Source organism: Melopsittacus undulatus, chromosome 6, assembly GCF_012275295.1.
Source record: "Melopsittacus undulatus isolate bMelUnd1 chromosome 6, bMelUnd1.mat.Z, whole genome shotgun sequence".
Classification (NCBI taxonomy): domain Eukaryota; kingdom Metazoa; phylum Chordata; class Aves; order Psittaciformes; family Psittaculidae; genus Melopsittacus; species Melopsittacus undulatus.
In genome coordinates, this window is record NC_047532.1 from 2,995,078 (window position 1) to 3,116,973 (window position 121,896).

The window sequence follows — 121,896 nt, forward strand, 5'->3', positions numbered from 1 at the left end:
TTGAAGGCCAGAAGCCCCAGCCAGCCCAGGCTGTGAAGGCACTACACTCCCAACAGGGAATGTCACCTTACACTGGAGCAAAGCTTCAAGGAGCAGAGGCCTTGAAGAAAGAGCTCTCACCTCAGTCCCAGCATGTAAAGGAGGAAAGTGGAGCTGCTGGAGCTTCTCTATCCTGTCATCCTCCTTCCCTGCCCAAAACCTGATCTTTCCCTGCACGTGCCTGCTGACTCCTATAGGCAGAGGTTCAGATGCTGGTGAGCTCAGGTGTATCAGTGCATACACTTTCCACCTCCAGTATTTTTTAAGCTTAATCAATTTGTCTGTTCTTATTAAAAAGATACAGGTTTGTGAGCAGAATAACCCTGTCTCCTCCCCAAAACAGTGATTCTGTAGTTATTACAACTAAATGCCTGTGACTGAATATTTTCACATGTATAATGTGCTGGCTACCCATGAATAACAAAGCTCCTGCAAGCTATGGATGTAGGCAAACTTGGGGCACAAGAGGCTTCAGAAGGAGCTCCCATGTCTGCTCAGGGTCCTGACCCCAGTAGCCCCATAGCTTCTTTCCTATCCTGCAGGGATCATGAAGGCCATCCTTTATGCTCAACCCTTTGTAGCTGAGGGAGATGCTCATCCCAGAGTATCCCACCACCTGACCATGATAGTGCTCAAGTTGCCTGAGGAATAAAGTGATGAAGATGATGTGTGTGAAAACAATGGTAATCAATTTTAATAAGTTTTGAACAAGAGATCAAATGAATGATTTACAGACTTGGGCACAAAGGGGATCAAAAACATACAGGAAAAGCCATTATCTAAATCTAGGTTGTTAATAAAATTTACACTTATTCAGATGCAGTCATTTCCCAAATCTTGTTTACTTTCCAGCATGAATGTTGCTCATTGCACTGTACAATGAACATAAATGAGCTAATCTGCTCTGCAATGCAGCGATGGGGTCCAAGGTTTCAAGGATTATCATTTAAATACTTCTTCCTCCACAGCTTTTGTTTTGTGAATCACCTCTTACAATAAATTCCATCTAGAGGCAAATGTTTGCAGCTATATCAGGGTTACCTATGACCGGCTGATATAGGGAGTTTGACATCAGAAGGGTTGCCACAAGCAAATATGTATGCAAGTGTATGCTCATGTGTCTGACCTGCATCAGTCCAAAGCTGATGCTGCAAACACTTTACTGGTGCAGCTGGGAGAGGGGAGGAAGGGGTTATGGCAGGAGGCAGCTGGGAGGTTTTGGCTGCATCCAGCCCTTTGGGGAACCCAGCCAGGCCATTCACTCCCCAAGAGGTTCATCAGTTCAATGCATCACAACACGGCCAAAGAGAAGTGTTAACTTCCTACAGAACTTAAGTGAGTAAAACCACTACCACCACCAAAATAAACATGGACAAAGCCACACTCAACCACCAGTCCTGAGGAATCAGGATCAAAAAGATGGAAGAGACTTAGGTGCGATCCCATGTGCAGCATTTATGGCCAACAGCAGATGCAGAAACCAGATAGAATCCCTATTCTCATTATGATGTCATCTGCTCAGGGCAACCATGCGAGGTAAGCAAAGCAGATACCATCCCTGGGAGGAGAGTAAGTGCTTGCAGAATCTGAATGGGGAAACAGGAAGAACTGGGAATAGGGTAGTGCTGTTGGAAATGGTTTCTGGTGTGTGGGTCTGGGATGTTGTCCTGCTTTAGGGAATAAAAAAAAAGGGAAAAATGGGATTGGGAAAAACCAGTAATTACTGAGTATTACAAATGACAAACAGGGATCTTGATACTGGAAATAGATGCTTTGTACTAATATTAGCCCAAAGTTCAATCTGTGGTAACACCATTTTTTGTTCTTCATGTCAAGAAGGGGGGAAGGAAGGGGAGATAACCCCAGAAGAGTAATTCCTGCTTCCAGGAACTCTCTGCAGGAGGAGGAATCACTGGTTTTGATGAATCTAGGATACCAAGTTATCAGAAATAACCTCAAACATCCTTGTATTCTGCACTAAATCCACAATTCCTTCTGATCAAGAACAAGGGACAATCCTTTCTCCATCAGTGGGAAAATACCTTTGGGGCTGGTGGCCACACGTTCTGTTTGAACTGGGACCTGAGGGTTTTTCTCTGCAGATTAGTGCATATCACTTCCCAAAAAACATACTTGTGTTGCTTCTAGGAAACTAATTATAACTATATAATATATATATATTATAACTATATATATATATATATATATAACTATATAATTATAACCTGAATTGAAAATAAGAACAGGCACATTGAATATTTTCCTTAGAATATTCCAAAATCTCAGACACTTTGGCTGACTTCCATATTTTATATCAAAAGAGAAAGAAAACTGCATCCTGGCAGATCCACACTAAAATCCATCCTCACTGTAACTCCACATTGAGGACTTTTTCCTAGGAAAGCATCTCAAAGTACAACCATTTCTTTTCAGAGCATTGACAAACATTTCTATGGCTCCTGACTTACAGTGGTGGAAGGTCACCAGCTCAATTCACACTATTTTCCATAGACGGAAGGTCTCACAGTTCGAGACAATGATCCATGAAGAGACTCATGGCTTTCCTAGAAAATAAAGTCTAAATCATTTAAGCAAGATAACGCCTTCTTCCTTCATGGAAAACAGTGTCTTTCATGGCCTGTCTTATCTTTGTTATGAAGAAAATAATGCCTTTTCATTCAAGCTACAGCACAATGATCTCGTCCTACTCGTACTAGACATTCCCTCTCTCTGAGCCCATGTCTCCTAGCATTGGGTCTCCAGCATGAATAACTGCTCTCCACAGGCCTGGCAATGGGCAGAGCACAGGTTTTCTTGACATCTCCACAACAAACTCAGACTTCACCACATTTGGCTCCGTTCCCTCCTGGCAATGGGTGAGCTTGACTTGGGAGATGGTTTGTTGTAGGGGTAGGTACTGAGTGAGCAGAGATCCACAATGCAGTCACACACAGTTATAAGCATGTCTGTCATTATTACTCTATTGATCTGCAGTGAAGCTCTGACAAGGGGCTTCAAAATACCCTCACATGTGCCCAGCATCTGAGCTGTCCTCCTGTCTGTCTGACCTGTGGCCACCTCCATGATCGGACAAAAGCTTCAGCTTCATATCCCTCCTCCAAGATAACCTAGAAAAATAAGCCATTTTTTGCAGTGCTAATTAAAGGAAGGATGAAAATAGTTGGTCAAAGGTAACAAATAATCAAGCTTTTAGGTCAATTGTGATGAACTTACACAATTCCTCATGTATTTACAATACAGCCCAGATAGGAATGCTCACACTTCTAAAGCCCCAGGTAATGTACTAACAAAGAGGGGTGTGCAGGATCTTTGTATGCTGACATCTTAAATCCTTAAACTGAAGAGAATTTAGATGTGTCAGCCTCAGTCCAACCACAAACTCAGTACTTGCTGTAGTGAACGCTACTGAATTCAATACCCCCTTTAAGACCCATCATCCCCTAGCCTTAAGCTATGTCCTATGCAAGTGCATCATATGCAGGGTCAAAACACTAAAGAAAAGGAGACTTTTTCCCCAGTAAACCAGCAGCCTGCATTGGCATCACAGCAGCCTTCAGGACAGTCCCTTTTTAAGGGCTAGACTGCAGACAAACAAGGACTTTCTTCCTGCCTAACCCTAACCCAGACCTCGCGGATGAGCAGCTATCTCTGCTCATGTTCTCAGTCTCTACAATATACTCAGTATTTGTTTTGTTGTCATGATACTTAGGATTAAGTTATTACCTTTCCACATATTTCCCCATAGACGTTTTCTTAAATAGCTTATATGTTGGAATAGCAATAATCCTACAGATGGCCCAGCTGATTGTTCACCTTCTTTCTTTTCACTAGGGTAGGTGTGTAAATTAGATCTCTCTTCTCCAAAGTTTCCTCGGATGAATGATTTCATTAATAAGAGAAGAAACAGAAATCAATTCAAGCATTCAAAAGGCTCCAAAGAAAAATCATTTCCAAGTAAAAATAATTAAGGAGATTTCAAAGCCCAGAGTACAAAAGGATTTTATCTCTTTTCTGTGAATCCTACCTTAAAAAAATAAAGGGGAAAATAATACAGCAGCCTAAAGAAACTTGAGCAAAATTGCCAAATTTCACAGTTAGATAAATTGATTTTCTAGTGTTTCTTTCCTGATGCCTTTTTATGATAGCTTCATCCTCTGAGCCATTACCAAGTGTTGTTTGATGTTTCATTTTGCATTTCCCTTTCTAGTTCCATCCAAGTACTAAATTGCATACAGCGTTTTATCCTTGCATCTCAAACAATGCTTTTCTCCCCGTGATGCTCACACCTTTGGAAAACAGATAGCAGGGACACCTTTGTCAGACCTCTAGCTTTGTTGAGCATCTCTATTTCTGGTTCTCAAAGGCTTTGTGTCTTCTGCTGAGGAGGAATGGTGGATGTAAGGTGTGAAAACAACCCCTGCTAAGAGGTAACGCGCTGCAGAAGAGACTATGGGATGCATGTGTATGTGTGTGCATTCCCATACACTGAAGAAAGGGGAATTTGGAAGGAATTTGTGTTTTACTGACCCCACTGATGAACGGGACCTTTCTATAACGAGACCTGCAAGCAAACACTTTGCTGAATAGTACCAAGTGTCACTGGCAGCAAATCATCCTATTCTTAGCTGCAGATAATCTGTAAGGACATTTGAAGGCATGTGCTAGGGCATAAATCATTCACAGGACACAACTGATTCATGTGAAACTTAAGTTAGTTCACTCTGAACTCCAAACAATTACCACTGCAGTGATTGTATAAAATGTCTCTTCCCTTGGGAAGAAAGCATCTAAATCAAGCTCAGTTTCAGCCACAGAAATTAATGATAGGTACCCTCATCTCAACGTGCAGGAAGCTGTGCACATAAATCCCCATGTCATGATGAAGCTCATGTAATTTTAAGCATTACATGAGCCCTGGATTCAAAACCTAAATTACAAGCTCACCTAAACCATAAACTCCTCTTCATTCTCACAGCTATTTTCTTTTGGTTTCACTTAAAAAAATACAAACACATTAAAATGGGAAGAAAAATATGGGTTTATAACATCACATCTCCTTGATGTTGTGCTGTTCCAGGTAAAGTTTAGTTACAACAGTTTTAAACAGGGTAAGCTACTGCTCATCCAGCTAGTCATGATTCAGAGGCTGTATCTTCTTCTGTGCCACTGCCTTATCTGGAGGATAAGACAAACAGGTTGGGGACTCATAGAAGAAAATAGCATCAGAGAAAGCAATGACACAGCAGCACCATCAGCCAGCACAGCAGGGCGATGGAGCACACCACCTCTCAGAAGCAAGTTTCCCCAAAGCAAAGTAACCCCAAAAGGCAAAGTAAGGTGAATGTGGGCACAGACTGACCTGTCCTCAGCCGAAAGACAAGAAATCAGGTGCCTTGTCCCAGGTTGCAGCTTTCTCCAGACCCTAAACTACTAATACAGACCAGCAGGAAGACACAAAGCTCCAGACTGAGCTCCACTGAGCAGTGCTATCACAGATTCTATGGAGAAGAGTTTCCAGCAGGAGAAGGTGACAGCTTAGGTGAAATATAACCAAAAATGCCATTCTGAGTTAACAGAGTACCTTTATGCGTTGGTTTATTTATGTACAGCACTATGCATGTATTACTTCTGTTAGCATCAGTCATTAGCAATATGCAACTCGCTACCTGTTTAGAGCACATTAGAAAACAAATTGCACAATGAACATTTTTGTCCTGATTGACTTCAACAGCTACAAGAGAATTTTCATCATCCAAACACGTCCAGACCTGAGCATCATGTGCAAGTTAAAGTTTCCTCTTCCTGTGCTTGTCTCTACCTTCTCATTTGCAGATATCAACAATTCCCATCTCATGCAACAACCAGGGATGGGTGCTGCTATGGCATTCCCGAAGCCAAAGCGGCCAGGGACAAAGCCCCGCTCAAAGCCATCAGCTTTACGTGCCCATGAAGTTACTGTGAGTATTTAAAAGGGTCACTGTGCATCCTCTGTTTAAAGTCTATCTCAAAACACTGGTTCTCCCAGGACCACAGCAAAGGGAGCGCATCTTTACCCCCAGTACAAATGGGAGAGGTTGGTGGCCAATATGAGCAGCTTGGGGATGTTTAACAAAACCAAATGATTTCTCTTCCAGGACCAGGAGCATCCCAAGACACCAGATGGTCAAACAGCCTCTGCCACCCCAACATCTCCATCCCAGGGGCTGCCTCAGGACACTGATGCTAGCCATGCCCAGCAGCCACCTATGGGCAGCACGAAGGAGCCATTGGAACCAAACCTGGAGGGTTCCCAGCCATCGGAACCAAGCCTGGAGGGTTCCCAGCCCCAGCACAGCCAACAGGACCCACTGGTTTTCACCACTGAGCAGAAGAAGACACCTCCTGCTCCGGCCACCAGGACAGTTAGGGATGTCGCAACCCAGATTGTCACTATGCCTGTTGATAGCCTGTTAGATAACTGGAGTGAGCTGAAGAAAGCACTGGCATCCATGCCAGCCTCCCCCTCTAGCCAAAGCTCCTTCGTTCTAGCCACAGAGCAAACCCCATCCAAAGGAAACCATCAGCAACGATCAGAAACCCCACCTGTGCTCCCAACCTCCCAGGTCTCTGCCACAACCACCATGGAAAGCCAGGAAGCACCAGGAGCTGACATCCCACCTCCCCCCATGGAAATCATCTCACTGAAGGAAGGGTTAGTCATTGGCAACTTCCCCAGTTCAAACCACAGTTCCGCACCTGGAGTCAGTGTCACCATGGGATCCAGGACCAAGGCTGCTGGGAGGGACCACATGGAACCACCAGACATAGATGGGGACACAGCCATGGGCAGCCAAGCAGAGGGCAGAGAGCACGGGTCTGCACCTTCGGTAAGGCTGTGACTTATTTGATTGGATTAATTAAAAGGTTAATTAAAGGTTTAATTAAAACTTGCCTCTTTCTTCAGGTGACCATCACTGATGATGGGGACACACAAGTACCCACTGTGGTGCATCCCCTGGTCACCCTCCCCATGGGACAACATCCAAGGTTACATTGGCACTGATTAAACATTGCTCATCCACTCCTCCTGAGCATCATCCTGCAGCAAAATGTCCTATCTTGCTTATTCATACAGAGGATGGAGGAGTTGGTTTAACTGATAGGTCTTCAGCTCTGGGCTTTGATGTGCCATGGGTGGGTGCAGAGTGCTCCCAGCACCACAGGAGAGGGATCCCAACACAAGCAATGCTTCATATCAAGAACACAATCTGTAAAGAAGAGCTCAGAATCATGGGTGTGCACCTACCTAAGTGTTAATGCCATAAGAAAACACTGACATCTCTTATTTTACAGCCTGAAGCCAAATGAGTCCAGGGATTTCCTTAGAGAGAAGCCTTCCCCACCACTCCAATGGCACAGCTGGAACCACACAGCAGCTCTTCCTCAGCATCCTGGACAAGTTACCCCCAAAAATACACCTCTGCTTCAAAGCTGCTTTCTAGAGTTGCTTCATTTTGTCAGGAAAAACAAGGTAACTGTCCCAGTGGGGAAAAAAGCATCCCAACAATGAGTGTATTCCAGAGTTCAATGGGAAGCTCAATTGAGTCAAGCCACAAATCAAGCTACAGTCAGCCCCAAGGTCTGAGACATCCAATAGTAGCTTCCCAGCAGCACCATGATCAAATGAAGCAGAAGAAGAACTGTTTGTTAAAACCAAGACAGTGAGAACTATCTTTGTATACTGGGAAATGTTTTGCCAAACACAAACTAACAAATAGGCTCAGGAGCATCCCAGAGCCAACAAAACACTGGGAACTACATCAAGTAACTGGTACAGGACAAGTGCTGATGATTCAATCCAACCTTGTCACTCTTAAGTCCCAACTCAACTGTAGCAAGGTGACCTGTGAAAAGCAGCAGCAGATCAGGTAGCAAATACTGGTACGAGTCACCCAAGTACTACAAGTCACGTATTGTAAAGGTAGAGTTTAGGTGTCTCATACCTGATAACTTACACCCTAAGTCACTTTTCTTAATTGCTTCTGTGTGTTAAACCACAGTTTCCCCACATCTATGAGGGGAACATTCCTCATAGGAACATCCTAACAACCCCTTGTTAGCCTTTTACACAGCCTACACCAATGACCCATCCAAATGTCTCCTCCAGAGGGAAAGGATTTCCCTGCCTTTTAGGAAGAAACTAAAGAATCTTTATGATGGTTTTTGACCATTTTGCCACATTTTCCCCCAATCTCACCATAGCATCATCTTACAGACAAGCCTTGCACCAGGGTAGGGGCTTCAGGGGATGCTCATGGTGGAGGAGGGCTTAACCCCACACAGCACCAAGAGCTCATTCCCCCCCAGCCCAGTTCTGCTGCAAAGAGGGAAACCAGTTTGTGATTTAGCAGGTTAATCAAAACTCCAACTGATCAACTTTGTATTTTTGTTCCCTTTGCTTTCCAACAATTTAGGCCAATATTTTAATTAAATACAAAGGTCTTTCCTCATCGCAGGAAATTAATCACTTTTGGCATTTATTAGTTATTCATTTCTGTCTAAAACACGTTTGATAATTCATTAAAGTACCTCAAAAATTAAATCCTTAACAGCCCCAGGTCCCAAATATATTTAAGAAAGAAAATTAAGCACAGCAATAAATAGTGAAGGATTCTGAAATATGCATTTGGCCTCTAGCATTGCAAATGTTTATCTGCAAGAATTAATTTGAAACCAAGTTGGCATTGCCTTTGTTAGGAGCTGGCTGGGAACTTTCAGTTGTGTTACTGGTTTCCAGGAGTTTGCCCTTGTGGTGCTGTATTCCATCACTGACATCCATGCATTTAAATGCATTCATTCAGCTGTTTGAGTGTGATCATTTACCATGAGGCACAGGAAATTAGCCCGACTGTTATCCCTAAAGGATATGCTCCTAGTTGGCATGGGAGGGGATATAAACAAGTATAAATGGAGGTACAAGACATCCCATACACAGAAGAGAAGTCCCAGCCAGTGAGTTATGGCAGTTCCCCCATGCACATGGAAGCCCTCATGAGACATGGTGATGGAGGGCAGTGGTGTCCCTTCATCACCCTTCATCACACCACATAATGTGCTTTTCTAACTCCGAATCAAAGCTCTTACATGATTTTTAATCCTAAATTGCTGTCTAATTAGCAGGATTTAATGAGAGCTTTTCTACTGTGGAATTTACTCCAGATGCTGAACCCTGGAGTATCATAGCACATTAAACTGCAATAGATTCTGTAACCAAGATAGTAATGACATGTAAAGTTGTATTGGCAAGTATACAGGTGCCCAAGTTAACTGCATTCACTAGCTTTGAAAAATTCACTAAAAATATACACCTGATATCTGCTTTGATCTCAAAAATCTTCTATTTTTAACAAATAAATCAGTATTTTGTGGATTTTTAGGTTTTTGCTCTAATTCAGAAGTTTCCAAATTGGCCTCTTGCCTGTTCCCATATCTGCAGCTGTTCTATTATCCCAACACTGATAATGTTGGGAAAAGCTTCCCAGAGGTGTATTAACTTTGTGCTCCAGGAGCTGCCCCACAAGCTCCCTGCCGAGCTGCTGCAGGCAGCTGCCTGCGCCTGCCTGTCCTTTCCTAAGCCAAGAGGAGCAGGGGGGTATCAGGCAGCAGGGGTGAAGGCATTTCAATGTATGTCTCATAGAATCATTATGGAATCACAGCCTGGTTTGAACAGGAAAGAACCTTAAAGTTCATCCAGTTCCAACCCCTGCCACTGGAGCAGCTGCTCCAAGCCCCTGTGTCCAACCTGGCCTTGAGCACTGCCAGGGATGGGGCAGCCACAGCTTCTCTGGGCACCCTGTGCCAGCGCCTCAGCACCCTCACAGGGAACAGCTTCTGCCTAAGAGCTCAGCTCAGTCTGCCCTTGGGCAGGTTAAAGCCATTCTCTCACATCCTGTCCCTATAGCCTCATGTCCAAAGCCCCTCTCCAGCTTTCTTGTTTGCATCTTTAAGGCACTGGAAGCTGCTTTAAGGTCTCACTGGGGAATGCTCTGCTGGGTTTGGGGTATGAACACCTAAGTGACCCCACAGCCAAGTTGCGTTCAACACCGCAGCCGCAGGAAAAACAATTAATAACGATGATGATAATAACAACAATAACAGTACAAACGCAATTGGATTCCACGGGCACCGTCCCCGCTCTGCATCCTCCATCCGTAAGCGGCCTCGGAACGGTCTCATACGGGAGGAGCGGCCGGAACGGGCTCTGCCGCGGAGCGCTGCCGCCCTCTGCCGGTGGCACCGGGGAGCGCAGGCTCGGAGCGGGGCTGTGGGACCGCAACCGGCTGCAGCGGCGCAGGGGTCCCTTGAGCTCCACCGGGGCTCAGCAGCGAGCGCAGCCTCAAGTGCACCGGTACTGAGTATGGGTCTGGGGTGCTGTGTCTCTGTACCTTACCGGTACCCGTTTCTCCAGAGCCATGAAGAACTGCATCCTTTTGGTGCATCAGCCCCCATGCAATGCTTCAGCCCTCCTCCTATAAAACTATCAAATTCAGCCCAAAAGAAGGGGAAGACAACACAATACCTGCTGCTAACAACTTGCTACATTAACAGCATCCTAGTTAGAAACCTCCAAACAAGCCTAAAGGTTCTCAGTACACCCGTCAGATTAGCAATGCACAGTGCTGAGTCAGTGCTCCACAAACACAGTTTTAATTCCTCTCAAAGCTTTTCGAAGTGAAAGCAAATATAACCCCCCTAAATTAAGAAGCACGTAGCCAGGTATCCCAGACATCTCAGCAGAGACCAGCACACAAACTGGGATGGCTGACAGCCAAAAACATCTGTCCTGGAATAAAGCAATTCATGCTATTAGCCAGCATGAGTGCATTAAACTTCATTTAGATGCTGGGGACTTGGCATATGTGGTAATGGGGGTTATATGGATTATATGGTTACTTGGATTACAGGGTAATATGCTTTGGATGCTAGAAATCAAACAGCAGGCACCAAACTGGCTATGGGGAATTAAGGGTTTGCTCTGAGGTTGGAATTGCAGAGGAACAGACCAAAGGGGGAGCTGCGAGGCAGCCCTTGCTTGAGCACTGAGTGAAAACTGTCCTTAAGGAACAGCAGAACAAGGGGCAAACATGACCTGCACTGCTGGCAAAGCTTTCTTGTGCCTTTCAAGAGGCCTGCAAGAAGCCCCAGCCTCTTGAAGGTAAATTCTCCAGAAGCTGTGGGGGAGAAACTGAAACAGAAAGCAATACAAACACAGTTAAATCCATATTTGGGGCAAATACATCAGCAGACACTGGGTTATCTCTTCCTGCGACAACCTGGGGCTTGGGCAGAGATGTGTCGAGGTGAAAACGGCATGATACATATTCTGCCCCACTAAAAAGGGGCATTCAGTACATTCAGTAATTCAGTACATTCAGTAATTCAGTACATTCAGTAATTCAGTACATTCATTACATTCAGTAATAAGACTTTCCCTTCACTTCATTAGGGAGCAGTCTGAAATCCTGGATTTCAGCTAAGACCAGTGTATCATTTACCTGCCCATCCTTACCTCCTGCTCCCCATCCTTGTGGTCCATCACTGAGCAGCTTACACTCAAGAATTAAAACAGTTGCTCTCAAAGTCCCAGCTCCTCAGTGTCTGGCACATCAAGTCTATGCTGCTGGTGATGATGTGAACTTGACCTGGTGACTACCTCCAGAACGCTACTCAGCTGAATAAGCATATTTGTAGTATCTGTGACAGCATTTTCTTCACCTTAAAACATTTCTTACCCCATAAAAGCACAAAACGCAGATGTGGGAAGGTGCCTCTTATACAGCTTCAGGGATGAATCATGGGGAAACAGCTTCCAAGAACCACGTCTGCAGGAGAGCAGAATGAGCAGGATGTGACTGACAAAGAGCTCAGTGCTCATTTAGCTCCTGCTTTCCCTTCTTCACTTACCAGTTTATTAGTTAAAATGGTAAAAAGCTGAAGCACTCGATCCTCCCCCAAACTGCTGAGGGGTTTGTGTGTGGGTTACTCCACCACCGACAGGCCCAAAGTGCTTTTAGAAGTGCCTTGTGTCAGCAAACAGGAGCAAGTACAGAGATTTAATTCAGGCAAACTGTGGAAAAAACTATTCTGTGTATTTGGACTAAGAGGGTAACTGTCAAATAAGGCATCTGCAATCCATTCTGAATACAAACATTAGTTACCAAACTCTATGATTCTATGAAATACCTTGGAAACATTTAACATCAACTGTTGCATTGAAATCTCACCTTACGGTCCCATGAAGGGGATTATCAACTGCATACTGAGCTGTTCCATCACCTTGTAGCAGGGACATCAGCAACATTCAGCTTTGCACCAACAGTTGGTGTTCAGGACAGAGGTTTTCAGTAATCTGCAGTGCTTCATCAGCTTAAATGTAAAGACAAACGGTGTTGGGAGGCAGAGCCACCTCCTGCAGCACAGCAAACACTGACATACATACTCAAATCTGAGCAGTGTGCAGGTCACTGGCTTTAATGCAATCATTCCTAACACAAGCACCTGTATCCCAAGGACCAGATCTCTGCAGGAAACTACTTCCTCTCTAAGTAAAATCTGGATGCTTGAAAAACATCAAGGTTGATCATCACACCCTAAAGTAATACATCAATCCTACTGGTGAATGGATGTTTTATTGGAAGTGTGGCATGGAACACTTGCCTGAGTATAAATGTATAAACAGCTCTTGATGTATGAGAGATTTTTGGCAAGGTTTCCCAAATAATGCAATTCACAGTATGGTTAATTTAGGAATGTCTGCTCCTTGCTTTTGATATCAATTGAGAAAGAAGGAGTTGGTGAACTTCCAAATCATAAATGATGGATTTTTGTCAATTATAAAATATTATGAATTTGCAATCTTTTTATTCTAGTACTCAAGGAACTGCCAGCTATTTAAAACTGCACCTTTATCATTATTCACAAAGTTTAACAAAAATAAATACAATTTTGAGGTCGTCTTTGGCATGTCGTAATTCAAGGCAACAGCGCAAAGAAAAACAACATACCATACAATGCACTACCAGAGTCAGCCTTACAACACGGGAATGTAGTACAATGCAAACTTTAATGTCAATATATACAGAGCTTTAAAGAAAACATTTGTTTTTAAAATTAAATGAAATAAATACAGTATGATACAAAATCCACAATATGCTTAGAGAAAGAAATGACAGTTACAATATCTGATAACGGGAACCTTTTTGTATAGTTTCATCTTTGAAGTACCTCAGAGAGCATGGAATTCATTGCACACCGTCTTCAATTAATGCCCTTTCGTATACTGAGATTTATAGCCAGTCACGTGCCAGAAGACTTGTAGCTCTAATCAGAGTATCAGTGCAAGATGCCAAAGTGCTTGGGATATTATGACAATGCAACTACTTAGCAAATGCTGCTCATAAGCCTAATGCAAATCACACAAAATAGGAACACTTTGTCCTGCAAAGGAGATCCACCTTGAGCATCTATTCAGTTCTCACATGGAAAGAAAAAAACCCAAACCAAGAATCCAAAACAAGATTCAATGTTATTCAAACTTACTATTGGGAATAAGCAACTGCCCAAATCTTACTTAAGATACATAATAATGCATTAAGTATCTTTTAAAGCTTTCAAAGAAAGTTTGCTTTCATTACACAGGAAAAACCTCGAGAAAATCAGCCACTGATTATCTGGGGGGGAACACACTCCTAATTACATAAATTATGATAATTTGAGTCAGCTTTATCTATACATTAAGAGTGGGGGGGTTAAAACCTGTATTCATTCTTCTAATCCCAAAAGAAAAGGTAGGCTTAACACTAACATAATTTTGGGGAATAAAGTTTTAAAAGCACACTGACAAACAGCATTCTTAACTTGATGGGTGTTAATGCAAAAGGATGGTACGGTATGAACAACAGCGGAGGCATGCTAACAACAGGTATAAATACACACCCAAGAAAGTCTTAGGATGAACTTTCAAGGAGGTCTTTTACTTTTTAACCACCTAGAGATCCCGTAAGATTAAATAAGGACTTTTATCACAGCTCCCAAAGCCTTCTGAAAACTCTCAGAAAGCAAAACCTGCTCCTCCCTTCCCTCCCACATATATTCATGAACTTCTCATTCTGAACAGGACTAAAAGAAACAAATGTAAGTGCTATAGAAACACATAAATCCCCCTGTTTGCATTGATGATTGAGCCTAATTTCATCGACACAAATCAGGGTAATTACTATAGAATTGTGTAATTCTTTTAACTCAATTCTTACAAGCTATTCCAACTTTTTAACTGTAAAATTCGAGGACAGAGTGCAAAGCACTGGATGCAGCAATTTGTCACTGCAAAACGGCCAGTCTAGAAGTATACTGCAAGTAACTTGGAGCTGTTCAGGATTGCTACAGACAATTTTAACTATTGGACAGGTAAAGATTAGCTTTGGAAAAAAGAATTAAACCATAGGAGACAGAATTCAAGCTTAACACAACTTACTTGGGTCAGGTTTTGGATGCCTTCTCCGAATGCAAGGAGAACATGTAAACCATACTATAAGACAGGTCTCAAACGGTCCCTCTCCCTTAGATCACCTACACCTTAGGCTCTTCACATGGTCAAAGTAAATATACTAGTTTTAAGCATAGTAAAAAAGAAGCCCCATACAATATGATAGCAGCATTGAGACAACACAAGCCACAAAGGAGTGGCTTAAATTAATCCCCCTGTGGCAATGAGTATAGGCTCTCTTTGTTACACACCACTGGCTGACATTGATGCCACTGCATAGAATTTGGATATGTAACAGGAATACAAAAGAGTTCCCCACTTTTTAGTCAAAAGGATAAATGAAGACAGAAACTGCAGTATCGGAGGGGTGAAAGAACAGCACAATATGTCATAATTTGCTCCAACTATAGCTGATGTCTCCATAAATCTTCTCTCCAGAAAGAACATATCAGGCTCTACATGCTCTTGAGAACTACCATTTATTGCCATCACCAAACATCAGAGCAGAAGCTATTTTGCTGTCAGTAGCAGACAAAGTATTATATCACTGAAGATAATACTTCTCTGGAAATCTCTTTGAATACTTAGGATATATGCCCATTTCTTTGTAATGAAAAGTCTTGATGGAAAAAAAACAACGTTTTTAGATAAAGTAAATCAGTAAGAAAGATTGTCACTAGTTTGTAATCCTGAACAGTGCAGAGATGGTACAAAAGTGAAACAAGTTACACTAACCTTTCCCTCCAGCCAAGAGCATGTTTGAATTGAAAGAACACTGAATTTGAACATGTAAATGATAACGCAGACCAAGCTACTTTTATATAATTACTTACTTGAACAAACCCCATGTTTGGGGAAAAAAAAAGGAAGTCTGAGAAGTATGCAGGAAATTAAAAAGGATCACAGAGGAGAGGATCATTAAATACTATGGAGTTCAGTAAACTCCAAGGGAACTCTTTCGCATCCCTGCATATCCAAAATGCTTCAAAGACTGATATGCTGAATTATCCATAGCAAGTGAACTTCCACCTCCAATTAACAATTAGAACTGGGTACAGCGACCCGTCAGATAGAACAAAAGTGGCTTTCTACATGTTTTCTTTACGATGAGACAAATTTGTAAAGCTGCAGTCACTGAAACCTTGCTTTTACCCCAGGAGTACCACTTGCACTAAAGGCTAGTAATGACAGAAAAACAGCAGGGACTACTTTATAGGAGATGCTTTAAATTCTTTGCTAGCAATCAGAACATCCATCTTGTTTGTGTACTTTTCCTCTTACCACCTGTGTGTTGTACACCAAGAACTTCCGTACCTTCAGCTGGTTACAACTCCTTTTGTGCAAAATGCTTTTAAGGTGCTTATAACGCGGTGCTTCTAAGCAAGCTAAAAGAAAAGACCAATATAAACACTGCTAAATGATTCATGAATCAAACCATTAAAGACCAGCTGCTGCCTTATGGGAAAGGTGAAGACAATTCAGGTTTGACATTTTAGTTGTGTTCCACACCTTGCATTACCCTCTATCCCTAACAGTTTTTACTCCTACAATTCAACCCACACTATACCTTGGGCTTTAGCTCAGGGGCCTTTATTTCCAACACTTTATTGTTTTTTCCTTCTTTTTTCTTTTATTAGAGTGAATCCATATTCTTCTGGCAGTCAACTGTGAATTCACAAAACAATTTATACCAATAGCCTGAAGAGGCTCACATGCATTCTTGCTGGCAAAGGTCTTCAGTAATGAGTAGAAGGATGAACCAGCTGCATAAGGGGCAGATTTTGTACTAACCAATAAGCTTTCCAGGCAGTAGTTGTGCTCTTTGAGAAGCTTTCAAGCATTTCAAACAGGCACCTCAAAACTAGGCACAAATGGCCCCTAAAGCTTCCAACATCTATCAAACACTCAAGAAATTTAGTATGGGGTATGTTCTGCATGATACAAATAGCACACCTATGTTTGCTATATTAAGTCTCAAATCTACACATATTCTTACCTAACTATTTGGCCAGATAACTTCCATCTTCCCCCACCACAACAGAAGAAAGCAGTTTATCTAATAGTACTTCCAATGTCACCAAGCACTTCACAGGTACAAGCAAAAACAAGCCAGCACCCTCTGCCTGTTAAGATCCAAGTTACTACTCCCACTCTTGGCAGTTGGGCCAGAACTCTCCTGAAAGCTATTTTTCTTTGTCTCAGAATGCCAAGTTCTGCCATCACTGGTGTCTTGTAATTGGCTACCAAAAGTACGAGGGACACAAAATCCAATGATGGCAGATCGGTCTGAACTACATTTGATTTTTTGGTCACTTGGATTCTCTGTTCACAGCCTAACTGTGGTCACACATACTTAGTATCTAAAATGCGTTGCATTCTATCATGACACTACAACTGCACAGTAGTGCCTACAGCTTTTGAAAACACTTTTAAGCTCATTATCCCTGAATGCACTCGTTCCCAGTCTAAAAGCAGTTAGCACTGATTTTGAGTCAGGAAAACCCAAGATAATTCTGGCCCTGAAATTCATTTCCTTCACATCACAGCACCCAGAAACAGCTGAAGTTCTAACATCAAGACAGAGAGGGTGAAGTACTGCTGACGACAGGATACGGTCAATAACTTGTCCATAACTGTGAAATGTCTTGGTGAGAATTCCCTTATCTGGGCACACTGCAAGTCTTATTTATTTTCCCGAGCTACCCCTACAGTTAGGCAATTAGGATTTTGCATTTATGTTCTGTAATATTTGTACATGCGGCAAGAGATTCAGATAGAAGCAACGTCCTATAAAAATCAAATAAATAAGAAATAAAATCCATGTGCCAAGTTTGTTATAATAAAGTGTCAGTTTGTCTTATATACCAAACAAACTTAATATTGTGTATATTCAGTGGAAACAACTGCCAAGGAAACAGTAACATAGTCAGGGTACTAATGGATAGACAAATAAATAAAAGTATTGGATTGAATGATGTCTTAAAGCGGTACCAATGTTGTTGGGATCCTTAATTCCGGCAGTTTATACACATACCTCCTCCAGCTCAGTGCAGGACACACTATCATTCATGGTAACAACTGGAAATGTTAATTTTCCCGTAAGAGGCCATTTGTTAACCACCACTTCTTTTGGGTCACAAGTGATCAAATTAAGCTTATGGGTAAAGTGCAGAATCTTACACATCCCTTTTGTTTGTATTTTCACATAAACTTATCAGTTACTGGCACCATGCACAAACAGACCTTCCAAATTAACACTAATGCATTTAACACTGGCACAATACATTAGTCAGCTTTCCATAATAGTAGTGAACAAGTTAAATGACTGAAAAAGTTAAATGAGTAAGTGCCCAATTACAAAATTCAGAATTTGTCCTTCACAACAGGGTCTAACGGTGTGAAGAAAAGAAAACTTACACTGACACTTTATGTACAACTTGGTCATTGGCAACGGTCCCCTAAACCATTTCTTAAATGAACCCAGCAAAACTATACAGAACGTGAAAGAATATTTGCAACAGATCTCTTAAAGGACAGTGTAGAGAAACTCCTCATGGTGTACCTGACGTTTAAATTAATTTAACAGATACGGCCTGTAAAACAACACAGTATGAACCTGTGGATTTCTTTTTTTCTTTTTAAAAAAAGGACTTTTACAGAATTCAAGTAGTGTAGCAGGAAACCATAGATGCCTTTTGATCACAGGTCAGGCAAAATAGAGCCACTTATTGGATTTTCCCCTTGCTTCTGTTTGCTAAGGTGTCCCAGTGGATCTATAAGTCTGTTGATGTTAGCTTTTTCATGCTCCGTCGCTGAGCTAAACTGGAGGCTGCAACAGGCTCTAACACTGGCTGAAATGTCTTGTGATTCAGTGCAGAATATGTAGCAGCCATGGCTCCCTAGAGAACAATGAAACACAGGAAAGCCTGTAAAGGTCATTTTAATAAAGAAAATAAATTCTTAATTAGCTCTATTAAAAACCCCACAGGATTTAAGGCAGGTCATGCATGGTCTCTAAAGCTGGTTTTGAACAAACAAACAAAAACATTTATTGCTGCAACCTTCAGGTGTCTAAACACAGGTGTCTGACATTTCTTATTCTTTCCTGCGTATTTCTTTTACATGCCTTAGATGTAGAAGTCACCTTTTAGCATGGGTCAGAACTAGTAAATTCCAAGAACATGAGCATCAATCTAACAAATACAGGTCCTGACTTACGAAGACAATGCAATTAAGATTGGCTATCACATGTCACTGGTTTTGAATCCAATAAACTAATGAAGCCAACCTAAAATCTCTCTGCCTACAGTAGAATATTTTTGTGTCAAGTCAGAAACGCTGATATACAACAGATAAAATACCAGTGGAAAAAACTTGTAACATAATTTATTAAATTATGCTGGGAAACCACAATATGAGCCTGTCATAGAACCAAATTCCAAAAGATTACTGGAATAAGAATGCTAGCAGATATATGGCAGTCTGTCTCCAATAACTTTCTTACCAGGTTTCTGTATGTTCAAAGTTACCTTAATCTCTGAAAACAAAACAACCAGGAAAACCTCTTCCTTTATACACAGGTTAATAAAATGTGTTTATCCTTAATTTATCTGTGTATGTAGCTCAAATATCTAGGTACCAGGGAAAACAAAAGGAAAGCAAAAAGAAGTTCTGCCTGTAGCTCTAAAAGCAACCCAATTCATTGTACATCTACCAGCTCGAGGAACAGTCAGCCTTTTGGTTGTTTTACCTTTACTAGATGTGGTGCATCTTGCCTGTTTAGTTGATAATGTGGCAACTGGTCTCTACAGGCTATCCATGAATGTTTCAGTACTTGCTCTGCTGTATACCGCTGATGTGGATCTACGTGAAGCATATGTGATAACAAGTCCTAGATAAAAATTAAAACCACACATATTATTCAGTTAAAATAATCTTCCACAGATTTTAAAGCATTAACTAAGGCAGCAATGAAGAAAAGAGTACCCTATATAGCAGGGATTAACACAATGCAAACATACACACACAAAAGTCAGCAGATAAATTGGATCACTCTGTGCCTTGACACTGCAGAAGTCTGAAAACAATGTGTTGTACTATTTAAACAGTTCAACAGAGCAAGCCTTTATTGTAAAGAAACCTACTGTTGTTTGTTTCATATTTCAGTTGCTTATTCATATAATCTTTTAAAGGACTAGAAATAATACAAAAATTTAGCAAACATTTTACAGAAGAAAGCTATTATTTGCAAACTTCATTTGTACTACATATTTTGGGTCTGCTGACTATGTATTACAATTGAATTAATACATATGGATGTACTATTAATGTATTTTTCCTTCAAGGAACTATATAAAGAGTAAAGGCAACAGAAATGGACACTTGTATTTGCCTGTTTAGAAGCATTAGCAATAAGCTACTAATTACAATGCTAGTCAAAAGAAGAGCTGGGTGGGAAGAGCACAGAACAGATACAGGAATAGCTTGAAAGAAAACAAAATATGAACAAGCTGACAGAATGTTCCCTTTACTAGGTACAAAACGTTAAGCATTCTTCCATATATTGAAATGAATTACTTGTGCTAAGACAGCATCAGCCAATAAACATTCTGAATCACTCCTACCAAAATGAACAAGTAGTGCAGTTCTAAGGGAAAAGATTTAATATTAATGCCAAGCTTTATAAAAGGTAACACTGGTGACTAAGATACCTACAGACCATGCCAACACCAAGCCCAGACAACACATACAGCAACTGATGAGTGATGCTGTCTTTAAATAATAGGGGCAGATGTATAATCAAGCTGATCAAGAGTTTTTGGCAAGACAGCCAAGTACGTTTGGTTGTTAAAGTACTAGTTTAGTTGCTGGAAATACTAACAAAGACAAAAGACCTGATGAATTCAGCATTGAAATTAACCTATTCCTGCAAGAATAATTAGCTATTACAACTAACAATAATTGTAAAAAGTCATCCTTCCATTAAAGGAATCCACAAACACCTGATTTTGATTCAAGTAAAAACAAGAAATAAAAAAACCCAACTGATTTTTAGAAAAGCCTATATTGGGACCTATCTTCTTTAAAACTCTTCAAGTATCAGTGACTGGGGAAGGAAGAGAGTACACTCTCGCTGAGTCTGCAGTGGGACACCAAGCTGGAGGTGTGGAGAATGGGCCGATGAGTACAAGGGCAGGGCAGCCATCTAAAGGGACACAGGCAGAACAGCAAAGCTTCTTCCCCATGACAACAGCCAAGCATTGGAAAAGGCTTCCCAGTCAAGCTGTTCAGACACCACCCTTGGAGGTTTCTAAAGTCAGGCTGAGTAAAGCCATGAGCTACCTGGTCAGATGTCATAGCTGACCCTGCTATGAGCTGGAGGTTTGGCCCATGACCTTCACTACAATGAAGTTTGCAGGCAATATTGGCACACTACTGTGTTAGACTAGTCTGCTTTATGAAATTCAGCAGATGTTCATTCAAATTACACAAAAAAATGAGAACAAAACACATTTACACCTTTGCTGCATCTGAAACTGTGTCCCAGTTGCCTCCACTTAAGGAAAATTTTCCACTGCCTATCCGTACCAGGATCTCCTCTGGAGTATCATTAGGACCATTGGCGAATGGAGTATAGCTGTTGAAGGGAAAAAGAAAGGAAAACCAAAATGCCTTATTACAGGTAAGAAGTTGCAAGAAACTGGTAGAATTTTCATGAATCATTACAAGTCTGCCAATAGAAACACACTATATACTATTAAATACTTCTTATATTAACATTTCATCTTCAGAACTATATTATTTTGTGGTTAATCAAATATAATAATAATGATAATAATAAAGCTTAATAATAATAATTAATCTTAATGCATTCTATCTCAGTACTTTGAAAGCTCTGCATAGAACATCAACAGCATCATCAACAGAGGTTAAGGAATGATCCCATACAGTTAGCCTTCCAGTTGATGTGCTTAGAAGGAACAAAATGGAAAGACAGGAATTCATGCTGGACCACTCCTACCCCCTACTTTTAACCTGCTATACCTTTTATTCAGACAACATTTCTCAAGTGTTCAGGCAGCGTACTGCCCAGTATCTATCTGCATAGCTGCATTTAAACCATAAGGGAATCCTAGTTTTTATGATGGAATTGTGGTGGTGGCAGTGATTTTACAAGAGGTACAAATTTACCAAGGGGAACAGTTTCCAATAAATTGTGTTTATCTATAAGACAAAAAATATTCGGCCACTGAGTACCTCATAGTGCTTAATGGAAGTTTAGAGGTTTAGAAAACTTAAGAGGTTACAAGCCAGCGTGTTTTACAAAAGGGCCTGGGACAGGAGATGCAAGGTGGACTCCAAGGGTGATAGGGTGGGGAGGACAAGGGGCAGGAGAAAGAAAATGCCACATACTCTTACAGACCAAGTTACCTGTGGGAAACTGGGACAGACTTTGGCATCTCTCAGTCATGCACTACAGAAGAGAAGCCTTGAACCTACCTATGAGATAAGCCTACTTTACGTACACATTTACTTAAAGCTTCCTGTTCCACTGCACTGTTTTTTGACATTCTGCAATCAAAAAATCAATCAGGTAATATCTTACCATTTCAATGAAAACACGGATTTGCACAGCATGCTGGAATCTTAGGTAAACAGAAAAGCTAAGAAACAGTTCTCACCCTGCCAACATTGTGTAAAGAAGAACACCCAAGCTCCATATGTCACAGGCGGCATCATATCCCTGTCTCATGAGAACCTATAAACCAAAAAGCATTAAAGACTTCTCAATATTAAAAGACCACCCCAAACCAATACCACTGCACAGCCTAAGGAAGGGTGAGTCAATCCCAGGATTGATTACTTTTTGATATACAGAGTACAGCAGCTACCAGCAGTACTTCTCGCCCCCAGAATACAATTTCTGAAGGTTTTCAGGAGACTTATATCTTGTTTTTAAGGGTGGATTCTGCTATTTTTAAAGCAGGTTTATTATAAACATATGCACCAGCATTTATTAAAATATGTATAATTCTATTTAAGGAAAACTAGCAGAATTTTTCATTTTTAAATTTTTTTTTCCTTGAGCATTGCTACAAAGTTTAAGTACTTGATGCATCAAAACCAGCACAGAGAACACACACATCAGCTTAAGATACCTCTGGTGCCACGAAGTTTGCAGTGTAGCATGGAGTCAGAAGTAGTCCATTTTCTCCTCGAAGTTGTTTTGCGAATCCAAAATCACAAATCCTTATAGAATCAGCATTATTTGAATCATCCGTATATAAAATATTACTAGGTTTAAGGTCTCGATGCACTACCTTCAAACAAAAAGTTTTAAAATCCATCACTTAAAATTTGCATGTATATATTGTATATAATTTACATTTCGAAAAACTATTCTCTAGATTAACATACTTATTAAGAGATATACACAATTATATAACTTCCAAGGAACAATAAATTCTAGTTTAAGGAATGTAATAAAAAAGCCTACTGGCTCATAATGCAACTGGAACTTAACCACTTGCCCATGAGCCTAAGAGAACAAATATCTGCTGTTTCATAAACTGTACAATTAGACTCTTATGGGCTTGCCAGAATAACAGGATGAGCTGTTTATATTATTCACCTTTGTCATAAAATACTCAGAAAACCTCTTCCCTTCTGCCATAAAAAGCAAGCCAACTAAAGCACATAACTAAAGGCATGTTAATTCTAAGAAAAGTGAAAGAAACTATGTCATGGAGGAAACCACTCACTCCTTGGCAGTGCAGGTAGTCCACAGTCTTGGCTATAGTGTATAATACAGCACTAGCTTCTCGTTCAGAGAAGAACTTCTGTCTGAGAATTCGATCAAGCAGCTCTCCTCCTTTCATCAACTCTGTGACAAGGTATATGAATCTACCATCATCATACACCTGAGGAGAAATTTAACAAGTGCATACATACATAAATACAGATTATCTCTTAAAAACATCACCTATAATTATACATCCTGATTAGATTGTTCACCTCTTCACGTATGAACATGAAGCACAAGCAGCAGGGACTGTCAAATTTAATTCTGCAATGCAGGAGCCATAAAGCACGAAGTATAGGGCAGCTTATTGGCATTCCGTGAGACATCAAGCTAATCAATTGTTATTCATGAATCAAGTTTTTCACACTAGGAACTTCTGCTGTAAGAGGAGTGTAGCCCTACTGCTCCTGTTGCTTTTCCCCTCCATGGACAATATTTAGCTGCCAATACTTTGCATATACATACAACACCCAGCTGCTTTTTCAGACTCACATTGCCAACACATTAGCTACTTGCTCAAAATAAGAGGAAACATGGTATTTCTAACTTTTATATAATTTCTTTATGTAAACAGCACCTTAGTATATGTACTGCTCTTCCAATATATTTTACTATATAAAAGAAGTTAAATGAATCCCAATAAGCTTTCTACCTCTATGCTTGATTACTGTGTAACAAGAGACAGCAGAGAAAGAGAGGTACATACATCCTTTAAAGTAATAATGTTCGGATGTTGTCCGTAACGCATGAGAATCTCAATTTCTTCTGAGGGGTCCCTCTTACTTTTATCAATTATCTGCAAAATATAGCAACAGGAAAAACAACTTGGCTAAACAAAGTGTTTATTCCCACTTCAACAATAGAATAAAAAAACCTGTTTCTAGAGTTCATTACTTCTTACTAATCTCAATTAATTAATCTTCCATCTTCACATCCCACTGCTTATTCATTTCTTGCTCTATCCTTACTACCGATAAAATTCTGTCATTAATGCAGTCTATTCTGCTCCAATGGACAAGGAAATGCAGTGGACTGTCTGAAGCATCACTAATTCCCTGAAGCCCTGTTCCACCCTTGTGGATTTTACTTTATTTCAGGTGTTATCATCATGCAGTACTTTCAGGCTTCCAGATTGTAACTGCAAAGCCAGATCTTCAAAACTTTACCCACAAAAAGAGCTAAAGAAGCCAATACAAAATTTCAACAAATGAAGCAAACACCATTTTTTACTTTCCACAGCATCTAAATATCTCCACTGCCTAGAAAATTCAGATGTTTACATTTACAAAACTGCTAGGCAATGATTTCAGAACTGTCACAATGAAATTTAGTTAAAGTACCTTCACAGCAAACTCCATATTTGTAGCTATGTGGATACATCGCTTGCAAACAGAGTAGGAACCAACACCAATATCTTCCTTCAGTTCATATACATCAGTGAATTGTGCGCTGTTTCCATGAAGCTGCTTAACAAACAAACACATACAATCTGTCACCTAAAACAACAAAATGCTCCTTGCCCATAGTACTGTTTCCAACAACAAGACTGCAAGAACTAAATATTGATCTTTGGCATGTCAAAAAAGTTTCCCCAAAAATGAACCTAGGACGTACCTGTACTATTGGCAGTATATTGGTGAGTGGTGATATTTTATGGTCTTCTACAGTGGTAGTTGCCACAAAACTAAATCCTTTGAAGAGCTGATGTGCATTCGCACTAGGTGGGACTCCTGGAGAATCTAGTGGCATACATATTTGATTAACATGGCTAAATCACAACAGGGCTATTTCTTTAAACATTGAGGTTAGAAAAAACATTTTGAGGCAAAGGGAGCAAACAAGAGTAACACCAGATGGTGAGTAAGACTTCCAGTCATTTATCTGTCTTCTCTTATTTTGATACCAAACACAAAATGAGTATTCCTTGGTTTCACTTAAAATGCAAGATACTGCAGAAACTAGTGTCAGAATACATGGTTTTAGGAAGAAGTTTATTAAAACAACACTATTACTTATGAAAAAGAAATAAAGATCACAGTCTTATGATAAAGGACTGCATAGCAAAGATGAGTGCCCATAGATTTTGCTGCTTCAGTGGTATATGTGCTGCTGGCAAGGCAGAAATGAGACAATACAAGATATTCAATTAGTAATACTACTGAATAATTAGAACCAAGTTTTTCTCAAAAGATATGTACTTCTGAATCCACTGAAATTTCACGGTAAGCACAGCTTGGTAATTCTGTGCAGCCTATTAGAACCAGAGATATTCTCCAAACAAACACAACAAGTGGTTTTAAAAGTAAGCTGCAGCAGTAAAGAAAAGCTCACAAAAGAAAACCTGAAGCATACTAAGTCTTTGTACTTGCTTTGTTTCCAAGTTCAGTTACTTGGAAATGTTTGTGGTTCAATAACTTAAGGGATATTTTAAAGATAAATTCTCATAAGCTTCTTGAAACTATTGGAGATGTCTTTTCAATCGATCTAGTTGTACAGGTACCCAGTCCACTCTGCATCATCCCCACAGTTCTTAACCTTTGCGTTGCCAGTTTCTAAGGAGTAAAGTAAAATTCAGCATGGGTGGTGAAGGGAACAACTCAATGGAAATGTATTATAATACTAGTTCTAAGATTTAATTTGAATAATTACAGTAAGCAATGGGCTTAAGAAAGTTACTTAAAGCAAGTAATTTTCAGTGGAATACTGACTCTAAAAATAATCACTGCTGCAATCAAATTTAGTTTACTTATTGTAGCAAATACTTTACCCCCATAAACACTGCATGTCCAGCTTAGCATCTGAATTATGGTTTTGAAGTTATGGCTGATTCACCAATAAGAAAATAAGAATAGAAACCACCAAGGAGAGCAGTCCTTCAAAGTATGGGAAACCTCTTACACCCCTTCCTTTTAACTTTGACTTTTTTGTTTGCTGTTGTAATACTGACCTCACCAACTTATAACCATGCACAATTACCTTTTGGTGTTTTTGCTGTGAATTCTGGATCAAAACAGAAAGTATCTTCTGGCTTTCCAGAAGCAGGTTTAAATGGAGGCTGAATTTCTCTTCTGAACAGTTTCTAAAGTAGGAGGACAAGATCATAAAACAAAGAGTGAATGAAATTTCCACAGGTGCTATAATTTTGCAAGCCAGAAGGTAAGTAACTCCAATATTATTAGTTAATTAAAACATTTTTCTGAAAGAGTGAATAATATATAGCAAGTAGAAACCCACAAATATATATGGAAAGACTGCTTTACATTCATGGAGCTTTGATTTGAATTGCTACCATAAATGTTACCAAACAAGTCAAACAATACAGAACTCCTTTTTCTTATTCTTCCAAATGTGCCTCATCTACCAGATCAGTACTTTCAAAACTCCAACAGGCTGTTACTTGTCACTAGTTCCTCCATGGCTTATCCAGAAAAACATGGAACAGCCATAGCCCATCTTACCTTCTGCCATCATCTCAGACTTGGTTCACAGCCCTTTTGTCAGACCCCTGAAAAACCCACGCCAAAGGGAAGACATGGAACACGGTCTTCACCTTGCTCTTCTGGGTCCCAAAGACTTCTCACAAGTGACAGGCATGTAACTTTTGGCAAGGAACTGCCAATTCTCAAAGCTCTATTCCATCTTTTTTCATGATCTAATAAACTAAATCAGAGGGAAGGAAGGGAAAAGCTCCTCCTTTTTTTCTGCTTAACTCAATATGCTGTAAAAGAAATGCATTGCCCTGGTCATCTCAAATCTGCAGTAAGCCCCATTCACAATTAAGGAAGAGTTAAGCAACGTTGCAGCCCTATGAAAAGTTCAGGAAGTTCTGAGAACACTTTTTTGGCATCTCTCTCATCCTTTCAGACCTGTTTTTTTGGAGTTCTTCTCATTTAATCTTCCTGCACAAAAACATGCAATGTATTTCAATAAAAAAAAAAAAAAACCCACACAAAACACACAATCAAGGAAGAGGGACCTGAATTCATCCAAAGAAATGATGAGATAAAATACAGGAGTGGTCATTAACATCATAGTGAAATAAGTACAGAGGACTGCCAAATTAAAAAAGGTTAAAAAAAAAACAAAAAACAAACAACAAAAAAACAGAAACTCTGAAAATCTTTCAAATTTTCTCACTGATATTTAGAAAAAAAGACTTATGGGACTTATGAAGTGTTCTAACATGAAAGTTTTGCTGTTACTGAAAACTCTGCTTGCTAAACAGGACTTTATGGTAGATACTGCATAAATGCAGCAAGAAAAACCACCTTCTCAGAAGCAGATACAAGAGATAAAGAGAAGGATCACAACAACAGGCTTTAAAGAAATGGCTGAGCACAGTATTGGCTGGCATCGCAGGTAGTCCTGTCTGTATCCTTTTGTAGGCAATATAGCAAAGGAGTGTTTTCAGAGTGGGTTTATCTGATCTAGAGCATCTGGGGTTTGAGAATGTTACTGGAAACACATCTCAAAAGATTATAGACATCTGCAGAGGAAAAGCTTTAAGGTGCTTGCTAAAAATCTAACCAAGCAGCCATGAACTTGTACAGACTCCAGATCATCTCAGTCAATACCTGAACTGTGAACACAGTATGACTGATAAAATCAGAATGTGCTGCAGCTAACTAGAGAGAAGTCAAAGAGAATCACAGTCACAGTGAGTTTTTGTGCCCCACATGGAAGCATTAGGCAGACATTTGCTGAAGAGGTTTCCTGCACACAGGCAACGTGAGCATCCTCTCCTAACTAGTATTCTAACAGACAATTTAAGCTTTAGAATGCTGCAACTCTTCATTATTTAAAAAGAAAATGCATAGTTTATAATTATTACTCTCTATACCATAAATACTACAGCTCCACATGCCAAGATTACAGAAGTCAGAATGTAAGTCAGCAGTCCTGCAGTGTTTACCGTGCCTTATTCAGATACAAGTACTTATAATGCCACAACATGTAGAAATACTAAAACCAGCATCATTTGATTCATTTTGTACTTACATTCCAGTCAACAGTAGAAAAAAAGGGATGTCTCTTAATTTCTTCAACTCCATCTGATCCAGCTCCTGAGCAAAGAAAATACTGTATTTATAACACTTTTGGGTAAAGTTTTGAAGACGACTGCACTAAGAAATCAGTTAATTTCTTAAATCTCTGCACATACACGGTTGATGGAATTGCAAATACAGCAATATTCAAAAGAAGTTAAATACTCAATTAAGAAGCATACATCTTATCAGGGAGGCAAACGCATTACAAGAAGACCATAATACAGAGTCAATGATCTTTGCTCTAACACTGTCAAAGCCTTGGCTCACTGCTACAGCCACTGATTGAAGAAAGCAATCATTCATTAGCCAACCCCAGGAAGTCACGATCCAAATGAACAAAACATGGTAGCTAGACCTAAATGTTACTGACCATCCAGAGCCTGAGAGTCTCTACCAAATACTTCCTTTAAATAATCAACCCAACTACTTTTATTTCCAAGATCCAAATAAATGAACCAACCTAATCTATTTGATGGGTTCCTTTTAAACAACATCCTCAGAAGACTTTGTGCTTCAGGGCTGAGGAACTGAGGCATTCCAAGTTTTGCTCTAAAGGAAAACAGAGACCAAGTAAAAAGAAATGCACCTTGCCAAAAACTGTCTACACAGAATTCATTGCACAACCTGATGCATCAAGGAACTATTCCAAAGTCTTGTAGAGTGCACATATTTAAATCATCAGCTTTTAAGTTTCACATTATATAAAAGAAACCAAACCCAAACCAAAACAAATATGAACACAAAGACACCCTGAACCACAGCTAGGCCCCCAAAACAAGCTTTATGCTAAAACAGAGTAAAACAATTCTCAGGAATACATATTTTCAAAGGTATCTTCATGTCACCAGGAAGTATCATCAAAATACCTCCGCCAGAATCAATGCCAGAAGAGACTCACCAAATCCCAAATTACTTGCCCCTGAAGTGATTACTAATATTCCTCTTGAAACAAAAGCCTCAAGAAGTAGAAGCCTCATTAAGCCATCATATAAAAAGCTTACTGACTTGCTAAGGCAAGAAGCTCTTCTGCAGAAATGTAGTATCACTTCAAGCTCCAAGTAAGGCTAGTGATCTAAGCCACCTGTTTTCACAGGTAATAACACTATAAACTCAGGATAAGCTCAAACTGCTGTACATTGGTAAGAAGAGAGATTCTCTCTCATCCCTTTCCCTGACTATCACCCCTTCAAAAGGCTCAAGGCTCTATCTGTGGTCAAAAGGAAATTCTTTGCTAGCTAAGTGCAAATAAAGATGAGAACGTATTTGCCCAACAGCTTCAATTACTAATTACCAGTTTACCCAGTCTGTCCTGTTAGACAGCTTCTGGTGTAACTGACGTAATATGAAAAATGTGAGCATGTACGTGCACTCTCAATATCTACATACACAAAGCAAAACCTGATTAACTACTGCTTACAAAATAAAGGATGCTGTAACAGCCTAATAACATCATCAACGGTAAATAATGGTGGTACAATTCACTGTACTGTTGTTACCTTTATTATACACCTACAATAAAAATACAAGTTAATCCCTAAATTTTTAATTCCTGCATATACATCATTGTATTTTTGTGGGCTGGGATCTAAATCTTTTTGGGAAGGGGCCTGGCTTTGTTAAAGCATAAGCAGCTACAACAAGCTGTTAAAACATATTTAAATGACATTTTCTGACTTTCCAAAAGTAAGAAGATATACTTACTTGAGTATCATATTCATAGTTTCATTTCGATCTTTACCTTGAAATGGTAGTGTACCAGTAAGCATTTCAAACTGAAAAGAACAAATGTTAATCTAAATCAACACTTCTTCCCCCAACTGCTCAAAGTGTTAAGTACTGCACTGTTCCCTATCTCTACATCAGACATACTGCCTTGAGCTTTTAAAACATTACCCAAAAAGTTCACAAATCTAAAATTTGGTTGCTATTGGCACTTTACATTATAACAACAGTGGCAAGTGAGACACAATGATCATGTAGGAATATTTTACATCCATAAACTAAGTAATAAAAGCTCCTCCACAACCAAGTCTTAGACATCTGTTGCCATACTCTGAAAAGAGCAAGAAGAACAAATTCTAAACCAGTACTTTACTTTTAATTTCAATGTGCATATTTCAGCCTGATGCTCTAACACATCATGGCATAGGTGTGCAAGCTGTTACTGGTTTATATCACTGCTACACTCCAGTATTCATTCAATAGGCTTACTCTTATAAAAATGCAATTAATATTCCATAAAAGCAAGTCTTCAGGATTGTTGTTTTTCTTTAACTATCAAGTAATATCTGAAATAAATATACAAACTGAAGTCCCACACTGACCACAACTGTTCTAAACTACCAATGGACTACACATGATTGTTTTGGTTCCTGACAAGTACTCCTTATAGGGTGCTAAGCAGCTGAAAAGGGAATTTTATTCAGATTAATTACTATTTCAGGTGACATACAGTTATTATCTCTTCCCCTTACCCAAGCATTAGTAATTAGATCTGGACAAGCTTATTCTAATGACATTACTTTCACAATCACTTAGACATATGCAATGTATTTGTGACCTTAAGCAAGGTAAGCAACGAAGCATACAGTACCATGAGAACACCAAAGGACCACCAGTCAGCACTCTGGTTGTGCCCTCTCCTGTTTACCACTTCAGGTGCCATGTATTCTACAGTACCACAGAAAGAATAGGCCTTCTTCTCTTGATCTACTGATTCTTTGCTGAGTCCAAAGTCTACAACAACAGCATTACAAGAATATAGCCAGTAAAGAACTTTAGAATAAACACAATACTGTACACAGTAGTTCAAGTCAAAGTGTTAATAGCTTTTGTTTGCTTGCTTTCAGAATACTGTGTCATTATCCTAGCTCTTCATGAAACAAGAAACTGCAGATACCTACAAAAGCTGCACGCAACCAGTTCACTACATACTATTCTATAAGTCCTATTAAATTGACTAGCCATCAATATTACTACTCAAAATATTTGAAATATTACATGATTAGAGCCTTAAGATAACCAAAAACATCTCATCTCTGTTTACTGCCTGCTTTATTCACATAAAAAATGGGATAGAAGTAAAAATCAGGTTCAAAGAGAACTCAATCTGCATGGTCTAGTATTACTGAATGATGAATAAATAAAATCAGACTAAAAATATTGTTGTTATATAAGACAACATGATTCTGTAACCTGACTCAAACTCAGTAATCTTGCATATCTGCTCACTTTACTCACAGAATCCTTTTTCCTCCCTAGTTTGAACAATGCCACTGAATAATACACAAGTCCTTGATATAAAAGTCTCTTTTTTCAAAGGGGAAATGACTGCTAATCAATAATCCCATAAACTATTCCTTTCAGTCTCAGAAGGAAGTGAGAATTTTAGGAGATAACCAGATTTAAACATATAATGCAGAATTTATAAACATGATTTCTTTCCATCATTATTCCATCAATTTTCTGAGAGTTTAAAAAGTTAATTTTATCTTGGAATCTAATAGGCAATATCTGTAGATAAAATATCTAATGAAGTCTAGAATAGAAAAGCATAACCTTAAATATAATTTAAAGCTTGCAGGAATCGACTGTAATTTGATTCCAAATAGTCTTACACATTTGCAATTTCCTAGAACATATGTATTTTAATTGTTCCTCATAGAACATTGTTCTGCAATTTTATATGCATTTCAAAGTGATAATCTAGAAAGGCAAAAAAAGCAGGATATGCAATTAGCAGTATCACTGTTAATACTGCAACCTGATCTACACGAATAATAGCCCTGAAAACTAACTTCAGTGGAAACTGCATGGACATAAGGATCTGAAAACTGTAAGATACAGTCTTTGGTGATCTAAAATACTTCAATGTAAGTAATTTTATACAAAAAATTATATAGGGAAGTGATACAGATTTAAGAAGTCTGTCTAATAAACCAATTTCTAAATGGCTAAACACTGGCTCACACATAATCTAGCCATCTTAGCCTGTCTCAGGCTTGTAACTAAAAGCTTACACAAGAATATGTTCAGAAAGTGCTATACTAGTAAGTGTTACCTACCTGTTAACTTGATATGTCCTGCTTCATCAAGCAAAATGCTGAAAATTAAAATTCACATTCACCAATACACATAAAGAGGAACGTTTACATAAAACATTTAAAACATAAAAGTTAACAATTTTGATCTCCAACTGCTGTTATTAATTTAATAAGCCAATATTATTTCATTAAAATCACAGATATATTTTTTACATTTACATAGTCTAACAATGTTTGTAATTTTTTACATCACTATAGTAGGAAATGCGAAGCAACAAGCAAAATACATGTAATAGTGGTAAAATACATTTTACTTTACTTTTCTGGCTTCAGGTCCCTGTACACAATTCCCAAGCTGTGAAGGTGATCCAAAGCAAGGGCCAGTTCTGCGAGGTAGAATTTCACATCTTCCTCTGTAAACATAACCTAATAAGAACTGTATAGATTTACCTTCTGATCTTGTCTTCAGTTTTAAAACTGCAATCTTAAACAAATAGTCCTGTCTGCCTGAATTTCAAATGAGTTTTAGAAGTACTTTATGAGCTCATAATTCATTAATTTACCTAACAAAAATTATATACTAATATAGGCTAATCATCAAGTATACACTTGAACTACCTGCAATACTTAAACAAAAACATCAGAGCATTACTACAGAGCATTAGCTAACTTTTAAGGTAATAAATGTTACGCCAGCACTCTTGCCACAATCCTATACTGACTGCTTTCCACTGCATTGTAAAATTTAGTATATGACTGCTGTATTGAGTGGCTGTCTTTGAATTCACATTAACAATATGCAGAAAAAGCAGAAATGCTTTTTCAAAAGTACAAAAATAGAACTGGTGAAAACAACAATTACATGAAAACCTGTAGTAGGAGTTGAAGAACCTACCCTGCTCTTCTGAGGAAAGGAAACTTGAAGAAACCTAGTGAGATACTGAAAAACTGACTGATATTACATACAGAGCGTTTGAATGATGCATTTCTATCCTACAACTGGTTGTTTTTCACCTCACATACAAGAATTGTACCTGCTTTGCGTCTTGTCATGTTCTACAAATTACTGGAATTGAAGCTGAGGTTTAAGTGAACTAGTCCCTTATTTACTGAAAACACCAGGAATAAGGAGAACAGCCATCTCAACCGCACAGTAGATAGCTAACAACACTTAAATTAAGGTAACTGGGTGTACCAATTTAGCAGTACACTAATCTATACTTTGAATTGCACATATGTAATCTGCTTTACTGGCAACAGAAATATTTCTAATTTCCATAATGACAGGTATTAACGTTCTGTGAACAATAAAGCTGTTAAGCTGTACTGTTTTACCTACATGTTTTTTAAAGAGCAATATTGATACAGGCTTTTATCTGTGTTCAGAAGAACCTCTGGATATCACTAATCCTTGGAGCAGTCAAAATGCAAACCTCAGAATACAATGATGCTAAATGGTATTCTACAGTCTCCCAATAATCATTTCACTTAAAACTGCTTTCTGTGTTAAATTAAACATGATGTAAGTCAATTTCATTAAATGTTACTAATGAAAACTTCATTATATACTCAGTTCACCTCCACAGCTGAAAAAACCCTTCTATGCATATTAGAATTTAAACACCAACAGAAATGTTTTAATAACCTCATACTAAACTCAATTAATATAAAATAATCCTTGTGTGGCAACTATGAAATGCCATGGGGAATTTACCCTCTTGGATATTGTCCCCATTTCTGCTTTCCCAAGTACTTTTGAAAATACTTTGTCTTTCCATCATAAAATAAAAAGCCTGATTTTTTTTCCCCTTATCTATATACACAGTAAATGTTTAAAAGAAAATAACTGAAATCTTCCAAAAACAATTTGAGGTTTAACAATAACAAAACTGGATAATTATTACTTTATTCCCAAAGGGAATAAATACACCTTTCAACCACCTAGATTGTATTATCACGGATAGACTTGCATCCCTTACTTAAGAATGTTGCAAACTGAGTAATCCCAGCTGTGCTAGTGCTAAAGTTCTTCCTGCTACAACACAATTTCTTATATAATTAGACATCTTATATCAAAGCAGAATTTGACCTCTTTCCTATATACTGTTCCAACAACTCTTTGCAAGTCAGTTGGCTTGTTTAAGCCTTTTGACCTCCATTTTAGTCTTGGTAATCAATTTTGAGTTCAATTCTTAGATATAATAAACTAAGGTCAGCTTTTTATACAAAAGAGAATCCCTCTCCCCCCTTTAAATTCTTACTTCTCTTTTTACTGTCCTTAAAAGTCACGCTTCATTTTTACCATAAGTATATGAGGAAATAAAACTAGCACATGGCTTTGCATACTGGGGACACAACCACCTCATTCATGTCATGAAGGAGCAGCCACATACCCCATTCTCCCATTTATTTCCTATGTATTTAGCAATACATTTACGTGGGTGAAAACACTGAAAAGCCCTTAGTGAGAAGTTGTTGAGAAATTGCCATTAAAAATTGAAATCTTTTATGAAAGTCTGAAAAGTTTGCAGAAAGAAAAGTCTCATAAACATGTTCATAATACTTAAGGTAGCATATAATAAATATTTAATGAAAAAGGTTTAAAAAAACCCCACAACAAAAACCAGGCTGCATCCTATTCCCTCCTCTGAAGCTCTCACTTCAAAAACAAAGCCAAAATCGAAAGGCAAAATTAAAAGTGCAGTTGCACACCAATGTTAGATGAAAGGAAGTGGTGTCAAAAATAGTCAATTTACACTTTGTGAGATTAAGCATTAAGATTTGTATTACAGCATTCCGAAATCTTACAATGCAGCAGAAATCTCTCAGAGATGCAGGCTTCCAGAAGCACTTAAGCTGACTATGAGCATGAGAACCTCTACATCCTCTTCCTTCGTTGCTAAATTTTCATTTACTTCAATTAGGTTTCTAAGCAACAAAACATTTTTAGACAAAAGAACTGCACTTTGCAGATACCAAATTAAAACTTAGAGTTCTAATCAATACACACTCATGTTACTTAAGGTTATAGAATTCATTCTAGAATATGTAAGGAAAGCCCAACTAAGTTGTTAAAAACTTGACTATGACAAGATAGATGGGGAAACAGCTACAGAAGACAATACTATATTGACAAAAACTCTTAATACTAAGTGAAGATAAAATTTTAGGTACTTACCTCTTTGGATAATCGTGTGAATACATCTCCTCCCCTGAGAAAATCCAGTATTAAATATAGCTTCCCTTCAGTCTGAAAGGCTTAAATAAAGAAATAAATACACAGATCAATGGTTGTGCGACAAAGATGATGTACAAAACAGATCTGAATGCTTTTACAACTTGGAAATTTCGATGAAAGGCAATACTTTTGTTATGGATCTGAAATAATTCAGCAGCACATGAGGTAATTTCCTGAATGATCACTTGCTTCTTGTAGAGGACAATCTTAGTCATAAGAGATCATTAAAATACTGTCATTTCTCCTTTGTCACACAGGGAAAAACCAAGTATGTGAATTACTGTGTTTTGCTTGGCTTTACTCAATGAAAAGCAAAAAACTCTCTGCAGAATTTGCCAGAATCTTCCAAATCTTTAATTTCAAGAGGATTCAACCTGAAATGTACTTTCTTTTCTAGCCCTGTTATTTACAGTTGCTAGAACCTAATTTGGGCACTATAAAACTGAGAAAGAACAAGATCAGCTATGCCTTCAAGTATGAAAGAAACTTTCAAAGAATATAGCAAAAACAAATACCAACCATAGTGCAGTTTGACGATAAATGGATGATTTACTTCTACTAATATATCTCTCTCCATTTTTGTACGAACTCTATCCCGAACTGAGGGGAAAAAAGAAAAGACTAGGATGAAGCAAGGATATTCGATATAATACAAATCGAGCAGAAATTACTTCTAAAGCAATACTTTTCTTTGTTAACTTGTTTATAACTTTAAAGTCTCTCACAAAACACATGCTTCATAGAATCATAGAAGAGAATCAAGAATAGTTTGGGTTGGAAAGGACCTTAAGGTCATCCAATTCCAACCCCCTGCCATGGGCAGGGACACCTCACACTAAACCATGTCACCCAAGGCTTCATCCAACCTGGCCTTGAACACTGCCAGGGATGGAGCATTCACAACTTCCCTGGGCAACCCATTCCAGTGCCTCAGCACCCTAACAGTAAAGAATTCATTCCTTATATCCAATCTAAACCTCCCCTGTTTAAGTTTCAACCCATTACCCCTTGTCCTATCACTAATGAAGAGTCCCTCTCCAGCATCCTTATAGGCCCCATTCAGATACTGGAAGGCTGCTATGAGGTCTCCACGCAGCCTTCTCTTCTCCAGGCTGAATAGCCCCAACTATAAAACTTTATGCTTTCAGATAACAAAACTCTACTTTTTTCTTCTTTGACCCATATTCATTACTGTCTTTAATTTCCTTCCCCTCCAACACGTTCCAGTATTTTCTCATAATCTACATTACTTTCAAGGAAAAGCTCACATATACATTTCTAGGCAGCTAACTTCAGTCTCTGAATTAACTAGTTGGACTGAATATATATTTTCTGTCTTTTAAGATTACTTTTTCCTCCCCAACTAGTAACAATCCCTCTTTACACACAGTGAACTTGCATGCATTAAAGTTTCTTCTGAATGCCAAACCAATATGCTAGCTTGCTACGGCACCTATAAGAGGGAATGACTGACCAATTGTAACCACAGTAGAGCTCTAACTTAAGACAAAAGGAAAATTGTTTATGAAATTAATTTGGTTTTATATAATGATTGGAATGAACAAAATTAAATGATGCAATTTTAAAGTTTGAAAGAGCGCTGTTAACCACATAATTAAAGCTATTTGGCCAGATTTAAAGTAATTCTAAAACATGAGCTTACAAGTTACTCTAGACAAAAGCTACCATCAGAGCAGAGTTATGAACTCACTCAAAAATATGTAACATAAGGAAAAAAAAACCAAACCAAAAAAAGCTTTTAAAATGGAATATTTACATGAATCATTTAAGAGAGATAGGTTCATGGGAAACCGTTTTCTAAAGTTCCAATTCAAAAGACACACGTACCTTTTAAAGAAGCTTTTTTCAAGACTTTCATTGCATAAAGTTGCCCAGCATCAGGACCAATTATTTTCCGTACAAGGAAGACCTGGTAATACAAACCCCATTTTTAAAATTACTCCTGAAAATCTTTGATGTAAGCACCAGATCAAACTGACTTAAATGAAAAAACACATTATTTTCTGTCTTTACTTTAAACTTCATTAATACAGACAAGGAGATAGCATGTCGCTAGTCCCATCCCACTCCTCGAAAACTCCATCCAGTGAAAAGGATGCCAAACATTCATGATGTCTTTTTGCATCAGCAAGCTCAGTAATCAAATATGCAACTATCACAAAGCATTTGTAAATGTCCTATTTATTTCAGACAGCTTTCAGTGTTCTTTCCTAAGTATACACCTTTAAAGGAAGGGCAAAATTACATTCCCCTAATCAGATTAGAGGTACATACATCACCAAGCTCTCTGAAGTATTAAGCTTTGCTATAAACTATACATTCTTTCCTACAGCAAGCCATTTATGTAAGTACTAATTTGATAAGTACCTAAATAAATCTGTATCTTTATATTTATATTCCTTTCTTGGAGAAAGACAATTCTGCTGGTCTGGCACCTCCTAAGAGTTTGTTGAGTTTTAAGATCCAAGTCTCAAATATGTAACAGGCTGTATTAATGAACTCTGTAAGACTGGAGAGATGAAAGCAAGGAAACCTCACCATTCAAGATCAAAGCACCCTTTCCCCCTGGAATAGCAACTCCAACAGGTCTTTCTACTCTTTTCTTTCCAGGGGAGTTTTAAAGATAGATGGTGTATAACTTGACACTGAGAAAAGCATAATATTAGATAAAATCATGCAGTACAAATACATGTATCTCCAGTGAGTAATATTCTAACTACTAGTCTTCCAATTTACAAAATGGCTTGGTATGTGCTCTTGTTTCCAAGCTGCTGTTCTTATAATAGCAATTATCATGAGGAATGTTTGTACCATAAAGAAAATGATGTATGATCACAAGAGAACACCAAGAGTTACCCAAAATGGTCTCTTGTGATCTTACCTTATTCAGGTTTTCATTAACACTAGGTTTTTTACATATATACTAGAAATTAGCATTTTAAAGATTAAGCATACAAGCTTGCAACATTGTCCATTCTAGAATTAGGAATTCAGACACTGCCACTGACCACATTCTACACAGTTGGGAGAGGGGTTGCTTTTATTTTAAGCTCTGGTTTATAGAAAAATGCCATTGTGTTTCAAGGTTATTGGGCTTTCATTTTGTTTAAATTTTGCCTAATGACTGATCTGCAGCACTGCTCTCCTGTTAAATGATGTTGATGCTCAAATAGTAAAGGGGATAATTCAGACACCAGCAAATAAGAAAACATCTGTAGAGAAATACACTCACAATTACAGGAGTATTTATAAGCCTGCACAAGCATTTTAGGGCTTAATAACTAGCAGCCTGTGAGAATGTAAGGAATTCACATACAAGTTACACATTTCAGCCAGTAACAACCAAAAGAGTTGATACTCAAAACTACTCAAACACCATCTATTTAACCTGCAGGCAAAGTCTCCATAATCCTGCACCTGGCATCGGTCATTCAATTGAAAAGCAGATTCAAGGTGGCCACATGTGCAAGATGATTCAAGGAAGCAAATCCAAGATCATCTTCAGCAGATCAGGTGCTAAAGCTTTAGATTATCAAAGGCTGAAGAGAGAAATTCAGTAATGGACATGAAGTTTAACCCTCTATTTCTGTGAAGCAGTGTTAAATCCTGCACATATGTCGGAAAAGACAGACAGAGGATGGGCTGTAGCACTATAATAGACCAGAGAAAACAAACCTTGTGTTTGCTAAACCCAAAGGGAGATCCCTGGGAAGTATGAACTAGAGGGATTAAAACAAACACCACCGAGGCAACAGTCATTGATCTTTGTTGTTTGTTTTCCCTTTCCAATAGAAAGCCACAAATAGACAAAATGAGCTCTGCTCAGATTTGCAACAGTCACTATCCAGTTTTTAAAGCTAGTTCCTCAACCAAGTACTGCCAGGTTTTGAGAGCTCTAAAACAGATGTCTCACCAAGCTGGCAGGATTCTGAGCAAGAGCTTTCTTTAGGCTGTCCGGAGTCTGAACTCTGTGAAGTAAGAATCTGAGTCAGGGCTAAAAGGTCAGTACCAGATGTACTAACCTAAGGTAGCTTAATACATCTCAAGTCATGAGTAATAAACGCATGGAACCTTTTAAGCTCTCAAGACATGTATGAGGGAATTGGTAGCCAACATTACTAGATAAAGAAATATTTCCTAAGCTGTAAAGCATGAAGAAATACTTTAAAGTCTATTTTCTGAACTATCACTTATTTCCAAAATGACTTCCTAACGTCCTCCTCCCCACATACAACTCCATGCAGAGATTTGTTCTTGCCATGAGAGAAATAAAACCAGCACAAGAACAGGAAAACAGAAGCATGTGTAAAACTGATTGTCTACTTGAAGCTGAAAAAGATCTAATTTGAGTCTGGTTTAAAACAATAAATTAGCTTCTTATACACTAGGATTAGTATTTCAACTAATGTGTTTAAAAAACTAGTGACTGAGATACTGCAATCTTATTTTCATTTCTGCAATGTGACTCCAAATGGTACACGATAAAAACATCAGTGTAACAAAAAAAATGCCATATTTCTTTTATATGCTATTTGACTGATTGTTCACTTAGTGTCTTTTAGCTCTACATTACTTGACAGATACAGCCAAATAAAAAACCTGAAATACATTCCCCAGGTTATTTACTGTTACACTGATTCAAGTTCCAAAGTACCACAATCATTCTCCCATATCTATGTCAATACAAATTTTGTATACTGAAAAAAGTCAAACATTCACAGCATGTGAAGTACCATCATTAAAAGACAAATCACTGCCTCCTCCAGAAGTGTCTATTACATCACTGGTGCCTTCCAAGCATGAACCTAAGCTACAGAAGATGCAAAGCAACCTATACAGAAGAGAGTTATTGTTCAGTTCGATTCCTCAGTAGATGGTGCAACAAAGTCCTAAGGCAGTTGCAAACACCATGGATTTGCTTCAGATAGCCATGGCGTTAGCCAAACAGAGCTTGTCAACACAAGGGCTGTTTTATAAAACCCACACCTAAATCTTTTCACATGAAAAAGACAACGGGTAATGGGCACAAGTTAGTCCTGGGGAGATTCCAACTGCACACAGGAGGAGAACAACCAGTCCTGGAATCATCTCCCCAGGTAAATGGTGGATTCCCCAACACCAGGCATGTTTAAGATTCAGCTTGAGAGAATGCTGGGACATCTAGTCTAGGTCACGCTTGGCCTAGAAAGGTTGGACCACATGATCCTCGAGGTCCCTTCCAACCTGGTATTCTATGATTCTATAAACCAACTAAAAACCAAATCCCTTACTGCTGGTACCATTATTCTCATGAAACTGCAGATGTCAGTCCAAGTGAAGCACAAATGTGCCTCTTTTCAGTGAAAGCAAACCACACCTTTCCATGGCAGACCTCCCAAAATTTGCTACTGACTGACCCTTCCTGCCTAAAGACTGAGGCTGTTGTCCATCAATGTCTGCTATCATTTGGTGTACTGCTATAAAAAGTGCTGCCTTGGCACCAGAGTAAGACTGAAAAGGATTAAATTTGTCAGTATCTTTTCAAGCATCCCCAGCAACTCTGCTACAGCAATAACTTTCTTAAATGCCTGGACAGGTCTATGGAAAAAGACATCACCTTTTCCTCTAAAAAACAAGACAGAAATGCTATCATAGCAAAAATGTAACACCTCCCACTCCCCACCCAACTGCAAAACAGGACAGAAACTTCAAGGCAGGGCAATTTCCACAGGCATACCTATCTGCACTCAGATGTGTTAGGTTTACACCTTCCCTTGTAGGAGTAAGACAAAGCAGGTTCAAACTGAACATCAAATAAAAACTTATCTTACCTTTCCAAATGATCCCTGTCCAAGAACCTTAAGTAGTTCAAACTGTGCTGGATCTGCTTTCTCACAGCCTTCTTTCACATGGTGTGTAATAGGAATTTCTTTCACACTTCCTTCATCCTATTATTACAAGACAAACAAAAACCAACAATGAACATGCCTGAATGAATCAAGTATCATTAAAAATGAACACAAATGCCTGCTCTTTACTTTGTTGGTGTTTTGTTTGCTTGGGGTTTTCTTTTTGGGGGGGTGTTTTGTTTTGGTTTCTTAATGTTTTAAATTCTAGTATGACAAGAAAGCTGTTCAAAAGAATTTTCCCATACATCTTTTCATAAATAGAGATTTCTAAACTGAAGTAAAATTCTCAAAGAATGCTTATTTACTTTTGTCATCAATTACAGCTACAGCAAAGATGGATTTTCTTGCATGAAAGGAATAAATGCACAAATCTTTAAACCAAGTCTAAGATGATCCTTCTGTGCTTCACTTTTGCTCAGCAGCCTTTAGTTTCCCAATTGCTAGTCTTCTCATCTTCCCCTTTCCTGAAATAGTCTTAATGAAATCTAAAGTGAATTTCATCATTTCAGTAATTATTGCTTTTGACAACAGCAAATAATAAATATGGTCATCCATTTGCAGCTAGAGGAATATGCATCATTTGAAGAGCACAAATGTCTTATTTGTGAGTCATCTTCAGAACTGTCAGAATTCTGGCATTCAACAGAAGAAATAGCTCTGGGGTGCAGAGTTCATGGAAAGACCATCTAGTATGGAGACGACCTTCAGAAAGCTGAGGGTAATTCTGAACTGTTAACTTCTTCCTTTTACTCTCATCATTAGCAAAGCAGAGCACAGCAATTGTGAAAAGACAAATATTCATGATGAAAAGAAATCAGATGATGTATTGCAGCTTTCATGGTGTAAGAGAAGTTTGTGTGAGCCAAAACAAGCAAGATGTCAAAACAAGCACCCTTGAAACTTAACACTACGTGCCTACAACAGCAACCTCGGCTTACATGTAGAAAAGGAGCAGCACCTCTTAGCCCTATCAAGAATACCAATGAACTTCTTGTACACAGCAAATACATTCCAGTCGCATCAGGAAATCACATCTGATTTGCAGTACATTGCTTTTAGGGTATCCAAATTATAACTGCCCTCCTATCCTCTCTTTAGGTCTTTGTCCTGAAAACTTCTCTTAGCAGAGACCAGAAAAACACCCTACCAACCCACAGTGCATTGCTTTCCTTCAATGACAAGTACAAACAGCACCGGAAGAAGACCTGACCACTTAATGAAACGGTTGGCTTTAGTTAAAAACATCATTCTATAGTTAGGCTGAATACAGAAAGTCTTGCGTGCCAGGAAGTGTTTAAGGCCAGGCTGGACAGGGCTTGGAGCAACCTGGTCTAGTGTAAGGTGCCACTGCCTATGGCAGGGGGTTGGAACTGGATGATCTTTAAGGTCCCTTCCAACCCAAACAGTTGTATGAAGACCACACATTAAAACAAGTAAACAACTGACATACATTTACAATACAGTGTATACATGCCAACTTCATTTCATCCCTCCACCTTGTTGACTGTACATGTAAATATTCATCAGAAAGATGGACATATTTTATTTTAAGCACGTGCATGGAATTTCAGGCAGGTAAGAACACCAGCATTTCAAGTCATCTGACAACAGATGAAAGCAGTGACTTGTGTAGTTGTACAAGAGACTTAATGGGTGGTTCTTTCTATGAAATATGTAAATAGTCTATTTAAATGCCTTTTTACTTCACCATCCTAATTCGTATTCCTTAACACTGTGAACCTATGCATGAGAAAAGATCTTTAAGAGTTCACCTGCTCTTCTGTTTATCACCCACCTTGAGTCATTAGCCTGTGACATCACATGTGGTTGCTGCGGAGACTGACAGAGTATTTCTAAATGTGAACTGAGGAGAAAAATGTTTTCCATGCGAATAAAGAGTAACTTGAGATGTATGAAATGTGTTATTTTTATGAAGTGTTTTACCTTTGCAAAAGATCTCACTTAATGATCATTATAGTACCAAAAACAGGCATGACTGAAGAGGACCTCTGCATCATCAACAAGAAACACCAGGCAAGAAGTTGAACAGAAATATAAGTCAGTTTCATTTCCATTTCTGGTTTGGCCTCCATGAACTGGAAATCTGGTTATCTGACTTTGTACTCTGCTGGTTGAACAGCACATCCATCCCAGGGTTCAGGTACCAGCTCCCACTGCACTGCCTGGCACAAGTGGTAACTAACTATTCTCAGTAGTTCAAGAGAACAAAAGCACTGAAAGAAACACCGCAATCATTTATGGCTTTGTGCCATCTTACTTTGTTACAGCTTGACTGGTATGTAGCTCCAAGCACCTAACAAACAAGCTCAGCAACATCCTTCTGGTTCAAGTACAGCGAAAGATAGAGACAACCCATTGCTCATCTTTCTTTGCTACACGTAACATGACTACAACACTGACTGTTTATTTACTTACCCCATACCAGGAAATATCCAATTACTATGTTTCTATCCCCAAGAGTTTATTCTCCAAATCACTTACTTAAGAAGTTATTGCAATACAAAGCAGTGGTTACAGCTGCAGTAAAATCTACCTGACAACTTCTTCCATGATTCTGTTCAAAAATGCATGGATGGGCATGCTGAAAACTGATGGCAAATTTGTCCATGCGAAGTCAGGCGTTTCAGTACATACAGAATTAGCCTGAAGTTCAGTCCACTATTTAGCCAACATACAGAACACTCATCCGTAGCATTTCCTAAATATGCACATCACCGAGGCACTGGTCAAAAAACATGCTCAGCAGGGTTTATTTGTGATATTTCTATGCAAATTAACACACTGGTGTAAAAGTTCTGATTTAAAATAGCAGGAATTAAGGACCTTCTAGATTAAGGTACTGCAACTACATTAAGAAAACAAAAAGAAAGAACAGATGACAGTGTAGTAAGAGCAATGTTATGCGCTCTGTGTAGGTAAATGGTTCAAGGCTGGACAGAGCATTTTCCAAGGTTGAGGGATCTGTAAACATTCCCTCCAGCACACAGAATATGTTTTCCATAATCTCATGGGACAAACTTTCCCAAATAAGGCCCCTACACCCAGATACTAATTTTCAGAATCAACTTTGAGCCTCTTCAGGTCTGGCTGCATAAAATGACAGGTTCAAAAGTTATTAAAGAGCAGGAAATGCATGAATTTTGCTTCAAAAGCAAGTCATGCTAATAAGTGTCTCAACTGAACATCTATCGAATATACTTACATGGTAGGCATATGGTTCACCTTCTTCCATAGGCTCATCTGCCATTTTAAGGCCATTTAGCTACAGAGAGGAAGAAAAAGGAATGCAGAAGAAAAACAAAAATAAAGTTAAGACCTAAACATTTTAAATAAGCAGAGTTCATCATTTGACCAATTCACATTTCAGAGCACACAAATGGAAACTGATGCTCGTCACTCTAAAACTGGAGTTTCAAACAAATGCTACTACTTAGGCATTATATTTAGCATCTCCCTTATGTATGATTTAGCATATCCCTTTGTAAATGCTGTTGTATAGTGTTATTTAATAGGAATGAATTTAAAATTCTCTCTTTAAAAGTTACAGATACCATCCATAGAAGATGACAGTAATGCAAAACTTTTCTGTTAAGCACAAAATTTATGTTGCAGATGCTTTTCAGACACCTAAAACCTGCTGCTGACAGCTAACTGCTGTTTAAGGAGAGAAGATTCAGAAGTGGTTTAGAGCCTTTTTAGGGCAAGAGCAAGAAGTGCAAGAGCAGGTAGTACAGGGAATACACACCACAGAATTCTTACACCCAAAATAATTACCTATTTCCTTAAAAATTTAGATTCCTCTAAAAACTGGCTTGCCTCAGAAGTTACTTAAATATCTAGCAAATAGAATACTCAAATTTTAAGTACTTCAGAAACTGTAGATTCATATATTAAAATACATCTGGATCAATTTCAAAACCACATCTTTGACAGGCAGTAAAGTATGATATGCACATGGTCAGAAGCAAATAAATGACATGCTCTTAATGACATGCTCTTAAATGAGCACAATACTTGCTAGCAATTACCAACCCCCTCCCCACCTCCAAACAGCAGTAAAAAGAAGAGTCCACAGTCGCAGTAAAGAGAGTTTAAAAGTTATTCAGTTGAAGCTCTAAGTGACAATGGTGCTTAACAACTGGAACTTGACAAAACCCCAACAGATCTGAAGGGCATGCTCCATTTAAACATGCAAAGCATTAATTAAAAACTGAAGCCAGCTATGGATTTTGCTAGTGATAACTGCTGATTTATTTGTATGTTAATCGTTCAGCATTTCTACCTTCATGTGGCATCAATCTCACACAGCAAAACGCTAACCAGACATGACATATGGAAACTCAAACCACTTTTTTCCTGACAACAGAAGTGAAACTAACTAATCTCTTAGACCAGATAATGACACTTTTTTGCTTATACTTCTATATTTATTTAAAATACATGCCTAAGATACTGAACTATGGTATGATTATCAGTATGGGGATTGGTAAAACATGGTTAAAATGAACTTGAGATGTAGACCATGCCCCTGTTTAAAACCAAACCAGGAAACTCGACAGACGGGTAGGGCTGAAGGGACAGGTTTTTATCACCATGACTGCATCATCTAAGCAAACCCTCAACCATTTCTACTGCTTCTTTTAGGACTCCTAATTTCAAGTACAGCTTTTAAGAGCTAAGTTACTTTCACTCTTCTCCATGTTTCTATTTTAACCACAGTTTACACACACATTTCACATTACCTATAATCTGTCAGTTTCACCAAGGACTGGAATATTCAACATCTTCATTATTTGTACCTATCATGCACTGCCACCGTAATTTCTCAAGGCCAAAAACCACGAACCCATTACCCTAGATTGAGAAATCTCACATACGCTACAATGCTACTAACTAATTTGCTACATATCAACCCTTTTTTGCAATAATATTTTTGCCAAATTAGATACTAGGATGGACCAAACACCCAATATACTTGTTGTTATATGAATTAACTGAATATATTGAGAAATAATGCCAAAACTCAGACCAGATATGAACCAGGTAAGTCCATCCCTGGAGATACTAAAGGCCAGGCTGAATGTGGTGCTGGGCAACCTTATCTAGTTGAGGATGTCCCTGCTGGTTGCAGGGGGGTTGAATAAAGCAACCTTTGAAGGTGCCTTCCAACCCAAACCGGTCTACATTCCACTATCACATACTTTCTTTTCACACTATGACTAGTTTACATTCAAGTGTGAATCAATGTGAGGCCCACCAAAGTTGTCCAAAACACTTCTTTGGACCCAGTAGTAAAATGGGTGTCCACACTCCAGGTGCTCAGAAATCAAACACAATTCTTCACTCATGGACTTATTTGAAGTGAACTTATGAGGCATTTTGCCTTTTCTTTCTTTAAACCTGGTCAACATTTTCCAAGTATTGCTACTTAAATTTAAGCTCTGGAAGCAATACTACCAGCCAGAAAAACTGTTGATACACTGCAAACAGCAGCTCAATTCCAGGCAATCAGATACAGAAAGCTGCCACCTCTGGAACAGGGTTTTGAAACAAAAATCAGCATGTTATTTGATCTACATAGTTCCTTAGCATGCCATATAAAGCATACTTTCAGGTTTCTGGCAAAACAAATGTATTCAGTTATTGGATTTTAATGGCAGGTAATCAAATGCCATCTTAATTAACAACTTCCTATCGTACACTTTCCCCCTTCACTGTTGCGCATGGGGCTTCTTTTCCTGTCTGGTCTCTACAAAGCCTGGGATGCCTGCCAAAGTTCAAAGACTTTCATGTTCAAGTGCCTGAATCTACGTTTATTGCCTGATACTCATGACCATGCTTTCACCTTTGTGAATCCTGGTCACTGTCCATTAGAACAAAACAAAATCACCACCAACCTGTTGCATTGCAACCCAAAGTCTAGTACTTTAGTTATTCAGTTACAAATTTCAATGACAAATATCAAATCATTACTCTTCTGTACAGATACTTATATTGGCTAAGCTTCAGCAATAAAAGTGCTCACTATCTCTCATATAAGGCAAAAAATTAACACTTAATTCCCACCTCTGTGGAAACCAAATCCAAAACTCTGTTTCCACAGCCAAGTGGAACCACTTTTCCTGATATAATCATAAATATTTATGCATAAACATATACTGAACTATTTAAACCTCCAAGTCTTTACTAAATATCTATAAACACACATATTTAATTATGGAGAACTGGAAAGCATGTTTCCATGAGAACAGGTGAAAAAATCATAGAATAGTTTTGGCTGAAAGGGGCCTTTAAAGGTCATTTAGTCCAACGCCCCCTGCAATGAGCAGGGACATCTTCAACTAGATCAGGTTGCCAAGAAGCAAGTACCATAGTACTCTGACAGAGATGTTCACCCACGAATCATTTTGTTCAGTACTGCTGAAGTTCTACAACTAACCAAACATTTTAAATATTAACTCTCATTGGAACACAAAGTAAACTCAGACATTTAGGCAAACAATGTGCATGCTTTCCAAAGACAAAATGGGAAAATGACAGAAAACACTCCCCATTCTTGATTAGTATAAAAGTAACTAGAACAGCTACATAAAAGATGAGACAACCTGGCAGGTAAGAGACTTACTTTTCCAGAGGTGCAGGCTAAGAGACCCAATCCTCCAATGTCAAACTGCCTCCTGATTTAAATAGCTGCAATGGATCCCATGACTCGTTGGGACTATACCCTACTGCCTTAGGAGAATGTCCAAAGGGCTTTTGTGAGCTGGTAAAAGGCTTAACTACTGTTGCACATGTTTTCCCTCTGGTAATTACAGCAGAAGAATTCCAGTATTACCAAAGATTTGCACCATCTTCCCTCCTGTGTGAAAGACGGTTTAACTGTTCATACAGTAAATGCATTATGGTTTGGTGGGTCTATAGGTTTTGGCAGAAAGAAGCTAAATAAATGGTCAGCAAAATGCCTAACTACAAGGAAAAAGTGTAGAAGGTGTAAAGCTGGTTCACTCTGCCCTGCTTTTACACATCTCTATTTAGGCATTCAAACAGAATTTAAAAAATAGAGAAAAAGCAGAACAGGGAATTTTATAATCATACTAATATTAGAAGTAGAAAGTATTACTCATCACCCCTCACATATAATCTTGTCTGGCTTCAAACAGGTAAAATTCTACACAAGGATGAACAAAGGCTTCTGCATCCTCTACGGTTCCTCCTCCACTGTGCTTAATTGGCTAAGTTACCAGAGCTACAGTCACCAGACCTAGACCTCTCAGCTCTTCCAAATGAACACAGGAATAACCAGTTTGCTTCCCCACATACAGAAGTATTACTTCAAATACTTATTTCAAAATGTGAGAGTGGAAGCTTACATTAGAACCCCCAATTATTTTGAAAAGACTTGGAAAAGAAAATATCTTTTGGAAAAAGTCCTGTGAAGACAACCACATTTGTTCCTCATTTATTCCAAATTACACCTGCATCATTAATCTGATTAGCAACACATTGGCCTACTGAATCTTATTTCCTGAGATAGGTTTGAGAAATCTGGGGGTTCTGTGAACAGACAAACAGGTGAGGGGGTTTTTCTTATTTGAATGCTTGGAAGTCACCATGAACAAAACTGAAGCTTAAAGGCACCTGGTTTTCCCATAAAACACAACTTTTCTCCAATCAACTGCTGATTGTTTTTTCTTAAACAGTATGTATTCTCATTGTGTGGAGCAGCCCCAGCAGGATTCAGTACTTTTTACTGCCTGTGCTGGCATGCTTTTGGGAAGGAACAGTTTTCCCCACTACAACAGCCAGCCCCAAGAAGGGGAGTGTGAAGCAGGGTTCTTAGGGTTACCCAACACTGAGTTACACCCACAACACCAAAGTCCTACCCTACCACAATGTGATCAGAGGTGAAATGACTGCTGACGGCAGCATCCACCTGAGACTCCGCAGGTTGATGCTGAGTTTTCTCATCCACTGCTAGCCTGATTCTCTCAGTTCCTCTCACAAAGAGGGCAGGTAACTCACACTCTCTTTAAACATACCAAGTAAAAGAGGAAGATAAAGCAATCTACCTTAAACAGACATCTACCTTACTACAGAAAGTTACAAAGTTCTTTGCCTGTGGCAAGTAAGTCATACATTCAGACAGGATAACAAACTTGCAGCAACATATAATTACTGATTTTAAGAAAACATTTTGATCCTTCCCAATAACAGAGATTAGAGAAGAGCTCTACTGGTTAGAGCTAGGACCAGACACAAACCTAACCATAAGCACAGGGATCACTGAACCAGTAAAGGACTTGAGATCTTTTAGCTACTGGCTGCTTAGGAGATGACTGTAACTCCAGAATAAAAGGGCATAAAGCAGCCAGTCTCGAAATCACGTTTAATGGCAGACACGAGAACACTAAAAGAAGTTAAGATTTACACTTGATGAAAACAACATACTTCAAATTTTATTCTTAACATAGTAAAACGTTAATCTATATAAATATTAAAAATTGATGCAAGTTAACAAGTCACACCATTCTTCTGATTTAGGGCTATTGTGAAGTCTGTCCAAAGCTATCCTGTAGGTATCAAGGCGAGCTACCTCAAATAAACCTCCAACTCCTTTTAGAGACTCAGAACACTGCAGATTTACAAAATGATCTTTAAAAGTGGTATATCAAAACAGAATTATCATCATTATTATACTGCAGCACTTTTCAATGCATAAACACATTCATTGTTTTGCTTTTAAGTGTACTAATGTGCTTACTTTTTTTCTTTTTACATTATTTTTTAAGCCAGTTTGCTCTCAGAAGCCTTCATAAAAACTGCACATTGTTGCAATGGCTGAGGGCACTTAATTCAAGTTACAGGCAATACTATTACCTTCTTTTCTTAACACAACCTAATTGTGGAGGTTTTCAGAGATGCACCAAACGAGGTAGCTGAGTCATCCACGTCACTGCCAGTAATTACTCACAAAGGAGTTATGCAACTCCTAACACTGACAAAATTCAGTGGCCTTTGATAGACCAAGCTCAGAGCATGCTTCAGAGGATGGGCTGCAAACACTGCCCAAAATCAAAGATATATTTATTCAAACTGGCATAGGCAACAGCTTATAGACAACAGCGGCAAAGCTCAACTCACAAACAAGCAGCAGTCTCAATGCAGCCCAGTTTCCTAGCAGAATACTTCAGTTTCCAATCACTTGGTTGTTTCAACCTGTCTTCCTTGTCACTGTCAGCCAATTGAGCAACTCCCATCTGAAGTGTCTATTTCAAAACCAAATACTTGAGTACCAGGCCACATTTATGAAATTCACAACATTTGCGTATTGCAAACTGCATGCACTGAAGTCAATTACACTTCTCCTTTCAAACGCAAGGCTATTTGTATTAATAAGGCAGAAAATCCAAAAAATTACTGTATTCCGCCCATTTCCAATTGTTCTTGCATTTCATTCAGTTAACATTTACTCCTTTGTAGACTGCAATCATATTGTAATAATCTACAATGGCTGATTATAATCAACACCTATTTGATTATCATACTATTCTTATTGCCATGAAAATACTTATTAATCCTATATTTAGGAGGAAGGAAGTTCACTCTGTATTCGAAGCTTAGACTGCAAGGCACCGACCATTCCTACCTAGACCTAAAGAATTCCCAGAGTCACTAAACCTGCTGCACAAGTGACACTGTCACAGGAATACGACAGAACAGCACAGGGCACAGCCAAAAATGCATCCTCAGCACTTCAAAGACTTTCAAAGTAAAAAAGGGAAAAATCATTCAATCCTAAATTTCATCCGAAGGTTTATGTTGTTTTTATGCCTCAAATCATGAAAATTTATTTCCTACCTTAAAAATCCCATTCTTCCCTTGCCAGCTGTTTTTGCTTCATCAAGTCAACACAAGCACTGCTTCACTGGAAATGCGCTTATTTCTAATAACATAATTCTAAATTTAGTCAACAAGCAGATTCCTCTGGAGAAAACTTGCTCAGATTTTAACTTCTATGCCACAACTGATGGACAAAAGCACCAGTTAATATAAGTAAGTCTGTCTTCACAATATAGGATTATTTCAGTTTCACTGCTGACTGCAGTTGCAGCAAGGCCAAGGTCACAGAGATCTATCAGACTGCCAAGATAAGGTTGTAGTGAACATTAAAGGCTATAATTAATTCTATAAAATGTAAGAGAAAGTCCAGACCAAAATTCATTTTAACGTAAATTAAACCTGTGCTAAATCCCCAAACCACGTGAATGTAGAACTCTAGCAAGTGGAAAGTATATTAAGTGCATCCCAGGGATGTGTTGTAAAGTGCTATAACAACATATACTTGTTAATGTAATTTGGGAACTTCACAAGCAACTTTAAGAAACTGGTTTTGGTATAAATGAAGTTTCAAACGCTCCTAGCCAAATGCAACACAGATGTAACAAACGTCAAGAGTACAACTGAAATAGTTTTACACAGACCCTGTTAAGTAAGTAGTTCATGTACAGGCTTGAGAAAAATGCAATTTAAACAACGCCTGTTGCAAACAGTTGCATTCAGATGTCAGGAACACAGAGCTCTTTCAGCTGGAACTCCACTGTCCTATGCTCTGTGGGCTAGACAGGCATGACTTCAGAACCAGGCTCCCACCACAGTACATTGCCAAGCTCATGTTTCAGTCAAATACTTGAAGGTAACTTAAATGCCATGGCCATCAGCAGAACTACCTGTCTGAGGCTTGCTGTGTTGGGGCAGCCACTCTCACTAACTGCCAATACAATATTTATGACAAGATCTGCACACAAAAGCAGCACTGAACTCTGAAAAAAAGCATCAGCCTTGGTGGAGGGGTGTTAGTCCAGCTAAAAATACTGAGACACACACAACAACCACAAGTGTTCACATTTCAACTGCAATACCTGTAAGTTTCATTATCTGAACACTGATGTATCGCAATGCTCTTGAAGAACAGGTCAATGGGGCCAAAAAAGCTCTCAGACCTTCAATAAGCTTCATACCCAAACTACAACATACTATTTTTACAAACCATAAGATAAACAAATAAGCCTTAATACCTTCTGCTGACTTCTAAATCCTTACCTGTAGCTTCACTAACATAATTAGGATTTCTCTACTATTAAGGTACAGGGACTGCCATCAAGTATTACTAGATTATTAGGAAATTTTAAAGTGTTAAAGTGTAGCAGTCGTGGTGTGGAAATGCATATCCAGTAATTATAGTACTTAGCAGAGGCACTCTGCAGACACAGCTACAGAAAGTAAAATTAAAAGCCAAACAAAGAAATGTAAAACCTCATGGCTTTATTACTGCTGGGAACTACTGTGGTGGCTTTTTCTTTCTTTATAGGTGATTGTTTTTTAATCAGAGAATAACATTTCAACAAGATCCTTTAAAGGATCTTGTCCTTTCACTTTTCCTGAAATTTTAACAAATACCAATTTTGTGCAATTTGTACTTAGAATTTGCTACAGACCTTTTTATTTATGATAAGGAAAGCCTAGTGCATCATGGAGAGCAAGTCTGACCAGTTTTAATAAGCTTTACTTAGATAACATCTTTCGTGTGCCTAATACACCTAGGTGTAATCTTTTGTCATACCTGACAATATTTGACACGCAATCCTACCCTTCTGATTCAGAAGTGCAAAAGTTTTAATACTCAATGTCACATTCTGCTGAGATACACACACTATTATTAAGGCATAACCAGTTTTACCATTTATTGTCTTTTGAATAGCATTTGGTACTTTCTTACAGATGCACTTAGAGTGCTAAGCAATACCTCAAAGACACTCGTGAAGTCATTCCTCGTTCTTTATGTTTAAGCATCCAAACTTCAGTCTGGATATACACGTCTAGAGAAAACTCCGGGTTCTTTCTGTTAGTTGTGTGCATTACAATTACAGTAGAGTTACTCAATGAGAAAGCGAAGGGACCTCTCCCAGTGACAACCTACCTGCACACACACCCGGGTAGTCCCAAGAACTTAAAGTAACTTCCCACTGGATCTACGGCCACAGACCCGAGTTTACAAAAGCCCTCCCGAGCTGTATGTCAATGGGGAACCAACAACCGTGACGTTAACATCGGGATAAGGCCACACGGAGCACACCGGCCGCCAACACTCCACCAACCACGTTACTCCCGCAGCCGGGGCCGCAGCGAGGGCTGTGAGGCGCTGCCGCCGGCCACAGCCGCGGAGGGTCGGCATGGGAGGCCCGAGGGAACGGGCCCTCCCGTGGAGGCGGCGAGCTCCTGGGGGCCGCCACCTTTCCGGGACGGGACGAGCAGCCAGAAGGCCGGTCCCTGCACGGCAGCTCCGGGGGACGAGACACGAACAGGCCCGGGGGGGGGGGAGGCGGAGGCCGGAGATCCCGAGGGAGGCGGGGAAGCGGCGGCGCCGAGAGCGCCGGGAACCGGAGGGGGAGGGAGGCGGACAGACCGGGGGCGGCGAGGCGGGGGCCGGAGCGGAGGGGCCGGGGGCGTTGCGGTCCGCCCGCCCTCCGCCCGCACCCCCGGAGCCGGCAGTGGGGAGGCAGGTGCCCGCGGGGAGCCCCGCCCGGCCCGGCCCCACACACTGACCTCGCCGCCGCTCACGTACAGCTCCATTTTGTGGCAGGGCTCCGGCTCCTCCGCGTCCTCCAGCGGAGCGAACGGCACCATGTCCCGGCTCTCCTGCTAGCCGGGCAGCCGCTACACATCCCCCGGCTCACAGGCGGCGTGCGGCCGCAGCGGGGCCGCTCCGGCTGCCCATGGAGCGCGGCGGCGGAGCTCCGGTACCGCTGCTGCCGGCCGGCGGGGGCGGCGCCGCTCTACGCTCCCCCGAGCACACCCCCCAACATGGCGGCCGCCGGGGGGCGGGGCCTGCGCGGCATGGGGGTGACGTCAGGGCGGGTCGGAGAATCCCCTGTATGGGGGGGGGGGGGAGGTGACGCACGGTGACGTTCGCGTCCCCTCAGCCTGGGGGGGGGGGTCGGGTTGGTACCGGCCTGAGGTATGGGGTGGGCTCCCGTTGGGGTGGACACAACGGGGATGGAGCCGCAGGGATGGGAGCAGGCACCGGTGCGGTGGTTGCACCTGGACCCTCTGCCTGTGAGGGAGGGGTTCGGGGGGTGTCTGAGACAAAGCGAAGCAAAGGAGTGGAAGGAGCGGTCGTGCAAAGTGAGTCCCTTCATCCCGCCCGGCCCTTACCTTGGGCGCTGTGGGTTCCCGTCATGAGCGCCGGCAACTGTTCCTGAGGGGACGGAGGGGAAGGAAACCCCAAACTTCAGTTGTGTCTGGTCTGGAGGTGGCAGGAGGGGAAGCACAGGCGGCTGGGAAGTGGGGAACGACAGCCGGGCTCCTCCTGTGCGCTCGGTGAGGTGAGGAGGGCGAGCAATGCGTGCACGGCTGTAGGAGAGTGGAGCAGACTGCTTCACCGTGGTTACAAACACCAAGGGGATGGACTCCTTTGTTTCCAAGCGTGTATTTAGAAGGAAAGACTATAGGATTTCCAAACCCGAGTGGGCAGAGAAAAGGCCATGGATTAAAAAAGAAACAACTATTATTTCTCCATCACTGATTGATCTTGGGGATGGAACACGCTAGATGCTACTATCAAAAATACATATTTTAAGGGTGCAAAACTGCCTCAATGACACTGAGTTTCTATCTAAACACTCTGCATGACTTATCAGTGAGCTCTGTCCTTTAGATAAAGCTAGCAAAGGAAGTCTCAAAGCCTTCTTAATGGCCAAATAATTCTGATGAGATTAATATGACTGAGGGGACAAGCTGGTGCACCCCATGGCACAGAAAGCTTTCCCATGCTGACTTCTTTCTACTCAGAAGCCAACCATTGTACAAACAAATATGTAGTATAAGGTGCTGTGGTTGTAGTCCCTGATTAAATTAGAGTGACCTGTTTCACAAAGGTAATGGTCACCAGCTCCCTGTTGCTGAGCCTGCTGAAGAGAGCTGCCTATTGTGAATGTGTCATTGCAGCAACAGCCAGCTGGCATGTCAGCATTTCCATTGCAAACCTATTTTTAAAGGTCTTTAACTCAACCGTAGAAGAGGAATGCTTTGGGCTGAAATGGGGGGTGTGTGCGAGGAATGTTCATCCTTCAGAAAATAAAGAGCATGGGAGAAAATGTAGGACTGAAGTTACCAGTACTTGATACTGAGAGAGAATTTGCATTGAAAATATAGAGCTGTTTAGACTTGGTCACTTTTAAAGATTATTTTCCTTATAATAGGATTGTGCAAAGGTGGAGCTTTTGGAGCAATTAAATGACAGGAGACAAAAGGGACATACCTCATCTCCATGGGCCTTTGGGTCACACACAGCTACTTCTGCGCTTCCTCTGGTATCACTGCCACGCATCCACAAGAAGCAAATCTTTTCTATGAGATTAAATAGGTATGTACTTGAGCAATGTCATAAGGCAGATCTGGAATTTCAATACAAAAGAAATCAAGTGTGAAGTGACTTTCTGAAAGCACTTGAGTGCTCAGCAAGAACTTGTGTCTGAAATCTCTGTCGCAGATGCCGTTTTCCTGTGTCTGACTTTCTCCATTGCCTCAGACAATAAGATTGCAAACGAGTGTTCTGCATCCCCCGTCTGAACACTGAGTGCAATAATCAAAGAAGTTAGGATTTTTATGCATGTGAAAGACTATAAAAGACAAATTATGATATCTGTAGATATAATGGTGGCTGAATAAGAAAAACTAAATTCAGAATGTCTTTTACCCTAGGTCTCACAACCAAAAAAGCAAAAGATATACCATAAAAAGGCAACAATATGTCATTGAAATTTAAAGCTTAGCAAGAGCCCACCCAAACAGTCTTTTATAGAGAAATAAAACATTGAAAATGTAATAGCAAGTTATTACTTTGGGAGGACCAAGGCCTACTCATTTAAATGAATATTTATTATGTATTTTGATATTTTTGGTGCCTTTTTCTGGAGCATCTAGTGTAGCCTGTGCCCATGACTATATGGATATCAGGTCTCGTTTGGTGTGCAGTTTTCAACTGAGGATATCGGATCTCATCTGGTGTGCAGTCTTCAGCTGAGTATTCTTTACATTCCAGTACCTTAATTTGTTCAGCAGCTTCTGTCCGTTATGTTCCTCAGCAGGTCACTGTGTGATCAGCATGACATTATAACCACTTTTCCCTTTGTGAGGTACTTTTACTTAGTGATGGTTTCAAAGTAACCAGTTTCTAAGTATTTATTCATTTCAAAACAAATCCTACAACATGGAAAAGTTGCTGAGAATGTTCTTTTACCAAGCCTAGTAGTACTACTAATACTAAATGTGATCTGCAGCCAAAATTGAGCTTGCTCAGTGTCCAACCACTCAGTTGTCCCTTTTGTGGACCTCATGGCTGTGGCCAACTGAAAACATCCATCCTTAGTTTGCTCATTTAATTTTCCTGAAAGTTTCAGTCATACACTTGAAAATAAGAGCAACAGGTTATTTATGAGTGAACCCCTGCACATTTCCTTCATGTCATTGCTAGCAGGACATTTCTGAGAGGTGTATTACAGAGCTGTGTTACCTCTGAAGTTTTCTGTCAAATCTGTATCAACCTTGTCCCTGAACAACAGTTTTTCAGAAGAATCCTGCAAACTTGGTGTCCATTCACCCAGAATGTTTTTCAAGAAAGGAAAAATAAGAATATTATCATCAGAGCAGTGTTTTGTTCCCCTCACCCCTCACAGTTAATAACACTGGAATCCAAGCAACACTAGTTGTGGCAAACACAGTGCAGCTCTGCCCTAGAAAGCAGAGCAGAAGAAACAGTGTGAATATGTTCAGCAAGATCTCAGGAAGGAAACTAATCAAAAAGCAAAGCCTGAGGAAGCTGCCCAAGCTGAGACTGACTTTTTTATTCTGTTTTTACTACAATGGTAAAACACCTGGAAGGAACAGGTACAAATTACCATTTGCAGATTCAATTGAAGGCAGACTATGAACTGTAGTAGTGATTGTGAAGGCAGTTTTGGAGGTGATATGGTTAATTTCTCAGAGCAAGTTTGTTCAAGTTCATAATCATTTCACCTTTAATCTTTTGTACAGTATGATTTAACAACACTTTCACAGTCAGAGCCCATACAACTCTTTCCTATCATGTGGATGAATTTACGTGGGTACAAAGCATGCTTCTGTTAGCATGACTTGTTCTCATATGAGAAGGAAAAAGAACTCTCCTGATGTGTTGAAAATGTATATCTGTATGCTTGTGTGTATGCCAGAATCATTCCAGAGGAGGAACTGATTTATGCAGAGGGTGAGGTCCTTTGGAAAGTGTGTTCTCACATGGATGTGAGAGAAGTTCAGTGGCACAGTTGTGGCTGTTAAGCTGTGGAGATACTCTGTATAGAGAATAAATTGCTCTGGTCCTAATAAGATAAATACTACAGCAAGATTTTCACTATTTTAGAAACTAGTATCACAATACCAACATACTTATGTATCCAGATTATGTTATGGAAAAGTACCATGAAAAAATCTTCAGTCAACACTGTGTTAGTCTAAATATGAAATAGAAACAAGAGAGTCCATATCCCATCCTGCGTATACTGATATATTAAAAATGCAAATAGAGCCAAGGTCGTGCATGTGTGTACATTTACAGAAATGTGGTATAAAAAGGTTGTTTGTTATAATATTGTTAAACAGTTTAGTGTATACTTTGCCCCACACTACAAAGGCAAGGGAAGTCATTGACTAGAGGAAACTGCAATAATCACTTTTGTACTCATGTTGAATGTATGAAGCGCAAGTGAAGAGCCTCTTACTGCATCCCTGCCTCAGCTTTATGATTATGTTTTTCCATCTACACCTTTCCTACTTTGTAGCAAGTTTTAAAAAGCTTACTTAGAGATAAAAAAGGAAGCTGATTTGAGACGATGTTCCTAGATTGACACCTTAAGAAAGATCCTTGATATTCGTGGTTTCATTCTCACCATCAAAGCAAACACTCTTGGGCTATTTTAGAACCACAGGACAAACTTAGCAGCAAATTTTGCCACGTTTGTCCAAAATGAGCTAAAGAAATATCTCAGCCATTTGGAAAATACAATGAATTTATCTCTGCTGATCACATTGCTGTGACAGCAGGGGACAAAAATTTCAGATAGACACAGTGAAGGAAGTTCCTACTAGATTTCTTACATTTATCTAAACTTTTTTATCTAGGCTTTTTAGTTCTTCATTTCAAAATGCATGTTGAAGTCTGAAGTCCTACAATATATATATTTATTTCCTGCAGAACCTGAGTAAATGCAACAAACCAGCCAACTGACACATCTCAGAAGTTCTAGATCACCAAATGAAAAGCTATGTCCAGTCAGGTTAAAGATCCAGTATTTTACCTCCAGCACTGGCCAACAAAGCAAAGAACAGACAGAAAATGCAAACAGGGAAAGCAGTAGCTAAGAATACTTCGCCATAATTTGTTTTCAGCCTCCAGCAATTCAGGTTTCATGAGCCAGGAATGGTATCTTAAAGGTAATAGATGGATATTTCTTCCATTGGCTTGCCCAAGCCTTCTTGAATATCCAAAACTTTAGCTACCGCTACCATAACACCACAAGTTCCACAACTAAAATTTACTAGATAAGCATCTCACTCTGAGCTTACTGCTTAGTTTCAGCTATGTTCCCTAGTCTTAAGGCTAGGCCTATTGCAAGTGGTTAATCACCCTGTCCACATCATCTGTGATGTTATGCATGGTATATATCTCACTTCCACCATTTTCCTGTGCTCTGCTATTTTGCCCAGGCAGAAGATTCCTAAACTGTTTAGTCACTCGTAAATGAAGGGTGGGGAAATTCCAGTTTCTCTGTACACATTTTCACTAGTGATGTGGAAGTAAATGCAAAATAACTACCGATAACACGCACGAATTGCAAAGAGAAAGGAAAGCAATAAGCAGTCATTAGTTATCAAAGCCCTTTGGGAAATGACAAGCGACTCAAAGTAAATTATAGGCCTACCACAAGGAGTGGATACACAAGCACAGAAGTGATCGAGCAAGGAGGGAGTTTGTTTTACATCCACAAGCTACAGTGTGTGTATGGATACTTGTGCTTTGTGTACAGTTTTGGAGTCTGTGCTTAGAAAAGCCCACCAGAGAACCATAGAAATACTCCAGGCTTTACATAATGATTTACAGTGAAAACCCCAAAGGTGCAGCTTTACCAAACCTCATTCTAAGTACTCAACAAGGATTTCTTTGGTAATTCAGATCTTTCCAAAAACTACCAAAGAAAACTTAAGGAACTGTATTTCTCATATTAACTCCTAAGGTTATCTGAGCCAAATGTAATTCAGAAAACATAATTAAAACCTGAAATAAGTTACTACCCAGTGTGCACACACCAACAGATGGCAAATCTACCACAAGCAACTGATCCCTTCTTTTTTTAACTGAATCTCACGTACTTTTGTATTTTTCCAAAACTTGCTTCATTCTATTTCTTCAAACCTGCTTCATACTTGAAGGTGAAACCAAGCCTGAAAAATTCAGCTTGAATTCACAGTGAATTGTGCCTCAGAATAAACAAACCATCATGATGCTCCCATGTGCAAATGTATCAACAATGATGAATACTTAAGGAATTGATTGCATCCAAAACCATCACAATCTCAATCTTCTGGGAAGTTTTTGTGACAGCAGAGGGTGTTACTTCTGAAGTGATACAGAGCTGAAGATGTTGCCAGTTCCTAACTTTAGCTGGTAGCCCACATATGCCTCAAACCAGTATCCTAATCATCTCAGGTGAAAATTCTTCCCATTTTGGAAGATTATAATTAACTTCATACTGAGCCATGCTTAGAAAAATAACCTGGAAGATTAAATCTGTCAGAAATAATTCAGCAGTAGCTGTTTGTGCCTTGCAGAATAAAGATACTGATTTAAGATCATATATTTAGACATTGTTTTTCCTTATAGTGGAATAAAAGGACTTGACTGCATGAGTAATAGATACATTACTGGGAACAGAGAGTAGGTCGCTGAATACAGTAACATCAGTTTAGGTCTTCAGATAATTGCTGTAGCATAATACTTAAAGAATCCCTACTCCTAGAGGAAGAGAAATCGGTGTACCTTCCCAACTCACTGCTAGTCTTGTAGCTTCTGGGGGTCAACATTACTTGAATAGATTGCTATTTCTTCTCCACTATTATCAAGGTTATTTTCAAGCCATCTTGACTTTGCTTATGTTCCAGTTGGAGCACAACTTGACTCATCAGTTCTTTATTTGGAACACACATCACATTTCTTCACTTCATCAGTTCTCCTCCCAGTGAGGTCACTTGTTTGTGGCCATTCAATACTTCCTGCAAGTGCCCATTTCTCAATTGAACTCGTTTCATACTGTCCTGTTCAAAGAGTCTTGCTGAAAGCCACCGTTCAGCCAAGTATGCATTTTGCAGCTTTGGGTTCAGTCAGCGGGATATAAGCACATAGTAAAGGCTGAGAACATCCTGAGATACGTTTCAGAAGCAGTTTCTGAAGCCCAACTTCTTTTTCCATTAAAAATGGTGACAATATTAATACTAATTTCAATGGGAGCATGATCATTCTATAAGTAATTGCTACTGGGAATTTAATTTAAACCTCATTTGACTGACATTTCTTGTTTGCAAGATACCTATTTTAGGAACAATGTCTTGCTAGTATATCTCTCTTCATCTTAGTCATGACTGATAACAGAATAATCATCTCAACTACTTTCCTTTTCTTTTCCTGCATAATAGCTTTACTGCATTTTTACATACCAAACATACAAGAATAGAAACAATTAGACAAATAACAGTATTATATGCAGATGAGCAGGTAAGTGACTAGAACTTACTTGAAACTATCCTAGGCTGGATGTCAGGCTGAGAAGCCTCTACAGTCGTATATTGCTTTCTTTAAAATACTAAGGGAAGATGCAAGCTTGTCTTTGAAGCATGCCTCTAAGGCACGTTACTTTCAGTTGATGTTATACACGTGTATTTAATACAGACTTACTGTACCATAACTTGCTTATTTAACATGCTGCTCTGCAAGAATTAACTGCTCGGTCCTGTCAATGTTATCTGATAACACAGCACTGCCAGCTAAGTCAAACCTATTCATCCCAGTCACATTGTGCTTTCCCAGGACAAATCTGAAGCAGCAACTACAATGGCAATTTATCTTTAAACAGTATCTTTCATACAGGGGAATGCCACAAAACACTTCACAGCTCATTTCATTATCATGTTTCTTCTACTGCTCTAATAAACAATAGTGGTCATGGGGCAGCTGAATGCTGGGTTAAGAAAGGATGTTACTTACAACTGTCCCCAGTTCTTTGTAATATGTTCTCATTTGCTGTAAATGTATGAGGGCAAGTGATTATGAAGAGTTTTCAACAAGTTGACTTTGACACTGAAAAAGCTGTGTCTGCTTTTAATGATGAGCTGTCACAGGCATTGATCAGTAGCCATAGCAGAACAGCTGAAAGCAGTAAAAAATGACAGCTGAACAGATTTCTTAATGATAAGGGGAAAATATAGTCCACACCATCTGAGAGGCAGGTTTAATGGGTTTTGATGGGAGGGTTTTTATAGTAAATGTTGTGCGTTGGATTCAGTGAGAAATGGGAGCACTCAGCGGAGGAAACATCTAATAGAATGAGGTCAGACTTCTAAAGAATGGCTATTACCCAGCAAACCAGAGCATCAGCAGCCCACTGCTGAGTAAACAACAATCTGGTAACAGCAAGAACAATGCTTGTATGGGGTACCTTGAAAACCTAATGAAGATAGGAAAGGGCAGCTCCAGCTTGGTGTAAGTGTCATTTCACCAGGTAGTAAGTGGTGTTTCACTAAGTTTAAGCAAATTACAGCTGAGCCCTACAATTGATATGGCAAGACTTAAAGAATACAGAAGAAAGGAGACTGATCTAGAGCCTTGCTGCTGAAATACTGCTGTTGCCCAGACGTTCTTCATGGGAAAAGGGAGAAGGCAGAGGCTGCATCAAAATGGAATTCTATAGCAATGACCTGGCAGCACTGTTGCTCTTTAAAGTTTGATTAACTTCATATACAGGCTTGGTGCTGTGCTAGCAGCATAGGCAATCCATAATGCCATAACTTGCACCAACAAACCCATCAGTCTGGGGCTCTGTGCTGACCCCTGAACAGTGCTCTAAGGCTGGTTTTGCACCTTCCCTCTTTAGGGCCATAAATGTAGCTCATGTGATCCTGACCCCATTCCATAAATGGATGGATGCTGAATACCCTGGAGTTTAGAGCCATCAGTCTATCTTATGGCCAGGGAAATAAAGGGTTGCTTTCATTAAATGCTGTGGGGGTTTTTTTACACTTGTAATTCTCAGCATCAACCTTTATCTCATAAAAGGAGGAGGAGGAGGAGCTCGTGTTATTTCTTTGCATGCAACCAACACAATCTCGTACCGTCTTTGGAAGGACAGCAAAAAGCACCGGGGAAGGACTCTTAAAGGATAGGATCTGATTTCTTAAGATAAAAAACATTATAAGATTCACTTTTAAAATATGCTAACAGTAACATAAAGGAAAAAAGAAATAATGCCGGGTTTGTGTGGGAAGGAAGCATATTTAAATCAAAAATGAATGACGTACCGTGTAATTACAGGAACCATTGAAAGAGTCAGAATTAAAATACTTGAAATATCCACATTGAAATATTAATCTGAAAATTTCAAAGTATGTATAAATGCACATAAACAGAGGCAGATGATACAGGGCTGAAGTTCAAAGCAACTCCAAGAAGCCAGCCTTGTTAAATCAAAGCTAAAATTGTCACTGAGCTCAGCAGTGAGGGCTTTTGGCAGCATGTGGCTGGGTGAGCAGCTCTGCATCTTCAGATTTAGTGCTAAACTGTGTATTTTAGAGTGCCCCAATTGCCTTCCAACGATGCTTTTCTAAAGCACATGAACTCTGAGAACTCTTAAAAATTCAAATCAAAACACCCTTCTAAATTCTGAATCACCAAACAATGGGTGATTAAGCACAATTACAAAGCTTGCAGCAACAGAAGTAACATATTTCTTCTGTTATGACAAAGTCCTCATTGCTTAATGCATTTTTATAAGACAGTTAGGAAGTATTTCATGTTTCCACAGATGTTTTCCATCCAGCTATTAGTATTGCTTATTTAGCTTACCTGATGGAAGATGTTTTCACTCAGAGATGATTCTATGTGAATTAATAGCTACAGATAAAAACATATACCTGTTTAATATTGAGAGATGGAGTTTATTTGGAGCAAGGATGATGCTTAACTGAGCACAGAACCAGCACAAGGCTCCTGCAGTGCCCAAGTCCCATTACAAAGTTAGGTATGATTTTAGTGGGTAAACATGTTGTATCATCTCTTCTGCACGGGAGAACATCTCGCCCCATGTATTTGCCTTATAAATGATTTCTCCTCCATAAAACATCACCCTGAGTGCTCAGCATCTCCTTCTGACTCCCCTCATGTCTCACTGATGGCTCTGCCTTACCCACCGGTAGCTGTGGAAACCTCAGGAGAAATGGGAATTGTCATTCTGTGTTTGTGTGCTTGTTTGTTTAACTTCCACCCCACAGTTCTGCCTTCTTCCAAGGTTGTTTTGAGACTCTGGAAGTGCCTTTCTAATGCTATTGGCATGTCAAAGTGACACCTACATTTCATTATGCTCTATGCAGTTTGAAGGGAATAAGAGCTCACGTACAAAGTACTGTGGCTGCTGAGCACAATCAAACAGCTCCTTACCAAAGCATGGCCTCAGCAGCAGCTGATGGATCTGCACAGGCTGGGGGTTCATTTTAGGAAGCACCTGACAAAAACAACTGCTCATGCATTTCATTTCAACATTATTGAAGTATTCACATGTATTGAGTTGTTTTCTATCAGCACACACCCCAAGGGCCTCAGCCCTCCCTCCTTCAATATGATTTTGAGCTGGAAATCATACTTTGAGCTTTTATGGGGATCCTTAGCAACACTCCCCCCCCCCCCCAGTGACAAGCAGGTTGATCAGCTCTAACACAGCCCCAGGCTCCTTCTTTGTTTTTACCCTCTATGTAAACCCATCCTCCTTCTGTTTTATCTCCACAGGGTGCAGAGCTTCTCAGTCTGGGGTTTGAGTTCCTCTCAAGTCTGCTGAAATGATCTCATCCAGAGCTACAGAACCGGCTGCGTTGCCTCCATTGTCCCATCTTTCACCCGGCATCCATTCCATTGAGAGACTGGAAAACTTCTTCGTGTCACCCTTCAGGTTTCCAGAGACATTCACGTTCCTTGGGGAGCACCGGTCGCACACGTGGGTTATTCTGACACATCACATCCACAGGCAGCACATTCGGAAACCCCTCAGAAACAGCATGGGGAAAGGTCTGCTCCCACCAGGGCTGTGCTGGAGGAGGTTGGCTTTTCACCCCATCACCACAGCACAGCACCAATGCCAGAGGCTTCTTGCAAGAGCCCCTTAGGGGTGAAAACCACTCCTCTTACTACAAATACAAAGCACAGACTTATAAGCCTACAGTGATATTGTAAATGATTCACCAGGTCACATCCTGGCTAGAGAAGGCTGGAGTGGTTGTTTAATTCACAGCGTGAGTTGAACCAGGTCACAATCTCTTTCCTTGACCTAAGAAATACTTTATAGAAAAGCTATTTGTTATATCCTAAACATTTAAAGAGAGGATAGGAAAAACATTATTACTAGATAAGGGTAATACCAGCCTTTAAAACCCCTTGAGCAGGAGACTTTCTAATGGATTGTGTTTTAATTTCTGTTTATAAATGACTGCTTTTGTGTTTTAATGAACATTCCACAGTATGTAGCTCATAGTGAGGATGTAACCAACCAAACCAACCAAAAGGAAAGGCTGAGTTTCATTTTTCTTCCCTTATTGAGCCAAAAATCAACCGTCATTTCATCCCACTGATACACCTACAGGCAGCACCGTCAACGCGGCGTGCAGCACACATACCAGGGCTCGCACCAAGGAGCCTATTCCTGCTGAACCCACACCAGACTGAACCTGAGCCATCCTGGGTGACATGCTTGTCTTCTGATCTGATCAATAGGTATCAGCGCCCCTCACACCCCAACTCCTCTGTGCTGGGCTCTTCCTATGTACACCCAAGAGATGGATGAAAGGAGGATTTAGGTGATCACAGATCCTGACTTCATATTCAGATCCACATCATGATAGTCACAAACCTGGGAGAACGCAAATCCAAGCCTTTGTTTTATCTCCATTCTTAACATGTTTTGCACCTTGTGTTGGCCTCAGGACAAGTCAAAACTCAGGGTTTAAACAGACATTGTCGTTGCTCAAAGCCCAGAGCAGGGGGTTTAGGAACTCTGCCTTTTGGGGCACTTCCCCTTATATGTGTGCTCATCCCCTGGTATGTGTGCTCAGCACTACACTGCACCTGCAGAGCCAGCCCAAGACAGGGTCACTCCTGTGTCCTTGTCCCCATCCACTTCCCTGGATATCCCCTCCTCTCCTTCCTGCTTCAGAGCTTTCCTCTCTTCCTCTATGTACATGAGTCTTCTCTTCATGCACTGTAAAGCAGCTCACAAAGCTGTGTGTGCAGCTCTGGGGACTCATATTCAACCAATTTAACCAATATTTAAACATTTCTGCTTGCTGTTGGAAAGCCAAAGGGACCTCACAGCACAGTTTCCTCTCCTTGAGAAATCCCCTTCACATAGGAAGCCAAGCATTCACTGCTGAAAGGCAGCGCTCCCCATGTGAAACGTAGCAGCCTTCAGTAGCATGGAGGTGGGGAGACCATGATAAAGACCACAGAAACAGCAAACAACATTTACTGGTTGAGCTGGAACTGATCAGTGCCCCTGCATTTGGAATAAAGACCTTAAATAGCTCTTTAATAACTGCACGTGGTCAGGGTGTTAATTGGAGCCCCATTGAATGCCCCAGCGCAGCAGAGCCAACAGGCACCCCTAAGGCCATGCTGAGGCATTGATTGCACAGTGACTCAGAGCAGGGCCACCCACTGAACCAACTTCGGGTGAGATGCAACAGCTACACGCGCTTCCCTGCCCGTCTGTGCAGTCCCAATTCACACAGAGACCTATGAGTGTGTGTATATATATACACACACATTATACATCGACATTTAAATATAATATACTGCCAGAGTTACAAGTTTTTAGCTATCTGAAGGATGTGGTATCTTGGAAACCGATTGCCTCGAGTTGCCCAAATCAATTACAAAGTGAATCAACACATCGCTTCAGCGTGGGAGCAGTGAGCAGTCAGCGATGGCCCCATCCCTCTCCCTGTCCCCATCCCTGTCCTGGGGAAACAGCTCCATCAGCCCCAACCACTCCTGCTCCCTACTATGGCAGGGAGCAAGCAGCTACAGTGAAGGGTATCTGTTGTCTTAGGTAGCTTCTTTAGCTGAAAGGGAGGAAAAGAGTTGAAACAGTCTACAAAGGTGATATGGCTCTTCATAATGAATGTCTGCACAAAAGTGGGGTTTTCACTAGCTGATTGTTGAGCAAGGCTTATTTTCTCACTGTTTTCTATGTGTCATTCAGACAATAAGAGACACACTCTGAGAACTGAGATGTGTGTGCATCCTGTTTCTTGATCATAGCAGGCATGGAGTGATCTCAGAGCCCTAAAAGATGGCAAGAAATGACAATTTCAGCCAAGCACTCCAGGTTTTAGAAGAAGAAATATTGGGTGAAGCAATGTTTTAAGGAAATGAAACTCAGGAAATCAGACATTTCTGAAGTGTGATCATAGAGCATGCAGAGAGGTATCAACGCTCTTCTCATGGTCCTGAGCTCAATGGGGTGGCAAAAGGCACGCTTGGAGGAGACCTGCCCCACAAAGGGTTAAAATAAGGACCCTGTGTTGAGGGTCAGTGCCAGCTGGGGCCAACTCAGGTTTATAGTTAGGATCAATCCCTGCTGCTTGGCACCCCAGATTTCACGTGAGAGCGAATAACCTGATCTGCAAACAAGACCTGAACGTGTTCATTTGTTTTATTGCTCTCAGATCAGTTTTGGCCAGCTCTGTAAAGATGCTGAAATCTTAAATAATGGTCCAAAAATGAGATGATGTAGCTGGGAGCGTGTGGGTTGCTGAGAGGAGAGATTGCTGAGCTAAATATTTGGCAGAATTAAGAAAGCCAGGGAAGACATGTGGGCATAAAGAAATAATTCAATATCAAATTTCTGGCAGAATTCATGAAATCTGTTTATAGTTGAGATCACAGTGAGCCATTTGCTTACTATTATTGGAAATAAGGTCTAAGGGATTTTGATTGCACCGCATTTGCAACTATTACAGAGTGAAAGTACTAACAGAATATTAAACACAGGCTTTTGCTCTCTTCCATTTCCCTACTTTCCCTTATTCATTCTATATCCCCTTTCAGTCTTCATTACCTTCTTCCCCATTGGCCTTGCTCTCACCCCCTACCTGCCCCAGGCAGGAGCCCTGGGAGTTGCTGCTGCTCCAGGCAAGGGGCTGGTGGCTCATCTGCACCCAGGGCTGCCTGGAAACAGCAGCAGGAAAGATGCTCCTGGGGAAGAACCTTGCATAGCATCACCTGTGAGATAACAAGGGAAAGAAACCAGTTACACAGCCACAGCCTTGGGCTTGTGGTCACTTGGGATGATGAGGCAAGTCCACAGGAGACACAGCTACTGTCACCCACTGGCCTCTTCAGCCAAGCTGTTGGCCACGTTGGACAGGGCTTGGAGCAACCTGCTCTAATGGAGAGTAGGATGGAACTGGAACTGGATGAGCCTTAAGGTCCCTTCAACCCAAGCCAGTCTGGGATGCTGTGAGACTAAGACTGCTCCACTTTGAGAGCCTCAAACCAGGCACAATATCTTCAGGAAACAGGAAACATCCTCTAACTGGAAACAACGAAGCCATTTTGGGAGGAGGCTCCCCACAAACTTCCCTTCCCCATCTCTCCTCTTGGGGTTTACACCCCATTCCCAGGTAATAATCCAGCTGCAACTCAGGTTGAGGCTCAGCCCTGGCAGAGGCTCCCACTGGGCACACAAACACTAAGGACAGCACTTCCCAACTGCAGGGACCTTTGTGGTTAGGAAGGGCATAGAACAGCCCTGCCCTTATACTGCTCCCTGCCTGCAAACCATCTACAGCTGGTGAGGGGCTGCTGGTGGAGGCACGAGAGCACAGAGACACCAAGCAAATAGCAACACCTGCAAGATGTGGGGATATGGGAGAAGCAAGGAACTAGCAGAGTGAGGAGGAAGATCACCTCAGCTGTGATTCCATGGATGCGACAGACGGAATCCAGCGCATCCCTCCAGGAAATGGGCAATGCTCTTGTCTGGGACTGGGCTTTCACTGGGCCCTTGTGTTCTTCACCCACAAGGCCGGTTCCCTTGCGAGCAGGCAGATGACACTGCTGGCCTCGTGCCCCAATAACAACACTGCAGTCTTGTTCTTCAGGCTGGCTCCAGTAAGTGTCAGTGTGTGGCTCTTTCCTCTTCCCCCTCTCTGTATGTGAGGTCAGCTGCACCCAAAACCCTTCTGAGGAAAGAGGTAACAAACCATTCATTGGAAATGTTGTATTAAGCAGAAGTCCAAGATTTTCCCAGATTTCCAATGGAAAATAACCAAAACCTGAGATAAAATGGTAGATACAGTGTGAAAAAATTCAAAGCTCCATGGCAGGCAAACAGAACCTCCTTAACCCCCTTCCCAATGGAATAACACAAACAACTGCAAGTATATAACCAGAGAAAACCCTTCTTTCTGTGTTTGTTTCCCTTCAATTATCATTTCCCCTCACCCTTTGCAGCAGGAGCATGGAGTGGCTGCCCCAGCCTGACAAACATCCCCTCATCTCATGGAGCAGCTTTGGTACCCCGGAGGAAACTGAACCAGAAGGTGCATCCAGGCTATGGCCATCAGCCCATGGTGCCGTACAGAACACGGTGTCAGAGCAATGCCCCATGGACCTGCATCCCCGGCAGGGATCACATTGATCCACCTCAGCAGCACCCCTCCAATGAGTGCAGACAATATTGTACCTTTCTGATAGTGAGTGGTTCTTTTACAGGCATCGCTTGTAGGAACACCGTGTTCAGCCAGGAGAGAACACAGCACAGCTGGAAGGCTGCAAGTCCCTGGATGTTTCATTTGGATTTCTGGGAACAATCTCCTTCAGGTTCAAACAGATCCCATAGGTTTTGTGTATTTAATGCATTCCTGCTTGTTCTTCATTGGCTGAGCAAAAGACCCCGTGTGGAGACTCTTCAGACACCATCCTGAAACCCTCTTTAGTTATTAGTTCTGTCCTGCACTGCATTAACAGAACACCCAAACAAGCTCACAACCAATCCGGTTCCTTTAGTGCCGTGTTCCAGCTTCTGCAGATGATGCCATGAAAACTGAAAACCAAAGTGAAATCTGAAAGCATGGTCCAGGATTGCAAACCCTGCATCAAACCTTTCTGTCTTTATCCCTTTATACACATTAGTGTCATTTTCATACCTAAACGGGCAGAGCTAAGGCTGCCCATGCAGTCTGATCCCGGTATCCCATCGCCAAGTGCCATCTCCTGTATTTTGCCATTTAGTTTTAATGTTTAAGGCATTTTCCCCCCATTTCTGTGTTTTTCGCCACCAGATGGCAATGCAGCTACAGCCGGGGTTGGGCTTCCCCTCAACCCAAGCTCAGTCACCTCCCATTCCTTACAGCATCTGCAGGGTCGGACTCAGCTCTTCGTTTGCCTGCTTCTCTCTCTGGTTTTTAACTCTCTCCTCTGCTGCCATCATTCAGAAGTTGAACGTGGTTCTGGCTCCAAGTTTTGGGTGAATTCCGTTGACTTCAGAGCACTGAGGATTCGATCAGCGATCTGGTTCATGGACACCTGCGGTTTAAAGAGCCAGGTGAGCGCATGTGTGCTCATACAATGCATACGGATGAAGCTACACTGCCATCTGCCAGCGCTTGGGAACAAAAGCAGCCCTGAATAACACTGGTTCAGCTGAACCTGGCTTGCACATCCCTGTCTGTCCAGCAGGAACCCGTCCTAAATGTGGGCTGGGTCTGGTACTAAGCCCTTTTACATGGGGTTTCTAGTGGCTGGTTTTCCTCTCTCTGCTCCCAGTCTTGAGTACTCTTGTACATTAGTGTACCACACCATAGCTCTTCAGGACAGGTGTGTTATTGAATCTCCATCACTCATCATTGCTCCAAAAGCAAACAGTAACCAGCACTGACAGGTTCCCATCAGTGTGGCAAACCCATGACTGCAATTGCCAGCTGAAGTCAGAGGCCAAGGCTGGAGACTTTCAAGGTAGGTGATGCTACAGAACGGTACCATGATGAATAGTGTAGAGAGCTCCTATTTGTCTTGGAAATAACTTTAAACACTGCCACAAACCACTGCAGCATCAATGGTTCATCTGAATTAGGCTGAGCTATTGTTCATGTTGTATAGGAGCTGTTTTCATCAGACATAACTTCATGGTATGGGAAGGGAGAACATGTCAGAAGTGTTTTGGGACAGAGGGCTGCAAGATGTGTAACTCTGAAAAGCCTCTCCGTAAACCAGTAACTCAATTAAAACATTCCCAATGAACAGGCTCCTGCAGCATCCATTCCCAACCAGATCCCCATGGACAGGCCTCACCACGCTGCCTGTCTCACCATGCTGCTTCCCTCCCCAGCATGGCTCTATTCCAACCTGCTCCAAGGAATACCTGCAGGAAGCGCAGGGCCTCACAGGCTGCCACAACACTACAGCAGAGGTTACACTGCTTCTGCTAGCACAGAAAGCTGTGTAAGCTGCTGAGAGTGGCACCTGGGTGACAGTGACTTTGTGAAGCCAATGGTTGGCCAATGGCTCCAGCACAAGGCATTGACCGTCAGTTCAACTGTTGGCCTTGCACACTGCTGCCATAAGCATGGACTCTTCCCAAGTTCTGCCTGGAGACCTGGAAAGTGGTTTCAGTTCACGAATTCCCACTGCCTTTGGATAAAGTGGAAACTGGGGATCAAGGGAAGCTGGATGTGAACAGGCCAGCGCTGAGCACTGATGTTAACTCCATCCTCAATACCATGAACACATCTGAGTCTTGACGGCAGTAATGAATACAGAAACTGAGGACTTCATGTAGGAAAAGGAGTTAGTCAGCCTTTATTTCATTTCTCCATAGCCCCAAACTTGACAGACGTAGAAAAATATCCTTGAGTCTAGTAGACAAATTTACCAATGCTCAATAGCCCTTTGCTCTGACCGGTTGGGCCATTCTAGATACATTTGTACAAGCAGTACTTCAACTTTTTTTGTTGGTTTTCAATGAAAGGGTTTGCTAAACTATAACCAATAAACTAGAGAGGAAAAAACCTGATCTACCAAAGCATGCATATAAAGGTATCTTCCAAAACATAAGGAATTAAGAAAGCAAAACAACCTTGAGACACATTTGGAGGAGAAAATGATTCAGAACAATCTGAGGACAATGCAATTGACTGAAGTCAAAGCAAATCCCATAAACTATCTGTGGATAAGTTAAAGTTTCTATGGCACAACTCTTCCCAAAAGAACAAAATTAAGGCGAAGACCAACGTTTTATATAAAAATAGCTGAGCAGGCTTCTAAAGAAGGAAATAAGCATTTCTCGTGATGACTCTGTTAATACAAGATTATAAATACCCTTCTATATACACAACAAAATCAATACAAATGTATGGATATTTCACCAGGCATCCATCTTTCAAACAAGCCAAGATCGTAAGTCCTGGCCCATAGTGGAGGTACTTCAGTTTAAGATCTGTAGTAGTTTCTTTGCTACACACACTGATACAAATCATAGAAATGCAATATAAATAGTGATTTTCAACTCAGTAATACACTCAGGTTACAAAGCTTAATGAATTGGCCCAGAAAGAAACTATATGAGTTTTAAGATTATCAATCATCTGATGTTTGTAGGCAAAGGAAAACATCTGAGTTAGACAGTATCAAACTTTCAGAGTATTTTAGATTTAAATCCAACTGATACCTTTAGTGAAACTAAAGCCAAAACTCCCATGGCAGAAGTCATTCTCTCTTCATAAATACAGCAGTTTATTTGCCAAGATCCCTCAGAAACACCATTATTACAGGCATTTGAACACATTTTCCAGCCTAGAAGTTACCAGTTTTGCAAGGAGTTAAACTACGAATGATGTCTGTATGGATGGATTAGACTGAATTTTAAAACTATGTAATCAATATATAGGAAAACATGAAAATAAGAGAAAATAAGAATTCTATTAATATTTTATGTGAAAATACCTTTGTCAAATGCTAATACAATGATCAAGTTCAGTATGTCTGTCCATAAACATGCAGACGTGTATTCACACCCCTTGGTAAGTCCAGAAATCATCACAGAATCTCAGTTGGAGAACAGTTTTCCCCCAACACAATGCAGTGGATTTGCCAATGCCTTTTTGAACCCTATTTCACAGAACATGAAGTAGAAGCTCTTGTCTTCCAAGGTGTAGGAATTTCTCAGTTGTCATTGTTTTTGTCTAAAATACCTGGGTTTTCATTGCTGTTGGCCAAAATATCTCCTTGTGTCTTGCTCGCTCCCCATCCCCAAGCTGAAGAGGCTCATCCACTTTGTCAGCCTTCCCCCATGTGTTTCAGAGGGATGTGATGAGGACATTAAAGGGACTCTTTTAAGATGTAACTGGACTACAAAACACGCTCTGCATTTACATTGAAACCTTAGCTTGCTACCGATTCCTTTAGATTGGACACTTGCTCACAAGCAAACCAAAACTGTTTCCAGAAGGTCTTTATACATAGTTATGCAAGCAAAAGAAACAATAGCTGCAACAAAAATACATGGACATATGAACCATTGTGTCTCAGAAACGTAAAATCCTATTTCTTTTCATTACAGTGCTGACTCATTGACTGCTCTCGCTGGTAAATTAATCTATGATGTACTGGGAAATGTTACAACAATCATTTAGTACCAGAATAATGGATAATATCCATCCCTTACAGTAACTGCACAAAAAATAGCACAGCCAACCCATTTACTACATCGCTCTTCAGCTTCAATAGAAATATTTACTACCATTAACATAAGCTCGTCTTTTCTCCCTAATACCACATCTTTACTATTTCCTCGTCCATAGATTGTGTTTAAGACAAATACATAAGCGCAGTACTAAAATAAAACCCAAAGCGAACGTCTCGCACTCAACTAAAAAAACAAGCACAAAATTGAGGGATGTGTATTTGGAAATAATTTATTGCCTATAAAACGATAAAAAAATGCTTTAAGTTCACATTTTCTGTGTGGTTTTAAAGGTGGGGTCATGGTTCAGAGGTAGTGTGTGTAAAATGTAATACAGGATTTGAAAGGAATTATTGACTTCGTTCAGTAATACAGTAAAATGCTCACCAGAACCAAAGCACTGACCTGATACCATTTTCCTTACAGAAACATTCTTAAGCATCTCTTATCGAAGAGGATTGCTCACTTGTTTAAAACAAGAACAACCATCACAAGCCCAAGTTTCTGCCCCATTTGTGTCTGTCATCTTCTGACTGAAATGTCAGTTGCTGCTTTTCAGGGATGAATAAATACTCTTTAGACAGAACAAAACCCTATTCTGCCATGGACAAAAAACCCAAGTAATTATTTCATTTCTTTGCTTATTGGAGGCTTTTTTGCTCCTAACTTTTAAGATTTCCCATTAGACCAATGTGCTAAACTATTCACTGGGTAGCGAAATCCAACACTACAAACCAGCCCCTGGTTTTTCTAATGCCCAGCTGGAGTTTTCTCACTAACCTTGATCAGGCACCAACCAAGCAACATCCTCAACCCTGTGACAGAGTCTGGGGCAGAAAAGGCAGAACCTCGAAATGCAAGTGAATGGTTCCAGTCCTTGGAACACATCAAGCAGCCTCATTGCTCCCCAGCTGACCTGAAGGACTCAGGCAGCGGGACTGGAGGTAGTAAATGAAGCTTTTGGTTGTAACAAGTTCTTCATGGTTCAGTTATTCTGTGCTATTCTGTTTATGCATATTATTGTCTTTCCTTATGCTATCGGTATCCTGAGACCAACAGTCAGCTATGACTAGAGTACCTAGGGAGAAGTTAGTGCTGTGCATCAGCTTAGCGTTACTAATACGGTAGTGCAACAGAGATCCCAAATCGGATAGCTGATCGATTTTAAGCAGTGATTTCCATTTGATCTGTCCTATCATTTCAACTGTACAACCCCAACAGTAGTACAGCTGTCTCCGGTTGCTGAATGGACTCGATAAGCTGCTTCCCAGTTTAAGCAGATGAAGATGTAACCGGTATGTTCCTTTTTTCACTCAGAGAACTGCAAAGCCCACGATCTCTTTGTCATTTTCCAGACTTTTTATTGCCTTTGCGAAAAAGAAATACTTGGAAAGATTAAAGTGCAGTGCTGCTTCAAGAACCAAGCACTCAAGAATTGACACTTGTACAGTACATCTGCTCCTGTACTTCTAAATCTGCCAAAAATTCACTTATTAGACTATTTACTATTACTCACTCCCATTAGACCTACAGATTTGACAGAAGCATCACCTGCAGGGAAATGAAAGGAGGCATAGCTTCAGGAAACAGCTTCCTAACTATAAGCAAGCGTGCTAGCATCAAAGGCTTTCACTGCTCCCTAAGGCAAGCAAGCGCCTGTCTCTGGTTTACAGTGTCTGTTCTGAGCTACCTTTTCCCACTTTGGGTTCTTCAGAAAGATGTACTTCATCATTCATGTTCTGACAGATGCGTTAGGAATAAACAACACTGGAAAGTCATCCTTCACAGACAAAGCAAATGAGAGCCTTTGTGGAAAGATGATAAAACATCAATACATGGCACTTGTGCTGTTGCAGGTACTGAATTACAGAGCCAACCCCCTGAAATAGCAAGGGGGGCTTTATTTCTGTCATTGTAACACAATATGAGCTTTCTCTCATTCATCCTCTCTATGTAAAGGATGAACTAGCACTTAATGTGGTCTTTGTTAACACCCTATTAACAGAGGAAATAACCATAAGTCAAACCCTGACATGCCGCAGGCCCGGAGAGCAACCCCATTGCTTTCCATCATCTAAAGAACTTCCAGCATCACATCTGGAAAAGACCATCCTGGTGACTGTGTATCAGAACACCATCCCTCTCAGCAATGAGCTTGTCAGTGCAATTACTAAGAGTTGGAAAGGAATATGCCCAATTCTCTTACACTGCTCAAAGGTTACATGGATCAGGATGCAACCTGCAAACTCGATTAGCACACTACGTTGCCTGTCAGGGACACAAGGAAACAAAACCCCCTAAATTACAAAGCATGTGTGAAGTGCTAGTCTGAAGTGCAATAGATGGATATGTATTTTGATAACTCTCAGGGAAGGTTAAGTGCTATGTTTCAGGACCTCATCAGCTGCTCTTCAGCCACTGTACTGCAGAGCAATTGTTGCTGCCATGATTTAAGATAGCAGTAATGGTAATATAGCATTAGAATATCTGCTTTATATATTGCAGGAAATATACACGGATACTGAAAAACCCTGCAGAACAGCTCTGCAGTATTATCCTACCTAGCATTTTGTTATACAGGCATATCATTTATACTCTTCCTGAATATCTCATAGTATCATCGAGTGTTTCAGCATCTGAAAGCATGAGGACTCTGTTATGCTTTGTCTTGTCACCCTACCAGAGAAAAGGACCAGAGAACAACATGCCCCCAGGGCTGACGTGGGTGTTGAGTGCAGCTGGAGGTTCCGCTGCATGTCCTTAAAGAGGATTCCTTGAGAAAAGGGACTTACATAAGTGCTTGAATCTAGCAGCAGTTCATTCAAAATTAATTCCTTCAATCTGTTTGGCATATGAAATAGAAGCAAGAAATAGCAAAATATGAATCATCAAGGGAAGCTTTTCTTGTATAAAGGTGGATGATTTGACTACAAAATCAAGAACTCTTATTAAGAGAATCCTGCCTTTTTTCATGGGAATTTAAGTGGAAGAAGCAGGAAATGAGGGTCCAAACAGTGGCAAGTCACAGTACTTGTTTTTACTCTAGCAAAGCTCACAGAAAACAAGAGGTTTCATTGTCTGTGGCACAGATTTCCTGTCTAGAGAGAACAGTAACAGAAATCATTGTTAACCCAGTCCAGAAACCCCTTTAGGAATTGTTTTCAGAGTGAGCAGAATTCCAGTTGAGCTCTATGTTACGTTTGAAAGAGAGCCCTGTGATCCTTGCTTACAAACCTGAATTCATATGAGGTTGGTGGTCATTTCAACAGGCATGTAAAATTGCCACTCCTCCTCTGAGTAAGGCAATAAGGACATAACTACCAGCCAGGATGTGACATTTCAGCTCAGGCAGTGAAAGGATGAGCAACCTACCACTCTCTCCTGGGATTCTACTGCAAGATTAATGCCTAAGCCCAAATATAGGCTCAACAGCTTTGTGGGGTTACTGTGTAGAATAGGTGGCAAGATTTCTTCTGGGAACTAACTGAATTGTACAGTAATCAGAACTATGGACTTGTTTGGTTTTTAAAATTGCTACTATTCTTTCTGCAGCTGGCATTTAACAATATTGCTAACAGCTCCCCATCCCATGCCCAAGAATAACAGAGACAGAAAAACCCCTGAAAGAACAGAGCTCAGTACTGACACCACAAAAGAAAAGCTGTAGAAGTGATCAGGGAGGAACAGATAAACTAAGAAAACTCATGAGTTAATCCAGGTGTTAAAGGAAACAAAAGAAGGTGTTATTTCCCCAACACTCCAGCTTTTCTGTGCTACACCTTGGCCTTCCCACTGAAATTAAGGGGACTGCTTATTGTATTGCATGAATAAGGAATCATAAATTACTATTTGGCATAAAACTGAAAGATCAGGCCTTTTACCAGACTGGATACCTGTTTCTAAAATGCTTGCTGAAGAATATTCAGATTAGAAGTTACAGAGCACAAACAATATGGGCATGCACCTACATGCCCTACTAAATTTATCTGAATGTGTCTGCACATCCATTTAATCAGATGATTAAAAGGATTAAATGTCAGCAACAGCTGGAAAAGAAGAAATCCATTTCAGCACTGCCTCAGGGTCACCATTTAGAAATGGCACCTGCAGTTGCCAAAAGCATTGTCAGACCAGGCTACTTCCAAACCAGGTCACAGCGGATCTGCAAAACTCAGTTCCAAACACTTGAATACCCTTCAGGATGCAATCCCAGCTGTGGATTTATGACAGTGCCTTGATAAAATGGAGCAAAGTTTGGGGAAAAATATATAACCAATACTTCAAACAATGAACAGAACTTTAGCATTCAGACTTTGACTTTGTAACTACATTCATAAACCCTAAATTGTAGCGTAAACATCTAATCCCATTGCTACTGTGAGAGGATAAGAAAGTTGCATTCTGCAGCTATCAGGTTTCCCTTATCCATCTAATTTGTTGCAACACTTAGGACTGCTTCTTTAATAATATATTGACAATATTTTTCAGTTAGCCTTTCCAAGTTTTTTTCAGCTATTTTGGTCAGAAAAGGGAAAGTTCAACAATGTGAAGTCACACAATGAAAACCACTTCAGTTTCATTTCAGATGTTCAAAAGGATTCAAAGCATAAGTCCTAAAAAGCTCATTATTCTATTTGGATCCCAAATTTTTAGTCCACCTACCTGAGTAAAAATGGGGGAAAAAACCAATGAACAGGACTGGTGAGTAAGCAACTCTGAATTAGCTGTCTGTACCACAGGACATTCGTTTTCCACTCTCAGATCCCTACTCAAAAAGACTTTGCTACAGAGCAAGAGTTATTCTGGGAAGTCAGAAGTTACCCTAATCAAGGCCAAACTGCTAAAAGCAAAACCTTTCCTCACACAGTTTTCATTTACCAAAACCAACATTCACAATCTCTTGACAGTGCAAACTGTAGCCATGGTGTACTACAGTCATCCTTCAGGGAGGTCTACTTCACCGCGGGCTCTCTTTTTGGACTGAAGAACACTGGATAGCAAAATGCTGCTCTCTTGAAACCTGCACGTTCCGTGGGGTTTCTTTATTTGTCAGTTAAAACCCAACTAAGTCACAAACTGTCTGAGGCGTTTTTCTCCGATAAAGACGACAAGCTGAATGAGGTATCATCAGGCTCTGGGGATGCATGGTTGAAATCCATTTCTTCTAATTCAGGAGGTAAGTCTGAGAGCAGTGCCTGTAAGTAACAACATATTACAATACAGTATTAGGGAGAGGTTTTGTGTCAGCATTCAAATGTCTTAATATATAGTGAGAAAACTTTGTTGAGCTTTTCAGTCTGTTAGTATGGGATGGCTAAAACAAGAGGTCAGATCAATACTGGAGGGAAAAACATTGTCCAAGATGATGTATCTTAAAGGCAAAGGAAAAAAATAGTAACACCAAAGTCTCTTCCTAAATAAAGCTCAGAATGTTACCCATACAAGACATGATCCAACCAACCATTAGAAGTGCTGTGTATTAGATGTGGTGCAGTGCAAGCAAAGAAGCCTAAATCTCACATCTCAGCTCTCACAACAGACAAATCCCAGTCCCTCAATGTACACTGGTTCACTGTCAGTCCCTTTGTAAAAGTCAGACTTCCTTGTCTATGTCATTGCTTGTGTAGATTGCAAGATCTTTCTTTTGTTTTAAGGTTCAGCTTTTCTTTGTCTACAAGATGCTCAGCACAACGCTGCCCTCATCAGAATTTGAGCCTCTGGGCTCTACAGAATAAAAGTAAAGGAGTGACAGAACACAAAATGACAAACATCTTCCAGTATTAAAACCTACTTCAAGGCTTACCTGCTGCTGTTCTTTATCATCTGATTTAATAGCAAGTATCAAACTCCGAGTAAACGTCTGTAGTTCAAAATACTTCTGTTTGTGATTCTCCAACTGATTCTCAATGAATCTGACTTCTTCATTCTGTGGGGGACAATGACATCAAGTACTGGAAATAATGGACTGCATCTTTGTAATGACACCTAAACGTACTTGTGTTAATACTGAATGGGTTTTAGTGAAAATGAGTAAAGTTGTATTTATTATGATTCCTGCCCAAATCAATGTTAATTACAGCCAAAACTTCTATAGGTACAGAATTACAGAACAATGCATGCTTCAATGAGGACCAGCAGTGTCTTGCTAAGCCTGCAAATGCATATGCCATTTCATCTCTCCTCATCCTCCCCAAGAGACGTGACAGTCAGCTGTGTTACACGCAGACAAAGCACTTCAGAATTATCATTAAAGCATTAATGACTTGGGCCAAAGTTTGACATGAAGCTGTTAAAGCAGCACTGCTTTTTATTTCATAAGGATGACCTCTAATTCCATTTTAAAATGGAAAAACAAAGTCCAGGTCTCTTCCTAGAAGTGATCTTCAAAGGGCAGGGTGACTGTGAGAAGACACAGCAAATAAATGCCAAGAAGGCTTGGCACAAAGACCACAGAAACAAACCTAAACATTCCTCAAAGCTACCCCAGCTTAAAATACAGCATCCTCTGCTGCAGCTGAGTTTGACATGTATCAGCTCACCAACCTCCCCAAGATCTTTCAGTTACACAAGAAACAGGAACTTATTTGTGGAAGTGAGAATTAGCAATAATGTGCATGCTGTGGCTTGCATAAGACTTACAACCTTTGCATAAACGTGTGTTACTCTACTTGCAAATTACTATAAAAATAACAAAATGAATTAAAAACTCAGATCTGATAAATACTTTATGCCAAATTCCTCTTCTCCTTCAAACCTACCCACTGATTGCTATGCAAGATCAAACCACCACATCTGTTGATCAGTGCAGAGCTCAAATTAATTCCCTCTGGTTATTTACCTTTGCAAAGACACCTAACCTGAATAAACAGTTCACTTCTCAAGATCAAAGTCATTGTGCATCTCTGCAAAAGGTTTCTGATCAGTAGCACCAAATGTGCATCCTCCATAAGATCATGTGAAGTGTCGCATTTACTCAGGGGTATCAGAGGCAAGAAAGAACCCACCCTTGCTTATACAACCATATGATTCATTAGGTTGGCATGTTTGCATACAATATGGTTGGTTTTGGTGGCAGCAAATAATTACAAAAGCAAATTTCAATAGTGGATTTGTAGCTGGCATTTTGTTTTAATGAAAAAATAGTATTTCTTTAACACAGAACTATGCTCTGTTACTCATGCTTACGTTTGCTAGACTGGCTGTAATTCAACTTTAGTTGATATGAAAAGGTGAGATTGTGTGATGAACTGCAAAGTTTGTTACAAGCCTTTAAAAGAGTTGTTATTTTGTGAAGTTTTTGCCCCAGAAAAGTCACATTTCTTCAGTCAACACATTGCTCACCATACTGTTTCAGGTTATAATGGCTCTAATGAGGCTGCAATTATGAGGCTTTCAGAAGAAAATCAGCTGAATGTATTTCTTTCTGATGGGAACTTCCAAGTAGCCTATTTAGCAATGGGTTTTGCCCAGCCAAAGAAGGAATTCAGATTTACACAGAAAACACAGGCACAAAGACCAATCACTAATGTCAAACAGCAGCCCGACAAACAAGGTTCTGTAGGGCATGCTGTCACAACGAGCCTTTCACAGTGGTGACAGGTGACATTAAGAAAAGGTCATTCCCTCTCCATATTCATTCTCCACTGCCCTTACCAGGAAAACACTGCTTGAAGGAGGAACTTTTGTTCTGAAAAGATGATCTATTTGTTACTTTGGAATTGATTATCACTAGTAGAACATGCCTGATTTTGAGCTTAAAAAGCCTGCTACATAGGTAAAACCACCACCAATACACAACACAGAACACCACAGTAACTCTTAGGATAGCAGGAACGCATGCATAACTTTTCCCATGTGGCAGATGACAGCAGCTTGCCAGGTATCCAACTGCTTTTCCTCCCTCCCACAACTCCTGCATTCAGACATGTTCTGCACTGCACTGTGAGAATCTGGCTGTAAATGGGATGAGGAGATGTATTCTGTGCAGTGCCATGATAAAAGCAGAGGAGCTGCAGGCTCCCACATGCCTTTCCCAAATTCCTTACAGATACAGCCATCTAGAACTTTTCTGTGGACTATCCTGCTTAACATTATATAGCCTAATTACTCACCTTGTAATCCAAAAGAGAACTCATTTGATCCACTTCAGAATTACTTATCATATCACTTTCTTCATCATCTATAATTTCTATTTTCTGAAAGAGAAGTAAAGGGCTCATTCCAAATATTCAAATGCACAGATTAGACAAACAAACAGCAACCTGTATCACAAACAGCATGAAAGGATGAAGGTAACAGGACCTTCTGTTTGCACCTGGGAAACTGAATTGTGCAGCCCCCATTAGATGGCAATCATGCACCTCAGCCACAGGATCCAGGGAGAATCCAAACTGCAACTGATGGTACTCAGAGTGGCTGCCCTGGTGACTCTGGCTGTTTACAAAGGAGGAGCTGTATGTCACCATGCTTTTGGCACTAAGCTGCATATAATAACTCATTACAGCCTGCACAAGCCTGCATTTTATTCCGTAAGCCTTTTGTTGAAGACCTCCTGCAAGGCAAAGGAGGTTATGGAAGTTTACTCCTCTGGAGCAAAACAGACATTATGGCAAGTGACAGGCAAGTCCTAACTGACCTACTTCTTGCCTGAAAAACAAAGGTCTCCCTTGGCCTTCTTTGGCCACAGTGCAAGTCAAATGCCCTAAACAGTAGAGGATTTTGATACAAAGGACAGTTCTAAATGCATACACATGGACATTTTCACTTAACTCACAAAGATTCTTGGGAGGTTTTTGTACTGGGCTTCTAAAGATACCTGAAGTACAATGTTAAAGGCCAAGCCTAATGCTTAATGCTGTTTAGAACTTAGAAATACATTCCAGTCATGCCTCATTTACTTTTATATTGTTTACCACTCTCGTGTTCTGTCCCAACAGAAAATGTTCTTGTGCAAGAAAATGATGCTAAAAGGTTATGTCAATAGGAGAAATAACAAAATGTGCACATTTTCAGTGCCTCAATGAGAGTTTTATTCGTATCTAAGCTAGGCCTCAAACAGAGAGGATGAATTTGAATTACAGAGTGGTAAGAATGGCACTTTTTAACAGAACTCAGAAGGATGACTGCCTGGATGGAACTATAACCTACAACCAAGATGATGATGCTGCAGGGGGAGGCTACTACCATGGGGTGGGGGGGGGGGGCAGGGGAGGCACCCTAGGACAGGGCCACCCCTGGGGCAGCATGGGGGAGACTGAGGGGGGGCAAAAGGGGGGTCAGGAGCACAAAATAGCCACATTTGAGCCCCAAAATACACCCTGTATCCCAAAACAGCCCAGACTGCACCCCAAAAAAACCTCCATATTTTGGAGAGGGAAGCTGTAATAGTCTAAGAAGGGTTTGGTTTTTTTAACTATTTTCTATTGTTCTGGCTGTTTTAACTATTTATGAGACTTCATTTAATAAGCCAAAGCAATTTTACTGTGTTTTTAGTACACAAGACAATGTAGGCAAGGACCACACTGACACAGCACACTTCAGTGCTTGGCTCTTCAGGTGTTACCTTAGAGGAGGTTTCTTCCCTGCAGCCTGTGTGTGTATTTCATCAACCTGCAGCCCAAGCATCAGAACTTTCCTCTAGGAGAATCCTCCAGGAGAGGTTAGCATCTCTCACTGGCAGTACCCACCAAGCTCTCAAGCTTGTGTTGAAGACAGGGAGGGTAAAGCACATTGTGTGTGCCTCAGTGTCTGACAACCCAGCTGAAGCGATAACATTTCAAAGGCTTAATGTCACAAAGATCTGCTGCTATATCATACCCTGAGTAACACTGTGACTCAAATATTTTTGTTTGCAGCCTCAGCTTGAGGAAAGAGTGTCTAAATAAATGCCAAACATTCACACGATCTTTCTTATAATTATACATTGTAAGATAGTAGGGGAAGGAACAGATTAGAATTTCAAATCAGAAAACTGTCTCTCTCATGCAAGCCCAATGTATGTTAGTCCAATTTTAGCTGCATAGATTAAAACGAATTTGCTACAGTATTTTCAGAACAGAGTATGAAAAAGCTTCTCCTATTTCCCCCATTCATTTCCAGTAATATAATGCTGGAGTTCAGACAACTGGCGAGCTCAGTCTCTTGGACATCATCTTTGCAAACCTTTTGTCATTTTACATTCTGCATCTCCATGGTGAATGCATCAGGCTGGAACTCAAGAGTGATTATATCTAAGGTCACAGCAGGCCATAAAGGTAAACAGAAAGGAAAAAGGCTGCTGTGTCTATTCAGGCAACCACAGAAAATACAGCCACAGCATTTCAGTTTACACAAAAGATGATCATGTATTAACAAAAGAAAGGAGATTTTCTCTCCTCTCCCTATATACAGAGGGAAGGGAATCTCCTGTTCACTTTCCCATTTCAGGTTCTGTGTGATTAATGTAACACAAGTTTTCTTGTCATGTTCTGAGCTACCATCTTTTAACCTCTGACTGCAAAAAGAGCACAACTGGGAACTGGGACCATCACCTGTTCATTCTGCAGATAACTTTTAAGATACAAATTACCCTACCACTCAGTGTCTTCTCTCCTCTTCCTCCTCTCCCTTCTTCTAATTTGAGAGAAGGCAGGCTAAACAAAGGGGATATATTGCATTATTTGCCATGATTCCTCCCTCTGTCTTTCCTTCCTTGTCTCACTGCAGACAATTAAAAACAGCAAGAAGAACTGTTTGTGACTCAATGTGAATGCAAGTGAGAAAACAAGAAACATCTAAATAATGCCTTGTCAAGGGTATGGGAATGAAGAGTACAAACCCATCTGGGTGTGATCTCATGTATTTGAGGTTACCTATGGAGAGAAGTGCTAGTGGTACCCAACTTTATTAAAGCTACCAACAACCATTGTCCATTATTATTCTGGTGACTTTATTCTTACTGTTTTACTGCACTAGGGATTTAAGAAGCACTACCCAAGCATTGTGCTTTGCATTGCAGAAAAAGTACACCAGGTTGTTATAATACAGAGAAAGCCATGTAATTCCATTTATACTGTACATGCATAGCTCTGTGTTTTAGTACCTTTAGTACAGTTTCTTTTAGTGCTCTACCAGTTAGGACGACTCTTAGTACACTGAAGTGAAGCTTTCACCTAGTGAAAAAACACTAGTGTTGGACAACAACCTCAACGTTGGCAATTAAAGAGGTCATATAAGTGGAAAAGGAAAGGTTTACATACCACATTATCAGTCGATGCGGGATTCTGGTCATCATCTTTGTGACCGATTTCTTCATTCTGAAGAGCTTCATTTGTCTCTTCTGCAGAAATAAATCATTTATTTTTTCAGATTTCATTCAAATTTCATGCTGAAGGAACAATAATTTGTTTCTTCAATAATCTACCATTAAGTAAATGTCACATCTGTCACATTAGATACAGAAGCATCTATCTATTCATAAAAAGTACTGTATGTCTTATTAGACAAGATGAAATATCACAAGTATTTCAGGGCAAAGTAAGGCCAATTACTACCTGAAGCAACAGGAATACTTAAGTTACTCTCTTGCAATGCACCAAACTCCTCCTACTTTTAGATTCAGGTTGGAAAATTGAAGTAATGAAGAGTTTCACATCACTTTTTTTTGCCTTAATTACTACATGAAAATTCCTACATGCCCTGAACAGATACACAATAGGATACACAACAGAATCCCATCCCCTCCTTGCAGACACTTATTAGCCTTGAACCAAAAACTGATCAAAGATATTATTTGATTCTTCTATGGCAAATACTTATTCCTGGTGAACTTACTCCACTATCTTATGTATAAGCAAAGAACACACCTGAGAACAGAGCAAATCTTATCCTTAGATTTCAGTCACAAGGACTAGATGATTCTATTAGCCCTAACTACGACCAAAGTGAACAAAGATAAGCCTATTCATCTCTATGATTAAGCATGTTTCTCAGATTTACTTTAATTCTCCACATGTATAAAATGTTAAGAAGAAAATGGGTGATAAAATGGCAAATCAGTAAATAAAATATAGAAGTAAGACAGCTGTGATACAATCTTAAATTATGTCATTAACAGCAAGGCTATTAATTGGAAATAAACTCATTCCAAGTGCTAGTAAAGTTAGAGAGTTCTACAAAGGGCAGAGATTGCATAAGAAGGGTCAAACAGTCCAACTATCACATCTAGAGGGGAAGAGAGGCATGGTGAGTGAAGGGGCAGCAAGCGTTCAGATGGGTTACTGAAAGAGGGCAGATTATGATCCAGGGGTATATCACTTCTACACAAACACAGGGGTAACAGGATTTATCTGGACATTACCAACACTTGCAAAGGCAGGAGAGTATTTAGGCCAGACCATTAACACAGAGAGTTAATTGTTTTAAATGAGTTTTCTGCCAGTTAAATATCTCAAAACTGAGCGAATCTCATCTGAAGCTGTTGCAAAAAAGTTTAATCTGTCCCTGGTCACAATTTCAGGGGAAGATTTCTGCTAGCAGCAAAAGCAAATGGGTTCAAATGGGAGAGCTCTAGGCATGGAGCAATATACAATGCTATCATTCCACTCAGAAGAGTGAAGGTCACTGAAGGTGCCCCTCAGGGTCTCTGACACATTCTAAAGCACCAGCCACTGACAGCCACCACTTGGACCCAAGAGTTGAATGAAGCAACTCCCTACAGGACTTCCAACTCTTTAAATATTCATCCTCAGCTAATATAAACTGGCACAGCTACAATGGCTTCCACAGATTCATTTACACAAAGTATGGATTCAATTAACATACATTAAAAAGGTAAGGCATTATGAGAACTTGAATGCTGCATTTTCCATCAGAGTACTGCTTCTTGCTTTCATATTTACACGCTACATTTTAAAAGCAAGCACCAGCAACACTTTCACTCTAATTACATGACTAAAAATACCTTCTTCCTGTCTTTTAGAGTGGTTTTTGTTGTTGTGGTTTTGGTTTTTTCTTTATTAAACTGGGACCAAAAGTTATAGTTCTCAGCCATGAAAACAATCACAGATCTGTGACTGAGCAGTACATGATTCCCAGTACAACTATTTTCCAAGAAGTTCAAAATAAGCAGAGCTGCAGCAGTGAAACCTACACCTTTGAAACCTACACCTTTGAACTGAAGAAATGAATAGAAATAGTTTTTCTGGTAGAATAAAGGAATGAAAGTGGGATTCATGGATACTGTGGAAATCCTATAGTTTTCTTGCACTTCCTTAAGCTCTGGCTCTAATAATCTACTTACAGCCTTACCTTGTTTTATGAAAGCCTGGTTTGATAAATGGGGTGTTATTCCTCATGTTAAGCTATAGAGAATACAGATTCTTCCCCTGTCACCATTTTCTTTCAAGTAGATCTGACTAAATCAGTTCCTTCCACACCTCAGGCAAATCAAGGACTCTTAGATTCTGCACCTCACTTGGCTTTCAATCACTTGACCCATTTCTTAATCATCCTATTCTCTTTAGAGCAGAATATGACAAAGCTATCACAAATTCAATCCCAGCAGTTCTCCCGTTTTTCTAGTTCTTTCCTTTAAATTGCTCTGACAAAGTGACAAGATCAAGTCTGGCATATTAAGCTGCAATAACATGCACTAGATCAGACTTTCTTTTAGTTTAGAAAGCAAAGGCTTTCTTGATCTCTTCTAATCAGAAGCACTGGGAGCAATTAGTAAAGCTTGTGAAGCTAGTGCATGTGCCGAGCAGGAGCTCATCTGCCCTAGGAGGCCCAGAGTGCTCATGTACAAAAGGGAAAGGGAGAGATCCATTTAATGTGGTCATGGGGTTCTGGGAGGTGGAGTAAAAGGGAATTAAGTTCAAGACACTTATCACTCAAGATCATGCAGTTTACTGAGAACACAGAGAGCCCCTGTATGTGCAGTTCTAAGGCTTTCTGAGTAGTCCCCTGCTACTGACTTTGATCTTTTCTGCTGGTTTGTATTTGCTTGGCACAGACCATGCATGCACAGCAGACAGCTTAATGGCATCAGTTCTGCTCTGCTCTGACATACTGTGAAGCTTTTAGTTCAAGAGCAGCTCTGAGCTCATGTATCTTCTGAATGCCTCTCATCAGTGTGAGTTTAGTATCAGGAAAACTAAGTATATAGCTCTGGTCAGCCCAAAGGAAGCAGGTTTGCAGGCATTAGTGCTTGTTTAGATGACAATGGCTGGTGTGATTCAGGCTCACAGGAATGCATGTTCAAGCTGGCTGTGTAGAACTGGCCCACTAGGAGAGAGCATGTTTTAAACCTGGCTTCCTAGGAAAGTGAATTGCATACATTTACACTCTCTGTCCATCTTTCAGCTGTAGCAGCAAATTGTGAACTTGTCATTTAACTTCACATGAATTTGGCAGAAACAGGGTTCTTATAAAAGGTTTCTGCAAGCTTTGTGATAGCAAACCCAACAGAATTCATATAGAGGTAAAGAGACCAAACAGTACCTTCAATATAGCAAAGGCAGGTAACTTGTGACTGTTAGACACTCGAGACGGTTTTGAATGTGTACAACACAGAATCCAAAGCATGCACACTGCACAACATTAAAATATATGCACAGTAGTAACTGCATTTTCAAATACCTTGTGAGCTTCCTTCAGATAAGCAGATTGATACTTCATCATTCCTATCATTATCATCCCCCACTTCAGTAGCAGTTTCCTCTCCTGGATTAAGTGCTGATTTAGAAACAAATTCAGATTGATCAGAGAAATCAGCAGGACCTCCTCTAGGGGGTGGGACCTCAATCCCCATTAAACGGTATTTCCGTCTTCGATTCCCAATCCAAGTCTTGTAAGAGAAATAAACATGAATGATATCAGAAACTAGAACAAAAACAACAGGCCCATATCGAAGTGAAATCAACACATCTAAACTACAAAACTGTAGCCAGCAATTCAAAGGAGGTGCTATTTGCTGGTATCTGACCCTCATGAGGCTACTTGCTGGAATACTGTGTCCAGGTTCAGACCTCCAGTACAAGGGAGAAAAGGAGGTGCACAGCAGAAGGAAAAGAAACAACACAGCAAGGGAAGCTCTGCCTGGAATTAAGGGAATATAAAACATAAGGCTTTACATTGAGGCACGGGAACATTTCGTCCATAGAAATCCTGGCACCTCCAGCCTTGGAGGTACTCAACATCTTACTGGACAACATGGTAAGAACTGAACTGCTGTCTTAGAATCATAGAACAGTTAGGGTTGGAAAGGACCTTAAGATCATCCAGTTCCAACCCCCCTGCCATGGGCAGGGACACCTCACACTAAACCCTATCACCTAAGGCTTCATCCAACCTGGTCTTGAACACTGCCAGGGATGTCAATCCTGCTCTGAATGAAGAGTAACATTACTGACCTTGTAAGGTCTCTCCCCACATAAATTCAGTTATTTTAACCTAAGGTTCTCTCACTCTGCAACTTACATAAGGGGACCAAAGCATCCAATGACCCAAATGGTCCACCTATTCTAGGATTTCCTACAGCACAGAAGAAATCATCCAAGGTGATAGCTCCACATCACTCCACTTTGCTGACAGAACATAATTTAGCAGAATCAAGTTCACAGCAATATTGTTCTTCCATCCTCTTTGGCTGGAAAATAAGTGTTTAAGAAACACTGCTTGTAGTAAGGTATATAAAAGCATACTTATAAATAGTAGTGGGAGATAAAACAGGTCCAGGACCAAGGAACCTGGAAACTGATTCATGATGGGATGGGTTCAGAGGCTTTAAGTAAAACTGAGTTCCAAAAAAAGAAAAACTGAACAAAACCCAGAACACCAAACCAAAAGTCACGTTCAAAATTCTCCACGTGGATCTGTTTAAATGTGAATGTGATTTCCCTGATAAAGGCAAGGCTAAAATAGAGTCTTTAATGATTTTTGAGTTTCACATGATGTAGTAAAGACTGTCTGCAACTCGTCACCTCCTAACTCCTTCCCTTCCCTTGCATTACTCAGGCCTTTTGACTTCTCATCTAATTTCAATTCTGCTTAACAGCACTGGTACCCCAGATACTTTGTTCCAAGTCACTTCCCCACTGGCATCCAAAAATTCTTCCCAAAGCCAGGAATCAATTCTTTGGCAACTACTAAATTCCAGTCATCCTCACCTGGAATTCATCTCCCTTTCACACTATCTAAACCACAAGAACAGTGCTGATGGCACTAGTGGGACCATCCTGATTGCTCCAGGACCTGTCCAAGCACTGGCCTGGAGAATGGGGGAGTTTGGCCATGTCAGTTGGCAGCACACAGAGTGTGTCTGATTACTGTGATGATGACGGATGCACAATGGACAACCACAGCATAGTTGTTCCTAGGTTCTGAATCATGCTTAGTGCTGTAAGTTCTGTACTGTTAAAGATCAAATGTACCTCTAGAAAGCATGGACAGTTCCTGGTTTTGAAAACATACACTCAGGGCATGGCAAAAATGCACATCCTTTCCATAAACTCCATGTTCCAACAGAGTTTACCAAACACATTAAAATAGTATAGGATTTTTTCTTTAAAGATACGCTAAACACTACTCTGGCCTTATTTCAGGAACACCTGCATTGCTCCTCTTCCCTATCACACTTTCTTTAACTAAAGTTGTGATAAACACCATGAAAAAGTTTAGTAAAAACCTTTTTGTTTATAATATCTTGATTATCAAACAGAAACATTAAAAAATACCAAATACTAAAGATAGTTTCATGATGTGCAAGCCTGGGAAAAAAAAGAAGTACTTTGTTTTTAAAGCTGAATCTCTTTCCCTAGCTAAAATATGGCTTGTGTAACACTATTTCTGGTAAACCATTTTTGTTGGGTGATCCCGGCTTTCCCAGGTTCCTAATTTTCCTCTTTGAAGAATGCAAAACAGGAACACAGAGAACTACATAGATATCTTTGTACAGTTTGGGGAAAGAAAGAATTAAAACCCACACACAAGTGGCCCCTTCCATGCCTATGTCTCTTTTTCCCAAGCAGCGTGTTGCCATTCTTTAAATTCTCTCATAATCTTATGATCATGAGAATAATAATGAGGTAATAAATAGTGCAAACAATTGTCAAATTTAAAAGTGAATCTACTTCTTTTTTACTAAAGATTCAGCAAAAAATTGAGGCACTTGGGAAAGGCAGATCTTGTCTTTATTCGTACCTTTCAAAGCAGAACAACTCTCATTCAACGTACTGAATATGTCACAGAAGACAAATATATTTTTATAGTATCTCAAATTAGAATGGGAAAGAAAAACAATAAGGTTCCATACCCTGTATGCTGCATTTAACAGTGAATATTGTGGAGCACTACAATGATGAGTGTAAAAGCAGACTAGTATTTCTATGTAGGAAACCAGCTTAATAATTCTAACTGTATCCCTAAAATATTACCTCCTTAAAAAGGTCAAACATCATCTGTAAATTACATCAGACTCATTAAGCCTACTTAGGGTAGCCAGCAATGAAATCAGCAGCAACTTCTGCAGCTCTGACTGAACAGATGACCAGTGAGAGTGTGGGAAGGAAGGCTGGAGTCCAGCAGAAGAAACCAGCATAAGGACACCCTGAAGCAGTTCGTAAGTCAGTGGACTGTCAGGGAGCCACTTCAAAGGCATGATTACAGCTCCCCAGATTTTGGGGTTAGGGTGTCAATGTGCTAGAAAGATAGGTTGGGACCTTCAGAAATTCCACTTTAACTGGAAAAATAAAGATGGAAGATTCTGAGCTGTTCTTCCAATGTCTCTCTGGATGAGGTGGATCCAGACTAGGGCTAGAGCCCCCAACAGGAAGAGCATTAGGCAACTGTGAAGAATGAGTGGCTTTTCTGCTGCAACTACTTGCTTTTGCTGCTAAACTCTGACTGAAGCACTCCCTTCCATAATCAGCTTTTATCTGATGAGGGGCTGGTGAAGAGGAGGAGGTGTCTTTAGCCTGTGGTGGGTGCTTAGGCATAGCTTTTGACCTCTTATGTATGAAAGCTTGATGCTCTATACATTTCTGAGGAGTCTGATAGCTGTCATCTCTCCTTCTCAAATATCTAATGTCTTGCTGCCAAGAAGGCTATTCTGCTTTCACAGATGCTATTTTGGTATGAATGCATAAAATTAGTCAAGAAAAATATAAACAAAAATGAGTAGCTACGAAAAAAAAGCAAAAGAAAGCACAACCCAAACAAATGTAATCAGTAGTAATTATAATGTAACCAAAAGAAATACATCAAGTTTAATAAGCTATTGGCCAGAGTTCATGTATTTAAATATGACATAACTCTTTGTATTTCCCTCTTCTGGTGTCTTGGGAACATTTGAAAGACATTTGTATAACCAGTAGACACTTTGAAAGTTCACTCTCCTACTAGAAGCACAAAACCCATGGAATAAAATGCCCTGTTGAACTTCGAAAGATCAAATTCAATGCAACTATGCATAGTGGCAAACATCTTTCCTTGTACTGGTAAAACAGATTCAGTGCTTTCTTTGTACTGGAGATCTTTCAAACCAGTATGGGTCATAAGGATCATCATTTGCACCTCTGGAAAAGTAACAGTTACCTGGAAAAATAATGAATTTTCATTCTAAAAATATTAAAAGAGACAAATGGGGACATGTATATAGCTGAATGAAAACAAATGATATAAATATTTCTACTTACAGATTTTGTTGTATGGATTATTTGTCATATATATATTTACTTTATTTTATATATATATACTTTGCACCGCTTTACATATGCTACATTTATTGTTTTTACACCACAAAAGGAGAAACAGTTGCTAGTTGCACACTACCTAGAATTCAAGGTACAGTGAAATACAAAGCAACAAAATACAAGTATTGAAAATAGAGCTTCTTCCAGAAGCATCCCTCAGTCCAACTCTTCTTGGCTGAGCATGTCATAGGGTAGAGATGCTGTGATTCACTCATGACTTAGAACTGATATATAGCTGTGCCCAGACTCCTAAGGAAAAAAGAGACTGTGCTGCACCCTAACCTACAGGCATCAGTGTTTCCTACTGAAGACAATGCAGGTTGGCAGGTTAAGGAGAGAGGAACAATACAATGTGCCTACACAGATATTGAAACAAAATTAGGGCAGATCCTCTAGAGTATATGATGAAAATACCTGTCCTACATCTGGCAATGTGCACAGTGTGCCTTAAAGAAAGGTCAAGAGGAAGCACTGAAGATCACACATGTCCTATAGCATTAATTCAGCCCTTACAAACAAACATTAGTGTAGCATGATGCAACCTCCACCTAATTCTTGCTACAGTTCTCAAGTCTGCCATATAGAGGAGCCAGAGGCAGGTAGATACTGGTAACACCACCAGTTACTATGAAGAAGTCTTTTTGTTCATTTGTGTGTGTGTGTGTTCTAATACAGTTTTAAGCAGAGTCTTAGGGAGTTGATGAGAGCCTCTGATCTGAAGACAAAAGCACTTCAAGCAGATGCATTGAAAAGTGTGCAGAGAACTTCGTACTATCATCCTGTGTGAGCCAATAAGGATGTTCTTAAGGGAAAAAAGTAAGGAGGTGAAACATGGGTATCAGTCTTACTGTTCTGTAAATAAGGTATTTCTTATCCAGGAGTCCATTTTGAGATGCTGTCAGTGGAAACAGCTTCACCTTTCAGAAAGCAAACTGAAGAGCCTGGAAAATATGAAGCAGCTTTGTTCTCTAGAGAGAAAAGAGTAATTCTTTTCAGCCTCCAAAAGTACCTATTAACTTTTTATAGTTCACATGTGCTCAGGAAAACAAGCAAGCAAGTAACCAGGTTAGTGTTCAGTACTGAAAGCAGCTTTGGTACCACTTTGATACATCAATGCTAAGAGAGACCTCCACAAAAGCAGAGTTTCAAATAAGGGCTCCTGGTTCCACTTCTGTAGCAATGTCAGAAGTTTAGGAAAGGTGGAAAAAGAGGATGAAGACTCAAAGGACAGTCACAACTGTCATGCCTGTTATGAGGGAAAGACTGACTCTAATCGTGGTTTTGTACTGACTACAAAGAGAGTCTGACTGTATTCTGAAGAATGGAAACACTCTGAGCAAATGAGTTGCACACAGATGCATGTCTACTGAGTGGCATTACAGTGGCAACAACTGATGCTGTACCAAACTTCCCAGCCTCTGGAAGAGATGATGTGGAGTGGTTCTGAGGAATCAGGTTACCTACACTTAGCATGTACTTTCTAAAGCTTCCTCAACAATACCATTACACACTATCAAACTGAAGGGACCCAGAATTCCTGGCAGCACCCTTTGCTCTCTATCACACCAACCTGGCATCAAGGCAGTCTTCTAAAGTATTTTTAACTATTTTTGAGTATTTTCTTTCATATATTTACTATGATTTTTCCCCTATAAGTATTAATGAGAAATATTTTCCCCTCTGTCTTTAGAAAGGCTTTTTTTTTGTATCTTAACAATATAAATGACTCCTTTTGGTCTTCTAAGCTATTCCTAAAAAGTGTAACTTAAAATCATACTCAAGTCTGAAGAGAATGCCAAAAACTCATAGCGCTACTTCTGCTGCTGATCAATAGGACTCTTACCTGAGGGCTTTCTTCTATATATAGACTGCAGAAAGAGCAAGAGAGCACTTCCCAACATGGTCATACATTATGTAATACGTGAAATCTATTTCAAGCTTCCTCATGAAAGTTTTAAAGGCTTTCATCTGTCCTATTTTTGCTTCTGGAAAGATAAGGGAAGACTCTGGATTTCTTACCCGCACTATTTCACAGTCAACATTTAATTCTGCGGCCACAGCTTCAATTTTCTCTCTGCAGACTGAGCCCAGGCTGGTCATGCCATTGTCCCAGTATTTCTTTAGGGTAGCTAAGTCTCGGTCACTAAATTGTGTGCGGTCCTGTAACTGTAAGATAGAAGAAAATACTGTTAGATTGAAATCTGCTCATGCTGTTCACTTGATTTCCAGAGGTGCTGCATGCAGTAAGACAAGTGCTCCACTGCCTCCGGGGCCTTTTTCCTCTCTTAATCCTCCCTTAAGAACTTGGGATTTTTATCCAGGGCAGTACAGAATTCCCTGGGACTTGCTTTAAAGGCAATGGTGGTGCTAATGCAAGTTTAAAGCACGTCAGCTTTATTTCAGCTCCACCTGATTCTTTTATATTTGTTTTATCTCATTCTATAAGGTCTTCCTGAAAATAACTTCTCTCCCCTTGTGCTGTTTACTCTCTCCACCCAATTTATGCAAATGATTCCTTAAGGCTTTTCAAGTTTCTCACCCTCCCCCACCTCAAATTCTTTTATCTTACTGCAAACTACAGTACATGCATAATTCAAGATTCCCAGATCCTAAAGGGAATACTTTATTTGGTAAGCTTCAGAGTTTAATTTGGTTTCACTGCTTATTTGCGAGATCCCTACTCTTTGTGGGTATTTATCAAAACTGTGATAGTGGATTACTGATGAAAGGAGTAACACTGGAACACAAATCCTAAATGCCCCACCACTTCCTGACTCCATGAACAGCATACACCAGTAGAACTTACAAGCTTTATCAACAGCTTTAGCTCACAGTTTTAACTAAAATCTAGTTTCTTTACACCAACCTATGTTAGTCATCTCTCCTGCTACTGTGAGTACATAAATGCAATGATGCAGTTTGCACTAGTAACCTGTACCCACATGTGCAAAACCTGTCATTATTTCAACAGCTGAACTTTGTAAGGAATCCAGTTGGCACACTTCAAGGTTGCTCGAGTTACAGCAGCAAAGTGCACCTCAAGAGCACTCTGGTGAGCAAAGCTGAATCCCTGATGCCCAGTCAGCCTCAGCAGATGCTGGTTTTCCTTGCACACTGACCTGAGCTCCTCCTACCTACAAGAAATTCTCCAAGAACAAAAGCATAGTTGTCTCCTCAACTACTGCAGCAAGACTTCTTTTTACAGGTGTTGCCAAAATAGATTGTAACTTCTGAAAGGGAAAGGAAGAGCCCTCCCCATCAGGGAGCAGAAGCCAAGTGCTAAGAACAGGGAAGGCAAAAGGAATGTGATAGCAACACTCAAACTACAGGGAGAAACAATCACTCTGGCCTGCCCTGCTTTCCTGAACACTCGGGACAACTTCACCTTCTGAAGTATACTGAGCGCATTTTCTAAACATAAGTAAGTATTATTTGCTATCAGTTCCATAGAGCTCCCACTGACAACACCACTGCAGCAACGCACTGCTCCCTCAGCTTACTGCGATCTCCACTTATCAGGAAAATAAAATAGGGAATTCCTTTGTATTTAATGTGCATGCCTTAAAGAAACCTCTGGGACATGACATAGAAACCCCCCTCCCCAACAGAGGGGTAAAATGAAAGAAGCAAAAGGGAATCTGGTATTACTGCAGATGAAAGGGCGCAACCGCAGTTAGTGCAGTTGGGTCTCACCTTGTTTGTAATGGGCAAATTAGAACAAAACCCAAGAAAGTACAGGTGATGCTGGAGTAAGTACAGATTTCTGCCTGCTGCCTGACTTTCCAGTTATCTAAGATGCTGCTTCTACTGAAAGAATACAGGGCAAGAGCACTCACTAACAGAAAAGCTTTGTATTTGTGACCTGCGACACTATCCATGTTAGACAAAAGACACACAATTGCTGACTGTAGACAGTTATCAAAGGGATGGTATGGCAGGAAGGGCACAGAGGCTGCTCATTTGCTTCTAAGTACAAAGACTTTAAGCGCTGGAAGCAGTGTCTAGCAAAACTACTTGATGTTCAAAAATGTTACTTAAAAAAGCAGCGTCACATCTTTTCCATGTTAAGAGAATGGATGTTAATTCTGACGATCTACTACAATGTTTTAATACAAATCGTATTAGATAAACCACTATTCAATACTTTTCACAAGTGCTATGTAATTTTGCTACACAACTTGGGTTGTACAGTCAGTCTCAATAGTTTAGATCAAAGTATATGTTTTAATGTTTTAAAGTTACAGGAAGTATCCTGTAGCTACATTCCCAATAAAGTCTTTTGCAGCCACTTACTGTGGCCATGGAAAGGGAAAGAAAACAAAACAAAGTTTTTGTTTTACCTCCTTGCCAAACAGATTCTGCAGGTTTCAGATGACAATATGTATTTTGGGTTGGTTTTGTTTTGGTTTTTGTTGCTGTTGCAGTTACTGCTGCACTTTATCCTTTCACTTGTTCCTGACAAGCTCATGCAGCAGCACATGAATCATGCTGATACTGATCACAGGTCAGAGAAGGAAACAGAGAACAAGCCTTTTCAGTCAGCTCATACAAAAGAAACAAAAATCCTACAACACACGCACCACATGGAAGAGTCCAGAAAGCAGGAACAGAACTGAAGGGAAAAACAAGTGATGTAAAACAGCAGATGATACAAAGAGTCAGGTTCCCCTCAGGGCTGAGAAGTATTGCCAAGATGCCTGGCCCAATTCACCCTAATAAACTCTGCATATTCTCCAGTTAGCACTCCTCAATCCCACTTCAATTCTTCTACTTTGGAGTCTGTATCTCATCTTTGCTTTTTTTCCCCCACCAAGATCACACTACTGAATACAGCCAAGCAGGTAGGAACTGAGCCTTTGAGAAGCTGAAAGCACGGTCTTCAGCAAGGTATGTTTTGGCAGCTCTAACACAGCTTTGGAAGACAGAATCTGCCAGGGTTCTGGACTTGAGACTTTACCAGTGCCTCAATAGAAAGATCATGACATTTAAGGGCTCCAATTCACAAAAGTTGCTGAAAGGGAAGCAGGTCACTGCTTATCAAGTGAAACACAGGAGCTGTATGTTTGCCTGCTCGCACAGTCAGTGTGAGCTGCTTTATGGCACCTGAAAGGGCACAAAGGAGGATGGTTGGTTTACTCTGCTCACTTGCTGCACCAATGTAATGGGATCAGTCTTAAGCCTTATGCTCACTGGATGTAAATAACACTTCAGCTTTCCCAAAAGTTAGATCCAGATTTGTGTAACTTACCGTGCCATATGCCTTTATATGATTTTCTTAGGGAAATCACAACCAACCTTCCCTTACAGCATCATCCCCTTGACAAAGATTACACCTAAGTAAGTCCTGCATTATAAGCTGCTCAAAAATGACATAATGCTTTTATAAAAGTCAATTACTTTTGAGAGAAAATAAAGGGTGGAATTTCTACATTGGACATATAATTACACTTCCATCAATTTAATTGATGTCATTCTCATGCTTAGTATCATGAGAGGAACTGAGCAAACAAGAGGAAATAAAAGCAGTCCTATAAATGTTGTAACACTCATGGTTATGCATCAGCACACAAAAAACTATCAGAAGATAATATTGAGAAGCTTCATATTTAGGACAATATTTTTCAATAGCTGAAAACAAGCCAGCAATCCAGTTCTTATTTTTACTTTATTATAACAGCTATTATGAATGCAATTCTCATATCCTCTCTTCAGATCCCCTGCTTGCTGATTCAAGGCTTGTCTTTATCCTCAGCAGTGTTGACTGCTGAATTCTTTACATTTAGCTGTTCTGTTGTCCATAGCCTGAAAAGCAGAGGAGCTTCTTCCTGCAGAAAATAGTCTATCAGCTCACAATGAAAAGCAATCCTTGTGAGCAAATTGAATCAGCAGTTCTGCCAAGCGGAGGGTTAAACCCTGCTTATCCCCTGACCTCCCAAGTGTAACAACAACATTCTTGTAAGAGATGACCCAGTTTATTACAGACATTCCCGGCATTTTGCCAAGCCCCTCATAATACCCACTGTGCATGCAATATTTGTGGTGCAAATCTGGTGTCTGTAATTGGTATGAATAATTGCGCTGCACTGGAGTGTCCTTATCCTGCCATTTATTAGAGCCTGCTTTTTTAGATCAGTTTTCATGCATGAGTTGAAAATGTTTCAGGCCACGTGCACAAAAGCTATACACAATCTTCAGATTATTAACAAAAGACATGCTAAGAAAAGAACTAGAGCTTCAATATATATGTACTATTAGTGCACAAACAGATTTCTAGAGAGAGACTTCTTGCATCTTTTCCCACTGGCTGAGTAAGCCTGAAGTTTGCTCTGATGGAAGCAGAACTGATAAATATTTCACAGTACCACAGCTTGAAAAGAGCTGTAACTGCTTCAACACTCAGCCTAAATGACATATATTCTGTTAATGTTTCTAAACCAAACACAGCTAAGAAGAGGGGAAAAAACAAAGAAGGAAAACAGGGAGATATCAGTGCAATAGAACAGTCTAGCCAAATAATTACACTGCAAACACCATTCTTCTCACTCTATAATGAACCTCCAATCCACATAAACTGGCAACTCACCCTTCTTGAGATTCTGAACCATAATTATCATGAGTCTTATTTAATCTATTGATGTCTTCCTTGCATTTAACTAGAAAGTCTGCTTTTCCAATACCTGGCCAGATATGACACACTTCCAGCCTGCAGGATCACAGTTACAATGAGCCAAGGTGATTTGTGGAAATAGGTGCAGGATATAATAAAAAGATCTATTTCATCTGAAGCAATGATAAGACATGCCTACCCTTTGCATCCATTGAAGGACTGTCATTGGGAATAGTGAAGAGATGCTGTTGGCAGCAAGGTTATGAGATGTTATGCATGTTATTAGCATCTAATGTGAACATTAACAAAATGCAATACCTTGAGATATGTGGTGAAATATTTCACCGAGGGAGGAAAAGCATTAACCAAATCCATTAATCCAAATGACACAGAAGGCATGCATAAGGATAGCGTTCACAACTCAGTCCTGTGGAGATCTTCAGTTAGGCTTGCCTGTCTCTCTTTCTGAGGACTCTATCTTACTCAGACATGCTCTCAACCAGTCTGACTAGAATACACTTTTCTTCCCTCTGCCCTTCTAGGAAAGTGGAGTAACGTGAACAGGTGAAGAGAACTTCACAAATTGGTATAGTTTTAAACCAAGAGGTACAACTAAGGTGCACTTTGACTTTAGATAGCTTTAATCCCTATGGGTGCTCACTTTAAAGGCCACTCTAAGACATTGTGTCTTTGTAGGCTTACTGTGGCAGCTAGAGTTTTTATGACACCTTCAGACCACAGTCCAGCAAGGTATTTTCTCTTGCAGTTATACTGATGTAGTCTCCTCCACACATCCAGCTGTGGCAGCTCTTGCCCTGTCGTGGGGTTAGACCAGCTCCTTTGCCTCATTCAGAGTGCTTGACAAGCAGGACTCTCAAGGAAGCACTTTATTGCTGCCATCTCCAGTATTTTACTCAAATAGGCAATGGTGAAAGACCAATTTAAAAACCAGAATTTAGCACAGGAGCTCTCCATTCATTTCAGCTATTTCCCTCCCTGCAAAATACACACCAGAGGCCAGACACCCCAAGCTGAAGGGGCAGATCCGGCTAACTCACCTATGGTAGGAGTTCCAGCTATGTGCAGCAGCACGTTCAAGAAGGTCTCAAGGCCATTACTACAATGCAGTGTTACTTCAGGTAGGGGGAAAATACAAAATCTATGCCTTACCAGTTTCTTCACTGATTTCCTATGCCTGCTTCCAAAGGGTGATTCTGCAAACATAATTCTAAGACCTTACTTTACTATCTTAATGACTTTGTGTTTCAGACTTGATAGTAAGACCACTAGAACTGATCCTAATTAGAAATAAAAAAGGAAAAGCTAAACTATCCCCTCTCCCCCCAGAATAAAACTTCATAACTAAGCCAGGCACTCTAGGTAAGCCAGTTTACCTAGAGTTAACATCTACCTGACAAATGTTAGCATATCAGGTTATACCTACCATAAACACTAACCATCTGCTAAGGCAACAGAGACGTAACTCAAGCATAGTTGGTACACTCAAGACCTAACTGCAAGGACAAAAGTGAAGATATTTTCCCCCTTTTAATTATCTTTAACCAGTACCTTCACTGCTATGTTTTAATCCTTGCTATCCTTCCACCATCCTGCAAAAAAACCCCAAAATCAATGCATTCTCAAAGGCCAATGCATTGCACATGCTCCACAACAGAATACAGAATTCCATCATTTCAAAAGACATCCTCATGAATAACAGAGGGTGATATTTCTAGACTAACATTCATTAACAGTCAGGATTACATCATCTTACAGTACAGCTGAGCAGACAAAGAGTTTCTGAAGAACTGCACAGTTTTTATCTCTCTTGATGCAGCTGAAGGACAGGGCAAGGAAAACAAAACATCAAGGCAAAACATGAAAAATTCAGAGTATCTAAAAGATGATCTTTTCCATTCGAAACAAAATACAGATTGGCCTTTTTACTGTTTGAATGGCAGTAATTGCCATAATCGCAGTTCTACAACTCTACCCATTCTATTTCTGTTCTCCACACTTTCTTCAAAAGGATTTCGCATCTGAAACTGAAGTTTCCTAGGAAGTAGGAGCTTTTTCTCTCTTTTTGTTGTCTTACACCTGTGTGTATACAGCAGTTTTAGAGTGCCAACTCCTAAACTGGTATCCTTGAGTAGATTAATTATGTATTCAAGCTGGAGAAAGCACATCCACAAATCTGGAAACAGATGTTGTCAAAATGGACTGTATTAACCAATGGTGTGTATGCATTTTATTGATTAGGAAGACTCGGAGTAAAGGTCTAAAGAAAAAGGAATTCCTAATAACAACCCCTAATAAACAGGTACTTCCACAGCCTTGAAGGTTTTAAGCTTATTCCAGAAATTTCTTCTATAGTTTGTGTTATGTAGCATGATATTTCAAAAGAAGCATGACCAGTAGGTCAAGAGAGGCAAATCTCCCCATCTACTCCACATTGGTGAGACTCTATTTGGAGTACCATGTTCAGCTCTGGGGCACCCAGCACAAGCAGGATGTGAATGGAGCAAGTCCAGAAGAGGCCATGGAGATGCTGCAAGGGCTGGAGCAGCTCTGCTCTGAAGCCAGGCTGAGAGAGCTGGGCTGTGGCAGCCTGGAGAAGAGAAGGGGAGATCTGAGAGCAGCTCCAGTGCTGAAAGGAGCTACAGGAAAGCTGGAGAGGGGCTTGGGACAAAGGCCTGTAGGGACAGGACAAGGGGAATGGCTTTAGACTGACAGAGGGGAGACTGAGCTGAACTCTTAGGCAGAAGCTGTTCCCTGTGAGGGTGCTGAGGCGCTGGCACAGGCTGCCCAGAGGAGCTGTGGCTGCCCCATCCCTGGCAGTGCTCAAGGCCAGGTTGGACACAGGGGCTTGGAGAAACCTGTTCTAGTGGAAGGTGTCCCTGCCCATGGCAGGGGTTGGAGCTGTATGAGCTTTAAGGTCCCTTCCAACCCAAACCATTCCATGATTCGATGACCACCATGCCTCAACAACCACTGCTGAGAAACATCATGCCCTGCTCTCTTCACTGCTCCCAGCCACATGCTCCTGCTGCTCCAGTAAGTACATTCAACCCACTAAAGACAAACTCAGCGGAAGAATATGTATCTAAAAGCTCACATGTCTGACCTGGATTACCTTGAAATTAGATACTAGCACCAGTGCTACAGAGGGGGTGGTGATGCACTAGCTGGGGGGGTAACAGAAAGTAACAGAGTTACTTTCCTGACAAAAGCTGTTTCATACCTTGTGTTACCCTTTGGAGTCATTTGTGACTTAAGGACACTGACCCAGCTGATTCTGCCTAATGTGAAATGACATATATGCGGATAAAGTTTGACTTGGTAAAGTTACTATGGATAGCAGGGACTAATTCTGTGAATGTGCAGAGTAGCCAAAGAGGGAGTTACTGTGTTAAGCATTCAGTTGCCCCAATTAATAACCATTTAACTTCCAATCTAAAACAAAAAAAGCATTCTGAGCTCTAAACTCTCAGTCCGCACCAGTTCAGGTGTTGTATTTCAGCTAATAGCACAATTCATACACCTGGGCATCACATTACTGGACACAGGCTTATGACCTTGACCTATTTTTAACAGTACATATCAACCTTACCTTAACTGAAATACTGTGTCTGCAGATAATGTTTCTATCAGTCAAAGTACAAAAGGAACATAAGGTAAATAGAACTGTCAGTTTCAAAAATGCATTGTAATAAACTTTTCACTCCACTTGATGCATCAGATATTTAAATGGAAATATACTTACTGCTCTTTTCCTGGAACAACCTGTAATCCAAGGCACAGTAAGGTTTCCTGAAATCTGTAGAGGGAAGGAGGAAACAGAACAGAAAACAGCAGCTTAATTTTGCTATGACAGCTAATACTGAGCAGCTTTCACAATACTGTGCACTCAATTCTGTTAACAATGCCTGTAAGACAGGTTAAGATTTAAAAGCAAAACAAAGTCACACTTAGCCTTACTGCTGTAAGGCTAAAACCGAAAGAGTTTCTTTCAGAGAAGGTAAAAGAACATGAGGGCAACTTTGTACTTTTGCTATCTCAAAACTTGTATTTCAGAACACAAGTTTTCACTTTGAATCTGTCACAAACCCCATAAGATGAAGCAGACTGGACTTAGACAAGGGCCAATGTCAGACAGAACTGCTGACACACCATTTTCAATTACATCAGTTAAACATGCAGAAAAAACTACAGTACCTGTTTCTAGCTGAGCTGTTCAATGTCACATGTTAAGGATTTGCATATTGGCATTAAAACTAGGGACAGCAGGTTGAAGAAGGAAAGGAAGGCAGTATGAAGGCAAAGGTTTGCTGTCTTGATCCCCATTGCTTCTCCACCTTTCCCAGTGATTAGACTTTATCTAAGTCTGATCTTGAACTGTTTTCCCTGGCCATCTGAAATGTGTCACAGCCTGGAATATTTCAGGCTTCTTTAGGATTCATGTTCTGCTACAGACAAGCAATGCTTGAGAGACTAAACACAGCTCTTGAGAGATTAATGAATCTCAAGTCATTACACACACTATGTATGCAAGGAATAAGAATCTATGCACTTCTGCTGACTGTATCAAACTGCACTAATAGTTTTTGTATTTGCAAAGTGTTCTAATAATGGATCTTGCAGAATGAGCATAACCAAATATAGAATACCTGGTGCAGCCTGTCTGGTGTACAAGCACCCAAGACAGTTTTATGCTTTCAGTTAGAAGCACTTGGAGTTTACCTAAGGGCAGACAATTTGTCATTACAGCACAAAGCAGCCTGAGGGGGGCTAGAAATGAACACCCTCCACTCCTAAGGGCAAGCCTACATCAGCTTTTGTGTCTCAAATACTCATTTCTTAGCTGCATGCACACATTTGAGAAACTCTATATAATTACAATTCTGTATCTCACCACAACTTCACACCACAAAACCTGCTCTTGCCTCTTCAGTATCACTCATATGGCTTCTCCCCAGAAATTTGCAGTGAGGCTACAGAAAAAAACCCATGCTTTCCTATGTGAATAAAGCAATCAGTCTGCCAGAGCATTAACAGCTATTTGGAAGAGAAATGCACACAAGTTCTGAGAGGTATGATGACAAACACAATCAAGTTTATCTCAGTATAACTACTTGAAGACAACAGGCATCCTCTTGTCTTCAAAAGCCTCTAGGGATATAAACAAATCACTGTGACACAGTAGAAATAAGAAAGAAAAATGGATTCCCATTTCCTTAAATAAAGCCAACTTGCAGCTCATTCACATGAAGCAGCATCCTTAAAGTGAATCTTATATATGTATTATATACATATCTATTCTGACCTACTGACTGCAAGGCTTAGGCTTTTCCCTTGTGAAAGACAGGGCTAAATTAGGTAAGTCTGCTTCAGTGTGTGTTAACAAAGTAATTAAAAATACACATACTTTCCACAGTATTTTTGTCCCTTAGGTTTGGGGGAAGGAAACCAAGAGCAAACCATGGCTCAGCCTTGAGGCCAAGCAAGAATAGCCTCTGTAATGCAACTCGCTTAAAGCCAAACTAAGAAAAGGAGGTTGAACAATTTGTTTACTGAAACTGCTCAGGCATTAAAATTGATCACTTAATTAAATTTAGTCTTAAGTTACACTAACATGAATTTGATTAATGGAACCAGTAAGGAAGTTGTAGCTAATTGCTAATTAGATACTCCACCAATGAACGACAGTAATTACTTCATCAAAACACAAATCACGCAGCTCTGACGCTAAGGAAGCATCTGCTTGGATGTTTTAACTACTCCAATAATCATGTAGCTCAGGTTTAACCTATTTTTAAATTGAGGAAGATTTCCCTAAATTGAAAGGTTTTAATTCCTACACTGATGGATAAATCAGCTAAACACGGGCAATGAAATGAACAGGAAGTGACTCCACACAGAAGAAGTGTCATCCTGCATATGTCTAAAAGAATTCAGACAGCCCCTCTTACAAAAATCTACCTCTTGAAGCTTAGCATATAAATATTATTAAGCTATAAGGGGAGTTTCTACACAAAATAAGAGTCACACTGGACTTAAATTTAAGAGGAGGACTTGGAGGAGGGGGTTAAACTATTGAAGAACTGATGATATCAATAAAATATGTTAATGGCCTAGCAGGGTAAATTATTTGCTATACAGGACTTTGAAGGCAGTAGGTGAAATTTTCTTGCCAAGGTGATAAATGAGCATTGAAGTCTCACCAGCATACACTAACACCTCTTAAGATACAGAACTTACTTTTGCATTGCTCTGGAATGCGCTAAAAACTCTCAGCAAGGAGCACAGAAACTAGGACCATTGTTTCTTCAAGGTACTATGGCATCAGGCAGGACACGATTCCTCTACAGCTTCCACAGAGCCACTACATGCTCCCCTATAAGTTCCCTAAAAGTGTCATCATAGAGGTTCACAGCATGCATGCTTACAGCAGCAAGTGAATTAATAGCAACCTGCCCGATTTTTCCAATGCAAGGTCTAAGGTGCATTCCCAAATCCAAATAACAGTCTCTGAGAGACAGGCATGAAAGTCAAAGCAGGTACCAGTGAATTCCTCACTTATCACCCCCCCCAGGTACATTATTGTAACAGGAGAAAAACAAACCAACCCAACCCAAAATGGAGTTAGAGATCTCATTTTAATCCATATCACACCACATGGACAGATCCAATGTCACCTACCATAAACTACATTTCATGAACTGGCTGTTTCAAAAGACTCTGTCCCTACCCAAAAATAAAAATCTAAATCAAAGATATTTCAAATTGCATTAAAACATTCAAAAAACAAAAAAAATAATGAGAAATAAATCTCATTGATGCCTTTTCAAGAGAAAACAGCTGCAGGTATCAGTGATGTATTTCACTTCATGAAACTTAAGAAAATTTCCTTAAGTCTATTGTATGCAGCTTTGCAGCTTTACCAGCTCTTTACCGAACAGATTTGCACATTTACAGCTTTTCTTCTATGAAACTGGGGCATCAAAAGTAAACAGCATTTAATGCACTTTATAACTCAAGTAAGAGCAGTAATAGGAAATACTGACAGACTGGGAGAAGGGAGAAACAGAACAGGTTGTCTAAAGTGCTTAGCCTAGAAAAGACCATGAATATGAATTGCTGATGTCCCATCTACTACACAGACTCTGCTCCAAAGGAAATATGCTCATCAAACCTCAGGTTTTCTGAGAAAAGCAGTGATTCTGGTGAAAAGTGGCACTCACTTGAGCTCAAAAGCTTGGTTTCAAATCCTCACACGAGATAGGAACAGGTCAGAAAAAAACCCCAACCCAAAACAACCACCAAATCAAAAACACCCCTAACAAACAAGAAACCCCCCCAAAAACCAGTTCATGAAGTATTGTCCTCTACACCAGTGAGCAGTGCACAAGGAAAAATCGTCTGTTGTTTACATGGTTCACTTTCAGGTAGATTAAAAAGGAAGTAACAGGCAAATACACAAAGGCAACAAAGGCAGAATCACATCCTGTCAGTCTTAAGACTTTTATAAAGTGTTTCTAGGCTGTGGCATGTCAGAAGGCATAAAAATCCATGAGGGAAAAAAAAAACCCAAACAAAAACCCCCCAAAAAATCAATTTGGCTGTTTCCTGCCCAATTATCTTCCCTCTAGTTACTATAAAAATTAAAAATACAAGTGTGTCAGTGTTCTACCTTCTGAACATCTTTTAGTTCTTCACTGACCTGCATTTAATTTTCCCCACTCTGTATCACTGCAGGGACTCCACTGCAGCATAAGGAAATAATGAGATTGAATGCAAAACTGATATTTGAATTAGATGCTGTGGGAGAGGAATATTTGCTCACTTAAGTGTCTCCCATCATCTCAACTATCTCACATGAGATCCTAATCCCTAACATAAAGCAGGTCTAAGAGACTGGCAACTGCACAGGGGGTACAGGCAGTGCTGATGGAAGAGCTAATCCAAGCAGACATTAATAAGGACAAACAACTGCACAACACACAGATGACAGCATGATCCTATGTTCTGGCCTATGCCACGTGCAAAGTATGTGTGCAGAGGAACAACCAAGGGTATCACTATGACATGTGCTGGCAAGCCAAGTCAGGACAATGCACACTTGAGCCTGCATTAGCAGCCATAGGCATAATCCTCTTGTAACCAAAGTTTATCAAATCTATGAAGCCCCACTGCTCTTCAATACAGAGCTATACACTGCAGCCATGGATTTAGCAATACAGATAAGAGTGCTATGATACTTCAGTGCTACCTGCACTCCATTTATGAAGGGATGATCTCTAACTGAAAGATATAAATGGAGCACAGCCTGCAGAAAGGTGAACCTATCACTTACTAGCTACCAACTTTGGAACAGTACTTATCTACAGATTTGTCTTCAAGGTTTGAAGACAGACAAATTGCCAGATTACCTGGTAATTATTTTGGTTTTGTGACAGCCTCAGTTGACTTGAAGTTGTAAAATGAGGAGAAAAGGTACTTCTTGATGGATTAGCACTGCTATATAACGTACTGGATGTTGTATGTAATGAGGTCCGTGCAGGCAAATGGTAGTCTCTGTTATGATACAGAATATTGTCAGGCATGTCCCTGGCATTCACCATCTGTGAACTACAGCTCACATTTCTTCCTGGCCCAGAGAAGGCTGCACTTTGGTTCTCTACTCGAACAGAACTGGTGCTTTCACAGTATCTTGAATAGCTTTGTATTTGTGCTCCCATGGATGCCAGCTCCTCTTCTCTAGCATATTCGTCATCCACATCTCCAGTTTCCATCGCGATGGAGAGACAGGTGCCTTCCACTGAGCAATGCTTCTGTGCTGTGCTTCCTCCCACCATTCTTTGAGGTTGATCTGTAACTGCCAGAGAAAACACTTCACGGATTTCCAGGTTTTGGGTGCTACAGGAAGGGTCCCTGGTGGCAGCTCTGTGCCCAGGGGGCACATGTGATGTGAGAGCTGCATGGTCTGGCTTTTGTAACCGCTGACATCCCATGGGTTCAGCCTTACAGGGCCTGTGGCATATCATCGGCTTCTGAGGTAACACCAACTCTGCAGTCTGGACTGACGAACCACCATAGCTTTTTTTAGTGTGACTATAGATGGAGTTCGCAGAATTCAGTACACTTGTTTGCCTAGATAAAATAATAGTCTTTTCCCCTACTAATAGGGAAGCATTTTTACAATGTGGTACTTGTCGTCCTATAGGGATGTGCTGCTGCTGAAACTCTGCATCACCTTTCCCTGGTAGCCGTGGAATAGAGGTTTTATGTATTTCTGCCACTGAAGCATTTGTCTGCTTGGTGGATCCTTGCCTACCAGATGAACCAGCAGGACTATATATACCAGTAACTATTACATCATTATTAGAAGAGGTCCAAGAAGTTTGCTGACTTTGGGATCGACCAATATTTACCACATTTCTAACTGCTGCTTCCGGAGGTACTGAGGGAATAGTAGGGACAGTCCCTGGGGGAGTGCCTCCAGAGTCTACAGCACTCTTGCTGCTCATCTTCCTTCGTTTATTGCCAACCCACGTCTGCAAACAACAATGACAACAAACACAAAACAAAGCATTAAATAAGCAGAAAAATCAGGCAATTCCATTTTTAAGCAGATCGGATGAAAAGTGAAATGTTCAAGTTGAGACCTAAGTTTACAAAAATGTAAATAATTTACTGATTATGCAGCATCTGAACAATACAGGGTGGTGAACAATACATGCCTCTCATGCTTGGGATTCATATACTAACACACAAGAACCCCAGTTTCAATTCAAAAGCCCCAGTTACTCAAAAATCCTGTGACTGGTTTTGCCTCTTGTCCCTTACGATGTATTTCACTGATCCTGCTGTGACTAATTCCCCTAAATTAAAGCTTTTAGTATTTAGCACTTTGGGATGCAGAACCGTCCCTGAGGTATGTAGCTAACCTTTCGTAACCAAACAACTGAGATACAACTTCAAAACTACCTTAAACAGAAACTGCCAATTATTGAATTCAGATGAGAAGAAAAAAAGTTGCTTTGTTAGACAACTACAAAACAATTTGGTGACTATTCAGACCTATAGATTAATTTCTCCTCTGCCAGCTGCATAAATCAAGATCCGATGTCAAAACCTGCTTTTGAAAGACACTGACAGACAAGATTTGGACTACCACGATTAGATTCGGACACAAGTTTGCTATTATGGACATTTCAGAAAGTGACAATAACAGTTCCATGTGTTTGTGTAAAAGACAGCATCAGACAAAAATCATTGAGAAGTACAGGTACAATGGCAGTTGTGCACAGGTTAAAATGTACTGCTGTGTGTTTTAAACACATTAAGTGCAAGTAACACATTAAGACAGAGCAAAAAGAACTGAAGGGAAAATATTAGCTTCAGTATTTCAAGAGAAAGAGAGTTAATCTGGTGGAAGCATCAGCTCTAGCTCTGGGAGCATCAGCCCCACTTGACTATCCCTGGCAATCTTCCTGATCATAGAGACAAGACCTGTTCAAATTCTTTCCATCTGTCTGTACTGAATGTGAGAGCATCAGGGAGTGGGATACAAGAGCCAGAGAATGAAAAATAAGCTTCTGCATCTGCTTATGCTGGTTATGAAAAGGATCAGATATGCATATAGAAATATGGTGACACAGTTTCTGCACCACACTGGATATTAACCACCACACACCTAAAGCCAAAGCAAAGCAAGATCTCAACATTCAGCAACCAGTTGGTTTAAACAATAAAATCCCTCACCCTATAACAAGGAAACTGCACTGAGCTCCTATCTTGGGTTTCTATCTCATCATGTGAAAGGAGAAAAGCTTTCTTCACATACCAATATATGCTAAGAAAGTTAAACAGATTTTTCTATGGAAATATACACAACCCTGCCCTACAGAAGTGTGTTCAAGTCTTCATTCCATTCTACCCATTCTTGTTGTAGAATTTTACAAAGTGCCTAATTTGAGCCATGATTCGTTGCATGCAGGAACATCTCAGTTACTAATGACCAATTTTTCTGCTCAAAAGCAAGTTTAAATGCAGAAATTTTAGTCATAGACCTGAAGGTGCTTTTCTTTACTGAACAAAACAAATCTAGAAGGTCAAACATCATTGTTGTTACTTCTGCTCAGTCAGTGCTTTCTCAAGATAAAAACCATAGAGACACTGCAACTTTTGGACCAGGAAAGAGATTTCATCCCTAAGTTTTCCAACTGTATAGAACTAAAAGCTAAACGTTTTCCTCACACTTTTCCTGAAAAGAAATGCATTCAAAGAAATGCAACTAACTTACTAGCACTACTATTCACAGGATTAAAGTGGAGTTCCATGAGACAGCACAAATCAGGTTTGCCATTTGCTGAAAGAGTCCCGTTCTCCTGACCATGGCCCCAGCTTCTTTCTCCCACCATCTATCCAAACCACCCACCTGAAGGATCAGGGAACTCCCCCAAAAGGCATAAAACTTAGATGACACAAAAAGAAAACAACAAAAGTTTTGGTGAGCTTATCAAATTTAGCTGGGTTACTGTGAGTAAATGCAAGAGATGATCAGCACAAGATGACAGGAGAGAAAGATCTGCCCAACTGAGAAGGGAAAGAGTACGAAACCTCCCATTTTAGTGCTGTGAGACATAATCACTGAGAAGAATCAGAGTGAAAGGAAAGGTCCATGTTGTTACTAACTTGATGGTATGGTATCATTGTGGGATGTGACGGAGGAGACATTAAGTACAAAATACCCCAAGAAAAGGGACACAAATCTTTGCTTCAATCCAGCCCTCCGACCTGTTAAGTTTTGGGAGCATTTTACCTAACACTGGAAGCATCACTGAAATTCTTAACTATCATTTAGGAGGAGCTCCCAGAAAAGATGATACATCTGAAGTCCACCTGTTAAGAAAATTACCTGGAATTTCAGAGACCCTGACTTTACATTCCCAGTTTGAATCAGGCAGAGCTGGAAATTCACTGTCCCACATTCCAGATACACACGCCAGAGGGACTGTCAGTGGTGCCTGGCCATTAGTTTTAATCAGAGTCCATCCTAAATCTGAAAATAAAGTGCCCTCAGGAAATCCTTCAAGAGGTGTGAAAGAACAACAAAGCTGTAACCCTTCTGGTATCTGTTGCGGAACTATGGGCAGAATCCCACATCACCTCCCTCATCACTGCTCCCAGTGCTCCCTAACACTGCGAAAATCAGACCTGGAAAACTTGTGCACTGTATCAAGCATATTGTTCACATTTCATGAGAAGACAAAAAAGCAACCAGCAGAAGTATGCTAATACTAATGAACAACATCAGGCCATGCAAACCGGACTCAGCTAGAATACTTGCCTACTGAATGTGAAGAGAGGCAGGGTTTTTTTTCCCCAGGAGTAACTTTACCACATTCTCTAATTTTGAAATGGAGAACATATTTTTAGGTATTGCAGTAATGAAATCCATTGAGGTTTACATCAATTCATACATCATTCCTTTTTCCAACCCAGCTCAAGATTGGAAAGACTGGATGTTGTTCTATCAGACAAAGGCTATAGAAATCCTGATTCAGGGAAAGAATATATTCATAGAGTAATGACATGTGAATTATAGCAGTTACATTTAGGGAATTCATGTTCCTATTATAGTCATATCTGCAAATGCCAGCTGCAACCCAAGTATCATTTTACTCGACATTGTGCAGAAGTACTGACTTCTGTCCAAGAGTTTTATAGAGAAAAAGGGGTGAATGAGGAGAGGCAAAAAGGGGGATGTAAAGAAGAGAAAGGTGAGATCACACAAAAATATGACAAATTAAGGACAAATGCTGGGTTTGTTTCCACTGCACTGTAGGAAGAAAGTTTAAGTACCACAAGTAAGGGCTCCGTAAAGGAATAAAACTAAAGGAAGAAGGTCATGACACATTATTGCAGGAAGGGGAAAAAGAGGGAAATGGAAGTAAGAAGATGGAAAGCAAATGAGGACTGCAAGCAGAGGAGAGACTGGCTGCCTCCTCTATGTCCTTAACCAGAATAAAATTAGAAAAGCAGGCCCTGACTGCATCATCAGCACGCAGATTCCTGTTACAACTCTTTGTCTGGTTCAGGGAATCTGAATTTCTGGCTGACTTTCAGAACTTCCCACCACCTATAGCTGAGAAAGTGAGTTTTAATATTCCCAGAGTATTCTGAGGGAGGAGAATCCATGAAGGATTTAGGGAGCAGGAAGAGTTGTTACTGTCAACATATCACTGGTACACCACTTACAGTAAAAATAGACTGGTCTTACTCCTTCTTCAGTGTCCAGTGTTGCAGCCACTCCTGGTAGCTCAACTACTATTATTTTTTCCACTAATGCTTCATGATTTCTATTTCTGCTCCGAGACAACAGCCATTTTGTTGTCTAGTGTTTCACAAAGGGATTATTATTTCCCTTCCCATAGACTTTGGAAGAGTTCCCATTAGCGCTAGTGACATTCTTTTATAAGAAAAGAATGCACTCACTGTAAATAACTATGAGGTACCACAATATTTATGATTGTGACATGGAATACAAGTGTGACAGAGTGTGTCAAAAGAAATGCTTCCACAATTATTCTCCCAAATGCATTAGGTTATATAAATCTGTTGAACTTAATAGTTCCTTGATAACAGGACTTTGATACAATACATCGCACAAGGTTTGTATGGGACAAACTAATGTGTAATTTGACAAATACTAATACAAACCCTGAAAACACAAACCAAAACATCATCAACAGAAGACAAACAAACCAACCCAACAGAAACCACTCCTTGTGCAGTCCAGGGCCCTGCTAAATACAGCAATCACATGAACCACATTTCAGCAAAAATAAACCATAAACAGGCTCACTGGATAAAAATGAACATGTGACACACAAACTGCAGTCTGATTTAAGACAAGTATGAAGTTAGAGACTCCAGTCCTCTGCAGGTATTTTATGTAAAGAAATGAATGTGTATAACTTTAACATACAAATTTGAAAGGCCTCAGTACTTACCCTGACTACACTGAAGTCCAGTTTAGTTTCTTGTGCACACTGTAATATGAGCTGAAAGCAATTTTTACTTTGATTTGTCATTCCATTTTCATAATAACGCTGTAATATCCTTTGTTGCTCTACAGTAAATACAGAACGCAGATTCATCTAAAAATAAAAGAAGATACTCTGAAAGTTGGAATAAAAACTGTAACACTTGCAGAATGTACAGGCTGTCATTTATGCTTGTTGTGATAATGCTAAGTGTTGAAGTTTTCTTTACAGTCCTTTCCCAACACTTTTACTTACTTCCCAAAAACCCCCTGTTACAGTCAGCATTAGCGATTCCTTTGTGACAGACTCAAGTTGAATAGATGAACTACGTGTTTGGAACAACACTGACAGCCTTTCATGAATAAATAACTACTACATTGGGTCGCTAAGTCCAAGAGCCTCTAGTTTCAAAGAAAAAGTTTCTTCCTTAAGAAAAAAATAAAGGATAAAGGCATTAGGCAAACAGAGTAACATCAGCAGCTCCAACAATATTGTCAGGTGTGTTTTTCCTCACCTACCAAAAACAAAGGGACAAAATCTGAGATAAAATAACTGACTGTTTGGCACAATTAGTTTCTGCCGTCTCCAACTTCAGCAAATCCTATACTCCATTGTTAGCACCAGCACTTCCCAGCTGCAAAGTCACAAAGATCAAGGACCAGAAGACAAACTGGGGGAGAAAAACCCGAAGAGAAGGGCTTTATGCAGTTCTGGTCCAGCCTACTGCACTACTAATGATCTAATATTAACACTAAGGAGGAACCACCCAAATCACAGCCTGAGTTTAGAAAGGTTCATACTATTGTGAAACTGTAACCTGAGGCTATACTTCTTGAGAACATTTAAGTTCTATTTTAAAGGAGTAAAGGCCTACAGCACCTCAGGATGTGTTCCTGCACCTTTGCTTTGTCCCAAGCAGCACTGAGTGGTCCAGCATGCTCAACCAGAACAAGGAGATGCACGCTCTTCCCAGGCTAACAGCAACTCTCTGGGCTCTGTTTTCAGCCTGCTGAGCTAGCTCAGCACTGGGTCCCCCCATACAAGATCATTGGTCTGTATGCCATGGCAGTCACAGGAGGTGGTCAGGGATGAGACAGCCTCTTCAGCAGCAGTTCGATGAACATGTTAAAACCAACCCAGCTTTGTTATGCATGAAGATTCGTGCCCTACCTTGGATAAGGCAAACAGCTGAATATGGCCAAGTATCAGACAGGCTCCCTGGAAGCAAACTGACATTCTGTGTTCCTGTTATATGGTCCATACAGACAAAGAATATAATCCTCTGGTTACATGTAAGAAAAGAACCACATCACCACAGGCTTTCCATATCAGGGACTTTATTTTATCCCAAGCAGGAGGCTGCCAGCTGAGACACCACTAGCACTCATCAGGAGCAACCTGGCATCTGACCTCATGCCTTGGAAAGTCACCATCCACAAGTCGTTTTTAACACTTTTAGTATATGTAGCCAAATAATACAAAACAAACTAAAGAACAGTAAACCTTGTAGGAAAATGAAGGAGATGAGAGAATCCTTTGTAGCTTCCAAGCTTTTAGTTACCAGTTTTGGAAATTCTGGATGGAAAGGAGGAAAGTAGCAACATATTTAATCTTTGCACAAGAACTCCTGATTTAGAGCAAGTAAAATTATTAAGGAGACACCCAACTCCTTTCACATTATTAATCAATATGATTATACTACATAATGGTAATTGATAGTAGAATTTGACAGGCATTTAAAGACTAATATCTAGAACTTGGAGTAAAATGCTTGTAGGCCAGAGCTTTGACCTCAGAGTTTACTCTCCTCTGTGTCAAAAGACCATAGAAAAATTACTAACTACTTAGCTGTAAAAACTACTGTTTTCAGTAATACTTAAAACAGAAGATGATTTTTCAACCATATTTTTACCCCTGTTCCCAGTTCTTATTTACCCTCTTATTCTTGTGAGCACTGGAACAGGTTGCCCAGGGGGGTTGTGGAGTCTCCTACATTGGAGATATTCAAGCTCCGCCTAGACAAGCTCCTGTGTAATGTACTCTAGGTTACCCTGCTCTTGGACTAGATGATCTTTTGAGGTCACTTCCAACCCTTGGGATTCTGTGATTATTAACTCCAGAACCATCAGCCACATTATAAGTCAGGCTTTGCCTGAGTCATGCTTCCACCAGAATGTGCATTCAGCCACAGTCAGAGCTGGGCAAAGGACGCTCTTGCTCTGAATACTCTGCAAGCAACAGAGGAGACAATTATTGGCCCATTAAGAAAACGATAAGTTCATCAAAATCTACTTTATAAAGTTAAGAACTGTCTTCAGATCTCCCCTGTGGATATACATGATGATGCAGCCACCAACTGATTTATGGCACTTTTAAAGAATACGCAAGAGTTAATCTTGTGATTCTTTTTCGTCCTGCAGGACTGGCAGGCCCCAGTTTACACTTCTGTGTTTGCTACTCTTTCAGAGATCCTGTTTTATTTAGTTGAGATCAGTTCCCCAAAACATCCTCATCAGAAATAGTTATGAACCTTGTATCTTTCCATATCCAGATGAAGTCTGTCATCAAGTAGTTCCAGCATCTCTATAGACAAGCTCATTAAAAAGCAGCATGCTCTCCAAAGAGTTCATCAGCTGCAATGAAAACTCCTCCAAACTGAAAGATGGATATTTAGAATCAGACCTCATGACCTGCAGGTGAAGGTGTGTCAGGTCCTTGACACGCTTTTTAATGATATGGATTTCTGTATCCAAAGTCACTTCTATGTTAAAATAATTTCACTGCTGTATTTGACAACTGTAGTTTAGCCAAGGACAGGGTAGAGCATTTTGCCAAAATCTCTTGATCTTCAGAGAACCCTACATGCATTGCATGATAGACTTCACCCAGCCAAGCTCAAGAGAGGTCATAGTCTGGTGTAATACACAACTCATCTTTGCAGTTTATTTTCATCACTTGTAAACTACACCTCCCGACCAAAATACTGGTAAGTTTCCTTAGTGACTTCTGCCTTGAAGACAGTCAAGTACAGCTCAAAGGGTCTGTGCAGAGGCCATCAGAAACTGATTTAAGCAAATAGACTGCAGGACCCTACAAAACACAGAGTTACCAAGCTGCGTTTACATTCCAACATCTAAACTTTCAAGTAAGCAAGTTAGATTTTATTAATGCTTGTTGTGTTTTAAATACACTGAATCCTAAGGCAATAGCTCTATACCATCTCCCTTTGCCCCACATATCCACACATATCTTTAGCAAAACTACAGAAATGACATGAAAATATTGTTAGATATTATCCGCTACCATGCTGTGTAAATCAATCTTATTCATTTTGCCCTGCCAATTAATGCATCCTTTCTTAAAAAGAGAAAAAACAACCCTGCCTTTTATCAGAAGCAACAGAAATTTAGGGGTTAATGGCAGAATAAACCAGAGCACACACATCATGCTCAGCAGAGCCATGCAGTCAGCTATCTCTGCCTAGCAGAAAAGTTGGTTCAAATTCCACTTGAAATATTAAACTCTAACTATAGGATTAACAGGTCCACTAAACCAAGCCATTCTATTACATCCCATAATACTTCAAATTACACAATGGTTGTTTGGTATAACATGTTAATAAACAAATAGACTTTAAGCTCCAGACAGTGCAGAACGGATACATAACCTCAACACAGAACACTAATGGGGAGTAAAACCCCAAAGCTACCCCTCCCTAAGGAAGCATCAGAGTGGGTTTTGCTATCCAGGTTGCAGACACAGCACAACCTCACAAGACAAGTGCTCTGGTCAGAGCCAGGCAAGTAAAACCAACTTCTCAACAAGATCTCCAATTACACAGAACAAGAGAAAGGAAATCCAGAATCAGTGTCTTTTTTAACTGCCTTCGTAATAATTTATAACTAGGCATAAAAGATCACAAGATTAATATCAGCAGTACTATCTCCAAGCATTCAATCTTGGTATCATAGCACAAAACACTAACTGCATTCTGCTTTCACACTCATGTGTAGGACATCTGGCAGGATTCGTTCTCTCGCAGCTTAAAAGCTCACTGGTAGTATGTCATCTGTAAAGTCCAGATGAAAATCAGTCTGCAATCAGCAGCTCTTAAGTGCTTATTTAGAATCCCTAAAACATCACCCTGTGCTGAATAAACCAATTACTGAATGCTTGGAAGCTCCATTAGAAAGCCATGAAGTCCAAAGCCATTGCGTTAATCCACAAAGCACTACCTCTGCATATTCCACTTTCACAGGCAACAAGTTTTGCTCACTGTTATTTGTTCAATATTATTAAAAACAATCTTAGGACCTTCAAAGGGAATAAACCCCTTTTCCCAACTTCCACACCCACAAAGCACTCCAGTTTCTTCACGATTTCTCACCTTTGTTTTGAGCCTCAGACTCCAACTTAGAAAACTATATGGATTTTTATTGTCATTTCATTTTTAGCTTGACTTTTCAAACTTAGAAAACGTATTTGAGCTTTTGGGAAGCCAGGTGTCCAGTTGGCACTGCAAGGTTTGTTACAGACAAGAACTCTGTGAAATCAAATAAAATTCAGGCAAAGCATCATGCAAACTGAAATTCCACTAACGTAAGTTATATTTTCACTTCAATAAAAGATAGAAGGGGCAAAGCAGTATTTAAGGATTCAGCATCTGCTTACTCTGCTAACAATGTAAGGTAACCTTGGCCAAGCATGTTGCTGTCTGTGTGACAGTGCAGAGAATAATCTATGACAAAAGAAAAAGCAGGTTTCCTCTAAGTACTGCCTTCACCCCTGCTATATGTCCCTAGCCAACTACCATTCAGCTTTCCACATGGGTGGCCTCTCACTACTCAACCTTCTGTAAACCTACCAATAGAAAGGTATTGCTCTTCATTCCCCTTCAAAGCCCAGTACTTCAGAAGACGTTTTTAGCTGCTTGAGCAACTTTTTGCATAGTACCCACTTTCCTTCCCCTTCTGTGGCAAGGGACAGTACAAGCAGAGAGGGGAGAACACCCAAGAACTAAAGGGGAGTTTGCTTCTGAAATAGGAATGCATTTGCTTCATGCAACAGGTACTTAACATAACAAACATCCCACACAGTGTTTGCTGCAAATGCCTCATCCTTCCACTCCAGTCACTTTATTCAACATCCAAAATGAAGAATCTCTCCAGGGAGACATGGTGAAGCCCAGAGATGCATTTTCAGAAACTAATGAAAACAAGTTGGTGTCAAGGAGTACCACAGAAGAATAACAAGAAAATGGAAATAATCCTGTATCGATGATCCCCTGATAATTAAATAATTCAGTAGTTATGTAGCTGTTCTGCAGTGACTACTTGCAAGACCTGCAGGCAAAGAAAAAGCAGCTTAAGAATGTAAAGCACTTGTGTTGTCTAAAGTCTGCCTGCAATGTAGAGCATGTAGTCTTAAGTGTCAAAAATCCTCTAAATACTAAGATTGATGAACTAAGTAAACTTACTTACAAGGTAAGCCTTTATAGAATACTACATTAACAGTACTTAGTTCGAAAAACAGGGAAACAAGATGAGAGGCATATCATTAAGTTTTTGACAGTAACAGAAACTAGGCTTGGATGTGAAATTCACATCAATTAAAGCATTAGTTCACTCAGAATACAGCCCACCACAAAGTAACAAAGTATAAAAAACTTTATGGTAAAACTGTTAAGGATTAACACAGAGAGATAAAAGGGAAAACAAGCAGTTTCTGGGAGTGTTTTGTTGTGTGTTTTTTAAACTCAGGACTAAACAAACATTTGCTTGAAAAAAAGTCACTTACAAAAGCCTATAAGCCTATTGCTATTTTAGGTTGTCCATTCCTAATATGTACAAGAAAACCAGTGCACACCTCAGTTTATTTCCTTTTCTCTCTCTCTGCAGACCTCCAGCAGTACAAAATAACAAGACTTGGTGCCAATATAAAGCTGAGATAAAACTGTGACTATAAGAAAGCTTCTATATACATAAGACAAGCCTGTAGCCGTGATGCTATTACTACAGCTTTAGAAACCCAAACTGCACCAGCAAGCACCTAATTCACTTCCCACACCTGCCAGAAGTTGACAATTTGTTGCACATCCCAATGGGAAAGAGCCAACCAACCAATCCCTTAAGGTATGCAGGTATACTGGATATACATCAACCCACAACATTTAACAATCTGTAGCTGACTGCCTCTTTCCTACACATGCCAAAGCACAACTACACAACCCTTAACTGCAGCACATTATGCTTATGACTGGGCAACAGCAATATACAGATCAGATCATGAAACTACTTTTAAATACCCATGACTCACAGCACAACTGCTTCCCTCTCCACTAAGTACAGCAGTTTTAATACTGCATTACAGTTCTACCTATTAAATGCAGCCCTTTAATTAGGGACAAATTATGACAGCCCTCAATAATTTAATAACATAATAACTCATGACCACAGCTCTGCAAGTTTATTCACTCTGTTTATACAAATGAGACTTCTGACTTCAAGTGCATAAATCACATTTTATCCAGACTGATCTGACTCAGAAACACCTGAGTTTCTAAGACCTGTGTCAGAAAAAAAGGAATACTAACACAAATTTACCCTGAAGATATGAGGGCTGCTTCAGAACTCCAGAGGATACAGAACCACTTTAATTGGTTACACATTCTTTTACCTATACTACCAGAAGCCTTAGGCTAACAGAATGGAGAGGAACAGGTTTGGGGATGACTTATTCCTCATTGGGCATGCCTATGTGCCAAACAAGCTCTTCCAAGGGTGAGCCCTCGCCAGCACCATTGTCCCTCCACAGCACCACAGGCTGCATGCCAAGCATACTTCTTTCCCCTCATAACCTTCCAAACACTTAAGAGCTAATATCTGATAGCAAAAGTACACCGTGTCCAACTGCCACCATAACTTGGTGGCTGGTTTGGTACTTGGCACCAAAACGGGGTCTTTGAGAGACCGGAGTCCCTGAGGGAAAGAAGGCTTGAGTTGTTCCCTGACAACCAGGAGCAGCTGTCAGCCTCCTGCCCCGCTCACGTCCGGGTGGGCCGCACGCACCTCACACCGAGGGGCATCAGTGTCCCTGCCCAACCACACCAAGAGGCATCAGTCTCCCTGCCCAAACACACCAAGAGGCATCAGTGTCCCTGCCCAACCACACCAAGAGGCATCCATGTCCCTGCCCAACAGCCCCATCACAGCCTCCCGCTGCACCAGCGCGGCCGACGGACATAGAACCACTTAAGCCCCCAGCACACACCAGGGCGAGCGCGACCCTCTTGCGCATGCGCTTAGAGCACCAAGGGGGCCCACAGCGCAACGCGCACGCTCACCACGGCCGAGGCTGCGCAGGCGGCTCCCCAGCACACCGCGCTGCTGCGCGCATGCGCAGAGCCCCGGCAGCGGGTGCCCAGCGCCGGGGCCGCGGGGGAGGCAGGAGGAGGGTCTGCGAGCGCGCGGCCGCCCTACCCCCACCCCCGGTGCTCCCCCCGGGGCCGCGGACCCAGGGACATCATCATCACCTTCATCATCATCACCATCATCATCATCACCGTCCCCGCCCGGCGCCCCCCCCCCTCCGTACGGGGCCCCGCCCGCCCCCCCCCCGGGACTCACTGGCGCCCGCCCACCGGCCCTGCGCAGCGCGCCGGGCTTACCGTGCTGTGCGGGGCCGGGCCGGGCGCGCGGGGCTCCGGATTCAGCCGGTTTCGGCTGGGTCGGTCCCGGCGTCACACAATGAAATCAGCGCCTCCGATCATTAATTCTCATCATGATCGTGACGTCAGCGCAGACAGCGGCCAATGGCAGCGTGAGATCAGCGCCGGCCGGGACAGCGCTCCGCACCGCCCCTGCGGCCCGCACCGGGGAGCCCCGCAGCTCCCTCAGCCCCCTCAGCCCCTTCAGCTTCCTCAGCCCCCTCAGCCCCCTCAGCTCCCTCAGCCCCCTCAGCCCCCTCAGCCCCCTCAGCCCCTTCAGCCCCTTCAGCCCCTTCAGCCTCCTCAGCTCCCTCAGCCCCCTCAGCTCCCTCAGCCCCCTCAGCCTCCTGTACGGTGTCCGGCCTGTCCCCGGCTCCCCAGCATCCCCCCGCCTCCAAGCAGGTAGCGGTGGGCACCGTGGAAATGCCGATGGGGAGCGTGTAAAGCGATCCCTGCGTTTTCAGAGAGCGATAAATAGTGAGTCGTCAGCGCAATAACACCGATAGTGTTTCACAAGGTTTTCATCGCTCTGGGCACTCAAGTAGGTAAAATCTGGAAAGGGTCTGGATTTCGATTAAGTTAATGTTATGGCAGTCAAGAAACTAACTTTTTATTTCTTGAGGTGAACACATTTGGCCTGGGAAGAAAGGAAATGTCAGGCTCTTCAGGTAGGCAGCCCAGGCCCTCACCTGTGTGTCAGTTGGAGCTGGTGACTACAAGCACCACAGCCCAAAAACACTCAACACACTGTTACTGTCCATGGCACAGCCCTGAGCACTTGTTTTCCAACCACAAGAAAACCTAGTCAATGAACAATGGGACATCCGATACAGCTCATCAGTACTGACAGTTTCTGTGATAGAAATCAAACAAAGGCATTATTTGGTGGCTCGGCTGTAGGAGCACTAAGAAGTCTCCATCTGATTTGAGGCCTTGTGTTCATTACAAAGCCTGTAAGTATGCCGTGACCCTGTCCTCAATAGTTCATGCTGTACGTCAAAACACTGAGATGTTAAAACAGGCAATTTGGAGTAATGACTTCAGGCAAAACAACTGGTAAACACTTCTGCAG

The 121,896-nt window shown here is 40.5% G+C and overlaps 3 protein-coding genes across 7 annotated transcripts; 1 reads left to right on the forward strand and 2 right to left on the reverse strand.

The window, feature by feature from the left end:
- Window positions 1-16,831: 16,831 nt before the first annotated feature.
- On the reverse strand, window positions 16,832-54,437 carry RPS6KA6 (ribosomal protein S6 kinase A6). 5 transcript variants are annotated; one of them, XM_034063621.1, is made up of 22 exons: window positions 54,250-54,437; window positions 44,849-44,908; window positions 41,548-41,664; window positions 37,565-37,646; window positions 36,236-36,316; window positions 35,657-35,736; window positions 32,798-32,904; window positions 32,500-32,537; window positions 31,029-31,171; window positions 30,137-30,207; window positions 28,896-28,984; window positions 28,386-28,450; window positions 26,364-26,466; window positions 25,002-25,126; window positions 24,728-24,853; window positions 24,094-24,183; window positions 23,347-23,505; window positions 22,744-22,905; window positions 22,267-22,343; window positions 21,104-21,221; window positions 19,335-19,475; window positions 16,832-18,483 (listed from the first exon to the last, which is right to left on the reverse strand). In XM_034063621.1, the coding sequence occupies exons 1-22, from the start codon at window positions 54,328-54,330 to the stop codon at window positions 18,358-18,360; spliced, it is 2,241 nt and encodes a 746-aa protein (XP_033919512.1). In that variant the 5' UTR covers window positions 54,331-54,437; the 3' UTR covers window positions 16,832-18,357. The 5 variants fall into 5 exon arrangements, with proteins under 5 accessions (XP_033919512.1, XP_033919513.1, XP_033919514.1 ...); XM_034063622.1 differs by having other exon boundaries at window positions 18,209-18,483; window positions 24,728-24,850; XM_034063623.1 differs by lacking the exon at window positions 44,849-44,908 and having other exon boundaries at window positions 18,209-18,483.
- A 23,857-nt stretch (window positions 54,438-78,294) lies between these two features.
- On the reverse strand, window positions 78,295-120,824 carry HDX (highly divergent homeobox). The gene is made up of 10 exons (XM_034064046.1): window positions 120,786-120,824; window positions 113,087-113,233; window positions 107,498-108,622; window positions 102,832-102,885; window positions 94,481-94,627; window positions 88,350-88,557; window positions 84,971-85,050; window positions 81,845-81,928; window positions 79,537-79,659; window positions 78,295-78,928 (listed from the first exon to the last, which is right to left on the reverse strand). Exons 2-10 carry the CDS (start codon window positions 113,231-113,233, stop codon window positions 78,803-78,805), a joined length of 2,094 nt encoding a protein of 697 aa, XP_033919937.1. The 5' UTR covers window positions 120,786-120,824; the 3' UTR covers window positions 78,295-78,802.
- LOC117436244 (proline-rich protein 2-like) lies at window positions 119,825-121,230 on the forward strand. The gene is made up of 2 exons (XM_034063494.1): window positions 119,825-119,898; window positions 120,444-121,230. Exons 1-2 carry the CDS (start codon window positions 119,825-119,827, stop codon window positions 121,228-121,230), a joined length of 861 nt encoding a protein of 286 aa, XP_033919385.1.
- The last annotated feature ends 666 nt before the right edge of the window (window positions 121,231-121,896 follow it).

Bases quoted from the DNA above. Each gene is read 5' to 3' on its own strand.
- HDX (XM_034064046.1), bottom strand. From the start codon at position 113,233: ATGAATCTGCGTTCTGTATTTACTGTAGAGCAACAAAGGATATTACAG. The intron at 88,558-94,480 runs GTAAGAAATCCA...TTCTCTTACAAG, and splicing joins TTGACTGTGAAATAGTGCGG to ACTTGGATTGGGAATCGAAG. The intron at 85,051-88,349 runs GTATTTGAAAAT...TTATTTCTGCAG, and splicing joins ATCTGAAGGAAGCTCACAAG to AAGAGACAAATGAAGCTCTT.
- RPS6KA6 (XM_034063621.1), bottom strand. From the start codon at position 54,330: ATGGTGCCGTTCGCTCCGCTGGAGGACGCGGAGGAGCCGGAGCCCTGC. The intron at 32,538-32,797 runs GTAAAGTAAAAT...TTTAATTTTCAG, and splicing joins AGGGACCTGAAGCCAGAAAA to CATTTTGCTTGATGAAGCAG. The intron at 19,476-21,103 runs GTGTAAATGTGT...ATTTTTATCTAG, and splicing joins CAGTTTCAGATGCAGCAAAG to GACTTGTTATCACATATGCT.
- LOC117436244 (XM_034063494.1), top strand. From the start codon at position 119,825: ATGGAGAGGAACAGGTTTGGGGATGACTTATTCCTCATTGGGCATGCC. The intron at 119,899-120,443 runs GTGAGCCCTCGC...GGGGGCCCACAG, and splicing joins CCAAACAAGCTCTTCCAAGG to CGCAACGCGCACGCTCACCA.